This window comes from Centruroides vittatus, unplaced genomic scaffold (genome assembly GCF_030686945.1).
Source record: "Centruroides vittatus isolate TY-2023 unplaced genomic scaffold, ASM3068694v2 contig_1314, whole genome shotgun sequence".
NCBI lineage: Eukaryota > Metazoa > Arthropoda > Arachnida > Scorpiones > Buthidae > Centruroides > Centruroides vittatus.
This window is the reverse complement of record NW_027120837.1, coordinates 16,244-157,989: the sequence shown is the minus strand read 5'-3', so window position 1 is coordinate 157,989 and position 141,746 is coordinate 16,244. Positions and strand designations below refer to the sequence as shown.

The 141,746-nt window shown below is 32.9% G+C and overlaps 4 protein-coding genes across 4 annotated transcripts; 1 reads left to right on the top strand and 3 right to left on the bottom strand.

Annotated features, from left to right (window-relative positions):
- Window positions 1–21,311: 21,311 nt before the first annotated feature.
- Window positions 21,312–111,532, bottom strand: LOC136990449 (uncharacterized). The gene is made up of 7 exons (XM_067288837.1): window positions 111,217–111,532; window positions 110,621–110,625; window positions 110,474–110,542; window positions 110,319–110,408; window positions 21,778–21,846; window positions 21,599–21,688; window positions 21,312–21,458 (listed from the first exon to the last, which is right to left on the bottom strand). The coding sequence occupies exons 1-7, from the start codon at window positions 111,530–111,532 to the stop codon at window positions 21,321–21,323; spliced, it is 777 nt and encodes a 258-aa protein (XP_067144938.1). The 3' UTR covers window positions 21,312–21,320.
- On the bottom strand, window positions 27,417–31,376 carry LOC136990467 (sulfite oxidase-like). Its single transcript, XM_067288854.1, has 8 exons — window positions 31,254–31,376; window positions 30,996–31,171; window positions 29,003–29,256; window positions 28,736–28,914; window positions 28,458–28,647; window positions 28,197–28,394; window positions 27,665–28,132; window positions 27,417–27,580 (listed from the first exon to the last, which is right to left on the bottom strand). Exons 1-8 carry the CDS (start codon window positions 31,313–31,315, stop codon window positions 27,422–27,424), a joined length of 1,686 nt encoding a protein of 561 aa, XP_067144955.1. The 5' UTR covers window positions 31,316–31,376; the 3' UTR covers window positions 27,417–27,421.
- On the bottom strand, window positions 64,351–76,198 carry LOC136990458 (sulfite oxidase-like; the record flags this gene model as incomplete). Its single annotated transcript, XM_067288845.1, has 6 exons — window positions 64,351–64,745; window positions 64,851–65,318; window positions 67,979–68,176; window positions 69,280–69,469; window positions 74,129–74,310; window positions 75,917–76,198. Coding segments are annotated over 6 exons (1,479 nt in total), but the record flags the coding sequence as incomplete, so codon positions are not given.
- A 19,642-nt stretch (window positions 111,533–131,174) lies between the features above and the next one.
- On the top strand, window positions 131,175–132,392 carry LOC136990437 (uncharacterized). Its single transcript, XM_067288826.1, has one exon. It carries the CDS (start codon window positions 131,175–131,177, stop codon window positions 132,390–132,392), a length of 1,218 nt encoding a protein of 405 aa, XP_067144927.1.
- The last annotated feature ends 9,354 nt before the right edge of the window (window positions 132,393–141,746 follow it).

The following is a 141,746-nucleotide window of genomic DNA, read 5'->3' as shown; positions in this document are numbered from 1 at the left end:
AATACTATTAGTATCAATAAAACGTCATCACTTTTTATATATCACAAATTTTAAAAATAAACTTAATAAACTTCTAAGTTTAAACAATTAACTACATCACATTTCATTGCATTAGTAAACTTTTATTTAAAAACTTAGTTTTGTCAATTAAATCATCAAAATAATCAGCCTAAAATAGTTTTTACGAAACATAGTTATTAAATAAATTTTCAGTTCTATTCAGAAAATTATTAATTAAATTTATTTTAAAACAATATAATATTTTGTCTGTAAATAAGATTAAATTGAATTTTAAATAGTTAATTCTGTATGTTTTGTTTCGAAAGAAGAATTAAAAACTTTATTCTTGCTATGGTATGTAAACTAAAGCATATCAAATAATTCCGTACAAAATTTTTTTTTGCACAAAAATATTACAATATTAAACTGAATTATATGTAAACAGTGTCAAATATTCACTATTCTTAGCAGAAAAATATAATATTATTAGTACTGATGTAACGAATAGTATATTCGGCCTCAGCCGAATACCGAATATTCGGCTTGATTAACGCACATATAAAAATTAGCGCGCAAACCTCATTATGCAAGGATCGCGCACCCTGCTCTCTATTGGCCCAATGTCACTACGATTTTTTCTTCCGTAGGTCTAAATTATTTAAATTAATTAATTAAATTATAATTATTAAAGTTAATATGAGATGGAGCCTAACGTCTACCTCTAGTGCCAAATTGGTTTATAATTTATGTAATAGCCGTAAATAGCCCGATATGATTCGGCAGTTGTTGGTATTTAGATGTAAGTTATAACTTATAAGTTATTTTATTTGCAATCGATCTTTTTAACTCTTTAACTAAGCAGTAAAATTTTATTTTTACTACGTATTTGTAGACTGAATAGTACCCTAAGGATATATACTTTAGTGGGGACGTATGGTCTAGTTTTTTTCCAGATGTGGAACAGTTCAAATATATTATTGGGTGGTTTCTATTTGTGAAATTTTGTGATAATTTGTTGCTATTGTTTTTGTCAATATTTTAAAAATTAACATGATTTCAAATGTTATTTTTGCATATAATGAGAAATGCTCATTCTTTGCTTTATATATAAAATAAATTACCGTATTTTACGGACTATAAGACGCACCTGAATTTTGGAGGCAATTTTTCGAAGAAAAAAGTGCGTCTTATAGTCCGTAAAATACGGTATATATTAGTTACTCATCTTCTAGAAATAGATAAATAATTCTTTTATTAAATAAGATAAGTTTCAATAAAACGTTTCGTAAATCATTTTAAAATATCGTAAAAAATATTAAAATATACAAGAATACGAATATAACATAATTAACTAAACAATAACACTAATGCCCGATACATTCTAACCTACACGCCATCAATGCCATAATATATCGGGCTAGATAAAGGCTATAATATTATTTTAATTACGAAATCATTTACTAGAGTTAGACGCTATTTCTTATTAACTTTAATAATTATAATTTAATGTTTAGCATTAATAAAAGTTTCCAAAATGATTCATTTACTGTGTTTTTGTTATTTCTTACTCCTGTTTTTAGGTATTCGGTATTCGGCCGAATAGCGAAAAATAGGCCGAATGCCGGGTAGTAACCGAATATTCGTTACATCACTAAATATTATGCCAGCCACAGCCAACCCCCTCTCTACACTTACTCAGGAAGGGACAAAGAGTAGATTGTAAAAAGGAGTGGACTTTGTAAGAAAAAAAAAGAAACAGAAAACATTACTCTATGTTATAAAGTCAGGAAATAAAACCGATCATTTTAATTCTTTGTATAACGCTTTTATTGAAAATGAAATATTTAAATATTATTCTAAAAAAAAGCTTTACTAAAACTGCAAAACAAATTTTATTTTTGTAAATTTATAATTGAAAAAAATTCAAAATAAGACAATTAATGCAGGGTGTGACTAGCTAACCGTATATTTCTAAATGTTTTACAAAATTTCCAATTTTTATTGCTATTTCTGTCCCCTATATTTTATTAAACGTATATGTAATAAAATCTGTTAATTAATTAGATTAATTTGATTAAAAAAATGCCAAAAAATAATTAAGCGCTAATCGTGCGTCAGTACAAGTAATTACGTAATTACTAGAGTTACGATTACGTAACTTGCAGTAAAAAATAATAATTTCTTTTTTTTCCGCATTATGACAGGCTACACGTATGCCATCTTGTAACGAAATTTTAAAGACCTTCCCAAGTTATTTATATACCTGTTAATACATTTTAGTGTAAATGTTATGTGATTGCATTAAAAAACAATATATATATATATATATATACAGGGTGGGCCAGCGAAAACGAAACGGCAGAGTGTTCGTGTTCGTCCAAGCAAAGCGCTCGGACAGGTCGATTTTACTCTCGAGGGGACATCTTTTGCAATAAAGTTTTTGCGATTCTGAATACAACAGACAACAAAAAATTTTAAAAACTCATTTAATTTGCATTAACTAAACAAACATTTATTTCGAAAAAAAATGTTTGTTTAGTTAATATTCAGAATCGCAAAAACTTTATTGCAAAAGATGTCCCCTCGAGAGTAGAATCGACCTGTCCGAGCGCTTTGCTTGGACGAACACGAACACTCTGCCGTTTCGTTTTCGATGGCCCACCCTGTATATATATTTTTACAGCCTCTCTTTTCATTAAACAAAAAATATGCAATTTATAAAGTTACTATTTATTAAAAAAAATAGAAGAAATGTTACTTCTAATTTGATTCATAAAAATATTAACATTTAGAATTGTATATTTTCACAAATTTTGAATTAAGTAGAATTACTTGAATTTTTAAATTAAATATAAAGTAAAAACGGAATATATTTACATTAATGCCATCTGGAGATCAAACAGAAATTATCTTTTCCATACTCAAATAATATATTTTATATATTATAAAATAAATTTAACTTATTAATATATTACAGAATAATTATTAGAATGTATTTTCTGCAGTTTTTATTCTAATAACTTATTATTACAGGTATACCTCGTCTTACGTCGGTAATTGGTTCCAGGAGAGGCGACGTAAGTCGAATTTACTTGTGTAGTTACGACGTAAGTCGTAACTACACAAGTAAACGCCAATAATGAGCACTTAAAGACCGCTAAATAAGACGACAACACAGAAACACAGATGTTTTCATGTTTCGTTCTCTAAGATTTATGATAATTATATTAACAGTTACTGTAAATATACATATTTTAATATGATTTTATGTGCTTTTAACGCTTTTCTAGTGATATTACGACTTCAATGTTTGTGGCGGACGGATTTAAAGTCGAATAAACTGATTTAAACTTGATTTTTATTTTTCCATATACTTTTTCGACAAACGACGTATAATCGGGAACGACGTAACTCGAGGTATACCTGTATTATTATTTTCATAATAAAATTTCTTTATTCTTTTAATATATTTAAATTTAATTTATCATTAATATCTCAACAATAAATGAATTCATTTAGCGAAATTATAGTTTTAAATAATGAAAAACATTTAATATATTAAATTATTTTGATGTTTTAGATATTACGTCATAGGTAGGTCACAGGAAGTAGAATGGCATCACCAGGCGTTTCTGAGGGCACATGACCTCTCACGTCATCAGTAAAACGCGTGCTTTTGTTTTACAATATTTGTCACTATTATATGTTATAAAGTTATAATATTAATAAAGGTGAACAAAAATGTGAAAAATAACAGAAAGCTGTCAATAACAAACATATAACAGCTGAAATTAGTACAAAAACTAATAAAATAATAAAAAAATCGGTTAATGTGAGCCTAGGTATACAAAATGGCGGCGCTTCCGATTAACCTCGATGACAAGTGTTTTTAGAAAAGAAATGTAGATGGCGCTGACAGTAATGAGTCTTCGTATGCAAATATCCATCAAAAAATTCCGTTCAGGAAACATGAGGAATGATGTGAATTTCGAATTTTGGTTACGATGTAGACGGATTATGTACGTTGTTAATTTTTTAAAAGTGTCTGTGTTTTTTTCAAAATTTGTACAATTTACTCGAAGTCTAAAGTTATCGAGGAGGAAAGTTTGTCAATGGTAATTAACATGATAAACGTGTCATTAATGTGTTTAATGCGTGTTAAATGTCATAAAAGTGTATTAAAGGTGTGTTAACATTGTGTAAGTGAGGTAAAAATTTTGTAAAAGGTTTATATGTAGTTCAAATTTGCGTTTAAAGTGTGTAAATGTGTTAAATGTGTTTAAAAGTGTGCATATGTTTGTGAAACGTGTTTAAAAGTGTGCAAATGTGAGCTAAATGTGTTTAAACGTGGTTTAAATGTGCGTTTATAGTGTGTTTAAAAGTGTGCAAATGTGTGTTAAACGTGTTAAATTTGTCATAACCAAGTATATGTAATAGTGATTTCCGACACGAAAGACAACGTGAACGACACATGGAAGGCTAGGTGGCCATGGATGGCAGGTGCCGACCTCTATGGAGACCAGTGGCGTGCCGTGACATTTGATGATAGGGAAGCTGTGTTTCTGTAAGAAGCCGACTTCCAGGGGCAATCAGTTAATTGCGCGTCAGTAATGGTAGTAGTATAGGTTTGAGTAGCACTGATCACAAAATTAATTTCATTAGACATACTGATCACAAATTTAAATTAATTATTAAATGTTTTTATAAATTTGAGTTAAATTAATTTTATTTTGACAATGATAAAGTTTCTGTATTAATTATTAAATGAATAAAAATTTATTGAGTAAGTTAAAATGATTCAATTTTTGCAGGCTGGTAACTAAATTTCTTTTTAAAATATATCAACTAGATATATACTTACAATTCATCGTGTTGAAACTTCTAATGAAAAATTACTTTTTATTTTTACTTAAATTTAAAAATATCGCGGTTGAGAATATTTGCTATACTAATATTTCAGTAAATTTAAAACATGACAATTTGAAATAATATTTTATTATTAGAAAATAAGTTGCACCGGTAATTTTTAAAATAAAAATTTGTCGAGTAAATTAAAACACAACAATTTGAAATAATGTTATAACAAAAAGACAAAGTTTAATATATTCTTTCTAATTATTAATTTGCAATAATAAATTTTACAATTTGTTCTAATATAAAAAGTAAATTAAAACAGAACAACTTGAAATAATAATATAACAGTAAGGCAAAGTTTAATATATTCTTTCTAATTATTAAATTAATTTGCATTAATAATTTTTACAATTTGTTCTAATACGGAAATAGTTCAATATAATAATTATTTAAATTATATTTCTTACTTATTTATTAAATACCTATACAGTGTATTCATTTTGAAAATAGCTAATTTTTGTTTAAGAATTGTTTGTAAGATAGAATATTGCAAAAAGAACATTTCTTTTTAAAATATTTGTGGTAATAACAATTTTTTAAAATATTATCCAATCTTAGACATCGAAAGAAGTTCGATGTCTAAATAATTGTAGTTGCATTAAGAGAATAAAAATTTCTATCTGCCCATTTTTTGCCAATATTTGAGGATTTAGGTACTCCCAACTTTTCAATGTCGAATGATGGAACTTTTTATGTTATATATTGTTTCGGTTAAGTTTAAAAAATTAAATTTGCCCTCTCTTGTATTATATCGTACTTTTTATATGAATTAAATAAAATTTCATATATCTTACTATGAAAATTCCCAACATCCAAAATTATATTTTTTTGTATAATAAATACAGCTCATGAAATTCACAAAATTAATTTTTCGAGTAAGATTACAAATTATTATTTAATTTAATTAATAAATTTTTATAATTTAAGTACATTTCGAGTAAATCAAGATCACAAATAATTTTTCAGGATATAAATAATTTGTCGGGTAATAGTTTTATTATCAATACTGAAATTAATTTTCTTGATTGATATTTGGTACACAAAATAATATAACATTGAAATTATTTCGAAAAGGTTTTTAGGTTACAGTTTATTTAAGTGTTTCCACTGTTTTCTTCAGTTTATCTAAAGTAAGACATATTTCTGCATGTAAGTGCAGGAATAAATTTTCACGATGGCTGATGATAATTCTCGATTTAGTTTTTGATATTTTGGAACTCGTCAATAAATTGTTGGTCAGGTTTTTGGTAACCAGAAACAAAATTCCAGTTTAAGTAATCTTGTAATTTGCTTAAAGTTGTGGTTTTTAATTTTTGGTGTTTTAAAAACTTCTTTTATATCAAACTTATGTATGAAAAGGATAATATAATTATCTGAAAGAGGTTGGAAATTTATTCCAATCAAATTTTAAGTAAATTAATTTTTCAAGAGAAATCTTGATCACAAAATTAACTTTAGATGTCCATTAAATTAAGATTACAAATAATTTTGTGTTTAATTTTTTTTTCAGGTTATAAATTATTTTCAGTTCAGAAATTTCTCGGGTAAATTACAATTATAAATAATTCTATTCTCAAAAAACTACTCAATCTGTTTTTTTAGTTTTCATATTTAAAAAACTTTTTAATAGTATTTTTCCCAATATTTTTACAATTCATTTCTTCAGTTTTTATATTTAGAAAACTTTTAAATTTAATTTATTTTTTAGTTTTCATGTAAAATTTTGTAACAGTGTAACAGTTAGGCAAAGTTTAATATATTCTTTCTAATTATTAAATTTATTATTATAAAATTAATTTGCATTAATAATTTTTACAATTTGTTCTAATATAAAGGATAAATTAAAACGCGACAACTTAAAATAACATTTAGCAATAAGACAAAGTAAAATACAGAAATAGTTCAATATAATAATTATCTAAATTATATTTCTTGCTTGTTTAATTAAGAATTGTTCGTAAGATAGAATATCGCAAAAAGAACATTTCTTTTAAAAATATTTGTGGTAATAATAATTTTTTTAATATTATCTAATCTTAGACACCCAAGAAGTTCGATGTCTAAATAATTGTAGTTCCACTAAAAAAAATGAAAATTTCTATCTGTCCATTTTTTGAGGATTTAGGTACTCCCAACTTTTCAATGTCAAATGATGGAATTTTTATGTTATATATTGCTTCGGTTAAGTTTAAACAATTAAATTCCATTTGTTCTCCCTTGTAATAAATTATATCGTACTTTTTATATAAATTAAATAAAATTCCATATGACATTCCCAACTTCCAAATTATGTTTTTTATATAATAAGTGCAGTTTGTGCATAAAATTTTCCAAATTTAACAGATTTTTTTTTATCTCGTGACGATAAATTATCAAACGTGATGAATTGATTAGCAGTAGGAAAATTCCCTGTTCCTGAAGGGGAGTACATTTTTACATTAGTAGAATACAATTTATTAATAAATTTAACTGAACAGTGGTTGTAATCAGGGCCGGATTATCGAATAGGCAAAGTAGACAAATGTCTAGGGCCCGTAATTCGGAGAAGCCCAGCTTCTGTTTCAAAACAATTTAAAATTATTTAAGAAATTCGATAGGACAGAAAAGGCTGTATTTTACAATTCCTACCAAGCTTCCGCTCGACTGGCCATTACCAAAAAAAAAAAAAAAAAAATCAACATCCACCCGTGCGTCAGAAGTAATGTGTGCGCCACGAGATCTCTCGCACCATCTAGAAATATTCCTAGGGCCGCCTCTCGTGGTAGTACTGATGTATGGTTATGATTTATTTTCTAAATCTAAACTTATACGTCGCGACATCGCATATTCGATATAGCGTTCGAGTTGCTCGAGTGCGAAGATATTACAATTCAATAGTGTTTTATAAAAGAGTTAAAAAGGGTGACACTACGGTGTGACTTGGGGTGACACCACGATATCCGCACCGGGTGTCAGCCATGCTAGCTACGCTAATGTCACATTATATAAGATTTGTTTAGAAGCAACTTATTTAAATGGGGCCCCAATTTAAATTTTGTCTAGGGCCCGCTAGAGGCTTAATCCGGCGCTGGTTGTAATGGTTGTTTTATAATCAATTACATTTTAGTTTTGCTTTGTTGTATTTAACAATAAGATAAATTACAATTCACTTTTTATATTAAAATAATAGTAATACAACGGTATATATATAATAAGAATTATTTTTCCCAATTTAATTTGATAAAGAAATGTAATGAATTTATTACAAAAATCTATCTACCCAAAATTGTTTGTATGTCTTGCTACAAACCCAATTTGTCTACATAAGGTATTGAATGGAAGATTTTCGTATCGAATCGTGAAAGCTTCGAAGTCAAGGATAACAGTCAATAAGTTGAAATGCTTCAAAATCTATCGGCATGTCATTCTATAATTTTATATAAATAAAAATTAGGATTAATATTATTTTATATTTAATAATAAAATAACGAAAAGATTTCATACATAAACATTTCTTACCGACCGTATAGATTGTTCATTGATGTACCAAATGTTGTCTCATCTTCCTATTTTTGATATTATATCACGATTATATTCAATTATTTCATCCATTTTATCAAATTGTTAATGTTAAATCTATAAAAATATAATTTTTAAAATTATATTGTAATTGAATTGAAATGAAACTTGTTTTTAAAATTTACAAAATTTAATTACTATAATGAAATGAAAGTAAAAGACATATTACAAGAATTTTACTCAAATTGTACAGTAGCAATAATGATAATAATAATATTACAAAATGGTCTTTCTTTAAATCAAATTTATACTGTGTGATCCAACTTATTAAACTTTGAATTACTATACGGTTTATACTAAACCATAATTTCTTTGAAATAATATTTATTTAACTGATAAACTCTAATTAAAGATATTAAATTTATAAAATGAAACTGTGATTATATACATTTTTTTATTATAAACTCATTTCACCTCAATAAAAATTATTACATATCAACGAACTTTAAGAATAAATTTTACAACAATAAGGTGGTTTATTTTAAAAACAACTTATTTAATAAAGCTAACTAAAAACATAATAAAATTGTAACACTATCTGTATTAGTTATATATTATAGTATGTACAATTAGATTAGTTTTGAATATATTTAAAAAATTTATATATAATATGATTACATTTATTTATTTAATATTAACTTATTATCAATAATATTATCATTTTAATTAATTTCTATACATTTAAATTTATATTACTGAGTATTTATTTAAATATAATTAAGAAAGAGTTTAAAGAATATCAAACTCCAAGAAAACAAACCTCTGATTGTTTTTCACATGATAGATATAAACCCTACAAATAATTGCTGAATTCTTATGTCTAACTGTTAACTTTTTAAAAATAATAGATTCGTTATAAAAATGAATTTTGCTGAACTTTTCCCTTCAGTTTATCTAAAACATGACATATTTCTGCAAGTAAGTGAAATAATTAATTTACATAAAGTCGGCAAAAATTTTTCATATTTCAGAAATAAGTTATATAGTACTTTTAAACTCTATCACTTCGCACCTACTTCCTAAAATTTTGTTTCTCATATGATACATATAAACTGTGCAAATAACCAAATCATTTTTATAATGAATCTATCATTTTTTAAATTTTATCAGTTAGACAAAATATATTCTGGTACTATAAAATTCTCTTGTAGTAAGTATTAAAATAATTTATAATAAATATCGTTTTTCTTGTATGACTATATTTAATTGAGATACTTTAATATAAATTAGATTTCAACTCTCAAAAATTCCCAAATGGCCTGCATTAAAATTAATACAGTGTATTATAATATAGTTTTTGATATAGATATTATCTTCGTTTACAATTTACGGTAATAAACGAGGCCAAACCTAGAAATATAGAAAAATCACGAGTTGAAAAAGCATAAGTTTGCCTTAGACCAAAAGTTTGGCTTAGACATTTTTCTAGATAAAAGTAAATCTTTCAAAAATTCACAAGTTTAACATCAGTTTATGAAGGTAGTAGCATTTTAAACTATATTGATGAGTTTATAAAATATGAAACTCAGATGAACCATGTTATTCCACAAACAATTTTTGAAATTTCGCTTTATTAATTTTATCAGCTTCATTCTATAACTATTGTAGTAAAAAACCTGTCAATATTCTTTGAATTTAAGTATAAATAGAGCTGTAATTTTTTGTTACAATCAACAAAACTTTAATGATATATTATTTTAAATTGCTGTTTTAAAAATTATTATTATTATTGAAAATCAGCACAATTAAACTAAACATATTAAACTTTGGTTTAATTAAAATAATTTTATTTTAACAATAAAATTTATGATTAGTATAGCTAAATAAATTTCGGTGTTATATTATTTGAAATTGTCGTGTTTTAATTTACTCTGACATTAGGATAAATTTGATAGCTAAACACAATATATTAAACTTATTGTTAAAATAAAATTTATTATAAACTGTTCAAATGACTTATAATTCCTTCTTTACATCTGTAGATTATTTGCACAGTTTATATGTATCATATGAGAAACAAAATTTTAGGAAGTAGGTGCGAAGTGATAGAGTTTAAAAGTACTATATAACTTATTTCTGAAATATGAAAAATTTTTGCCGACTTTATGTAAATTAATTATTTCACTTACTTGCAGAAATATGTCATGTTTTAGATAAACTGAAGGGAAAAGTTCAGCAAAATTCATTTTTATAACGAATCTATTATTTTTAAAAAGTTAACAGTTAGACATAAGAATTCAGCAATTATTTGTAGGGTTTATATCTATCATGTGAAAAACAATCAGAGGTTTGTTTTCTTGGAGTTTGATATTCTTTAAACTCTTTCTTAATTATATTTAAATAAATACTCAGTAATATAAATTTAAATGTATAGAAATTAATTAAAATGATAATATTATTGATAATAAGTTAATATTAAATAAATAAATGTAATCATATTATATATAAATTTTTTAAATATATTCAAAACTAATCTAATTGTACATACTATAATATATAACTAATACAGATAGTGTTACAATTTTATTATGTTTTTAGTTAGCTTTATTAAATAAGTTGTTTTTAAAATAAACCACCTTATTGTTGTAAAATTTATTCTTAAAGTTCGTTGATATGTAATAATTTTTATTGAGGTGAAATGAGGTTATAATAAAAAAATGTATATAATCACAGTTTCATTTTATAAATTTAATATCTTTAATTAGAGTTTATCAGTTAAATAAATATTATTTCAAAGAAATTATGGTTTAGTATAAACCGTATAGTAATTCAAAGTTTAATAAGTTGGATCACACAGTATAAATTTGATTTAAAGAAAGACCATTTTGTAATATTATTATTATCATTATTGCTACTGTACAATTTGAGTAAAATTCTTGTAATATGTCTTTTACTTTCATTTCATTATAGTAATTAAATTTTGTAAATTTTAAAAACAAGTTTCATTTCAATTCAATTACAATATAATTTTAAAAATTATATTTTTATAGATTTAACATTAACAATTTGATAAAATGGATGAAATAATTGAATATAATCGTGATATAATATCAAAAATAGGAAGATGAGACAACATTTGGTACATCAATGAACAATCTATACGGTCGGTAAGAAATGTTTATGTATGAAATCTTTTCGTTATTTTCTTATTAAATATAAAATAATATTAATCCTAATTTTTATTTATATAAAATTATAGAATGACATGCCGATAGATTTTGAAGCATTTCAACTTATTGACTGTTATCCTTGACTTCGAAGCTTTCACGATTCGATACGAAAATCTTCCATTCAATACCTTATGTAGACAAATTGGGTTTGTAGCAAGACATACAAACAATTTTGGGTAGATAGATTTTTGTAATAAATTCATTACATTTCTTTATCAAATTAAATTGGGAAAAATAATTCTTATTATATATATACCGTTGTATTACTATTATTTTAATATAAAAAGTGAATTGTAATTTATCTTATTGTTAAATACAACAAAGCAAAACTAAAATGTAATTGATTATAAAACAACCATTACAACCAGCGCCGGATTAAGCCTCTAGCGGGCCCTAGACAAAATTTAAATTGGGGCCCCATTTAAATAAGTTGCTTCTAAACAAATCTTATATAATGTGACATTAGCGTAGCTAGCATGGCTGACACCCGGTGCGGATATCGTGGTGTCACCCCAAGTCACACCGTAGTGTCACCCTTTTTAACTCTTTTATAAAACACTATTGAATTGTAATATCTTCGCACTCGAGCAACTCGAACGCTATATCGAATATGCGATGTCGCGACGTATAAGTTTAGATTTAGAAAATAAATCATAACCATACATCAGTACTACCACGAGAGGCGGCCCTAGGAATATTTCTAGATGGTGCGAGAGATCTCGTGGCGCACACATTACTTCTGACGCACGGGTGGATGTTGATTTTTTTTTTTTTTTTTTTGGTAATGGCCAGTCGAGCGGAAGCTTGGTAGGAATTGTAAAATACAGCCTTTTCTGTCCTATCGAATTTCTTAAATAATTTTAAATTGTTTTGAAACAGAAGCTGGGCTTCTCCGAATTACGGGCCCTAGACATTTGTCTACTTTGCCTATTCGATAATCCGGCCCTGATTACAACCACTGTTCAGTTAAATTTATTAATAAATTGTATTCTACTAATGTAAAAATGTACTCCCCTTCAGGAACAGGGAATTTTCCTACTGCTAATCAATTCATCACGTTTGATAATTTATCGTCACGAGATAAAAAAAAATCTGTTAAATTTGGAAAATTTTATGCACAAACTGCACTTATTATATAAAAAACATAATTTGGAAGTTGGGAATGTCATATGGAATTTTATTTAATTTATATAAAAAGTACGATATAATTTATTACAAGGGAGAACAAATGGAATTTAATTGTTTAAACTTAACCGAAGCAATATATAACATAAAAATTCCATCATTTGACATTGAAAAGTTGGGAGTACCTAAATCCTCAAAAAATGGACAGATAGAAATTTTCATTTTTTTTAGTGGAACTACAATTATTTAGACATCGAACTTCTTGGGTGTCTAAGATTAGATAATATTAAAAAAATTATTATTACCACAAATATTTTTAAAAGAAATGTTCTTTTTGCGATATTCTATCTTACGAACAATTCTTAATTAAACAAAAACAGATATGTTCAAAATGAATAGGTATTTAATGGTATTAGTATAGGTATAGGTATTGTATAGGTATTTAATAAATAAGTAAGAAATATAATTTAGATAAATTATTATATTGAACTATTTCTGTATTTTACTTTGTCTTCTTGTTAAAATGTTATTTAAAGTTGTCGTGTTTTAATTTACTCTTTATATTAGAACAAATTGTAAAAATTATTAATGCAAATTAATTTTATAATAATAAATTTAATAATTAGAAAGAATATATTTATTAAACTTTGCTTTACTGATACAAGATGTTTATAAAAACTAAAGAATTGAATTAAAAAGTTTTCTAAATATGTTAAAATAAAATTAATTTAATTCAAATTTGTAATTAGAAAATTAATTTTGTGATCAGTGCTACTCAAACCTATACTACTAATGGTCTAGGGTCCATTCGTACATGGGTGGTGGCTGTAGAGACAAAGACGACAAGTAGCTAACAAAAATCATTTATTTTAACATAAAATAAACATATACTATGTACAAAATAGTTTGCTTTAGGACAATCAGCCGTTCGGACGTCCTGAGCGTCGATGTGGTTCTTCGATGGTCGATCGAAGGTGGCCCCGGGACAGTGGCGTTGACGAGTCTGTAAGGCACGGGGAGACTTCGTCCGTTGGAGTGGGGGGACACGGTCTAAGTCCGAAGTGGCACAGGTTACAGGTTGGCACAATAGACGAAAAATTGTTTTTTTTTTTTTCTTTTGTTTTGCGCGTTGAGAAACGGCGTTTTGCTTATTCGGAACGTTAACCGAGTGCCAGGTGTCCTCGATTATCGGAAATTATATCAATCTCCGTTCTTTCTTTCATCCATTTTGATTGGTCGTTCTTTCTCAATCACGCTTCCTGAGTGGTTAATCCCTGGTTACTAAACGTAACGCGACTCTTACCTGGAGAGTGAGAAAAGTCAAAATCGAAGACGAATTCGATCTTCCACCGATCATAGGACGACTTCCTTCCGCAATTTATGGTTTCTGCCTGGCAGTTTGATATAAACAATGGGTGTCCGACTACAAACGACTTTTACCTATGTTTTTTTAAACTAATAAATTTTTTTTCTAAATTAACCGTATTTTCGTCTTTCGTGACGGGTCAGACCTTTCCGGTACATCACATATCCATAAAAGTTTTAATCAAATACTGGAAATGACAAAAATAAACAATTTATGTATTTTAGAACTAAAATACAAATAATACATACATAATACAAATTGATACGATACAAACAGTGATAGAAAACTTGTTTTTTTAATTTTTTATAAACTAACTGTATTCGGCGATTTTTTCCGCAAAGTCGTTAATTACTTTATCATAAAAGTCGCTGGTCGTCGACCCGGGGGCGTAGCGATCGAAAATGGCGCCTAGGGCACGCATTAAAGTTGCGCCCCTTCGTAAATTATCTTAATATGAAAAACAGATACACTAAATAAAACATTCCGTTTAGTCAACTCCCCTTTTCCCGCCAAAACTCTAATCTTTTATACGGATTGAAGTAAAGTTTGATTAACCAATCAGCGCTACCTAGCTCTGTCATAGGTCTGGCTATGGTCCGATGATCCACGGCCAATCACGATCGTGGATTCAAAACTACTGGCCGTTTTCCAACCGACTTCTGCGGCGTCGACTAATTTGAAATAAAATAAAAAGAAACAAGAAAAGGCGGGAATCGTACTTCCGGACGATTCTATCCCGACACTGACAATTAGATAACAAATCAAGTAGCTTCAATCACGCTCGCTCGCTCGGTAGTATTTAAATCAGAATCACAAATCACATGTAAACAAAATAAACAACTGCGCGAGAAGTGTCGAATTCGAACGACCAAGTGCACCGCCTGGGCGCACCACTCATTCCCTCTCGTTCATTTGCGAAGCGTGCGAGTCGTGGACGAGATTGTTTGATATGAATTGATTCATTTTGATTTTTAAATTTAATAATTGGCGATTTTGTGCGTCCCCTCTTTGAAAGGCGCCCGGGGCACGTGCCCTACTTGCCCCACCCTAGCTACGCCACTGCGTCGACCCCATCGACGTATTTAAAAGCACTTTTTCTATCGAAAGCAACGCTAGCGACGACAATCTTTTCTCCGACCGAGTGTTCCTGGCCAATGTATGAATTCGCTTCGTGGTCAAAACACTGCGCTGAACAGATCCACTGGTAGATGGTACCGTGAAAATTAATGATAATAAATCATATAATTCTTTTAGTACGTCTTTGTTCGGATCGACAATAATTATAATATGTTTTATGTCTAAGAGTTACTTATCAATATAGTCCGGACACGAATATAAATATTGTGATTCGCTACGTAATTTAGATAAATCAAAAAATTTCCCATAAAATTTACTTAACCCTTAGCCTGCCGTTTGCCACGCCCCCTTATTTTGTAAAACGGCCAAGGTTAAAATAGGTGAATCAGGCAATATTATTTTAAAAATTCACTAAAAATTAAATTATTATTTTATTCATATGAAAAAAATCACATATATTTATCAATATAGTTAGTTTTAAATACGACATATTTGTTTGAAAAATTTATAAGAAAAAAAATATATATATATATGATAAATGACATTCAGACTTAAAAATTTGTTACTATTTGTCAAAATTAACATTGCCTGGTTACTTCATTCTTATTGTCACTGAGCCAATATGACGTACAATATTGTTCTGTACGATTTGATATAACATTTATGCATGTATGTTTATTCGTTGTAAAATTATCGCACATTATATCAAACATTTGTTTAAAATCTGAACTTTATTCTGCTTTCAACTAATATAATGAACTAATATACTTTATTCATTTTATATCAAACAAGATTATTTATTTTCGGAATAAACATATAATTACCAGTAGCAATAGATGTAACATTTTCGGATATTTTAGATTTAAATAATAATTAAAAACTAAAAATTAAAAAAATATATAAAATATCAGAACTGAAGGTCATAACTTAAATATTTATGATGCATTAACATATTATAGCTGAATAAATTTATTATAGCATTAATGATCTTATTATTGTAATATTATTGCATAAATATGCTAAAAATAAAATAAAAAATAATCAGAAAATGAAAAATTAAGAAAAAACCATCGATAATTAAAATTTTTTAAGTCGACAAAACACCACCTGGACAAAAATATGTGAAACAGACGATAAACAAGACGATACCGTCAAGTGCTGACATCTGTTGTCGATAAATTTTATAAAAATCGATTTTTATCAGGGTAACGATGAATCGGTACCCTGGCCGTTTTGCGAAACAATTAGGGTAACGATAGATCGGTACCCTGGCCGGGAAAAAGTTAATTTAATGAATTAAAACACGCTTGGAAAAATTGTTAATAATTTTAATACTATAAAAAACATATAAAAGTGATAAAAATTCTAAAGATTTTATGTCTGAAAATCTGTCAATATATTTATTTATTATGAAAATTGTCAATATAAATTATAATTTTCTTTTAATTATACTGTAATTAAATATAATTTTGCAAAAAAGTACATAAAAATAACATTGAATACTCTACTTTTTAAATCTTAAACAATTCACTTAGTCAGATAGCTCCCTACCAGTAACTAAGGGATAGAATCATTGGAAGCGTTACGCGTGTGTACTTTCCACCAGCTAAACCGGCTGAGGTTGGTGCTCTGTAAAGCGCATGCGCCAATGCCCTATGGCTGCTTTACACCATTCAGTTATTCTCGCCTTGAAAGCTGATTCGGAAGCGCTTCCATTCCGCCACTGACATTCGAATATACAATAGCAATGTTATCGTTTTTTTCACATATAGTATAGAATCTTTTAATAAGATACATAATGCAGTTATAATAAAGTAGTAATTTTAATTAATTCAAAGTATTATATATTTAATATATTATTAATTCAAAGTATCATAATTCTAAATTTTCATATTTTAACGTACTTTGAACGTTAAAATATGAAAATTTATATTTTAGAAAATACAAGGGAAGGTCATTGGAAGGTGGATGCGGCGCTTCCACCGCTTCCAATGACGGCACGCCACTGATGGAGACGCTGCCTATCGTAGATGAAAAGTCGAGAGATGTGAATCGTAAGACTGCAGTTCTTAAGAGGAGTAAAATTTATGTACAATACAGGCAAATTTTGTTCGAACCACTGATGTATAGAATCTCGTAATTCACTTCGTCCATGCATCGATTGAATTTATAGGTAGTATGATGACTTTTTTATTTTTCGTTTCTGGTCCAAGAGTAGGAAAAGTAACCAAAAGCAGGGGAAAAAGTAAGTAGCAAATTTACGTTTTAAAAATGTTCTAGTTTTAAAGAAGATTAAATATAGGCGCGTTTATGGTATTGTCGACGGTCGCCATCTTCTTTGCACATTTGCGTGTGCAAACAAGATGGCGACCGGAAGCGCCGTCATTTTGTATATCTAGGCTCACATTAACCAAAAAATCAACAAAAGTGACTTTTATATACTGCTTTTACGTTAAAAAAAAATATATATATATATCATCAGAAATCATGAAAAGTATAATGGACATATGTAATGAACTAAATAAATTTGTAATAACACAAAAATTAGCACAAAAATTAAAGAAAAAGACAGAAAAAGGAACATTTACCTGTAGTCTATAGATGACCTTGAAATGTGTTTATTACAAAATCCAAAATGACAAATTTATTTAATAAAAAAAATCCAAAACAATTTTTTCTATGTAAATTAAACACAGAAGAAAACAATCGTGAAAACTGCGTAAGTCTAAGATGTATAGTTCTCAAGAAATATTTTTTCTAAACCGTTAACTCTAAACTGCAGAAAATTCTGCAGCTTGAGCGTTTCTGGTAGTAAAAAAACTGCAGAAAATTCTGCAGGTCGGGAGCAAGAGGACGTGACACGTGACACGAGGTTTATTTATAGTGGTACGTGATTCCCGGGCTTTATAAAAAGTTTCTGAATAGCTTATTGGATAGACAAACGTAAATTATTTTATTAAAGTTAAAGTTCCCGACAATCGAAGAATTCGAATTAAAAGGTAAATCTATGAAAAGATCACTTCGAGTTACTGCGGTTCGAGTCAACCACGTTCCACTGTACCGTGGTGCCTAATATAACGTACTTAATCCGTTCCAGGTGCACGTCCGTTGAGTGAAACGTCCGTTATACGAAACGCATTTTTCCGTAGAAATACATGTTAAAACATCTAATTCATTCCGCAGCACAAAAAAATGAACATGGGGTGTGTTCTTTTATTCCTCCGCGTTACTCTGCGCGAGCGACATCCGTTTAAAAATTCCTGGGGAACGTGTTCCTAAATTCCGGTGGGAGTGCACGCGGTCGAACGGCAAAACGGCCGCTTGTAGCAGTAGTTTACTGTGGAAAGCAACATTGCGTCCTCCATGGCTCAGATAGTTTCGTTTCCGGGCCCATTATGAGGTTTTATGAATGAGAATTTAAAAATTGTGAAAGCGCGAGTTAGCGCACGCCGTGATGTAAGTGACTTTACGAATTTTTTTTTCGAGGCTATTTTGAATGCTCTTTCAAAAAATAATCCATTTTATGGTTAAATTTTACAATTGAGACCCTTCTTTTGCCTTTTAAAGCTCATATTTTAGAATTATAGATTCCTCCATCACGATACTATCGATAATGCGGGCGCCGCCATCTTTCTTACTTTCACCGTCGTTCCTAAATGCCTACAAACAGCAGCAGACTCCCGTAGTAGCGGAGACGCAGAGCGACCGCTATTAAAGAACGCACTCATGGAGCAGTCACCAATTATGCCGAAAAGTCCGTTGTTCGCAGCGTCCGTTATTCGAGGCGTACGTTATACGAGGCACCACTATATTACTAAACAAATAAATATACGTGACAAAAAATTGAACACAGCATATTATATACAATTTACAAGTAATTTACACTATTTCTACGTAGTACATTTTAATTGTTTTATATTAGCTTGTGGTGAACCGATATAATCGAGTTGAATTACTCTAAACACGAACAATTTTAACGGAACAATAACTGTTTAAAATTGACAGCATCAATAAGTATTTTTTAACATTGTTTTTAATTTTAATTTTTTAATTGCAGATTTCGTTCGCTGTCACTTCGTGCACGAAACGAAGAAAAGCGACACGTCATCACTTTACGCTAAAAAATGTATCTTTCCGCGTTATCTGTTTCCATTGTAGAAGCAGTGTCCTAATAAAAATTCTGACGTCCCTTATTATTATAAAGCTACCGGGGAAAAAAGTGTATGGTTTCGTTGAAATGTTTCCTAATATTACAATGAAACCAAACCGTCGCGCGTGGTCTGTAGTTCTCAAAATGGCCGCCATTTCTGAACCATTTTCGGAACGATAAAAAAGGCGGAGTAAACTTTCAGCCAATCGCAACTACCCTTTCGCACACGACACTTTTTTACGAGCGAAAAGTCTTATAACTCGTTATCTAAGAACTGTCAATTTAATTTCTATGATTTAAAGTTAAATAATTTAATGCCATCTTTCATTAAAAGTTCAACAATCGTTAGCGAAGATTATTGCATTCTGAGAACTATTTCTTGCCAGAGCATGCACGAAGTTATAGCGAAAGGCCAATGAATAGGCTTTCCTGACGTCCTGCTTTCACCGGGACTGACCCGGTTTGATGATGCGGTCTAGCGTTCCGGTCAGTTTGTCATTTTGTCTCGGTTATTTGGTAAATTTTAAAAGTGCCGAATATACAAGAAGTAAAAATAGTGCAGCCTGGAGTAAAATGGCGATTTGGAAACTAAAATACTCCCTCTGTTACACTCACTGTTGCAATCTAAATATTTTGTATCTAGATCTAAGCACTTTTAATGTTGTCTAGATGTTTTTCCCCCAAAATCTGTAGCATGTGGCCTGATGAATTTAGATGTACAGTATTATGTTTTTCATCCAGATATTTTTTTACAAAATTTACAATATCGTGTAGCCTATAAGATCCAGGTATTTTTAGTTCGTCTTTTTAGATATTTTGTTACAGTTAGAGTTGGCAAGACTGAAACATACACTGGCCACGTCATTGTTGCTCAAGTTTTATCTTAGTCGAGTTCAAATTGCTAGTTGACATTTGTGATTATTTTGTACTATACATCAAATTAAATTTCCAAAATGCCAAAAAAAAACCGTGTGTTTACTGATGAATTAAAAAAGGATTATCCGTTTTTGAAAAACGTGTGTAATCGTATTTACAAACTCAACTGTTCCATTCAGAATTTTCAGTAACACATGGTGGGCGTTCCGACATTAAATTAAAAATCACTTGAAATGTGCGAAACACAAGGCACGCAATAGGAACTGCCTCAAATGTATTGTCACATTTTAAAGGTGCCGATTTATTTTTCGTTCTATTGTCTCAAAATTTTCCCGGTTTGAGAAAAAACATTATGGTAAGCCTACCTATGGATAACCTTTAAATTAAATTCAGTATCGAAATTTAATAAGGTTTAAATTTTCATCGTGAAATTCTATCTACATCCCATAAAAGTTTTTCAAAATCTGTGCTATATGTAGGCTAATTATTTACTTCCTTTTATTCACTGTGCTCAGAGTTGGATTTACGCATAAGGTAAAATAAGCTGTAGCATAGAGCCTCGTCCTATTCTTAAAAATCCGTTTGTATATATATATATACAAATATATATATATATATACCAAATAATATTGGGCTATATATATATATATAGCCCAATATTATTTGGTAAAGGAGAAAGGGGGGTCTTGTTGTAGTGTGGGACAAATATCTAAATCCGGCTCTAATAGTGTCCACAATACCTGAATGATGAAAATCAATGAATAACGCTTGCGGGCGGGTTCGCGCTTGACCAACGACTGACCACGCGAGTTTTCTTCACGTGTTTGACAACTAAAGCAGGGCCAATTTCTCATAAAAAGTCCCCCGGAATGACACTCCGTTGACAGATCGCTCTTGTATTGCGTTGACTTTTTCCATCAATCCGAACCTCTCATTCATTAAACGGAACATATTATGTAATTACTTAATTAACGCAAAAATGCAAACGTTTAAACCGATTTAAATTTTTTACAGTAATTAATTAATTAAGCGTTAAATTCAATTAAAATATCTACCATATTCTGTAAATGGTAATTATTGGCGATTATTTTTGCAACAAAGTGGAATTTTGAGATAGATTTAAAATGTGTGCAGCGAAAGAAATACACTTGTTATCTCCACCTTTCAAAATGTCCCGAACTTGCAACAGAATGTTGAAGGCGGAGTAGAGCGAACTGTACACCTATTAACGATAAAAAAGAACAATTAATTTTTTTTCCTATTTTTTGACGTTTTAAAATCTTTACAAATGTAAATGAATCGTTACAGAACTCGAATTTATACTCTACATATGTTTCTTATATTTGATAAACCTCAATATACCTTTACCGGACATCCCTTCGATGCAACGAAGAAACCACCACAACTAAATCCCAGTTCGTTTTCTCGAAACTTTTTCATGAAATCCAACAACTAAGTGAACATAAATTTTAATAATTAAAATAAATACAATTACACAAGTACAGTTTTATTTGTAATTATTGAAAATACAATAAACTCACTTTTATTTTGTCTTCTACCGACAAACGAGCGGAAGCGAAGATCCTTATTTCTTGAAAAGAATCATAAGCCTAAACACATAAAATTTAAAAAATGTTATTGAAAATATAAAATTGATAAATTTCTTATTTTTCCCATTAGAACTTACGAATGCCGAAATACGGGAAACAGCGAAAGAGAACAAGAATTCCAGAAAAACAAAAAAAATGGTCGCTGAGACATAACAATACCCGATAAATTATATCCAGTTCGCCGAAAATAGCATTGTAGATAAAAAGGGCTATGATATAAATTGCTATGCCAAATATAACAAAAAATAGCTCACTCCATTTATTATTCATCTGATTTATAAGATCATAAATCTCTGCATGCTTCCAGATGATTTCGTCCACATCATACTTTGCGCATCTATTCCTGGTTAATCTTAATTGTTTGGCTAACTCTTTGAATCTCTCGAGTATCAAAAGGCCTACTAATAACGCTGCGGGTATCATCCATAAATAAAATGCCATGTTGTAAGTACCAAGTACAGTAAGCGAAAGAGAGCAAAAAAGTGCTCGAAATGAACTCGAAGCCTTTTCTACTACCGGAAAGAAAACAAGCGAGGACATCAAAGTGTTAAAAATGAAAATCTACGAGAAAAGCAAGACCGAAAAATTTTAACAGTACCAATTGATACCGAAACAATTTTTCCTTCTCACCAGCGTAACTCGATATTTTCATGTCAAAGCTTATTTTTTTCTTACCGATATGTATGCAAAGAATGCAACCAATATTAATGGAATAAAACGCCATTTTCAGAAAAGGATGAATTTCTCTACCGTTATATCTTTCAATAGGACTACAGAAAATAACATTCTCTTTAGTTGCAAGATTCTGAAGGACAAATACAATTGTTGCAGTAACCAACACTATCAGAATGCATTTCCTGTAAAATTCTATTATTTTTGATTGCCTGGCGTTCAACTGGCGACAATCGCAGCGTTTGTGAAAAATATTGCCAAAAATTATAGAGATAGAGATTATGGGATAAAGCATGCAGTAAACGCAATTCTCCGCCATATTGCTTCTAACCAGAAGTAATGGAGCTTATTACTCTCTAACAATTCTAAGTTACTACCGTAAGGCCAATTTCTAGTAATAGCATCGATTTTTCCTTCTCATTCTATGTGTATTCGCTTATATCAGAACGCAAATAAGCGAAACAGTTTACTCATCTATGCGATGTGCAGAATTTTATGATCGGAGTGCAATCGATCAATATCAATTCAATTTAAAATGAATATTTCTATTAATATATTTCTGATTATATTTCTGATTATAATAATACCTAAGACGTTATTAGACTTTTTTTTTTAATTATTTCTGCCCTGTGGGTACTAAGAGACACTTTTTTTAGCAAGTCTGTTATGGATTCGGCCACACAATGGGGCCGAATCCATAACGGGCTTGCTGAAAAAAGGCCCGACATATCTGGACACACCACCACCGAAAAATTCCCGGGGATATTTCGACCGTTCGGATTCGATTTCGGATCCCCACAGCGATATGCTGCCATCTCGACCGCTCGGCCATCCGGCTTTCGATGTTATTAAATTAGTTTGAATCGATTGAATCAAGGTAACGCAACACGGACAATCTGCCAAAGAGGAGAGTCTCCCGTGAGGACTTTCTTGGAGAAAACTGGACCATGTGTAAATGTCTAACACGTGAAGAAAACTCGGATAATTCCACGTGGACAGACCTGTCAACCTGCGACCCTTAGCCGGAGTTTTCGCTACTCGTCCACTGGCTAGCCAAATTAAACAGAACCCGTCTTTGAAATGTTAACAGTAAAAAGGATAAAAAGTCTGATTGTATTATTTTATTGGTTTTTATTTATTAAATAATCTCAAACTTTTAATTAATTCTCGGGGTGCCTGGTGGGGTCTGAGAGGCCCTACTCATTTTCAAAAGTTCATAACTATTTTAATATTTGCGTTAGCTACTTAAGGTTATTAGTAGCTTTAGTTCTCTTCATGCGCTTGCGATCCTCACAAAATCTTTAGTTTATCGCGCGATATCCTGCGAACAAGGCGTGTTTGAATAAGTGCCGGGCCTCACAGACCCCACCAGACGCTCCGCGTTGCAAAAGTGTAAGTAATATTTTTTGTGTAAAGTTCGTATTCATTGTGTTTGTTTGGTCTTTAACACGTTCACGTTGTCAGTAGATAAACGTTAAGCAGCTACTGAGCGTCTGTAAAGAATGATCTAGATTTATTTGCATCGAACATGCGAAATTACTTTTTTTTTTTTTTTTGTAACTCTTTCCGCCCTGTGGGCACTAATAGGGCCTTTTATAGCAAGCCCATTATGGGTTCGGCCAGGCCACAATGGGGCGGCCGGGTGGTGAGGGACGGGGACCGACGTATCCGGATGCACCACCCTCCGAAAAATTCCTGGGGATTTTTCGACCCGTCCGGATTCGATCCCGGGTCCCCCAGGGCGCCAGGCTGCGAACTTTGACCGCTCGGCCATCTGGCCGCTATGCGAAATTACTATGGGAAAAATGTCTGAATTCTCGAGTTGAAATTTTAACTGAAGAAGATTAATTTGTATGCCTTAACAGATAGTTATATTATGTGCCATTAAAATGATGCCAAAATACTTAAATTATAATGAAACTAGCAGACCCGGCCACGCGTTGTCGTGGCTTAAAATGTATCTATTATAAATGTATAAAACTTCCCCCGTGGAGGGAATTTTAAAAAATTCCTTCTTAGTGTACATTCTCTTGACAAACCCTATTAAAATGCAATCAAAAACAAAAAAAAAAAAAAAAAAAACACATCTAAAATAGTATAAATAGAAGCCGAGTTCTTCATGGTAAGTCTTATTTATGTCCCACTCCCCGCGGGGGAATATCGAAAAATACCTTTTTAATGTATATTCTGTTAACGTATCCTATTAAAACGCAAAAAACCGCATCTAAAATAGTTTAATAGAAGCAGAGTTTTTCATGGTAAGCCTTAATCCCGTCTATCTCCCCCGGTGGGTGGGGAATTTCGACATGTATATTATGTAAAAACTTGTGTTTATTCAAATACAACGTTGTGTCAAAGTTTCAAAGGAATCGGTAGAAACATAAACATTACATTTCTATTTATATAGATAGATAGAAGATAATCTGCTTTAGTTCATCCTCACAGAAAAGCATAATGCCTCACAGAAAAGCAAACTTAGGTCGTCGGAGTTAGCGCCATCTGTTGGACATAAAAGCCTTAATTCTAGATGTTATCTTTTAATTTATATGAACGTTTAACGGAATAATATATAGCCTATGTCCACCCTGAAGGTCCATTCTAAATATTGGTGAAAGAATTTTTGAAATCGGATGAGTAGTTTCGGAGATTACCTGTTACAACCAAACTAAGTTACCTCTTTATATATTAGTATAGATTACATCATGATTTCTAGAAAAACAAAGTTAATATTTTTGTTACAACAAAAAAAGTTAATGTTTTTTATTACATAGTCGTGTGAATAAACATTTCACGTAAATCAATGATTCTTTTATTTAAATATGTCTCAATAAATCTATTATATATACAGGGTGGGCCAGCGAAAACGAAACGGCAGAGTGTTCGTGTTCGTCCAAGCAAAGCGCTCGGACAGGTCGATTTTACTCTCGAGGGGACATCTTATGCAATAAAGTTTTTGCGAATCTGAATATTAACTAAACAAACATTTTTTTCGAAATAAATGATTTGTTTAGTTAATACAAAATAAATGAGTTTTTTAAAATTTTTTGTTGTCTGTTGTATTCAGAATCGCAAAAACTTTATTGCATAAGATGTCCCCTCGAGAGTAAAATCGACCTGTCCGAGCGCTTTGCTTGGACGAACACGAACACTCTGCCGTTTCGTTTTCGCTGGCCCACCCTGTATATATTAACATAATATTGGAATTATCTTTACAAGCCATACAATGTAGTGTTTTATTTTGGGGTCTCTGAAACTCCACTAGGCGCTCGGCGGAAATTTCTTCACCAGGCACCCCGAAGGTTAAATCGTTTAATAAAATAACATCGATAATCAAAAATATTAATTAATTTTATAATCGAAATGGGCTGATAATAATAATAACGACGATAATAATAATTATTATTAGATACTGAAAGTTGAAATTTGGTACACAGTTAAGGTACGCCATGAGAATGCACACTAAGCAAGATTTATATAAGGTCAGGACACGCGTACTGGAGCCACCATTTTGGGCCTTTTTGAGTCGCGTGTTTAAAACAAACTTGTACGAGTAGTCAGTATTATACGACATTATTTAGACTAATTTATGCAATTTTAGTTTAATTAATGTCGTATAAAACCGACTGCTCGTACAAGTTTGTTTTAAACATGCGACTCTAAAAAGGCCCAAAATGGCGGCTCCAGTACTCGTGTCCTGACCTCCTTATATAGACCTTGACACTAAGAAGGGATTTTTGAAAATTTTCCCCGCGAGGGAGAGGGAGAGGGTTAAGATTACCCTATGAATTCTGCTTTTACTGTAGTGTTTTAGATGCGGTTTTTTCGTTTCTGCGGAAAATCGAACATATTTTTAAACTTTCTAAAAATTCTCTGATTAGTCTCGGAAGAGAGTGAACCTAATTCTTGCACCCGTTGAAAACGGGTAAGATCGGCTATAATCTAATAATTTTGATCTTTGCTATCATTACTTTTGCACGAGCAATGCCTGGCTCATCTGCTAGTATTTACATACAAGAGACTCAAGATGTTTGTCAATAATTATACAAGATCTTATATAACTTTTCAAGGGTATAGAAAATAACACGGTTTATTATTTTATATAATTCTGATGAATTATATAAAGTAATAATCCGATATATTTTATTATCGATATATAAATAGAAATTTTACATACTGCATTTAATAATTTTTTTATTACAAGGTGTTATTTAATGAAACATTTCGAAATGAGTTTTAAAAAATTTAACTTAAAATAATTAAATAAGACAGAAATGTACAAAATTCCATCTTTGCAGACTAAACGTAAATTGCTTATTTTTAACACCAAAATTTATTTATTAAAAAACGTTTATGCCATGATTCGGATCCATCTTTAACTTTTAACTAGCATACCTAGCCACTGTATATACTCGGGGTCGGATTTATCTATGCGGTGCCCCAAGATACTTATAGTTATGGAGGCACCTGTGTGTAGCGACTAACACCCGTGCAATTTCTACTGTAGTCTTCTTTAAATTTAAACGGTATTTATAAATACAACCTGCAGTTTCGTTTAAAACGTTTCCCCCCTTTTGTGCACGTTTCTGGTACGTGCCCCATATGTCCACCCATAAATCAGATACATTAATTGAATATGTAGACTTTATTATTGTATTCGGAAATGCATTTTGGTTTCTAAACTTACTAAAAAAAAGCTTGTAAATCAAAAGACATATAAAATGTTATAAGATAAACTGAAAAGGAAAACTCTTTCAAAAATAACTAATTTTTTAAAATAGTTATTATATTTTATTTTCTTTGAAAATATTTATTAATTTATGAACAAAAAATAAGAATTTTCTTGAATAATTTTGAAATTTTGCTCAACGTCCGAAAGAAATTATTCAATCAGTTTTTAAAAATGTTATTGTAAGGTGACGTTGATTTTATGCCAGGCTGTTCCCAGAAAACCGCGTAGATTCCAGATAGGAGGAAACGTTTCTGGTTGCACGTTATAAGAAGAATCTACCGCTTTGCATATGATTCCTAGACCGCAATTCCTTTGCTTTACCGGAACTTCCACCTAAAATAAACATTTATTTTCAGTAATTGCATTCGTATAAAAGCAAAACATATCATATGATTCTGAAAGATCTATTTCACTTACTTCCCACATTGTCCAGGCCCAGGATCGATGCAGAGGCGTATCTTCCTGCTTCAAATTTGCAGTTTTCCATGTCTTACCCTCGTCTACGGAAACATCTACCCGAATAATCTTCCTTCCACCTCCGCTCCATGCGTAACCTTTTATTTTCAATTTACCGTCGCAGATCTTTACTTTGCTGTTATTCACCGGTTCACAAATGGCGGAAACGACTGGAATTTCCTGAATGGCTACAGATTTACACCAATTTACATTATTCGCATCCACATTCGGGGAGAAACTCTTATAATCATTCTGCTGCCATTCGCTATCGCTTTCTCTGCACGCCATACTTATCTTCCCTAGCCATTTCACACTTCGAGTGCCAACGTAACCCGGCACTACCACTCTTACCGGATAACCGTGGTCCGGAGGAAGAGGGCATCCGTTCATTTCGTAAGCTAGTAAAACATCTCCTTTCGGATCAAGAGCCTATGATAAAATGGGTAAGTTACAAATTTTGGTTTCGTCGAAAGAAATTAAAAACTGTCGATACCTTATGAGCCGGAACGGAAACTGAATAGTGGGTGTTAGTCTTGCAGTCTTTATCTAATCCTTCAAAATGGATATGTTTGATATTTGCATCGTTCAAATCGACTCCCGCACACTTTAACACATCCACCAATTTAGCACCGCCCCAGGTTGCAGTACCTATTGCTCCCGAACACCATTTCAATCCCGAAGTATCTTTTAGCTATTAAATAATTGTTATAATTATTTACACGATTGGCTTTTTGTAGTAAATACAAACACGTACTTTATCTAATTCGGATCTTCTGATGCCAGCCGATTGAATAGTTGCATTCATTGTGTATTTCGGGAACTTGCAAATCAGATCTTTCAGCGAATAACAAGTGGTCTTGCCGTCCATTAATTGAATGGTTAATTTATAATCTCTACCACTTACCTGAGGAACAGGAAAGTGATTGCGGACATAGAAGAGTGCGCTATAGTGAGAGAGAAAACGTTTAATTTCTTCGATATGAATTAAATTTAATATTGCATTAGTGCCACACGAAAGATTTTCTAGCTTACTTTGGCGTGACAAATTTTTCACCCAGCAATTCTAAAGGTGTTTCCGCATTAAACGGTTGACGACAAGCTACTTTCAGGCTAGGATGTCTATCGGGCTCGTTGTCGTACATATCTCTGCTCGGTTTTCTGTCTTCCATACAAAGATTGCCAATGCGGTACTTCTCTAATATCTCCATCATCTGAATTATAGGTAAGAACGAATGGTAAACTTTCCACCAATTTACCTGGCGTACAATTTTTAAAAAATATATATTTTTTTTAATGTACCTCATCGCGTTTGTGGGTGCCATATAATTCCCAAAAAGGCTCTAGCGATCCTCCGGCTGCAAATTTTATTTTATCGTCTGGATGTTGGCTGATGTACTTCGTTATGTCGTACACGCCCGCTCTGTACGTTACCCAAATACACTTATTCAACGTGTCGTGTTCGGCGACTTGTTTTGCAGAATAATTAGGCAAACACGGATGGAGTTCGCCGTATTTTCTACATTCTGCTTCCAGCATAGGCAAAGGATTGACGACTGCCGAATTAAAATTATAAAATAAATAAATGTATACAGTCAAACCTGTTTTTATGCGGTGGATAGGGACCGCATTAAAAAAAACGCATAAAAAAATCGCACGAAACTTCACAAATGGCTGTAAAAAATAGTTTTCGCAACACAATTATAAAAATATTTTTTTATGCGGTCAATAGGGACCGCATAAAAAAAGTCTCACATGGAAAATAACTCTAAACCGTAAGAAATAGAATTTATTGACAACAGATGTGAGCACTTGACTGCATCGTCTGGTCTATCGTCTGTTTTACATATTTTTGTTCAGGTGGTGTATTTTTACTTAAAAAGTAAATTATTTCATTTTTCGCATATTCATGCAATAATATTACTATAATAAGTGCATTTATGCTATAATAAGTTTATTCAGCTATAATAAGTCAACGTGAGACATGACGAATCGCACGAGACTAGTCGCCAACTATACCGCACAAATAAAAAATCGCACAAAAAAAAACCGCACAAATTAAAAATTAGCATTAAAAAATCGCACAAATAAAAATCGCACATAAAAAGAGCGCATAAAAACAGGTTTGACTGTATTTTTAAATTTCCAATTTATACAAAAATCCTGATTAATAAAAAACAGATGCAACAAAGGTCAAAAAAGTCAAAAAGATGTACAGTATATAACAGGATAGATACGTTCCGTGTTATATGAATCCGTGTTGTACGACTCACTTAAATACACGGACAATCACAGCCCGGCACGTGTGCAGTTTAGGGGCTACGGCTGTTTGAAAAGTTTTCTTACATATAATTAATCGATTCTAGACTAATTTGAGTCAACATTTCCAAATCACGTATGATTTTTTTAGAATAATCCATATAAACTATGCTATAAACAAAAAATTGTAGGATTACGTACCGAGTGCGCACCGTTTGACGACGCCATTGCTTAAGCTTGTTTTCGTCGCGGAGCGGCTCGTCGAACGGTAGGCGCGTGTTTCCCGATAAGTTATTTTTCTGCGAAAAATTCGCTGAACTTTGGAAACGTCATTAATATAAATATAATTTTTATGGCCGTTAAATAATAAAAGGTTTTTTAGTAGGTCCGCTGCTCGTTTAAACTCAACGGTTTGTACAATATCCGCTATTGGTCCAGATTTGACGAATCCTGTAGCGACACGAGTCGGCGATGACGGTTTACCGTGTTATACGAGTTTCTTTTTAGCGTGTTATACGAACACGATTGCAATTTTTTCGCCGTGTTATAGGGTGGTCTACTGTACTGTCGAACCGCTACACGACTGAAACATAAACAATGGCCGTTGCTTGCGGGTTGTATGCATCCTTTTCTCTTTTAAAAAAATGACCGCTATTTACAATTCGTCCATTTTTGGCGATTCGACTGTATTTATTTTACAAATCGCATTTTGGTGCGATAACTTTTCATAATGTACATAAACGAAATTTTTCTAGAATGTGTTCGATAAAAATTTTCAAATTCTATTCTTTTCGTAATTAATAAAATTGTCTTAAGCACGTTTTATGCATCTCATATATTTCTAATTTTTAAATAAATTAAGATAAATAATTAATTATATCGTATCAAATAACATTTTAATCTACTCGATTCTGTTCTAAATACCGAAGGATCTATTTTGTTCGAAATTCGATTTTCTATTTTCTTCAAATTTTTTTGACTAATTTCATTTTAAAAGTCTTTTAAAAAATAAAGAAAATTAATTATTTTAACTTACAAAACTCTCTTTTCGACTTATATTTTAAGTAAAGAGCCCCCGATGTCAACCCCAAAATGGCGGAACCAAGCAAAACACTTTTATTCCATCCACTTTTGGAATTTTCCCCGTTACTGAAAGTGGATTTTCTTTCCAGGGCAACACTTCCGATTTTGGGTACGCACTTTTCTGCTTTACTAAACGACAATAAAAAAATATGTATATAATAAATAATATAATAAGATAATAATCGATTAATAATAATAAATTCTATCGTACCTGTAAAGCAGAGAAAAATTTTCTACTTTCGATAAAATACTTTTTCCCAACGAAAGTTTCATTTTTCAACCTTTCCTCCACCAGATTCAGAGCAGAAATGAATTCGATTTTCTATAGATTTTAAATTAGAATTCGATCGTTTTGAAAAAATTCATTCGATAAAGAAAGATTTCTCGTGCGTTTTCAAAATCGAATAAATAAAACTTGAAAATTATTTCGGTTCTGTTCCTTTTCTTCACTCTTATTGCCTGCCAGTGGCCGAGTGTTAAATTAAATCATCGAGGTCGTAGGATCATCACGCCCGACCAACGAACGGCTTGCCACGTGGAAGTTTACCTCATTTTTTCATCTAAATGGGATCTAGTTTCTGCAAATGTCCCTGAGAGGCTATTCCTTTTGGCAGATCATCCACGCATTGAATTGCCGTACCCTATCTTTTCTAATCTTCCCTTCTTTTATAATTTTTTAATGTTTAAAAGAGAAGGTTCATCTTAAAAATTTCTGTGAATGTTGCGGAAAAGTTAATAGCTAAAAGTTAAAATTTTATTACACCCCTATTTAACGCTGTGTAGATTGATATTTAGCAGTTGAAATGCGATCACATTTGACGTGGTGATATTTCGGGACACACGTAAGACTTCCGTGACAAAAATATTTAGTACCAATAACTCGCCACTACGGCACTTCTGGCGCTGCAAGCCTCGTGACTTTCGATCGTGGGGACACTTAGAGTGTGATTTATCGAGAAAACGTCGCAAATTTGTCAGCCTCGAAAGTAGTGTTGCCACCTTTTCAAAATTGCTGACCCGGACGGCAGGTCAGGTTTGTTCGAACAGAAGTCCCTGGCTCACGCGAAATGTTATTTTACCATGCGAAGAATAACATGCACTCTAGAACCAGTTAGAGACTTTTGTAGGAACAAGTTAAATTAAGAAATGAAATAACAGCTTCAAAGAGGTGGCCAGCCGGTTAGCGAGACTCAAACCCACGAATGTTCAGTAGTTTTATCCACTCACCCATTGGTAGGCCGTTTCATAATGGAACGTCGTTCCTTGGATCGGATTTTACGTATAGTGTGGCTCTTACACCGAAACACTGAGAAATCTCAAGAACAAAACCATCACTAAAGGTGTTAGTCCTGGAACACCAGATCCAAGCCGTGGATTATCCTGTATTGTAATTAGCATATCATCACAGATATCAAATTATAATTAGACGAGCAATTATTTATTGTGTCATCGTCACAATGCCGAGCTGCATTTTTATAAAAGAGTTTCTTGTCTCGAAAATAATTGAAACTAATATCTCAAATACTACAGTAGAGATAACAGAGACTTGTCACACTGCTACTGGTAACATTAAAATGACACTTCTATCATCAGAATTCATTTCGGTACACAAGACCCTCATCAACCATTTTTTATCACAAAATCTAGTAACAGATGGCGCCACATACAATTTTAGTTGTTTATTTTGATTAATAATACAAATGTTATTTTTAAAATAAAATTTCATAAAAGCCAGGATAGTTACACAACTCGTTGCTAGATTTTTTAAATAATTTATTGTTATGTATGACAAACCTAAAAGTTCGAAAAACAAAGAAATATTTTTAAACCATTGCAACTTAAATGACTTTATGACTATGACCATACACAAAAATCGACTTTGATGTTATTCAAAATAGAAAAGTGAAATCAATTGCATATACACACATTCACTAATCTTAATTTTATTATTAAATGATGATAATAATTATAAGAAAAAAGTTGTTAAGAAATTGTTAGGAACAGATGCATCGATTATAGGTAAAAATCACATTTATGTAAGTAACGGTGAGTATGTAGCACTCATCTAGTATACTGACTTGTACACATAATGAATACTTTCGTCAACAATCATTATAAATTTTAAAAACTGAGAAATGATCAAAACTTTTGAACTTACAAGAGTACAAAATATTATTCATTTTTGTGGACTGGTGAAAAAAATTGCTGAAATCCGAACGCAATAAAGATGGCCGATGAGAGATTTTGAAAACAAAACGTCTGTTTTGGACGACGAGAAGTATTTTCTCTCTCCGGCATAGAAATACCAGAAAATGAAATCTACTATGTGAGCAATGAGAATTAAACACCTCAAGAAGTGAAGTACAAATTTAAAAAGAAATTTCAAGCAAAAGTCTTGCTGCCATTTCACCAACGGGTGTTTCGAAGCCATCTTTTAAGAAGGGATCCCTTGCAATTGATGCCGACACGTACCAAAACAAATGTCTAAAGAAAATTTTAATCCCTTTTCTTAACATAACGAATTCATCTTATGGCCTGACAAAACTTATGATGGACTTCTTGAAGGCCAAAAACATTCCATTGTATCCAAAAAACTTAATTCTTCAAATCTGCCACATTGCCGGCTAATCGAGGATTTCTTTTGATATTTGGTACAAATAGTATACGAGAAAGATTGTCCAGCAAAAATACCACACAACTGATTTCTTCACTTTCTTTTTTCTAATATTGATGGACTTCATTTTGATTCGGACGCGTGTAGCATCTTGCGTTGCTATACAATACCCTTTATGGGCACGTTACAAAACCAAAACTAACTGCAAACTACATCTTAAATGAAAAGATTTATTGTAGAATCTTTGTAATTAACTGTCATTACCGAGAATATATTTTATTGACGTTACTTTTCAATAACGCACAATTAATGCGCAGTATTCGTTCGCAATAAGCATATTCGAGCGGTCAAGATGGCGGCGTACCGTTCTGGGGGATCCGGGGTCGAATCCGGACAGATCGAAAAAGTCCCGGGAATCTTTCAATTGGTGTCAGGTCCCGTCCCTTGTCACCCTGTCGAAGAAAAAGGTTGAATGGTCGCATTTAGGACGAGTATACTAGAAAACACCAGATTTCACAGGAAACAAAACGAAACTCTAAATTTGTCAGACAAACTAAAAAAACCGACAACAAATTCAATTTTGTTTTCAAATTTAATTTCTTTTTTGATAAAGCATTGGAATTTGACAAATACTTGATGAAACTATAATATATGGAAAACAGGAATTTGATTACGATACAAAAATTTACAACTACAGACAGTCTACAGAGGCCTGAAGACAAGCGATAAGGTTACAGCCTATCACTCTATACAGGACTAAGAATTTTTCGGAAGGTGGTCTGTCCGGATATGTCTGTTCTCGTTCTTCAGCACCGGACTATGGAACCGACCCAACCCAAAATGGGCTTGATAAAGAAAAGCATACACACATTTTCAGTTGAGGAACGAGATTGTTTAACTTTATTCAATTCCCTCGTGAAACTTTCTCCGAAAAAATTTATTCTACCTTTTACGTTTTTCATAGTAATTTTGTCAGAAGTAGCCAATATTTTCGAAGTTTTTCCCATGCTTCCTGTCTTTTATATTTATTACTATAATCTTATGACTTAATATATAAAATTTCTGCGTAGATCTAGAGAGCCTGTTGTAAAATTCTAGGACCGAAAGGAATCGAGACATTTTTCAAATACGACTAAAAATAAAAATGTGCCACCCTACAAGTTTCCGAGACAACTACAACCCAACAAATTTGCTATGCATGCGCTTATTACTCGTTGACATGAAACTTACACCTTCACAAATACACTCTTTTTCATTCTACTCCATGATAAGCAGAATTTAATTAGAGTCGTTGTGCAAGCAAACGCTTGAAGCAGGCGTGAATTTAGGAATGAACGTACTGTAGGGCACATTGCACTGGCGAACTTTGAATGAACACTCAGTCGCGTTGTCAGTGATATTGTAAAATCAGCTTAACTCTGAATTATAATCAGGGACAAATTCTCTGGGCTTGCTTAGCACGCGTCACATGCTTAAGAGAAAGGTTTGACTGTTAATATACTTTTTATATGAGAACAAATATGCCAATAATAATTTATTCTAACGTGTAAACTCTTTTATCATTTGTGTTTGCGCTTACATCGATAGCTAGCCGCTAGCCGTTTTAAGTCATTGCCATGCTTGCTGGAACTCGATCGCTTGCTCGTGTGGAGGTTTGCCACAGCAAACAAGTGCGCCATTCGAAGCATTTAACATGGTCAGATTGTATCGAAAGCTTGCGGTATCCAGTCAGCATACATGTACTGTGTACAGAGGCGGATCTACATAGAGATTAATAGGGCTTAAGCCCGAGCTCCAGTGTCGAGGGCCCAAAAAATTTGAATTATCATAAATTTTTAATACTTTTTCATTATATTTCATGTGTAGATATAATGGCAGTGGCGTGCCGTCATTGGAAGCGATGGAAGCGCCGATTCCACCTTCCAATGACCTTCCCTTGAATTTTATAAAATATAAATTTTCATATTTTAACGTACTTTGAATTAATTAAAATTAATATTTTATTATAACTGCATTATGTATCTTTTACAAATTTCTATACTACATGTGAAAAAAAACGATAAGATTGCTATTGTATATTCGAATAATTCGGTGGCGGAAGGAATGTCGAAACCGGGTCAGTCTCCAATCAGCCAGATTATATAGGCATTAGCACATGCGGTTTACAGTGCACCAACCTCACCCGGTTTAGCTGGTAGAAGCGACACACTCGTAAAGAGTACAGCTTTATATCCCGGAGCAGTTGTGGGCTGTTAGCCACCTGCCTGTCAACTTCCAAGCAGCCAGATTATAGGCATTGGCGCATGCGCTTTACAGAGCACCAACGTCACCCGGTTTAGCTGGTGGATGCTTCACACATAAAGCTTCTAATTTTATATCCCGGACCGGTTGTGGGCTGTTTAGCCGCCTGCCTGCTAGATATTCGGCCGCCCTCGCCCGATTACGTGAATCACGAGTAGACTAGATCAACGGCGGACAACCCCGGCCGCGGGCCAGCTACGGCTCGCAAAAAGTCTCTATCCGGCCCGCGAGATCTTTAATAGATTATTAAATTGGAAAAATAACTAATTAATAGTTATTTTTCCAATTCTTTGTAATTTTCGAAAACGATAAGAGAAATAAATGTAGTATAAACTTTTTATTTATTTATTTCATATTTGCAGACTAAAAAAATTACGAGTCACAAAAAGGCGTCAATTAACTACTACGGCCCGCGGAAAAACGTAAAATTTATTCTGGCCCATGTTATAAAAAAGGTTGCCCACCCTAGACTAGATTTATAACTTAACCCAACCGATAGGAGTTTACTGGCATGTTTTTATGATAGTTCTGTATAGTTGACAGGAGTTTAAAAAAATCCATTAAAATATTTGATATATTTATTCTGCGTTTATTCCGCTCTCCCATCTTATATTACTTACGGATTTCGATGTTAAACCGGTGATATTACGATTTAGTATGTCCCATCTGTAAGGAGATGCAGAAAAAACGTGTACGATTCTAGTACAGTGTTAAAAATTAACTGTTACTTTGGCAGCATCATTTACAACCAAATTTAATGAATGAGACGTACAGTACATACAATGGTACAAAAAAAAGCTCTACAATTTATTTTCCTTAAATTTACGATTTATATATCCGTTGTCATAAAAATTTGTCTTTCCACTGTTTTCCCAAGACTACAGATATTCAGGTACAAAGTAACTGGTTTCGACTTATTTCTACTTAAGAAGTGACTAAATAATTAAGAGATTAGGGAATGGGGACATAAATAAAATCCTGTTGAAAGAGCCAGAATTTTACTTCAACAAAAGCTTAACAGAACCAATCACTCGCTCAGTACAGTGGGAAACTGATTTCCGTGTACACCTGGTATTAAAACGAATTAGTTAGAAAACGAATGACTATTAAGTTTAACATAGTTAGATTTTTACAGCTACGGTGAGAAACGTTTAAAATTTACAACAGCCCTGTGGCGTCCTTTGAGATATACTAGTGATGCGACAAAAGAGGCATTTGACATTGACCGGTATCGGCACCCTCGGGATTTGGCACGCACACACCTACCTGGACCGTCACTAGTTCCATCCATTAGCTACTCGTATCAAGATATTTAAAAAGTAAAGAATATTTTATGTTATTTTTATGTACGTTTCTTTACAAAGCTATATTTTAATTATAATTTTCTTTAAAAGTATATTAATACAATCGAACAATACATTGTACCAGGTATGTATATCCACCGCACATTTTATTTTACCGAGTAAGTTTTTATAATTTATTTTTAATTTTAGCCCTTATATCGTGGCTAGCGATTCGGAATGTAATTGTGATATTAAAAATACATTTAGAGAAGTCTACAGTTTTTACTGGCTTATCGAACAAATGAATACGAATGGACCCTAGACCAGTGATTCTTAACAGGGGGGCTGCGGCCCCTGGGGGTCCATAAGAAGTTTGCCGGGGGCCGCCAAATTATGCAAAATTTCCTTCGGAATATAATAAAAAGAAAATTGATGTATAATCCGAATATCGTATTGAAAAGTGAAATAAGAAAGATAAAGTTTTCCTATTTAGTTTTTATTTATTTATTTTGTATTTCTTCCTACATACAACTTTGTTGGTACAGAAGAAATAAATGTAAATATGCTACTTACACCGCAGTATTTACTTCTTTTATTCCAAAGCAATTTTAAGAAACTATTAATGCTTGGAATTTTAAAAATAATTAGGAAAAATAGTAGGCTTTGAAAATTTAAATATTTTTGCAAAAGATATGCAAAATCCTTACCACAAGTGGGCGTTTTAGTTTTAGTTTAGTTTTAGCATCGACATTGGATCGATTTATCGACATGTTTCTTATTTTATTTTCTGTTAAAAATTAATGAGTTTTCATGTTTAATTGTGAAGTTTGAATGTTATTTAAATAGATAATGAAATAATAAAGTTATGATTTACATTTATTATATAAAAAATAAAGCAATAATAAAAAAATCAATTTATTATAGATAAATTATCAAATTATCAAATATAAATTATTATTAAAAAATGGGGGTCACAAAAAATTATGAAATATTTGGTGGGCCGCGAGTATAAAAAGGTTAAGAACCACTGCCCTAGACCATCACTGACGCGCAATTAACTGATTGCCCCTGGAAGTCGGCTTCTTACAGAAACACAGCTTCCCTGTCATCAAATGTCACGGTACGCACTGTATAATGGGCTTTATAATAGTCCGTACTTTTTTTTATTAACACCAAATAACGTTTCTGCCTATTGTTTAGTGCCAGAGATAGGCCTATTATTCTTATTATAACTTTCAGCACGCCGAAAAATTTTGGTGAGGATTCGCCCCTAATTATAATAATAATAAATTTTATATTTTTGTTGCTTCAAACACAATTGGGGGACCCCACAGTTGAGTGTTACAAATTAAGACACTTGGCGGTTTTTTCAGTCTGAATAAAAGATGAAAAAACCGCCAAGTGTCTTAATTTGTAACACTCAATTGTGCTTGAAGCAACAAAGTACGAAACACGGTTTCAGATTATAAATAAAAAATAAATAAATAAAATTTATTATATTTATTTTGCAAGATATTCAAGTTGGTTCAGCTGTTTACACACTTTAAAGAAGAATTTAAAATAATTTTACAAATTCTTAAATAACTAATACCTGGTGATCCCAAATAATTTAAAATACATCCAAAACTGCGAAATTACTGTTGAGAAAAGGCTCCAGAACTCTACAAGTTAAAAAAAATGCATTGTCATTCTAACAAAATTACGAATAACAACACAAAAGACACCAGTACTCAGCTTAACACCGAACTATTTAAATAGCTTATATAATTACAGTCATTTTATAACAAAACATTAATATTCATATATCTCGAAAAGTTTGACGTAAAGAATATAAAAATTAAACAATCATTCCAACAATTCTCTTGACAGTTATTATAGAAGAAACAATACTTGTGACAACAACGAAGATAATTACAAGAATTGTACAAGTTATACGTTTATCTCTCCTTTAATACATTAATAATCCAGTGTGACTTCTACGATCGTAATTATATTTGATTAAGTAATTAGAATTCTTCACTTAAAGTTCGAATTTTAAATAAAAGATAATTACAGTTTCTTCAGTTCAACGACATCATCTCCCACCTGCCGAACAATAAGCGATTGACGCAGAAGATGCAAGACGAAAAGCAATCCAAAACAACAAGAAGAAAATAAAATGCAGAAGTAGAAAAACAAAATATATAATACGAAAATTGGTAAAGTAAGAGAAATAGCGTTCTATAGACATTGGTATAAAATAGTATGATACAGTAAGTACTGTATAAACATTTGCTAATTAGGATATAAGATAATTCTTATTAGTTTACGATTTATCATTTAGAATTACTTAATTAATACTTAATAATTATTTTGGTTACTCAATACTGTTGTCGCGATTAATATTACAAGTCCGACAGACGTTGGGTTAGATACATGATTCACATCTTAATACACGATTTTAATTATTTAATACTTTCGACTTGTCGTTGCTTTACTTTGTAATAATATTCTTGGGCCCGGGAGTACGCCTTCATTGTAAATATCTGGCCCGGGGACAAGTTTATGACACATTCGTACAGATACATTAATTGGTACATGAAGAGTATTTACATAGCAGTAAAATGTCGCAAAGTTTATGTCCATCCGGATTAGTTTAATAATTGCAATTACCAGATTTCCCTCAAGAGTTTTCACCATATTGATCACGCCATACTCGGCATCAGGTATGTATGTATTTTTTTTTTTTTTTTTTTTTAACTCTTTCCGCCCTGTGGGCACCAAGAGGGCCTCTTTTAGTAGGCCCATTATGGGTTCGGCCAGGCCCACAATGGGGCGACCGGGTGGTGAGGGACGGGGCCCGACATATCCGAACGGACCACCCCCCGAAAAATTCCTGGGGATTATTCGACCCGCTCGGATTCGATCCCGGGTCCCCCAGAGCGGTAGGCTGCCACCTTTACCGCTCGGCCATCCGGCCGTCGGTATGTATGTATTATTTAATGCATCTGTTAGCGCGTATTTCATTAATTGAAGTTTTTATCTTTTTTTTTTTAAATGTATATATTCGTTACAATACTTTCTTACAAACACCCCTCACGATAACATTCAAAATTGAATCATTATCTAATTTGTTCATCGCATTCATTCATTTACATATCACGCGTCACAGCTGTAAACAACCCCGTCACATAACACCAACACAGCTTCCCGAAATCCAACCTTTAGGTCCTCGTCCTGGGAAGTGGAAACGCCACTCGATAATTTTAAATGGCGGTTAAAAAGGGGCTCTGGTATACTAGGTATACTAGTTCGTTCATACAATTATATTTTTATGACAAAGTTTATTGTTAATTTAGTTTATTTCACTTAATCGTCTTCCCACGTCAAGTTTAGACAAAATACTCAACAATCATTTCAGTAGAAAGCGAAATTTGTAAAGCAGAAATCAGGAAACAAGTTTGTAAGAATAGATTTCACTTTAATAGCATGCAGGTTACAGTGGCGTGCCGTCATTGGAAGCGGTGGAAGCGCCGCTTCCCTTGTATTTTCTAAAGTATAAATTTTCATATTTTAACGTAGTTTGAATTAATTAAAATTAATATTTTACTATAATTGCATTATGTATCTTATTATAAATTTCTATACTACATGTGAAATAAACGATAAGATTGTTATTGTATATTCGAATATCAGTGGCGGAATGGAAGCGCTGTATTGTCGAAACCAGGTCAGCTTCCAAGCAGCCAGATTATACTCATTCGCGCATGAGCTTTACAGAGCCCCAACCTCACACGGTCAGTGGCGTAGCGTAGTGGGGGCGATAGGGGCGGCCGCCCCGGGCGGCACTTTTAGGGAGCGGCAAAATTTCACAATAAATAATAATATCTTGTAAAATGCCTAAATAAGGGAGCGGCGAAATTTTCCTCCGCCCCGGGCGGCTGACACCCACGCTACGCCACTGCACACGGTTTAGCTGGTGGAAGCTACACACATATAACGTTTCCAATGGTTCTATCCCGGACCGGTTCTGGGCTGTTAACCGCCCTCAACCGATTATGTAAATCATAAGTACTGTGGGGGAAGTACTCGATCTTGAGAGTATTCCCCGTGCAGGAACAAAACAAAAAGAAATAGAAAAAAATCATACACTCTATGACTCCAATGCAAGGAACTTGAAGGTTTATTTTAGTCCTTCCAATCACTACTCTGTCCTTCCACTATAACAGACACAAAAACAAAGGAAACAACACACAAAAAAACAATCTCGCGACTCTCTCGTCCACACGTCCTCGCTCCCTTTCTTTCTTCCGAAAAAGTCCCTCTTCTTCCCTCGAGCATGCGCGATCCACCTCCTTTCCTCCTTGATCCGGGTTTTTCAGTTGTTATCGAGAATGCGTATCCCTTCTTTACCCTGTAGCCCACCCAAGGAGTTGGTTACGCAATAGAACACGTGATCTTCAGACCACATATCTCTCCTTCTCCCATTGACTTTTACAACAACAAACAGGGAACTTTTACACTATGAGGGCCCATCCCTCCTATACTACTTGAACCACCCAAGGGGCTGGTTACGAGCCGGTTACGCAACAGAACACGTGGTCTTGAGACTACAGTACATTTATAACTTAACCCAACCGATAGGAATTTACTACAGTAGAGAGTCGTTAATCGGAACCCCGGTAATCGGAATCGCCGGTAATCGGAACGATTTTCAGTCGGACTGTGTCGAGCTGAATCGAACGTTTTTGATACTAGATTTACTTCTGAAGTATAATTTTCATGTTTTTATATTCTTCAATATATTTATTTTGTTTGTACAAAATGCAGAAATAATTTTTAACGATACGATAGCCTCGATTATTATTATAAAAATTTTCGTTAGGCTTAAAATCGACGAAAATTCAACACGCAGCGACACGCAACGGAGAAAAATTTGAACATCGGACAGGTTAATATATTTATTCGTACATAATCGGTAATCGGAACAAATTACTAATCTGAACAACCCCAGTCCCCAATTGATTCCGATTTTCGACTCTCTATTGTAGTATGTTTTTATGATAGTTCTATATAGTTTTTTTTTTTTAACTCTTTCCACCCTGTGGGCACTAAGAGGGCCTCTTTTAGAAAGCCCATTATGGGTTCGGCCAGGCCCACAATGGGGCGACCGGGTGGTGAGGGAGTTCTGTATAGTTGACAAAAGTTAAAAAAAATCCGTTAAAATATTTGATATTTTATTCTGCTCTCCCATCTTATATTACTTACGGATTTCAATCTTAAACCAGTGATATTATGATTCCCCTTTTATATACCAGCGATATTACGAGTATGTCCCATCTATAAGAGTATGCAGGAAAAAACGTGTACAAATCTTGTACAATGTTAAAAAATGAAACTGTTACTTTGGCAGCATCATTTACAACCCAATTTAATGAATGAGACGCACAAGGTACAAAAAAGCTCCAGAATTTATTTTCCTTAAATTTACGATTTATGTATCCGTTGTCATAAAAATTTGTCTTTCCACTATTTTCCCACGACTACAAATATTCAGGTACAAAGTAACCGGTTTCGACTTATTTCTACTTAAGAAGTAATTAAATAATTAAGAGATTAGAGAATTTGGGACATAAATAAAACCCTGCCGAAAGAGCCAGAATTTTACTTAAACAAAAGCTTAACCCAACCAATCTCTAGCCGAGTACAGTGGGGACTGATTTCTTCGTAAAATTAGATAATAAAGACAGAAATTCTTCCAGTTCAATGAGAGTGACTCTCAAAGAATATTTTATGTTAATTTTATGTACGTTTCTTTACAAAGCTACATTTAATTATAACTTTCTTTAAAAGTACTGTATATTAATACAACTGAACAATATATTGTACCAGGTATGTATATCCACCGCACTTCACCGAGTAAGTTTTTATTATTTTATTTATAATTTTGGCTCTTATATCGTGACTAGCGATTCGGAATGTAATTGTGATATTAAAAATACATTTAGAGAAGTCTACTTACTGGCTTATCGAACAAACAATACGAATGGAACCAAGAACGGTTACAGACGCGCAATTAACTGATTGCCCCTGGAAGTCGGCTTCTCACAGAAACACAGCTTCCCTGTCATCAAATGTTACGCACGCCACTGGTTCGGACATATCCATAAATATAAGATAATACTGAAGAATCGTTCAATTCAGCTAATTAAAGATGGATCCGAATCATGGCGTAAACGTTTTTTCATAAATAAATTTTTGTGTTAGAAATAAGCAATTTACGTTTAGTCTGCAAAGATTAAATTTTGTACATTTCTGTCTTATTTAATTATTTTAAGTTAAATTTTTTAAAACTCATTTCGAAATGTTTCATTAAATAACACCTTGTAATAAAAAATTATTAAATGCACTATGTAAAATTTCTATTTATATAACGATAATAAAATATATCGGATTATTACTTTATATAATTCATCAGAATTATATAAAGTAATAAACCGTGTTATTTTCTATACCCTTGAAAACTTATATAAGATGTTGTATAATTATTGGCAAACATCTTGAGTTTCTTGTATGTAAATACTAGCAGATGAGCCCGGCAATTGCTCGTGCAAAAGTAATGATAGCAAAAATCAAAATTATTAGATTATAGCCGATCTTACCCGTTTTCAACGGGTGCAAGAATTAGGTTCACTCTCTTCCGAGACTAATCAGAGAATTTTTAGAAAGTTTAAAAATATGTTCGATTTTCCGCAGAAACGAAAAAACCGCATCTAAAACACTACAGTAAAAGCAGAATTCATAGGGTAATCTTAACCCTCTCCCTCTCCCTCGCGGGGAAAATTTTCAAAAATCCCTTCTTAGTGTCAAGGTCTATATAAGGAGGTCAGGACACGAGTACTGGAGCCGCCATTTTGGGCCTTTTAGAGTCGCATGTTTAAAACAAACTTGTACGAGCAATCAGTTTTATACGACATTAATTAAACTATAATTGCATAAATTAGTCTAAATAATGTCGTATAAAACTGACTGCTCGTACAAGTTTGTTTTAAACACGCGACTCAAAAAGGCCCAAAATGGCGGCTCCAGTACGCGTGTCCTGACTCTTATATAAATCTTGCTTAGTGTGCATTCTCATGGCGTACCCTAACTGTGTATCAAATTTCAACTTTCAGCATCTAATAATAATTATTATTATCGTCGTTATTATTATTATCAGCCCATTTCGATTATAAAATTAATTAATATTTTTGATTATCGATGTTATTCTATTAAACGATTTAATTAAAAGTTTGAGATTATTTATTAAATAAAAACCAATAAAATAATAAAATCAGACTTTTTATTCTTTTTACTGTTAATATTTCAAAGACGGGTTCTGTTTAATTTGGCTAGCCAGTGGACGAGTAGAGAAAACTCCGGCTAAGAGTCGCAGGTTGACGGGTCGGTCCACGTGGAATTATCCGAGTTTTCTTCACGTGTTAGACATTTACACATGGTCCAGTTTTCTCCAAGAAAGTCCTCACGGGAAATTCTCCTATTTGGCAGATTGCCCGTGTTGCGTTACCTTGATTCAATACATTCAAACTAATCTAATAACATCGACAGACGGATGGCCGAGCGGTCGAGATGGCAGCATATCGCTCTGGGGGATCCGGGATCGAATCCGAACGGTGGAAATATCCCCGGGAATTTTTCGGAGGTGGTGTGTCCGGATATGTCGGGCCTCTTTTCAGCAAGCCGTTATGGATTCGGCCTCATTGTGTGGCCGAATCCATAATAGACTTGCTAAAAAGAGGTTCTCTTTCTACCCACAGGGCGGAAATAATTAAAAGAAAAAAAAGTCTAATAACATCTTAAGTATTATTAAAAATCAAATCTATATTTTTAATTAAGTAGAAATATAAAAACATTCATTCAAAAAAATAAACTCATTGGAAGTTGAATTGACATTGATCGATCGCTTTTTGATCATAAGATTCTGCACAGCGCATAGATGAGTAAACTATTTCGTTTATTTGCGTTCTGATATAAGCGAATACACGTGGAATGAGAAGAAAAAATCGATGCTATTTCTAGTAAACGGCATTACAGTAGTAATTTAGAATTGTTAGAGGGTAATAAGCTCCATTACTTCTGGTTAGATGCAATATGGCGGAGAATTGCGTTTACTGCATGCTTTATCCCATAATTTCTATGTCTATAGTTTTTGGCGATATTTTTTACAAACGCTGCGATTGTCGGCGGTTGAACGCCAGACAATCAAAGATTATAGAAATCTACAGGAAATATATTCTGATCTTGATGGTTACTGAAACAATTGCATTTCTCTTTCATAATCTTGCAACTAAAGAGAATGTTATTTTCTGTAGTCCTATTGAAAGATATAATGGTAGAGAAATGCATCCTTTTTTGAAAATGGCCTTTTATTTCATTAACATTGGTTCCATTGTTTGCATACATATCGGTAAGAGAAAAATAAGCTTTGACATGAAAATATCGAGTTACGCTGGTGAGAAGGAAAAATTGTTTCGGTATCAATTGGTAATGTTAAGATTTTTCGGTCTTGCTTTTCTCGTAATTTTCATTTTTAACGCTTTGATGTCCTCGTTTGGTTTCTTTCCGGTAGTAGAGAAGGCTTCGACTTCATTTCGAGCACTTTTTTGTTCTCTTTCGTTTACTGTACTTGGTACTTACAAAATGGCATTTTATTGTTGGATGATACCGGCAGCGTTATCAGTAGGCCTTTTGATACTCGAGAGATTCAAAGAGTTAGCCAAACAATTAAAATTAACCAGGAATAGATGCGCAAAGTATGATGTCGACCAAATCATCTCAAAGCATGCAGAGATTTATGATCTAATAAATCAGATGAATAATAAATGGAGTGAGCTATTTTTTGTTATATTTGGCATAGCAATTTATATCATAGCCTTTTTTATCTACAATGCTATTTTCGGCGAACTGGATATAATTATGCGGCTATTGTTATGCCTCGCTACCATTTTTTCTATTTTTCTGGGATTCTTGTTCTCTTTTGCTGTTTCCCGTATTTCAGCATTCGTAAGTTCTGATGGGAAAAATAAGAATTTTTATCGATCTTATATTTTCAATGACATTTTTTTTAATTTATGTGTTTAGGCTTATGATTCTTTTCAAGAAATAAGGATCTTCGCTTCCGCTCGTTTGTCGGTAGAAGACAAAATAAAAGTGAGTTTATTGTATTTTCAATAATTACAAATAAAACTGTACTTGTGTAATTGTATTTATTTTAATTATTAAAATTTATATTCATTTAGTTGTTGGATTTCATGAAAAAGTTTCGAGAAAACGAACTGGGATTTAGTTGTGGAGGTTTTTTCATTGCATCGAAGGGATGTCCGGTAAAGGTATATTGAAGTTTATCAAATATAAGAAACATATGTAGAGTATAAATTCGAGTTCTGTAACGATTAATTTACATTTGTAAAGATTTTAAAACGTCAAAAAATAGGAAAAAAAATTAATTGTTTTTTTTATCGTTAATAGGTGTACAGTTCGCTCTACTCCGCCTTCAACATTCTGTTGCAAGTTCGGGACATTTTGAAAGGTGGAGATAACAAGTGTATTTCTTTCGCTGCACACATTTTAAATCTATCTCAAAATTCCACTTTGTTGCAAAAATAATCGCCAATAATTACCATTTACAGAATATGGTAGATATTTTACTTGAATTTAACGCTTAATTAATTAATTACTGTAAAAAATTTAAATCGGTTTAAACGTTTGCATTTTTGCGTTAATTAAGTAATTACATAATATGTTCCGTTTAATGAATGAGAGGTTCGGATTGATGGAAAAAGTCAACGCAATACAAGAGCGATCTGTCAACGGAGTGTCATTCCGGGGGACTTTCTATGAGAAATTGGCCCTGCTTTTCGCTTGTGCCAACGATAGATCTGACACCTAGCGGTATTAGCGCGAACTACGTAATGGCGGCTGCTATGGGTATAAAGTAGTTTGTTAGAATAGAAAGTGTTCACCCTATCTAATATAGGCCATCGTCAGGTTTAATATTATAAATGTTCCAAAATGGAACGTACCGTTTTCGAATATTTTACATATTTAAAATTCAAAAAATAATTTAACTTTAAAATAAATTGAAAGAAGTGTGTATATTAAATAAATAAATAAACAAATAAAACATAGAAAACAAAGCTAAGTAGAAAGAAATGATTTAAGGGTTTTTAAGTGCCATTTTTTTTTTCTATTATATATTTCCACGCTGTTGGAAGCGCATTAGAGTCCGTAGCATTTAGGCAACGGTTTTTCATTTTACTTTTATAAATTTCCACTTTTTCCATCTCCAACGCAATGGATGGAGAGTGCACCGTTTAAATGACTTCTAGCCTCTCCCCATTTTACAATCGTTCGTTCAGTCTGTGCCATAATTGATAATATTGTGTTGTGTCGTTTATCAACGTTGTATCAAATGCTCTTTTTTTTTATAAAAATCGAGAATGATCTATAAAAGAGCACCTAATATCTGTAGCTTGCTACGGAACGATAAAGACAGCGTAAAAAAGGAAGGTAAAGCTGGGGTATATAAAATTCCATTTGAAAATCAACAGTTAGGAATCGAAAAAGATATGTGGTGTGACTAGAAGAAACCTGGCGGTACGTCTGCGAGAACATACATACAATTTTGACAAAGGACACAACACTATTAGCAATTATGGCACAGACTGAAGGAGCGATTGTAAAATGGGAAGAGGCTAAAGTCATTTAAACGGTGCACTCTCCATCCATTGCGTTGGAGATGGAAAAGGTGGAAATTTATAAAAGTAAAATGAAAAACCGTTGCCTAAATGCTATCGGATTCTAATGCGCTTCCAACAGCGTGGAAATATATAATAGAAAAAAAGAATGGCATTTAAAAACCCTTAAATCATTTCTTTCTACTTAGCTTTGTTTTCTGTATTTTATTTGTCTATTTATTTATTTAATATACACACTTCTTTCAATTTATTTTAAAGTTACATTATTTTTTTGAATTTTAGATATGTAAAATATTCGAAAACGGTACGTTCCATTTTGGAACATTTATAATATTAAACCTGACTATGGTCTATATTAGATAGGGTGAAAACATTTGTATAAAAGAATTTTAAGCTCAGCAAAATTAGCTGTGGTGAAACTAAAGTGAATTGTTTGCTGAGAAAGAGCTGGATAGATGTGAAGTTATCAGTTTTAGTATTTCCTCTTCTTCTGTAAGACATCTTTTTCGATCAGCCACATATTCTAAAATGTCACAAAGTGTAATAATCATCGTGACTTAAACAACTACGAAATCAACTAGGATTAATGTCGGATACAAATGCGAATAAAACGTTTCAACTACAGAGAGAAAAGTTATTAAAAAGACCACACACAACTAACTCTCGTACGTTGTCAAGCACCCTTTGTGGCAGCCATTTTGGTCGACTGATACGCCATCTATATTTACTGGCACAAGCGATTAGTTGTCAAACACGTGAAGGAAACCCGCGTGGTCAGTCGTTGGTCAAGCGCAAACCTGCCCGCAAGCGTTATTCATTAATTTTCATCATTTAGGTATTGAACGGTATGGAACGGTACGTTCCATACCGTTATACGGTAGACACTATTAGTCCCCACACTACAACAAGACCCCTTTTCTCCTTTACCAAAATAATATTGAGCTATATATATATATATATATATATCAATAACACCCATTGTGTAATAAAGTTTGATATATAACAGTCATTCATGCAGAAAAAATCGATTCCTTCATCCATTACAACGTTCAATTCTATTTTACTGATTTAATCCTTAATCAATAATAGATAGTTTTTAATTCATCTGCATTTTTCATTTTGATACAACAGTCCAGGATGTGACATCCAATGTGCACATCAGTCAATCAATGAACGATATACCAGAGGAAAAAATTCCTTAAAGAAATTTTTCAGATTCTTCTTTTGGTATGTATTTTTAACTTTTGTGTATATATCAATGGGTTTGTTTGTTTGTTCGCTGTGTATTCCTAGGCCGTTCGACCACGACACTCGGTAGTTACGTTAACACACTTCTAACTTAGATAACGTACTACATACCATCCTAAAATATTGATTGATCGATTAATTTTTGTCTAAACTCGATCTGAACCCACGACTAGCTACCAGTGTTCGGTGGTTTTATCCACTCGGCCACTGGTGGACTCACTCTAACGAAGAAAGATGAAGATGGTATAAGTCCAAACTAGTAGTGTATTCGAGTAATCACAATTGGGAAGGTGTCGATTGGACCCTCCTCAATCGTGCCAATTCCTTAAAAAGCGAGCATAAAGAAGTTCAAGAAGAAAAGGAAATTTAAAAGTTCTACAAGAAGATATTTTTTATTCAGTCTTGACCTTCGATCAATTTGAATACTTAAATTCCACCTAAATTTATCATTTTCATATGAAGTTAGTTTGATGTATAATATAAATGTAATTAGAATCATTCTCTGTCTGTAAACAACTTTGCAGATTTAAAATTAATAAAGCTTTTGTTTGATTTGGCATCAAATTACTTCAAAAAACAAAAATTGTCTTTTTTTAAATTAAAATTAACAATAAATACGATTAAAATCGGTATATTAGATTTATTTTCTCGAATAATCCGCTCAGTAAAGGTTTTACACCCAGGCAAGAACAGTGACATAACTAATAAGTTACGATTCTAGTCATTTTAATATAGAAAAAGACTTTTACATAAAGGGTCTTATAGCAAACTTGTGCCGAGGGCCTTTTAAGGCACATAATCCACTACTTGCACACGGGCGGCAAAATTGGCGACGACAAACAACGTCGATTGATCGACAGATTCAATCAAAGGAGACGATTGTCGTTAGATCGAATCTGTCGATGATACTTATCGCTGCTTTCATTTTGTCGTTCGTGTGCACGGGACATTAGTGTTTATGTTTTATCGATATTTCTCGAAATTTCAAATAGGATTTCTATAGATTCTTAAGAAATTTAATCTATATATATGTAAAGTGGGTGATCGGTTAACGAACATAATCCGTTCCAAGACTTTGTTCGTTAACCGATTATCGATTTACCATAGGTTTTTATGGGAATTTGATTAATTCGTTCTGGAGACTACAAAAAAATATAAAAATAAATACCTTATTACTACGTTTATTTATATGTAATAATAAAAATACATATATACACTGTCTTGCATTTTTATTAGTCATATTTTTTCCGTTTGTAGGGGTTAAAAAATCTGTCCAATGTCGATTCCTTCTCTCTCTTCAGGATTTTTCGGAAGTAATTAATAGCATTGTCGTCGTAGAGATCTCAAGCCTATTAACTTCAACTTGGTTTGGATGCCATTATAAGACCGTTGTTCTGACATCCTCCCACTTCTTCAAAAGATCTTTAATAGATGTTGGCATTTATCCTTTTTCTTTCTCTTTTTCGGAAGAAAACACTTCTTGTTGAGTTTCTTGGTGTTCTTCTGTCGTCAGATCAGTTTTAGATTCCATATGAGGTCTTCAATGTCGTCTTTATTCATCTCCAATTCCAGATCTCTAGCAGTTGTCACAATTTTATCCATAATTTCGGGGACATCATCTCCCTCTCCCCGAATGCAGGAGGGACACAGCTTTCGCCGAATTCAACTGTCATTGAGTGACTTCTGACCATGCCTTTTGAACGAACCATATAGCTTCAAGAATATCAAATTTTTCTTTACAAAACGTTTTTAATGTCATTGTTGAAAAGAACTGGCATGCTTCGAAACACAGACGAAACAGTGCTCGAATGTACAATTTCTTGAAACCTGCAATAACCTCTTGATCCATTGATTGAATCAACAAAGTGGTATTCGGAGGTAGAAACTGAACTGTCAGCCAGGGAGTCTTCCAGCAAATTATCTTCAAGGTCTTTTGGGTGTCCTGGTGCATTGTCCAATAGCAACAGTGCTTTTAATAGCAATTCATTGGTCTGAAGGTAATCCTTGATGCTTGGAGCACAAACTTCAAACAAGCATTCTTTGAAAAGAGCCTGCATGACCCATCCCTTTTATTCGATCTCCACATCACTGGCAGCTTTTCTTTAATTAATTATGGCATTTTTTTTGAATGCTCTAGGTTCTCAGAGTGAAAGACAAGAAACGGGATATCACTGCTAGCATTAGCTCCCAAGAGTTCATTTCTTCAGTTCTTCAAAAATTTCTCTAGCTTTCTCTTGAATGATAGTTATACTAGTTACATCTTTTTCATTTTCCTTTCTTTTATCCAAATTAAAAGCAATCTCTCCATTTTTTCATGGATGGAACATCTTTGTTTCTCAGGTGTAGTTTTCGTTACTCCTTTAGCTCCTTGAGTCTTCTTGATTATATCTTTCTTAGCTAAGATTGTGCCTACTGTAGACCTGTTCAAGCCATACTGCCTAACAACATCAGACATCTTTTGCCCACTCTCTACTTTGGCTATTATCTCTTGCCTGGTTTCATGGTGAGCAGGGTTCTTGACACTCCACTCCTTTTAGGCTCTACAATATTATCCATTTCTTTTTGAAATAAAAAATTCAGAAAAGCACTCACAAAAATTCAGAAAACAGAAATCAACTAGCTTACGAAAGAATTATGTAAATGTGAGGCCTAGTGTTGTCACCTTTTCAAAATTGCTGACCCGGACGGCAGGTCAGGGACTTGTGTAGGAGCACTTAATTTAAGAAATGAAATAACTTAGCTTTAAAGAGGTGAGAAGCATAAAAAAAAAGTTGACAGGTTGCTACGAAACCCGGACAAAATTAATTGTTAACCTGGACAACGAACTGACTGGAGGCAACACTACTCGAGAGACATCATCATACTGCACGTGAGAATCATCACAGAGGATCAAGCACATTGTTTGTTGCTTTCAGGTTTGACACTTTCAGAATGGGGGATCACATTGTGCAGTATCCCCTGGGTCTCTACATAGCATAAGTGTCTTGTAGAAATAGTTTTTGTTTAGAACGACATCCATTGAAGCTCACCCCCCCTTCCCCAACTTGTCATAACTCCCTTCCGCCATCTATGGATAGCTCCTTTGTAATAAATGTAAAGAAAGCCTTATCAACTTTAAGATTTTGCAGTATCAAAATGCTCCTTCAACGCAATATTTTCTTCTTATAGAAACTATTGATACTCAATACTCATAAGAAAACAAGTTCGCTTTCCATGTATCCAAAAAACAATTTTTAACAATTAAAACAGAGCTTCAGTTTGTAGGTGTTGGCAACAGATAAGTCAAAAACAAACAGTGGTGTCCTTTGGCAGAAGGTTTAAAATTAGTTTCTAAATGTGATTTTTCGAGAGTTTCTGATCAGCAATAGGGGAGATTTTAGTCAAAAGTGAAAATAATGATAATTTGTTTTGACTTGACTATGATATCCTGTCTTTGCTAATCAGAAACTTCACCAGTATAATAAGTCCTATTAATAAACAAGGTCCAAATAGAAAAGGATACAAACCGAAATTTATAACAGTAAGGACAGAGCAACTTTCCATCAAACATGAAAACTACAAGATACCACATAACTATGTACAACCTAGATTGCAATCTGTTGTTTATATCCGGGCATTGCAATTCCACAATTGTATTTATCGAGATGGTGCACACGTTTTTAACTCAGATTTTAGAAAAGTAGCAGTGATTATTTTAACATATTTAATCGATGAGAAAACTTGGAGGAGGACTGTTTTTTCTAAGCCCACGTGTGACTGGATGATGATAGGGCCAGATATGCAAGGGCCAGACATGCAAAGGACAGATCTTCCTTTAAAAAATTTCAGAGGTTACAGATTCGAACACAAGTCAAAATCCACCAGAGTGGTAGGTTTATGCTTTAACTGCCTCTACCACGTGACCATCGAACAAGTGTGTTATAAATATAAGAAATATAAACTTTAACAAATTTAGAGTTAAAAACAAACAAACATGCAAACACTTTTTGGGTAATTACTATCTTTAGATATCTCAATAAGAAGAGTTTTTGAAAAGACACTGGTGTAGATATGGGAGGGCCCACCAGTAGCCAAGTGGTCTTCGTACCCTGAACACTGGGAGTTCGGTCGTGGGTTTGTGCCTCGCTTGGACGGGCTGGCCACATGGAGTTTTCCGGGTTTTCTCCATGTCTGTAATGCCTAAAAAGGGGCCAATATCCCTTAAAAGAACTCCCAGAAGGCATCCTCCCTAGGCAGATCATCCAAGTGTTGCATTGCCATAACTTAAATAAATATTTACACGTCTGTTTTTTCTTCTATTCAGCAATTTGTTTACATTTATATTTTTTCTTGAAATGCTTCTTGTATTTTAAGAAACATTAATCATACTTACTGAATTCGGTTGTATTGTTTTATTAAAAAGTAATTCAGTGAGATGCAGTTTGCTGTTTTTGTGTTTGCTATGGATTAGTAAATAAATTAGTTTAGTTTTAATATAAAATTAATTTTGAAATAATATTTATTCAACAACATATACAATATTTGTACAGTTAACAAAATACAAAATTTTGATAATTTTAACAAATTTGTATACTGAAATTAATGGTTTTGGAAATAAAAACAATAAAAAAAAGTATAAGACATTATAATTCATAATCATCAAAATGCCCAGTCAAGCTATGGCAAAGTTTTATTTTCTTTTATAATTATTTTGCACACTAATTATTAATTTATAACTTGGAAATCATAACATTAATAATCATAAATGTATAATTTCATTGAAATTATGAGAAAAAATACACTTTTAAAAATAATACAGGCAGTCTCTGACTTTCATATATAATGTACTGTACAGTACATAAAGTCAAATAATAGTCGTAAGCCACGAAGACAGTTTCATTCCAAGAGAGTCAAAGAGAATCGTTTTGCCCTGTGGACATTAAGAAATGTTTTTTCCGTACCCATTCTGGATTTGGCCAGACCACAATGGGGCAACTAGGGCCAGACATATCTGGGATGGATGGCCCATGAAATTTTTCAACAGCCGAGATTTGATCCCGGATCCCAGAATGGTGGGCCAATGCCTTAACTGCCATGGCTGTCCAGCCGTCTTTAAAATTTATTATTAATGTAGGAAAGTTTTGGCTTTTACAGTTAATATTTGAAAATATACAAAACATTACTTGAAATGTTTAAACAACAGATTAATTTTGTATTATCTGTTTAATTTTCATAAAAGATTATCAGGAACAGCATTACTAATTTGCAGCCTTCTACTGAAAATTCCAAATGATGCTCCTTACAGTTTATTAATTTATCTATTATTTTTTAAGCAAATAATCTGCAATTTCAAAGCATGTAAAATAACACTATTAATAATTTATAACAACACTTTTATGTAAAAATAAATATAGAAATATATACAACAAACCATTATCAATTAGGGGGTTGGAACCAAGACCATGTTGGCTTCAAGAATAGAGAAATAACAGAATTTCCTGTACCAGGACAGAAAAATTAGTTTACAATCCACAATTAATACATAATCTTATACATACAGTACTGTATAATAAACCAACTGTTTATTTACTATATGGTGCATTACTTATATGCAATGTGGTACATTAATTAGAATACAGTACAGTAAATAGAGGCTTATATACAGTAAAATACAGTACAGTATGTACTTCATTATGTGAATAGCAGAAAGAAAGAAACGATACAATAATTCTTCTCCACAAAGCTGAATTCAGCATTGACAATTAAAAGAGTGATGAACAATTTGTTTTTACTGTATATAAAAATACTACTTCAGATCCAGTGGCATAGCGTAGTGGGGGCGGCAAAATTTCACAATAAATAATAATAATACAAAACACCTGTACAATACACAATAATGATGATTGTTCTTGCCGAAAAGTTCTTTAGAATTACTGTATATTTTAGTCTTTTAAATTGAGATACCTAAATAAGAGGGCGGCAAATTTTCCTCTGCCCCAGGTGGCTGACACCCACGCTACGCCACTGTTCAGATCTTCTCTTTAAAATGTTTATATTTTTATTAACTTTACATTTTTACTTGTTAAAACAATGCTTTATTGCACAAGGTGCCTCAATGCAATGCTTACCTGCTTGTCACCTAGTATTTGGTATACTGAAAATGATTTAAAAAGTAGTAGTATAGTATTATGTACAAAAGAGCAAGTTGTCTAAAAATCAAGGACTGCCTATATATGAAAAACTAAACCTTTGTTCCTAATGTTTGAGTACAAAAATATATTTTATTTGCAACTAGAAAATTGATGATTATTGGCATTCACATCATATCACGATGAAATTTTCTAATAGATAAAAGGCACTTAGCAGTCGATAATCAAAAACAGTGGAAAATATTTTTAAAAATTTGTTGAGTTGACAAACAAACCTCATATTTTTTTCACACGCTTCTAGCCAAATAAATAAAATTATTAACAATTATCATAAAATTAAACATTAGTTAAGCATGTTATTTATACATTGGAAATGGATATGTGAACCGACAGCTTTACATTATTTACATACCAAATATTATTTTTGATTATTCATGAGAGAATTTGTCTATGCATAACGTAAGGGATATTTACATACAGATTATTATTTATAAAAAATAATTGTTATATAATTTGTAAATATTTAAGTAATACAACAATTATTTTACTTGGAGAAATGGCTTGATATAAGATTCAAATTTGTGAAAATAAATTACACAAATCATAGAAAATTTGCATATTTAGTATTTCGTCTGTTTTTGGCACTTTAAAACTTAATTACAATGATTAAAGGATTTCATATTTTTCAGAAATATACAGTAATTCATTTATATGTCTTAAAATTAATCCATAGAGAATTCATTTAGTAAATGACATTTCCGTAATAAATATTTACTTAAATAAACTCTAATGAAAAATATTGAGGCAGTTTAAAGCCAATGTGTAATAGTAATCAAATTCTGCACATGAAATGGTAGGTGAAAAAAATATAAAAAGTTCATTACAGTATTACAGTACAAGGATACATTATTGAAGAACAGTTTGTAGTGATTTATCGCTATTTATATATATTAAATGTGTCGTTGTAAATGATTGTACTCCGTTGTTGCGTATTGGGTTCTACTGTAAAATTATTTTCGCTGACGAGTATCACATCTTGTAAGGTGTCCGTATCGGTCGGTGATTGGTCTGTTATCGTTCACGTGAAGAGTAGCACGTGGTCTGTGTGGCGGGGTGTATAAATGTAAGGGACACCACGTGAGAGTATCTTTTTGCTTGCCTTTGCTGGCACCTGAGGAAGTCTTGTAGTCTCGCTAAGAAAGAATAGGAGGAGGAAAAAAAAGGGGAACCCTCATTCCATGTTCTGGAATGTAGGTAAGGCTTACCGGATTGGATGAAGAAAGGAATCCAACTGCATCCTTACGAGGACAGTATTAAGTGTAATGGTAGTGCTGAATCTGGAACAGTATTAAGGATTATAATCGATGGGCTTGATCATTTCCCCAGTTGACGTTAGATACATGTATAAAAACCAAATTAAGGGATACAACCGGAAGGTTCAACAAGGTCAAGTGAAAACAGGAGTTGTGTACCATGTGGTGAAGTCAGCTATTATCAGCCTTGTAATTGATTGTATTAGTCCTAATTAAGCGTGTTTTGTTTTTTGCATGAATTAATTTTTACGCAGAGGTTGTTGGTAATCCGTGCAGTTTCTTTTTTGTATTGTGTGAAGGGGCGATGGAATATCCCATTGATTGGATAGCGATTGTAATTGAACCTGAGAATATATATATATAAATTTTGTAGAACAGAATTCCGTTACGCCTGAGGAAGAACCCAACGAGGTTCGAAAACGTTTGCGATTTACAGAGAAAGAGAGAAGAAGCACACCGGTCAAAGGCACTACAGTTGTTGATTCTAATTTATTAATTTAGAATATATATTGTTGTTTACCAACCATTATTCCATGTCTTGATTTATTAGTGTACGACCCTTCATCATCTTACCCCACATCAATCTGTGTACTCTGGTAATACCACAGAACTACAAGTTTCATCACAAATCAGAAGGTGGCAATCTCAGTCTGGCAATTAATGCAAACTGATCAATGTCAGAGATGAATTTACAACATACCAATATGCAACATTTGTGGTGAAACTGTTCTTCAAATGATGTATCCTTGTGCCATGATACCATAATGTCACTGGCTTTAAGGTACAATGATTGTTTTAAACAGAGTAATAATTATTTACTGTATATCAAAAATAATGTGTTACAAGGAATGTCCCAAACTAAAGTACCTTACTGCACATAGTCTGGATTTATCACTCAGATTTTTATCTTTTTTGGACCTTAAGAAATATAATAGCAACTACATGGAAAAATAGCTTAGACCAGGGATGGCAAAACTCTGAGCCCACGTGCCATATAGTAAGCATACTTAGCTTTAAAGATGTTTATGCATGCCAAAGTTTTAGACTTTGAATAATGATATTTAAAGAAATTAAATGAATATGCTTTAATTAGAATAAATGTAAAAAACTGATTGAGAAAAGGATGATTGAAAAAGACAGATTATAAACTGAAATTGTACGATTCATTATGTGCCAATAATTTCTTCTTATATGCCACTTTGGGCATGTGTGCAATAGATTCCCACCCCTGGCTTAGATTGTGTACTTTCAAGTGGCTAATTTAATTTTTTAATGTAATTTATTATTAAGTTACTAAAAAAGATTGTTTTTGGGACATACCTTGCATAAAATATACAAGAAATCACAATATTTAAGCTGTATACTTATTAAAATCAAAATAATTCTTTAAAATTACTTTTAAAAATTAATATCAAATAACTAATAGAAGAATGAATGCTATATATGTGCAAAATGATAATTCTAATACAGACAAATAATAAAATGTCCAATAAAAACAATCCTAAATTAAATAAGGCATAAACATTTCCAATTTTCAATGCAAATGAAAAGCTAAATATATTAGAAAAATTACAAACAAATTTTACAATTATAATAATTAAAAAATCTAATATTTTATCTCGATAATTTATACAATATTTTCAAAATTTCAAAAATTTATTTATCAAATTATATATAAATATTATATTACACATTAAACTCTAAGGTAAAGCATTGTAATAGAACCTTACTAATCCAAACTCTGGCAGTCCAAAATTATAATTCATCTGAAAATAAATCTGAATCTAGCCTCCACATGGCTGTTGTGCTCACTTAATGTCACCCAGAACAAGAAATGTATACAAACCCTTAAAATAAATTTAAAATTTGTTATTAAAATAGAAAAATAGGCTATAAGGAACCACCAAAAGTACTTCTTTTGGTGGTAGATTTATTTACTTGATGAATTAAATGCACGCAAGTACGTTTGACATTTCGGAATGTCTCTCCTGCATGTATTTAATTCGAGTAAATAAATTAACACGAAAAGACAGTTCAATTTCTTCCTTACACTATATTTGGCATTATATGTGAATATACAAAGTTTTACAAAACAGGCTAATTTCCTGTTTTGCTTTCTAATATGATTGTACATGTACTCACAAAAATAGAGTGAGAACCTCCAGATACGTAAACTGAGTTTGTCAGTTTTCAAAAACTGACTGATGTCGGTCATGTTGACATAATACAGGCTCGTCTAACTTCACATTAATATAAACATTAAAAAATATATTGAAAAACAAAGAACTATTTAACTATTTAAACAGCTTTGGATTGAAATTAGTTTGAATTAGTAAGATTCTACTGTACAGTCGAGTCTCGTACAATGCGCAAATAAAGCAAGTAACAACCCTCGAATTTTGTCGATCAGAGGTATACGTTTTTTTTTCAACTTATAGGCCAAGGTTTAAATTTTCATAAATCGTGTGATAATGCAGGTTTCAATAATGCAATTTCCTATAATGTGTAGTGAATCCCCTGCTACTCTACTGTACTTCAATTTATAGGTTTAAAAAATAAGCAGAAATTAAATATAAGTTTTATTTAATTTAATGATTTTGCAGTATTTTACATATAATGCATATTCAGTTTATAGAAAAGAAATAGATGTGTTAAATCTTATGATAACAGTTTCATAAATATTTAAACTTTATAAATAAATAAATAACAGGATTTTTATTTTAAGATTTAATTTATTCTACGAAAAAATACTACTGAAAATTTCAAATGCCACCTTTAAGTTCTACAGAGCTTCTGTGTCCTGTAAGGCTCTAATATAAAAACATTAGAGGCAACTGAATATGAAGAAAGGAAGTGAAATGCGCAAAAAACACTTGTTTTTATAATAAACTATATGCTAGAGTAAAGGTTTAAATTTGTTTATTTATTTACTTGATTCCTAAAAAGAAAAGAATAAAATTTGTATTAAATTTTCTTTATATAAACAGATTAAAAAAACAGTAAATAAATTTACATTCAATAGTAGCATTTTAATGATGCTTTAAATACACAACTTTTATATATATTAACAAGATTTAATGTTATAATAAATCTAATTATAATTTCTGTATAAGTCTTTGGAAATAATTTAACAATCTTATTATTTGCCTGTATAAGACAAAAATACTATGGTCAAGTAATAAAATTAACCAACAATGAATTTATTTAAATTCAAATATCATTTATTCAACTAGATATAGTATGGCACAATATATTGACAATAGAATTCAAATTACATAAATAATTCGAAATTAAAGAGTGCTTTTGTAGGAGTAACACAACCTTTAAGAAAGTCTGAAGAAAAATACAGGATGGACGTTAGTAACAGCAGAAAGGATACAATGTTGGACAAGTTAACTTTGAAAAATAGAAGCTTGAATGGAATAAAGACAGATTGTTATTTTTCCATATGGTAAAAAAATGCTATTTGCAACAGAAATTATTTTAAGCTAAGTTAATAGTGAGATTGAGGCCGAAGTTTTAAATGTGAAAACGTGTACGTCGGACGTTCAACGCCGCTTTCCTGTAAGCCTAGAAGTTTCACAATGGTGTTTGGAATGTCGAGCATGATTCCACTGACTTTCCGAACACCATTGTCAAACTTCTAGGATTACAGGAAAGCGGCACCGAACGTCCGACGTACACGTTTTCGCGTTTAAAACTTTGGCCTCAACCTCGCTAATATTGGCATTTGAACTGATACAAAATGCCAGTTCATCTCCTTCTGGTGACTGACATTTTATTACGAGTTGAAAATGTCTCAGCTTTTGCTGAACTTTGGTTTGTTTGACCAATCAACTTTTCACAACTAGTGATTGAAACCTTTTCAACCATCACATTCTAACTGAGTTATGTCACATAATATCAGCAGTTCCCACAGACTGTAAAGAAGGTGGGCACAAGTTATAAAAAAAGGGCATCATATATTATGCAAGAAGCTTCAAACTCTATGATTTAATGTTGGATCAGAACTCTAGCAAGGTGGCATGGTTGTGTTAAGGGATAACTTGGCCTTGAATATAAGGAATGTGGTTTTGGTCAACATATTACAAAGTTACAAGTGATAAGGGACAAATATCATTCCTTAATTTCTTTCATATGTACAATATAGGCTAGAAGTCAGAAATTTTCTGTTGTTTGGGCCCCCTTTGGGATTAGGAAAAGGGAAACCGAGACAAAAAGGGGGTATGTGCTCCAAGATACAGGATCTTGGAGCGCATATCCCCTTTTTGTTCCTATGCAGTATGTTGCAAACATTTTACTTTGGTTAATGTTAGTTTTGTTTGTTCATACAGCAGCGGTTCTTATGATGGTGTGAACCTAGCTTTAATCAAACTATGGAAAGTGTGTTAAAGGCCAACATTGAATTTGTTGTAAACATGGAATTATGTACTTTGAAAAAAATATTCTTCTGAATTTATTTACTATTATATATATATTTAAATCCTTTTAATCCTGTACTTGATCTTTAAATAGAATTTAATCTGACAATGTTTTGCAAAATAAAAGCAAAAGTGCTTATTAATTTTTGGATTATTTATGTAATTTTAATTGTATCATTAATAAAACTATAAATATACAGGGTGTCCACCATGAACCTGACACATTTGTTTCAACTGCCATATTGAAGTGCAAGGCAGTAATCAGATATCGTGCATTCCATTATGTGGAGAAACTGTGGAAGTTGTATGGGCAATTTTGAAAACCCGCCAAAGTGATTGAAGATGGCTTGGCAGTATTCAAATGCAAAATGGCTTCTCAAAAGCTGTGGTGGTATGCTAAATCAAATTCCGTGATTCAAGTGCAATGGAACTTTTGTCGCGTGTTTGGCAAGGAGCCACCCTCGAGGAACACTCAAGTTATGAAAACAACACTTTTTGACGAAGGGATTGTCAAGAAGTGGCCTCCTCGATTGCTGGATATTACACCCTTAGACTTTTTCTTTTGGGGATTTGTCAAGGACAAGGTTTATACCGGTGTCAAAATTTGTGACCTTCAACATCTTCATATGCGCATTCAAGATGCTGTTGCTGCTGTCACGCCCGAGATGCTTAAAAGAACCTGGCAGGAAATGGAGTATAGACTCGATGCTCTATGTGCAACAAAAGGAGCTCATGTAGAGGTTCACTGATTTTTTAATAAAACTTTCAGTTTTTCATCATAAAATGTGCATTACTTTACATCCTTCCCGAGTGGTAATTTTTTACTACAGTTTCAAATGTGTCAGATTCATGCTGTACACCCTGTATATTGTGCTGAATTTTTCTATCGACAACAATGCTTTTTTGTTTATATTTACATATAGTGTCCTTTTATAGAGAGATACTCTATATAATAAACCATTAAACCTAGATATAGTATCCTCCTAAACAGTACTAATGAATATGTAATGTGTACAGACCTTTCCCATATTAAACAGAGCACTCTTCAGTACCTGGAAGTTATTAAATATATACTGTTTCACATATTTCAGTTCAATGCCACAGTTTATTTAGTGTCAATATCAGAAGCGAATGGTGTACTGTACATATATAAAAACATCTCCAAGTGCGATATTCATAATAAAGCTAAACAATTGCTGGATTACATCAGATATAGATCTGGGTAGTGTAACTGGCAACATATCCACACAATAAGTGGCAGGTGTGGATTAGAGTCCCATTACAGATCAATTCTTTTCTTCCAAAATTTTCTAAATTATTGAAGATTAATTTTATTATCAAATTTAACAAGATATGGTATATAATGCCTACCTCTAGTGCCAAATTATTTATTAATAGTAGCGGTAAAGAAGCCCGATTTAATCAGATAATTGTTTGGATTCGTCAGAAACAAATGGTGACACGAAACCAAAGTTGAACTATTTATAACAGGACTGGCCAAACTTTATCATGATATGAGCTGTATATCAGCTATAAGAAATATGCAAGAGTTGCATCTTCTATTGAAATGGTATTTTATATTATATGAAATAATATAATTGTCACTGTTCTATAGTGACCTATAGTGTCCTATAGTATAGTGAAATAATTGTCACTGTTCTATAGTAAATATTACTGTTACTTTACTGGGACTTCAACTGGTTTGCTAAACATTTGACTTTCTAAATGTACTGTACTTTTAGATTTTGGTTGCCTGTTCAATATTAGCTTGCAAGTAATCCTTACAATCTACTGTATATGTATACCACACTAGGTAACAATTAGAAAACTTACAAAAATATTACATACTCTTTGCAAAATATCTCTTTAAAATTTAATATTCTAACAAAAAATATATAAAGATTATATACACTGTAGCATAAAAATTATAAAAGCAAAATTTAATCTATCAAGCTGTTTGTAATTGAATATATAATTATAACTGAACTGCTATATAATAAATTATACAATTTTTAAAGAATTATTTCTACATTTATACATAAAAAAGCTTACAACAGATTAATCACTAATTCCAATTGAATCCATAAGATGATGATTTATCATCCTACACTGGATTCTTTCAATTGTTCTCAATATCTTATTAACTATATTATGACATTATTTTCATTCAATATACTGTAGATAGAATTAAAAACATTTTTTTTTTCAACTTGAGTAAGAAATTAGAAATATCAATGTCTAAATTAATTATCAAAAGCCATCCAAATTGGAACTGAATTTACTGTATATTTCTGTATGACTATATAAAATAGTCATAGAGCAATTATTCTAAATGCATTTATCCTTATATTACAAAGTAGTTAAAATTGAGTAAAATATTAGTTGTTGTCATTGAACATCAGATCAGGAAGAGATTTTTCATAATTTATATTTGTATATCAAATATTTCAGGTTCATTTTTACATAATTCCCTTTTCAATCTCAGTATTTAGCATTAAAGAAAATACTTTTTATACTAAATAATCAGACTGAAGAGTGATTATATAAAAATGACCTTGAAATGTGTATTTCAAATACAAATATAAATTACGAAAATTTCTAATAAAACATATTATAAAGTAATTATAATTAAAAGAACTATATATGGATTTTTCAAAACTAATGTAATTTCAAAAAACTGTATTCTAACAAACTTTAATTTTTATTATTATTTCTATTATGAAATTTTTACATATAGATATGTGCCACCCAATGACAGAGGTTCCATAAGATTGTGAGAGCTAAAAGAAATTGTAACCATCTGTATCTTTTCTATATTTAGATATGTTTAGATACATAGATACTTGTTATGGTACAATGTGTTAAATATAGCCTGTATGAGCAGTAGACTTGCCATATAGGTTCGGCTAAGTACATCTATGATGTTCACTTAAAGATGTTCTTTATTTCTTGAAATGTGTCTGTCATTAAGCAACACATACTTGTATTAATTATACTAGTTTATAAAATATATGAGTAATCTGATATTTATTACTACTACTTTCAACTGAAGAAAGACTTGTTTGAAAATTATATTTTTATTATAAAACCAGAGAATAAATCAGCATGGATTATAATTAATATAAACATCACCCACAATTGCCGTAAATAATCGGGCTATATTTTGGTGCCAAATTTATTTGTAATTCGTAATTATTATTTCTAAAATATAGCCCAATTATTTACAGCAATTGTGCGTGTTTATAATTAATATTTAAAGCTTTAATTAGTATATCTTATTTTCATAATATTTATGTCATCTATTCATATATCCTTTACAATAAGAAATTTATTATTTAAATATAGACATTTTTTTTTGTTTGTTTGAAAATATTAAATGATAAATGCTAATATGTATAAAAATAGAAGTTCATATTATAACAACCAACAATTTTTTCTTTTATATATTGATATTTTTAAACAAATTTATAATACAGTCTATTAATAATAATGCAGAAAAGCTAGTTAAGAGATACATTTACTCTATGCCATGCAGTTCCCATTAAACCTCGAAGATTCCAAATAGACTGGAAAGTCTCGGGTTGTACGTTGTAAGATGAATCAACAGCTTTACAGATAATTTCTATAGAGTCTGTGTTTTCTTCAATTGGTAAATCAATCTATTAATAAATTTATTAAAAATTAATAAAATGTACTTGAATATTAATTAAAAAATATTTAATCTCATTGGATATTAAAAAGCAAGTAATGAAGACAGTACTTACTTCCCATAATGCCCAAGCCCAAGAATAATACAGTGATGAGTTATCATTTGTTAAAGTAGCAACTTGCCATGTTTTTCCTTTATCAATAGAAACATCAACTCGAATTATTTTCCTTCCACCTCCACTGTATGCATAGCCTTTAACTTTCAATACATTGTCATTAATTTCTACTGTGCTGTTATTCAATGGATCACATATTACAGACATCACAGGAGTTTCTTGAACAGCAGGAGCTTGGCTAAAATCAACGTTGTTCCAATCCACACTTGGAGAAAAACTTTTGTAATCATTTTGCTGCCAATGACTTGAACTTTCTTCACTTGACAGTATTATTTTCCCTAACCATTTAACATTGCGTGCACCAACAACACCTGGCACTACTACTCTTAAAGGAAATCCGTGATCAGGAAGTAAAGGCTGTCCGTTCATTTCATATGCTAGCAAAACATCACTTTTTGCATTTAATACCTAAAAGAATTTTTATATGTATTATTAATTCAGACATTTTGAAATATGAATTAAAAATGTTCAATATCAATACTATATCAATGTTAATTTCAGACAAATTATAAATTAATGAAAGAAAAGTTATATTTTCAATAAGAATAAATCTTTTCTTATTGAAAAGATAATTTTCATTTTTTTGTTTTGTTATTGGATTAAAATTCAAAGCTGTAATTGTATAAAAAAATGTGAAAAAACTTTTATATACATATACAAATAAAATATGTTAATATATTGTTTGTATAACATGTTAATATATTTCAATGTAATGAGCTATTATTTATACTTATTGTTTGATAATTTTTGTGAGGCCCACCATTTCCTCAAAATTTTGGTTGTTATTATATACCTGTATATATATATATATATATATTCTTGAATTATTATTATCATCATCATTATAATTTTAATTTTAAGCTAATAATGTATTCACTTTAAATAATAAGTTGGAAATTTTATTGTATTTCAAACTATATATGTATTTCATATCCCTTTGTTTTGTTCTGTCTGGTTGTTCATCAAACAATTGTTAACTATCAGACAAGATGCCCTTTGCACCCAACACCTAATAAATGTGTGAATATGTCACCGAGATTGTTTATGTTATCAAGTAGTGTTGTAAAGGAATTTCACCTATTTTTCCAATTTTAGGGATCTCTTTGTAAATTTTTAGCAAAAATAATTAAAAATAATTAAGAGAAAGAAATTAGAATAAAAAAAAAAATCAATTAATTATTAACAAGTAAAACGGCAAGGCCGTACTTGGGACAAGACTATGTCTTGGAGAGAATCTACTAAACGGGATCATTTTGACGCTCACGGTGGGTCTCATTCTTCAATCATCTTTGGTATCGCTGGTTTTGAGCGCGATCATTCAAACTTCGCCAGCCACAGCCACGACCATGAGGTCTTCCACGATGCATTTTCATTGAAATTAACCTATCGAATGTTGAAATTTCTCTCCATTGCATGACGCCCCAGGTTGAATTTTTGTCAATGAGAAAATTTCCCATTTTAAAAAAAATAATGGTGGCTATTGTATCATTGTATTCAAAATATATATATATTAATAAATGTAAAAAAAAATAATTCTATTTTGGAAGTTAGTTTTAATATAAAATTATAATGACATGCCATCTAGTTTCAAGAAGTTCTGATGATGAAACGAGATATCTCTGGTCAATCAGTCAAGGTTAGCATGTGGCAACCAGAAATATGTGGGGAATGACGTGGGACAGGTAAATGAGTTTTTTTCAAAGATTCGTTTGTCAAAATTTGATTTATCAACATTCGCTTTTCGAACTTCCCAACGCATGTGTTTATCAAAATTCGATTTCACAATATTCGTATTTCCAACTTACCAATGAGCAAAGCATGCACAAATCTCGCACTACTGCCTGTTTGTAGAGAGTGTTGCCATTTTGTATTTTATTGTGTTTTGGTTCTCGGTCCCCTGACTACCTACAAGTCTGGTTTTTTTTTATGCACGTATGATTTGGGCACCAAATACTCTGTGCTAAATTTCAACTCCTGACATGTACTCCTTCATACCTCTAAGCTGATAAGACAACAGCAGGTAGTACGATTTTATAAACAAGACATAGTCTTGTCAATAATCTCACAACATTCAGAGAAAAAGATGAAGGGGATCACCATTGTTTCCTCCTTTTTCAATAGTGTTATGTAACAAATGTTACTTTATCCATTTCACATGGACACATACAATTCATAATAGACAAGAGAGATGGAAGACTAAAGAATAACCAATCATACTTATCTTTCATTACCTCAACTTCCTCTGGAATAAAATCATAATTGGTCAGAAAAAAAAGTAAAAACAAAAGGAAATGACAGAAAAGAAAGAGAAAAAGGGAGGAAGAGAGTGAATACAACATCCAGAAAGTGAATCAATACTGAGAAAAGAGGGCAAACACAACAGTAGAGAGCCACACCAGAGGAGTATGTTAAATCTGGAGGAAATAGAGTCAGAACAGAGAAAAAGAGAGATAAGGAACTGAAAAAAGACAGATCTTTGAAGAGAAGACAATTCTTTTCCTGGTATGATGTGAGTGACAAAGTTTGGATATCCCAGCTAGGTACCCCATTTTACTAATATAGAAATAGGCTAACTTCTGAGGACAGACTTTGTATTTAATATTAATTTAAAACTTAATTCTAGTATTAACTTCAGGTTTTTTTTTTGGTAACAAATTTTCCTTTTTATTCTTAAGTTTTTTTATTTGATTTTGTATTCACTCGCCCAAGAGGCTCATTCCTGGACTTCGGAGTGACTCTTACCTTCGCGCCTTACATATCTGACTTCCCTAGAGACTAAATTAGAGATGTGTCTGATAATAGACATCTGGTGGCAGGATCTTACCTAAAACTCCCAGAACTCAATTTTTGACAACCCTAAGCCCCACATTTTCTGTATTGACTGTAGTATTATAAAAATTACATAAATTATTTTATTCATTTATTTATAGATTAAAGCATTAATATCAATTGTTATTAGGATGTTACATTTTTTATACAAGTTAGAAAATTAAGCTTTTCTTTGTCAATAATTTAAACGATTCGGTCTAACATAAATTTTAAAAAATTATAATGAAAATCAAACTTGCCTTATGGGCAGGTACTGAAACAGCATAATTTACATTTGAAGTATGATCTTTGTCCAATCCTTCAAAATGAACATGTTGGATTTTTTCATCATTGAAATCTACTCCTACATAATTTAACAAGTCCACTAATTTCACACCAGACCAAGTTGCTGTACCAATTGCTCCAGCTTCCCAACTTAACCCTTTCACTTCTTTTACCTAATCAAAAGTATCAATTCATTAATATAACATCAGATAAAGATTGATAACAACTTAATGATTCAATATATTTAAATTTACTTTCAATAAATATACAAATAAAAAGATACAAAACTTAATTCATAATAAAATCATTATGTATATTTGAAAAATAAAAGAATTCTCTTTCTTAATTTTCAAATATACATAATGAATCTACAATATTACAATGAAAAAATAATGCTGGTGTGTTTAATGTGTTTCATTTGGAAATGATATTATAAGAGCAAGGTTGAGGCCGAAGTTTTAAATGTGAAAACATGTATGACGGACGTTTGGCGCCGCTTTCCCGTAAGCCTAGAAGTTTGACAATGGTGTTTGAAAAGTCAGTGGAATCATGCTCGACATTCCAAACGCCATTGTCAAACTTCTAAGCTTACGGGAAAGTGGCACGGAACATCCGACGTACATATTTTCACATTTAAAACTTCAAGCTCGGCCTCGCTAATATTAAAAAGTTTCTCTGTATATATTATTTAATTTTAATATATAATAGACAGATAATATAATAAGAAGCATGCAAACATTTTTTAAAGTCAATTCACACCATGTATTTAAAAATAAATCATTTAGTTTACTGATTTTTAAATTTTCCGTAAATTGCTTATAATACTAATAATAAAAAACATGTGGTTTATTTCTTTTGGTATATTTTAAATATATTACATATATTAATATACATAGTAATACATAAGTAAGTACATATATTAATATTTCTATAATACAAATTATTAGAATACTCATCAAATTAAACTATTTTCCATAATAATCTCTTCAGATTAAAATTCTTGGATGCTCATTAAATGATATTTTTGTATCACTCAGAATTTATAACCTTATTTTGTATATAATATTGATTTAAACTTATTATTGTTAAATGTATCCATACTGAAATTTGTAAGAAATTATTTTTAAGATATTTAGGTGCTATTATTATTATTATTATTATTAGCTAATTAATAATTGATTAGTTAACTTTTAAGTTAAGAGATCAATGTAAATCCTGGGCTTTATTTTTTATAAAATTACCTTATAATAAAAATAAAAAACCTTCGCAAACATACCTTATTGAGTTCTGATCTTCGATTCCCAGCACACTGAATTGTAGCAGTTATGGTATGCTTTGGAAATTTTGATTTCAAATGTTCAATTGTAAAAGTTTTTCTTGTTCCATTTGTTAAATATATTTCTAATCTATAATCATTTAAGTTTACTTGTGGAACAGGCAGATGATTGCGGACATAAAAGAGTGAACTGTAAAATAAAAGCACGTGAAATTCTGAATGAAAATGGAGTTATAAAATATTTTTAAAATTAAAATTCTTTTAACAACAAGAAAATTTATAGTATGTCATTAAATTCCAAAATTAAAAATACTATTCTCTTACATGCATCTCTCTCTTCACACACACACAAAATAAAAAAATAAATAAATATAAATTTAATTAATTTTTTCAGAAAGAACAAAACCAATATTAACTAAATTAACATTACTTTTGCTCATTATTAACTGTCATAAATTGAAAATTGTCAGTTATAATTTGCATTAAAATCTTAAACTGATAAATAATTAATATAGTCTTCAACACAAAGAAATAACTCTATACTGTATAACTATCTAGTAAAGACTATCAAACCACAAATTAAAGAGCCTTATTCTTTTCATTTTAAATATGTTCAAATTTAGTTAATGTAATCATTAAATAACTGTTGTTCCTTATAATTCTCCTGGTAATATAAAGGGCTACCCATAAATTACATCCTCAGTTTTCTTGAAATTTTTACTCCTCCTCTTGTTCCAGCTTGTCCAAGTTTCCATAACCTCCTTCCCTCTTTGGATGTCCAACAAAACTCGATCTCCCTTAAAACTTTTATCACTTTACGAACTATAGATACCATAAGTAGAAACAAAGCACACAAAAAATTTTGAAATAAATATAAATTATATAAAATATAATGAAATAAACAGACATCCACTGAATCTCAAGCCCTCCCTTCCCTCTTGTTTGACTTGTCTTAACCCCCTCTCCCCTTCCAGTGTGGACGTCATTTATGGACGGCCCCTAACTGGCAATGCAAGAGGGAGTTGCAGGTTCGAGTTTCATTCCCAGGCCAATCTTTCCTTCCAGAATACTCTAAATTTAAATTATAAATTAAATTTTTTTAAATTTTCATTAGATGGTAGCCTAACCTCCTCCTATATGCAAATTTCTTTATATCATTGAATTCACCTTGTTATAGCCTGATAAATAATCCAGCAGTTCATTTGGCGTGTTTAAGAGCTAAGTATTTCTCATGTGTAGCAGAACAGTAACAAACACCTAGAATATGAGTTTATCTAAATATATAAAATTACTTGTCCTGACTGACTGATTCATCATCGCCCAGGGCAAACTGCTGAACCTAAAGAGGTAAAATTTGGTACACAGTTAGGGTACGCCATGAGAATGCACACTAAGAAGGGATTTTGCTAAATTCCCTCACTGAGGGAGAAGGAGAGCATTAAGGCTTAACATGAAGAACGGCTTCTACTGTATTATTTTCAATGCAATTTTTTTGTTTTTAACAGTGTTTTAGTAGGGTACACCAAGAGAATGCACACTAAGAAGGGATTTTTCGAAATTTTCCCATGGGGTAATTTCTAAAAATCCCTTCTTAGTGTCCCTTAAATCTCTTTGATTTTTTAACCAAATGTTCAAACCATTTTAAATTCGAATTTGTTATTGCATATTAGTTCGATTATAGAATTATTGTAAATGTTTCAGAAAATTGATCAAATTGAAAACAGTTTGTTTGATTCTCAGTAAATCTCATCATTCTCAGTGGTAGGTGTTATATGACAGTTACTATGGTTGTTGAAATACTGAATATAAATGGTTGCAAGCTGTTGCCCGCACAGCAAAGTTGCGGGTAACAGCTAGCTCTAATATATTGCTGTAGCCAATAATGTACAGTTCTAGTTGCAAGGAAAGATGATAAAATCAACTGAAGAAAATTGAAATCAATTACACCTAGCTTTCTGTAGTGTTGTCTAGCCACTAGACCAACTACTGTATTTTACGGACTATAAGACGCATTTTTTTCTTCGAAAAATTGCCTCCAAAATTCAGGTGCATCTTATAGTTCGTAGCATCTTATATGTATTTTATATGTATTTAAAAAAAAAAAAAAATGCTTAAAAATTAAAGTGCGTCTTATAGTCCGTAAAATACGGTAATATATTATATATCCAAAAATTCTGATTGACTTGTAAAAAAAAATTTTGCATCATATATTTGGTAATTTTGTCATGCATACTTAAAAAAATTGCCCATTGCTGCCTAGGCAAACTATAATGTAATGAATTTTTCAGTTTTAGGAAATGCCGATACAAAACAAACACCTGGAAAATGGTCTCTACATATTCCTGATCTCAAACTTGATTTTTACTGGATTTTTTTTCCTGTGGGTGACTTGAAAGCTTTTTTCTTAACAAAAAATCATATCATTTACCCATTTGAAGGCAAGAAGAATATACAGTAGGCATGTCAGACTGTGATCCCAGACATTTTACACAATTTATGCAATGACTGGATCACCCACCTTGATCTCTGTGGGCCTAGGACAACAGTCACATTGAACATATCATCTAAACAGTGATTTTGCCTGTGGTGTAAGACTTATGAGACACCATGCACATTTTTCAGATAGGCAATGTTTAGTAGTTTCACTCAGTTTGTTGGTATAGTTATAAAAATTAACAATATAATGTATGTTAAATGTACTGTACTATTTAATATGTATTTTGTTTCAATAAAATTTATTTTCTGTATTCAATTTATTAAATATTAGTGTATATTATAAAATTCTATATACACTGCTAGTAGAATATTGTATAACTAGCAGGTAGGCCAGGCGTTGCTCAGGCAAAAGTAACAATTGCGAAGATCATTACGTTATAGTCACAAAATAAAAAGAGTAATTTCATCAAAGAACTAAATATTTCTAAAGAAAGGTCGAATTTAAAAATTAAATGTTCTAATATTGTTCGATTTTCACGACGTGTTCTGATTATATCCTTCGATTTTCATCGAATGTTCTAAATAAGAAAAATCGAGAAAAACCGAACTAATCTGTTTAAATTTGAAAATCGAATGTGTTCTAACATATTACTCTTTTCCTTTTTTTTCAGAGCCCGTAAATCTTGCACATTGCTTTCTCTTGTTCTCCATTGTTACTTAACATTTCCATTGTTACTTAACACTTTGGTACTTAAATTTAGTATCCTGTGTACCAAATTTCAACTTTCAACTTCTAACCATTTTAGTGAAAATTAAGATTATTACGTTAAAGTCAACCTTACCCGTTTTCACAGAATGCAAGAATTGGGACCCCTGTTTTCAGACTAATTAGAGAATTTTTAGATGGGTCTAAAAATATGTTTGATTTTCCGCAAAAACGAAAAAACTGCATCTGCGTCTTGCACGTCACTTAACACTTCCATTGTTGATGGAAGTGTTAAGCCTTAATCCTGTCCCTCTCCCCCGTGGGGAGGAATTTCGAAAAATCCCTTCTTAGTGTGCGTTCTTGTGACATACCCTAACTGTGTACCAAATTTCAACTTTCAACTCCTAACCGTTTGGGCTCTGCGCTGATTATTATTATTATCAACTCATCTCGATTATATATATAGATGCAGCATAAAAATTTGAATTTCAATAGTTTATCTAATTCAAATACTTTTTAATCCAGATTAGTAACAATTTTTGTATTACAAAATGTTAGCAATCCATTAATCCACTGATTTCAACTAAGATGCTGCAACAACACTTAATGTCACAATATAGTGCTGAGCAGTGCCTTAACGTTTTTCACGTGTATTAGTAAAAGTATAAAAAGTGCAATAACTATATTGATAAAAAAGTAAGGATACCATAAGAAAAATTTACCAAATTGGGGTGCCAATTACTATTAGAAAGATTGAAAAACACTGAATTATTCAGTAGAACAACAAATGTAGGAATACAGTAGACCCCCTTATGACACGATAGATATATTCCGTGTTGTATGAGTCACTTAGATTTTACAAATACATGACCTGTTCACAGCCTGGAACTTGTGCAGTTTAGGGGGTACGCTGTTTGAAAGATTTTCTTCCATAAAATTAATCGATTCTCGACTAATTTGACTCGAACATTTCCAAAATACGTATAATTTTTTGGGAATAATCCACATAAACTATGCTATAAACAAAAAAATTGTAGAAATACTTACCGAGTGCACACCGTTCGAAGACGCCATTGCTTAAGCTTGCTTTTGTCGCCGAGCGGCTCGTCGAACGGCGGACGTGTTTCCCGATAAGTTATTCTTTCTGCGAAAAATTTGCTGAACTTTGGAGACATCATTAATAGAAATATAATTTTTATGGCCATCGAATAATAAATATTTTTTAGTACGTCCACTGCTCATTTAAACTCAACGGTTTGTGTAATGTCCGCTATTGGTCCAGATTTGACCAATCCTGTCGAGACGAGTCGGCCATGACAATCTGTCTCATACTTTTACCATGTTAGACGAGCCTCTTTTAGCATGTTATATGAACACAATCGCAATTTTTCGGCCGTGTTATATGAATTCATCTTATATGAACTCATGTTATAGGGGAGGTCTACTGTAGTTTCTAGTTTAAAACAAATTGATGCCATTTCCCAAAAATCCTATTTTGTTTTAATAAACTTTCAATTATAATATATATGACCATTACTTCATGTAAACATATTTTACTTAAGACTTTTATCATATACAGTGTAAATGTAAATTTAATGCAACTGAACTGTTTAGAAATAGAGGAAATTAAGAATTTACATTTTAATTTCTAACATAACTTTTAAAAATTAAAACAAAATGAAAATCTTTAAAAATCAAAATCTATACCTTGGCGTAATGAATTTTTCGGTTAATAATTCCAATGGAGTTTCTGCATTAAATGGCTTATTACTGCAAACTTTTAGGGCAGGATGTCGGGTAGGTTCATTAGCATAAACATCATTGGATAATTCTTTCCTATCTTCTTGAGAAAGGTTGCCAATTCTAAAAGTTTCTAACAATTCTAAAATCTGCAAACAGAAAACAAGATTGGTTAAAATTTAATTTAAGATAAGACTGTTTTAAACATAAAATATCTATAAAAATACACAGCCTAACTATTAAAATGAAAAACATAATTGAGATATTAATTGAGAATTTTATTGAGCTACAATTTGAAAAGATTGTAGACCTATAAATTCCCACTGTCATCTGTTTGTCCATCTTTAGAGAATGGCGTTAGATGAAAGATGAGACCAGATACGGAAACCTTAATGACAAGAGGGCCCCGATTAACTATATGTCAACTTCTGATGAAAACCGGAAGTCATGTTATTTCAATTCAAAAATTCCCCCCCCCCCGAAAGGTGTTAGATAGATGACTGGCATAACTCTATTGTTAAAGGAAAAGTATGATGTACAGGGGCAAGTTACTATTAATTTGAGTTGAAGAGAATATATTTTAAATTAAATAAATTAAAAATATGATTAAACATTGCAGCCTGACATTGTGATGATGTCACAATAAATAATTTCTCGTCGCTCTTAAAACACTTTTGGGATTATACTGGATTTATACTTCGAATGATAATATGCAATTTAACAGAAATATATTAAATTGTAAAAGAAATTTAATTATTAACTTTATGTTATAGCTTGCTGAATTATGGAAAATTTAAAAACGCTCTTATTTTTTTATGAAAGTAAGAAATATGATTTATATTTTTGAAATTTTATGTTAAACTTCCTGGAATGCAACTGTGCAGCAAATAGGAGTTGCAGATTTGAATCACATTCCAAGCAATGTTTTCATCTTCCAGAATAGTCTAAATTAAAGTTCTTTAATTTGGAAGTTTGTGTTTCAGAATGTAATATATGCACTATGTACTGGTTAATTATAAATCTCAATTATACAACCAAAAAGTCCAGTTCGTGAAACACAAAAAAAAAAATGGAGAAAAATGAAAATTTTCAATTGCTTTTTAGCAACTGTATTCAAGTTAAAAAATATATTTGGAAATGGATATCAGACTAGAATAGGCAATAGAATGTCATTATCTAATCTAAACTATATAACAAACAACATATGATTGGCAGTTGATGATCATGTAGTTGTATTGCGATGTAAAAATAATTTATTATGGTGTAAAAAGACATTTATGTAATCCTGAATAATCAAAAAATAAATCTAAACTAAAAGTTAAACTTTTATGCAGATTATACATATTATCATAAACAAAAATTATATCTAATGACTACACTATCAACCTATGCTATATTTGTTCTACTTATCTAAGAAAATTATTTAAAAATATCATTAAGAAATTTTTGACACTTTCTATACTGTGGCACTAAGAGGGCCCTTTTTTTAAAATCAAACCCCATTGTGGGTTCAGCCATGCCCATAATGGTGGAACCAAGTGTTGAGGCCTGACATAACCATGACAGACCACCCCACAAAGGATTGCTGGGGTTTTTTATCCTGACTGGATTCATTCCCGAGTCTCCAGAGTGGTAGGCTGACACCTTAAATGCATGGCCATCACGAAGACTTTGTTATAATTGAAATATTACAAAACAGTATATAAATAAAATCTTGTCTAATCAATAAAACTTAATGTTCATCATTAAAAATACCTCATCTTGTTTATGTACTCCATACAACTCCCAGAATGGTTCTATTGGTCCTCCTGATGCTAACAATATTTTATCACCACCTGGATGCTGATCAACAAATTCTGTAATATCATATACACCTGCTTTGTACGATACCCATATGTTCTTCTCTTTGGTATTGTGTTTGGCAATCTCCTTTGCTGAATATTTTGGAAGATTTGAAATTTCTTCGCCAAAATATTTCTTCTCATCTGGTGAAATCGCTTGCAGTATTTGCACAAAGCCTAAATTTCCAAACAAATTTCATTCTTAAACGTGTGTAAAACAATCCTAAAATAAACTTACTACAATGTATTTATTGAAAAAAAATTATATTTTTATTCACAAATATGACTAGTTTATTTTTACCATATTTTTAAATATATTTAATAATAAGTTTTTCAAATATGTACAGTTGGATACATTCATAACTATAAATCTGGATAAAGCAACAAAACAGTATTATTTATACTTCACTTATCTCAAAAACATTTAGTGATTGTCTTCATTTCATTAACCAATTTTCAGGAATCAGGAAATCAATTAGCAGTTGTTTATATCATTCATTAACATAATTTTTGATCAGAAGAGGTGCAAATAATTTTTTAAAAAAATTTACATCCCTTTCACCCCTCACTCTCTGCTAGTCCCCAGTACCAACCTCTACTGCTTCCTCCATACAATTTTAAAAGTAAACATGTAAAAAAATCACAAAGGAATTGACCATTGGATAAAACAGAAAACAGGCACATTAGACTCAAATACCAGACTATTTGATCAACCATGAGGTAAAGAAAAATAAAATTTAATATTTGTTCTTGTTCTGCCATTTATTTATTTGTCTTTATTGATCATTGTCATACATATTACTGATTTGCATAATATGTTGCTAATGATCTTGGGGCTAATGTGTTTTTTACATAACCTCCCTACCTATACTATGTCTAGACAAGCTATCAGTGATGCAGGTGACCCACACACAGAAATTTCTAATTACATCCCTGATAATCATTTTCATTAACATAACTTTCTTTTCCTTAATTATATTTTTTGTTCAGTGATGGGGTAGAATGCCCTCAAATTATTCCATTATCATCTGCATTCAAACATGAATAATCTGTACAATTTTAATATTGATATACAATGTGGTATTGCTTTTATATTAATTTTAATTATAATACAGATAGAATATAACAGTTACCAGGAAATTATAATAGAGGTATTCCTGTACAACATGATTCTGCTCTTACATGGTTCAAGAATTGGGGATGTCCTACATGCAACACTGTGTTCTTACAACGAGGTTTTGCTCTAACATGATTCAAGAACGTTCCAGGACAAAACATCTTAATTTTTAGATGAAAACCCCATTTGATACTTTTTATTCAAGCAAGCATGCGTGTTGTCTTTTATTTGCCTATAGATTTTAGAATATTGAAATTTTCGTTGTTGTTTTTACCTTCCACCTGGTTTTCTTTAATGAGAACTGATCATGTAGTTTTTCTTCTTACTTGTTCTAGCTTTCCTACAAACCAGGTATCACAGTCATTGGTGATAGGGCTCTAAGTGTACCTGAAAGACTGTTGCTGCTCTTTGTTTTATGTTTAAAAGTTACTACATAAAAAGATTAAATTTTTAAAAGTAGGTAAATGCAAGCAAATGAAAATCAGATTTTATGAAAAAACAGAAAAATCAAAATGATACTTCAGATTAATGTCTACAGGAACACTCAGATGATGACAATATTTTCTATATATTTTTTAAAAAATTAATATTAACACGATATTTTTGACTGTGATTGTTAGTTAATTATTAATTATGTTAATAAACATATTTCTCTTAACTACGAAAAAGAATAGTATACTTTATGTTTTGTAGTAGTTCTTTGTTTTGTGTAGCATAGATTTGCATGACATGGCACTTTTTCAGAACTTAACTACCGTGTTATATGGGGGATAACTGTACTACAAAATAGTAAGCAATTATTATTTTGTTGTAAAAACTTAAAAAATAACTAAAGCAAATAAAAATCAAGTAGGGAAAAAGGAATAAAAATCTTTTTATTAACCACTTTAATTTCTAACATTTTCAGCCATATTTTACCGACCTTCCTTGGGAGAAACTTACAAAATGAAAGACAGTTGTATTCGGGTAGAATGATAACTGCAAGACGAGTAGAGTAGAAATAAATCATTCTACTCTACTCGTCTTGCAGTTATCATTCTACCCGAATACAACTGTCTTTCATTTTGTAAGTTTCTCCCGAGGAAGGTCGGTGAAATATGGCTGAAAACTAGAAATTAAAGTGGTTAGTGCAATTTTTAAAGTTTTTTAAAACTGGAAATTCTGTAATGGTGCAACTGTTTATATAAATCGATTGCTTATTTTCTCATCTCCAATATCATTACTTATTTTCAACACATAAGAGCTAAAATTGTCATAAAAATTGAATATATCTATGCCATTTTATGAAGAATTCCAATTCATACTTTAATCTGTAATTCAAGAATTAAGCTGCAGATAGTAGCAAGTTAAATCCAGATTGAATGCATGGTAAATACCAATTTTAACTGAACTGGAAATTTAAATCTCACTCTAGATTTAACTTGAGGTGATGAATTCATATGTAAGAGTAAGTTAACCTAACCATCTGCAATATGCAAAAACATTAATCTGCATATATCAATCCCATGTAAAACATTACATATACTTTTAGATTTGTAAATAAAAAAATACAGTAAACATATTTTAAACACAATACGGGTAAGTGCCGCTTAACGACGGAGATACGGTCCAAGAAATAAGTCATTAAGTGAACATCATACAGCATATTTAGAAAAACCTATACATTATAGTCCAGTGCTTTTCAATTAATAGTCCAAGAAAAAATTTTACCAGTCCACATAAAAATATTTGATTTTACTAACATTGGTATAGTTAATTACAGATGACATTTGAATAGTAATCTAGAGTAAATGTATGTACTCTGTTACATACAGTAACTCTGGGTAAGCATAATTTATATGCTCCGCAACAAGAAAAAAAGTCAAGAATACCAGTAGTCTACCGCTTGTATAAGCTATACGTAACGCAATGATAAGTATTTATGTATCTAAATACAGAATAAGTACAGATGTCACAAATTTTTTCGGCTTCGTTATAATCTTACGGAATCTCCATCATTAAGCGGTGCACATCCGTGCTAATTACAAGCGTAACGTAAAATAATTCCAATTATTGTGTAGAATGGATTTTATGCATAAAGAATAGTTAAGGTAGATATGTATTATTCCCTTTTATAAGATATTTCTTATTAAATATACAAAATACAGTAAACTGCACTCACCACCACGTTTATACTTCCAGTATAGTATACCAGATGTTAAACTGACTATGACAGTAGTAGTTAGAAGAACGTTACTACTACTTCGTCTATCATTTTGATTACGCCAAGAACAATACGTTTTATCAGGTATCATAAAATTAATCATAGCTCCATGCATCTGTATCCACCTCGAATGATTTCTGCGAAATGGATTAATTATAATATTAAAAATGGCATTAGAAATTGATTAAAATACGTAGGAAAATTGTGTATCGAGATGATAATCGATGGCATGTTTACACAACGCGTTAACAACAACAAAGTAAAGACAAAAGCAAAAATTACCCTCTGAAAAAGTATTCACACTTTCTTGCAAGTGCAGCGTGCTTATAAAGCGTTAACAGCTTCATTTCTGTACGTTCATAACGTAATTAAACACTGAAATAAATATTTCGAAACTTCCCTCACTGCAATCAGCTGTTCACAGACCGAGAAACCGGTAGCGCTGCCGTCCCGTCGTGCTCATCGCCAATGGCCTTGTTTCGTCATCGCTAATCAATTTCAAAATATTACTCGATGTAACGTTCGTGTTGCCAGATTGTAATAAAAATATTTAGAAAATTTTTTTTTCTTTTTAAATAACAGCTTATTTTTTAGAATTATATATTATTACTAGCAGATTGCTCGAGAAAATAAATAAATAACAACAGAAAAGATTAAAGAACTAAAAGTTATTGGCTTTTTTCAGTAACGCATCACACAAGAAGTTGTTGATATTGTTAGATGCACTTCGGGTCTTAACGACCTCTATTCAGTCCTTACACTTTCCAAAGGGGGATAGATCAGGACTACATAATATAGAATAATACATATAATATTTTAACAAATTTTTTTTATAAAATTACTTACATAGTTGATTATTAGTTACAATTGACATCAAAGGGTAATCGACTGAGTAGTTAATTTACCTGGATGGCTGCAGAGTTCTGAACATCTTTAACTACTTTCGGGGAAAAACATTTTAAATTATGTACAGTTAATCAAAACATCCTGCCTCTAAGCTGTCTATATTTGGTCTTGATTTCCATGTTCCATGTTCAATTGATTAATTAACCGATCAAATTAAGAATTTAGGGAGGGAATCCTTTAAAAAGTCAGAAACTCGAGGAGAAAGAATGGTCTCTTCTTAGTTCAGTCTGTTTATCCTCCGCAACCCCGGCGGTGACCGAGGAATCTTTCCAAAAGCCAAATAATATTGTTGGGCAAAATCCTAAGAATTTGATTTATTTCATGCGATGGCCGAAAATGGACGAAAAAGATATTTATTCGAACGAATTTCGTGTGATTTTCGGAGATGGTCGAGCCTCGAGACGTAGAATTTAAAAACATTGTCTTTTACCTCTGCACCGTGGACATTCTGCACCACGTAAATGCAGAAGATAATTTATTTATCAAATTCCGAACACAAGAAAATGATTGAAGCAAAGTTTTAAAAAAGAAAAAAATATATATAAATTAATTTTTTTTAATTCTAATTTTTATGTAATTCGAACATTGCTGACGCGTCTTTTAACGTTTGTTCAAAATACGTCACGCATGACGATTCGCAGTTCGATTGTGTTTCTGGTTGTGGTTAGACGTGTTTTTGTTGCGCTCTTCGATTGCGTTGGTTTTTTTTTTTTTTTTTTTTTTTTTTTTTTTTTGCTGTTTGCGGACTTTTACAGAGAAGATTAAAGATTTTTCAGGTAAGTCTTAGTCCATATTGACCCTAGACGTAGGAATTTATTTAATATTAGATTTAAAAAGGCAGCTGTGGTGAGCATTTTGCTTCTCTCGGAAGAATTTAAGCTTTTGTTTTCATTGGACTAGTTGTAATTTTTTTTTTTTTTTTTTTTTTTTTTTTTTTTTTTTTTTTTTTTACAGAATGAAGAGGTTGGTGCGGTTTTGGAGGCGGTTCCAGCGGAGGCAGCGGGTGAAAAAGACCTTCCCCAAGTGCGCGTGGCATCCTCCCGGAGTCGGGATTATGCGACGCTACACTCTGGGTCCAGTGCACTTGGCCAGGGTCTTCGGGGGTCATCCGGCCACAGACCTTGCTGTGGAGGATGTAGAAAGTGACGGCCCGTCCGAGTTGACATTTTCTCGTTGGTCGCGTTCTGCCTGTTCGTCCGCAAAGGGGACGCCACTGCCTGCCCGAAGTCGGAACGGAGAGGAATCGGAGGAGAGAGCCGCCGAAGTTGAGGGACCGTGGTTTTGTTGCCGCGGACGGCTGCGGTTTCCTTGGCCTAGGTGGTGATCCTCTTCGATTTCCTCTTCTTCACCCGGATGCGACTTTCTTACCGGATTCGACACTTTTCACCCGGACTCGACACCTTTTCCCGGACGTGACTCCTCTTACTCGGTCGTGACCCACGGACTTGTCTCCCGAACGTGACACTCGTACGACGACGACGGATTTGACTCCCGATTGTGACCACCCGGACGTAACCCTTCTACTCACCGGACGTGACATTCGACCGACCTTTCTTCCCAAATAGTTGTTATGAGGATTGAGCTTCTGGTTAGGGAAGGTTAGGTTAGGTTAGGCTAGGCTAGGTCAGGCCTTCGCTCTTCTCATAACTCTGTTCGGGAAGAAAGACTGTCTGATAAAGGTAATAATGTTGACCTTAGATCAGTGTTTCCCAAACTTGTGACATCTGTGTACCCTTTGTATAATTTTTTTAATGCTGAGTACCCCTCGTCAAAAAAATTGCATATACTTTAAATCAAAAACCAAAGATAACGAGGATATTCCATTTCTATATGCTGTTGCAATTGAAAAATCGAAAAAGCCAAAATAGAAGACTATGTGGAGAATATTGTTCCTAGATATAGCGATATGGACTTTATGTCTCATTTTCGTCTTTCTAAAAGCACTGTCAAAGTAAGTCTCCGCTAAGAATTGTTAGTTGTAGTAACTAGCTACAGAAAAATTGGTTTATTCGGCAATTTTAGCTTTTTATTAATACTAAAGCACATAACAAACCTTTCCTGTTAGAAAAATCGCACAAAAGCTAAAAATACACACGCGCACATTGTAACAATTCAATGTGTAGATACTGGAGGTTTTTGTGTGACACTGTTGTCTCGGCCATAGGGTGGAGGAATACACAGAATCACAGCACCCGGCGAAACCGCTAAGAAGTAACGAAGTTTTTTATTATTTTTCTATGTTCGTAAGCGAAAAAAAGTAAACTGCTTGTTGACCAGGAACAGCCGAAGCATGGTGCAGCGTGTACCCCCACTAAACTCTTCCCATACCCCTGGGGGTACGCGTACCACACTTTGGGAAACACTGCCTTAGATAATAAATGAATGAACTTCTCGTTTTCTCACTGTCTTTGTGTTTTGTTGGAACATTTAGGAGGGAGATACTTCTCCCTCCCCAACTTTACCACGAAGAGGACGAAGCGGCCGTTTATCGTACAAGCGAATATTTCCCGAAATATCCGATGGTAAGGACTCTTTCGTTTCATTTTTTAACACATCTTATTCTCGAATCATAATTTACTGTTTTTCTGTTTATAGACATGCCGAAGATGTTTTTCGATCACATACGCGCACACGCGCGCGCGCACGCACGGAAACAACATCACTGTACAAGAAGATATGCACCATTTAACCTTTATTCGGATTCTCGTACTTACGCACTTACACGTCAAGCGCCTCGTTCTGTGTAATTCGACACAATGAAACAACTCGAACACTCGTTTCCCACAAATCCAACCCCTGAGGGAAGTGGAAACGCCAATTTTAAAGATTAAAACGCTTTAAATTGGCGGCCGAAGGGGCTCTGGTAATCACAACTTGCATGGATTAAAAGGAATTTCAGATATTAGCATCAATAATTGTTTTGTGATGAATTTTTCTGTTTAGTGTGGTAAGAAATTATCTGCGCACAAGTCTCGCTCGTATTTCAGTATTGCTAACTCTTACCTAAGTTCATTAAAGATCTCATCGTATATTTCATCACACTTGCTATATGACAGCTGGTGATTTAAAAAGTGATCCGTGTTGAATAGGTTGTGGTGGTCCCCGCATGAGATCGAACCTTAACGTCCGAAAGACTTCTCAGACTTGTTTAAATAAAAAAAAAATCTTGTAAAAATGCTAGAATAATTGGTTTTATGTGATGATAAATGTTTTAAAATTTTGGCAACAATTGTATAAACTATGCGAGAAGTATGTTCTCGTAAATCTTGAGTTTATGGAAAATTTATTTGGCTCCAATTTGAAAAAATTGTAGACCTATAAATTCCCACTGTAGTCACCTATCCGTCCTTCCTTAATCTCTAGAAAGGAGTTAGATGAAAGTCGAGACCAGATATGGAAATAGTAAAGGACCAGATTACCTATAAATGAACTTCCGATTTGTACCGCATGTCACGTTGTTTCAATACAAAACTTTTCCTACGAACGGAGTTAGATGCATAACCGGCAGGACTCTATTGCTAACGAGTAAAGTATGATGTACGGGGGAAAACACATCTATATCATTGTCACAGTAATTTAGTGAACATAAGATATATATTTTTTTATAATTATATCCTTTTTTGTAAGAATTATATTTAGTTAATTAGTTTTTTAACGTTTTCGCCAATAGATGGCGCTACGTGTAACTTAAAAGCGTCGAATGTAAATAAAAATTAATTGATTCATAGAAATTCAATCGATATTTAAGAGTGGAATGTATGTCATGATTTAAGTTAGAGGTATTTGAACGTAACTACGGCGTTTCGTAGCAATTGATCGAACGGCGTAGGAGTGTATAGCGAACAAACAAACAAATATCCTCATTTATATATAGATAAAATCTGTATATTTGTTGTCACTTATGAAGTTGATTTTCTTCAGTACCGCGACAAATACATTAAATATAAAATATTTATGTACGGCAATCTTAAAAATAAATACTTATTTAACCTGAACATGGGCGCCTTCAGAGAGAGAGAGAGAGAAACGAAAAAAATTTTTGTTAATTATTTAATTTTTTGGGTTTTTTTAAATTGTTTTTTCGTTTAACTCAGAGTTGCGGCTGTATCACGTGAATGGAAACTATTACGTTATTTATGTATAGTTCCTGCGAACTATATTCGTTAGCGATAGTAAACAAAGTCTTTATGAATAATGTATTATTTCGATATAAATATATATTAAGAGAAACGATCTCAAAATTTTATTTTGTTACTCTGTTTATTAATATCCTGATAAATAAACTCGAAACATCGATTATTCTTTCAAACGGTTCATTGTATAGATCTACGTTTGATCACTTTATTGTTGTAGACATGCAGTTGGTCAGTTTTTACTTTTATGGCTGTTATATATAACAGAGAGAAAGTATGAAGATCGATCAAAAAATGCTCCCCGAAGATTTTACATTCTTGAATTCGGAGCACCTTGAAACATCCAGAAATGCAAAAAAATTCTGAGGTTTTTCTGTGTGTTAGTATATTTGTATTGGGGACACAACTGTGTTCACCCACTTTGAAGCTTAATAATTCTCTTGTCTTTTGTCGAAAATTTCTGAAATTTTGCAGGAAGGTGAGGTTTGCGTATTAGAGGGATGGACGTATTAAATTTTGGTGATTAAAGGTCGAGGGGATGTGGAGATAGATACGGACGTGTGTGGTATCTCAAGTAGGGTCGGATTTAATGATGATTTTATTCGTTATTAGCATTTATAATCGTTTACAAAACTCATCCCTACTCTGAAAATTAAGCGTTTTGCTTTTTTATAATAATTAATAATGTAAAAAGAGTTTTAAAAATAAAAGATCATAACAGATGGCGCTACACGTAAGCTTAAATGTTTTTGCTTGGAAAGTTACGCAACTCGTTGCTGGATTTTTTTTCTTTTTTTGTATTTGTGATGCTAACATTCATAACGTGATTTGTCAGTTATTAAAAGTTTAGTAATAGACTTCTTTTAAAAGATAATAATAGAATTGTTTAAACCAAATTATCCTTTCAGTGTTTAAAACAAGTTTTTGTCGCTTCCAATTTCTCTATCCTTCTGAAACTCGTGGTTTTTTACTTTCCACGTTAACTTTTCTCCCGCATTAAATGTTCCATCTGTATCTTCTAGTTTGTTCATGCCAAACCGAATGGGTCAAGCCGAAGCTCCGTTAGGATCAGTCCGAGAAATTCAGAATAAGATTGGCTTTTATGAGCTACGAGAAGATCGAAGTGAAAATGTGGGCATAGGATATCGAGTTCGACCGCAATAAACTCACCCGTACCACATCATCAGAGAGACCCTCCAGAATTAAAGAAACTGCTGAAGAAAGACAAGATATGGTCTTTCCGCTGTTTCAAGAAATAAAAAAATCTGGAGATTTCATGAACTAAAAGAATGGATCAACGATGCTGGTAACACCTTCAGACGTTTGAGGAATCGTCTTTCGTTTAAGTACAAACTGTCATAGACTTATGATTGTTTAAATTGAATTTTTGCTTTGCAGAATGTTTAATCTCACATATTGTTTTGCAGCCTTCACCTCACAAAGGTCGAAAGGAAACAACTAGAGAAGTTCAAGAAGCACTTGGAGACATGGGCGTTTAGAATTGTGCCAACACTTAATCAATAATAATTAAGCGTTGGCACAATAGAAGTGACAGAAAGACGATTCTTGAATGAACTTTCAAATAAACGAGGAATTGCTTCCTTCTGAATTTCGTCTATTCATTGTGGTCAGTTGTTTTCTTCACTGTGCTCATGATTTAATCAGTGGACCGAGTTTCGATCTCTTTAGAAAATGGACTGAATCTCAATAGCTGATGTTTCACCTTAATCGTGGATTTTGCATATACGGTTTGTCCCTTGATAGTCCGACGTTTTGTAATCCGATATGCTCAGTAGTCCGACGCACTTCCCGTCAAGGTCACCGTAGTCCCCGTCTTCAAAGTGTGAGCACAGTATGTACATATTTACATATGTACATAATTAATCTACCTACGTTGTAGCATTTAGTTATAATGTTTATAAATTATTGTACGTACTGTATTATTTATGCCTATACATACTGTATTTGTGTACATATATTGGCTTCCATATTTCTTTTAATAAACATGTTTTAGTTAACTGAAATGGGTGTTTCATTTTCATATTCACCTAGGCAGCATTTTACTCATAACATGTAGGAATATTATAAACTACTGCTAGCAAAACAATGCCAAATATGTAATCACTTTCGGTAATCCGGACACTTTTGGTAATCCGACACCCCATTGATCCCATACCTGTCGGATTATCAAGGGACAACTATACAATTTTTAATATTCATATTCAATTATAATGGTATTAATTATTTCCAATTTGTGTTTTAAGTTCAGAATAATTGTGTAATATAATTTTAAAAGAAACAAATAAAATAAATTGTCATAATCAATCGCTTATATGCTACAAAAATAAGAAATATCAAAGTGTAAGCTGAATTTTACAGTTAATTTTATATGGACTTAGCGATTACAATGTCTAAATTTCAAATAAAATATGATGTGTTTAAATTTACAAGAAAGTAATTGTTTTAATCGGGCTAAAAAAAATGTGTAAAAATAATTAATCAGAATTATTTTAGGACGTGAATATCGATATTTAAGTGATTAATTTACTTCTAAGCGTTTCCTTTTTCCTGTATCGTAATGTATTTATTGAACATTTAATGGTTTACATGTTTAGTTTCTGGGTAGAAGACGATCCAGTTTCTGTTCCTCCGACTTCCAACAGAAAGGTTATCTTAACCAGTGATTATTTAACTAATTCCATTCCCAGGCAACCTCACACCTGGTTGTCTCTAATGGAGGTGTAATTAATGCTTAATTATTATGCCTTTGTGTCCTTTTTAACTCTATTTAAAATTTATTTTGTATACTAGTACTTTCTATATATTAACAGGACTTATTATACTGGAAATTATGGATGCAGATATTTAGTCTTACAGATCAAAAATAATGTTCTTTATTTAGTTCACCTGAACACATACACTTTAAACACGTGTTTCGGACTTGTTCGTCCCTCCTCAGCAGGCCTTTAAACGACACTTTCTACAATTAACAATAATTGTAATTAATGCTGTTCGTTTTATTATAACGGATGAACACTGAATTAGTCCACCCATCGGCCAACCCACCTCATACCATCTGGATAATCTATTACGAAAATTTACCAGAGAATTTTCTTAATCGGAATTCTATTATCTGTAATTCCCCTGTACATCTGGCTTTACCTTTTAGTTTTTGTGTATTACTATATTGTTAACTCTCGCAAAAATTTATCATATATGTGCAAGTTACAGTACATTTTATTGTTCAAAGGGTAAATCCACGATAATAAGAACAGAGAAATCTAAATTATTGCGTTGAATAATTAGTAAATACAACAAACGTATGGCATCTGTGATTAATTAATGTTTTAATGTATTAATTGTTTATAAAAAGTCATTGTAGTACTTCTTCTGTAGCCGCATATTTGTATGCAACTGACATATATATTTAGGAAGATTAACTATATCGAATTACTGTATAGTGTATGGCTACTGTAAAATACTACTATTGATTAATGTGAAGATAGTGATCATTGTTGAAAACCCAACAGTACAGTGTAATGCCTATTTACGAGTACTCAATATACGAGAATTCAATACAGCCAGATGCTTTCTTTTATTTCTCTTCCCCACATATCGATAGAACTGGTGCCGATCGATATTTACGAAAACAAAATTGTCTAATCATGAATGCATTAATATAAATGCCATGTCAATGAAATTTACTCATAATCCGAATTAATATTACTTTTCATCTGTAAACAATAACTTATATTAAAGAAGTTAGTAGTAGTAGTAGTTCCTCCAATGCTAAGTAGCATACAGGGCAGCAATTATCTTCCATCGATTTCGATTACAGGCGAGGGCTTCAGCTTCGTCCCATGTCATATTGAGCATCTTTAAATCTTGAAGAAAAGTTACCTACTTGGGTAGTGTTATTTCCCAAAATGGCGACGCAGAAATGGACGTGAAGCGCCGCATAGGAAAAGCGGCGACAGTCTTCTGGCGGATGAACAAAGATCTGATCTTCACCATCCATTTTATTGAGAACCAAATTCCGCCTGTTCGCCTCTACTCGTGATTCCGATAGCTGTTTATGCTAGTGAGTCCTGGAAGACATCGAGAAACATCAATAGAAGGCTCGATGTCTTCCAACAGAGATGCCTGCGAAGTTAAAAATATTTAATTTAATGTATAAAAATACAAACATTAGACATAATACTAATTGTGTTAAATCCACTAGATTAATTATAACTGGTATGAGATGTTCCGAATTAGAACGTGTACCTCTGTAACATTGCAGTTGTATCCACTAGCTCTGTGGAGGTAGCCACTAGATGTGTACATTCAAATCTTCTTTCCTGTAATTACTTGACTTTTTTTATTTATTTACAAAAGTAAGGGTGCCAAAGTATCCTCGAGCTCTTCCTTGGTTACAATACCAGTTATACAGTACCTATCAATAGAACAGAACATTAATTGTATAATAACAATGAAAGTGATCGGGATTCTCACGTTTTAAAAATTTTTTAGACACGAACTAAGTAATATTTTATTAATATTACTTAAAATTCCGATTTTTATCGCATTCAAAACGTTAAACACTGATAAAATCCCTATTTATAGTTTAATCGTTTCTCTAAAACTAAATATTGAAAGAAACATCATGAAATTTTAATAATTGTTCTCTTTACAACACTAAAACATTTTTAATTTATAAATTTGTATAAAGGTGTCAGTAAATATTTAAGCGCATCTACATAATAAGTTATCAAGCGTAGATATTTGTAGCATCTAAAAATATTTATAAATAATTTTATTAATGTCTTGTGGGCTAAAATTTAAATTTAAATAATGAAATCCTTAAACTATATTTAACAGGTAAACAAAAATATTATTTTAAATTTTATAATAATAAAGGCATTTATAGATAATTAAGCATGAAGATATATTAATAAATCGTATATTTTTATAATTTATTACTTTATCTAACATGCTATTTAATCGATAAAATATTTCGTTATAGAATGGATGAATATTTTACTTTTTTTTAATTTTGTTAAATAAAGAATAGACTGTAATACAGAAATATAAATCCAAATAAAGTTCAAAATTAATGTATATACAGTATATTATATCTATGTTATACCTTGTTATAAATTTTTAGACCAAACCTTTTTATATAATTGTGATCTGAAGATAAACAAAATTTTTTCTTGATCAATTACGCAAAAAGGAATATTCGATCAATGAATACAGAAAATATATCATTAAAGGAGGCTTAGTGAAGTAGAAAGCATTTCTAAAAATTTAAGGACGTAATATAAAATTGTAAATGTATTTAAATAAGTTCATATGGAAGAGAACCAACAGGGAGCCAACAGCCAGAGAATCAGTTTAGAGATCCAACAGCCAGAGAATTGGTTTAGAGAGCCAACAGCCAGAGAATCAGTTCAGAGATCCAACAGCCAGAGAATCAGTTTAGAGATCCAACAGCCAGAGAATTGGTTTAGAGAGCCAACAGCCAGAGAATCAGTTTAGAGATCCAACAGCCAGAGAATCGGTTTAGAGAGCCAACAGCCAGAGAATCAGTTCAGAGATCCAACAGCCAGAGAATCAGTTTAGAGAGCCAACAGCCAGAGAATCAGTTTAGAGATCCAACAGCCAGAGAATCAGTTTAGAGAGCCAACAGCCAGAGAATCAGTTTAGAGATCCAACAGCCAGAGAATCAGTTTAGAGAGCCAACAGCCAGAGAATCAGTTTAGAGATCCAACAGCCAGAGAATCAGTTTAGAGAGCCAACAGCCAGAGAATCAGTTTAGAGATCCAACAGCCAGAGAATCAGTTTAGAGAGCCAACAGCCAGAGAATCAGTTTAGAGATCCAACAGCCAGAGAATCAGTTTAGAGAGCCAACAGCCAGAGAATCAGTTTAGAGATCCAACAGCCAGAGAATCAGTTTAGAGAGCCAACAGCCAGAGAATCAGTTTAGAGAGCCAACAGCCAGAGAATCAGTTTAGAGAGCCAACAGCCAGAGAATCAGTTTAGAGATCCAACAGCCAGAGAATCAGTTTAGAGAGCCAACAGCCAGAGAATCAGTTTAGAGAGCCAACAGCCAGAGAATCAGTTTAGAGATCCAACAGCCAGAGAATCAGTTTAGAGAGCCAACAGCCAGAGAATCAGTTCAGAGATCCAACAGCCAGAGAATCAGTTTAGAGAGCCAACAGCCAGAGAATCAGTTTAGAGATCCAACAGCCAGAGAATCAGTTTAGAGAGCCAACAGCCAGAGAATCAGTTTAGAGATCCAACAGCCAGAGAATCAGTTTAGAGAGCCAACAGCCAGAGAATCAGTTTAGAGAGCCAACAGCCAGAGAATCAGTTTAGAGATCCAACAGCCAGAGAATCAGTTTAGAGAGCCAACAGCCAGAGAATCAGTTTAGAGAGCCAACAGCCAGAGAATCAGTTTAGAGATCCAACAGCCAGAGAATCAGTTTAGAGAGCCAACAGCCAGAGAATCAGTTTAGAGAGCCAACAGCCAGAGAATCAGTTTAGAGAGCCAACAGCCAGAGAATTAGTTTAGAGAGCCAACAATCAGAGAATTAGTTTAGAGAGCCAACAGTCTCTTTGGCAATGTCAAAGATACTGTTGGGTATTTGGTAGGATTTTAAAGTTTAGTTTTTATATAAAATAAAATATTACACGAATGTAATCCGAATTAAATTTTCCACTAATAAATGACGGAAAACATGTCTTCACCGTTTTATTGATTTTATTTAATATTTTTATGGTTTTCGAAAGGAGTTGAACTTCACAAATGTGACTAACCAGATTTCAATTGACCTTTATGCATTATGTTCAAACTTCAGAATAAAAAATAAATCTAGAAAACTATTCCAGCATCGTCCATAACTACTTTTTAAAATATAGAAGCCTGTTTACCATAAAAGTCTACCCGAAAGACACCCTCCCACGGCAGTTCAACCAATTTTTTTCATTCAATCTACGAATGCTGTATTTATGAGCCTTTAGAATATTTCGGTTTTGGTCTATTATTATTTATAATACATAAATTTTATTTTTTCTATCTTTTAAAATATGTAAAACAGAAGAAAACATGGCTGACGTGTACTATAATCTTGACATATCGATAATAAGGAACTCGTCCTTCATACGTGATCGATACTTGTTTTCTAAAGAAATTTACATCTGACAATGACGAATCGTAAGTATTAGTTAAATAAAGTAAATATTATACGCAAAAAGATCAATATTCTCTCTTTACGTCATTTATAATGCATTAAAGAAGTTTATTTTGAGTGTTTAATAAACAAGATACAGTCATTTATCAATTTTAAATGAAGAATATTAGCTTATATTTTATTATTTAATGCTTCTTGATCCGTAGAATCGATCAAATCATTTCATTAATTGGCTTACGTATTGAATCTTTCATTGATTAAATTTTACAAAATAAATATTTAATCGAGTTTAATTAAATATATAAATATTGTAAATGGATAATTGGCCTAAGATGCACTTTCACATTTCTAAAAAATATGAGAAAAAAATTAGTTTTTGCAAATATTTTGGGGCCCCATTACTGTAATAACTATTTTCCAAGGACCTGCAAAACCTCTGAATTTCATTGATGGGCAACATAACACATGGACGATCTGTCAAAAGAGGGTGTTTCCGGAGAGGGCTTTCCATAGGAAACGGGCTTCTATCTAGATGTTATACACGCAAAGAAAACTTGGAAACTCCGCGTGGCCAGACCATTATTCATGCTCTAACTGGGCTTAGTGAACAGAGTGGCTCTTCTTACTAGGGCTCCTCCCCGCTCTGCTACTGGTGAGAGAGAGATCCTGGTCTTCCATTTACAAATCAGTAAAATGTTAGTTAAAAACTATTCAAGCTTTCAAAAATGTTAGTTAAAAACTATTGTTCTATTATAGCTGTGTGTATTTTTTTAAAAAAACTTTATTTTTGTGAAAAATGTAAAAAGTTATATGATATTATTTAAATAATAAAATTTAAAATGTAATTTTTAACACTTTTTTTTTTTAATAAACTGAGGCCTCAAAAGACAAATGACTTGGTTTGTATTGACCTCTAAATGGCTTTGATGGCTCGTTTTGCCATCCATGTTAGACTCATGATAAGTTGGACACGCTGCTTTATAATATTATAAAGTTGGGTATGTAAAGGGCACTAACAGGGCTCCTTCCATACCCCTTGCTGATTTAGCCAGGCCCATAAAAATTATCTAATGACCAATAACTTTTACAGTTATCAGCTCCTGTAACGCATCAGCGATGCACTTGTATCTCTAAATAACCAGTAAAACAGTTAATCTATGGTGCAAAATGTAACATAAATCTTACCAGACATACAATATAATTTTATTGTTATATTACTGTAAAAAACCCCTTACTTCTGACTAACCAGGCCCCATTGGATCACACTAAAAACTGGTAATTGGTCGCTGGTTCGCGACTCTCCAACGGGTTGGTAACGTGGAGTTTTTCGGGTTTTCTTCGTGTGTCTAGTTTCCCATAGTCTCCCGGGAACATCTATATAGTTAAATATAACCGTTGATCACAAATATATACAGGTATCCTCGTACAACACGCATTTCTATAACACGGTTTCGCTCTTACACAATTCGAAAATTAGGGAAATTCCCCGTACAACACGGTTCGAAATTTGGGGAAATTTCCCTGTACAAAATTCCACAATTAAGTTTAATCAAAATAAATAGAATTGCGTGTGGCGCCTTCTGTTATAAAAAACTTTTTATATTTTTAATTACTATAAAATGGCAAAAAGCTTAATTTTGCCATTTTATTGATAACGAATAAAATCGTCATAAAATTCTACCTCTCTTAAGATACATGACCCCCTTGAGATATTGTTATGATATATTAATGTACAGAGTAGTTTTAAATAAACAGGTGTTTACAGTTGTATGTGGAAAGAACTAAAACACCAAATGCAACCAAATCTGGTGTACATACTTTCCTGACTATTAGAATTTGCATTTCGCAAATAAAAAGTTTAGTTACAAACTTTACCGACAGGGAAAACTTGGCGCAAATTTCTCTGTAATTTGCATATTAGATAACGTGTCAAAGAAATTTAGAAAATACAAAGAAGTTCAGACGAAACGAGCTGTGATTTTATTGTAATTTAGTGTGACGTTTACAGATTCTGAGTTGTAACTCTCCTGTACGTTTAGTTACTATATGTAACTCTCACAGTTACATATTGTAGTTTTACACATGTAAATTGCAAGTAACCAATAAAACAGACTGATAATTCTACTTTACGTACCCCTCATCTCTCTGTTCTAAAGCATGCATTCGATGAACAACGGAACGTAACAGACTTGGGTGCAGTTGTACCGTACACGGAATAAGATTCTGTCTTTTAACACGAAAATTTCCCTGATAAACAAGGGGTTTTTGTTGATAAACTTGTGTGGTTTATCGAGAAAATGTCACAAATTTATGAACTTCGAAAGACAGTATCGCGAGAAGCATCGGAGGATTAATTATGGACAGTTTACAGTTTATAGTTTGTAGAATAGGGTAATCTTCTGCTGTGAAGACCGTCACCTGCGAATGTAAGGTATAATGGGTGCTTGTGTTCTCATGGGTGTCAAGAAATGCAATCGTAACACGGTTTTTGTGTTTGGAGCCATCAGTTGCGATGATGATCTCTGTCGTGTGTTGTGTTTGCCAAGTGCGAAAGTAAGATTATATGAGAGATTGTTCTATTAGCCAACTTCAATATGAGTGTGTTGATGGCAGAGACGAGGAGCAGCAGGCTTAGTTTTAAGAGCATGAGTGTCTTTACAAAATGTTTGTTTCTTGTAAAGCCAAAAGTGCCACAGGGATGACTTTTGTTTTGCGGAAATGTCTTCCACTTGTCCTGAAATGTCGCCCTACTAGATTTGGTTGTATTTAAACTGTTAAATATTTCACTAAATAATTAAACTCACCAAATATTTCACTATATTTCACAATTAAACTACCCCTATTCAACGCACTAACAGCGTTGAATAGGGTTAGTTTAATTGTGATTACACGGTACACACAAGTTGGGAGATAAATTAAATATTCGAACAAATAATAATATATATAAAGTGTAAAAAAACAAAAGCTGGGGTTTTTGGTATTAGTTTTATGGTATTTCGAAGAATAGAAAATAAATCGAATACGGTATTGTGTAAACACAACATAAGAGTACAAATACAGATACTGTATTAATAGAAAGCCGAGTACAAAAACTGAAAATTGTATTAAGAAAGCTTAAAATTGGCCAGTATAATTCAAAGCATATTCTCAATTCTTTATTATATCTTCCCACTTAATATTTAAGAGGCCATCTTTAAATGTAGTGTACCAAATTTAGTGTAAAGAAACAATAAAAAAACTTAGCAAAACTGTACCAAGTATTGCTAAGATTGTTTTATTGTTTCTGTAATAGAAATATAATGAAATAAAAATAAATATAACTACGTGTCTAACACCAAAATAGGAGCCATTTTTCCATAAAAAGTCCTCCCGGGAAGTTGTGCCCCTGGCAGACGTATTGTGTTGCCAGAGATCCAGGGAACCTTGGGAGAATCCCAGGAATTTTTTTTAAAAGAACTGTTTCAGATACGTCAGGCCCCTTTCTTAACCATTAAATCTTTCTTGTGGGCCTGACCAAACCCACTATTGATCAGAAAAAAAGGGTCCTCGTAGGGTCCACAGAGTGGAGAGTTTTAAAAAGTCTACTTCATGTGTGTTAACATTATTTAGAACATTCGATTTAATTTCTATTTTCTTTTATAAATTTTAAAATATTTAATGAATAAATTAGTTCATATTTGGTTACAAAATTAACCGATAAAAATAATTGAAGATATTACAATATTAATTATATTATTTATTAAGAAATAAATTCAATAATTCTCTATCGTAATCCTAAAAATATCTTAAATATAACTACTTGTAGTTAACAATACATTCGAGTTTATCGACCTATTCTCGTATCTAAATTCGGAAACACGTACTAGATTATCAGAAAAAAGTCGCAGGTAATATAAATGATGAAAAATATTAATCACTCGGATTTAAAATATATAATTTTCATGTTATATTTTATATAAATGGCATCACGGCTGTTGGGGAGGTCCGGGATCGAATCCAGGAGTCGTACGCGCTAGTGATTCCTGGATAATTGCTCGTGCAGATTCGATCCAGGTCTTCCCCCCACACGTGTTCGGAACCTGCAAAGATCCGAATACATTTGGGAGGCCCGGCCGCCTCCATTGTGGGCCTGGTCGAACCCGCGATGGCTGTGGATAAAGGGCCCTCTTAGCGCCTGTAAGACAAAGAAAAAATGCTTATAAATTTTTAAAAATTAAACATTATACATTTATAAAAAGTTAATTACCTTCTTGCAATTTTAAATAATAAGAATTGATATGATGGGGAAAGATTTTCGCCGATAATATATCATTTTAATGATAGATCCGGATGCGAGCTTCGTTTAGAAATTATAATTTCGAAGCAATTTTCGATGTATTATTATAATACAATATATATATAATATATATTATGTAAGTAATTAAAGCTAAAAGGAATTAAAACGAGAACAACGACATTAGAAATTGCATAATAAACGTTACATTAATAAACTCGTAACAAAGAGGGAATGACCTTTGTTTCGGGCATTGACATATTGAACAATTTGTAAATAAGATAATGTGTTTGGGACCCGGGTACAGTTCTGTGACCCTCCAAAGTCGAATCATCGATTTAACATTTCCTAGAATATGTCACATTATGTCAAGGGCGTAAAATCGTAAAACAATCATTATATTTTTATTATTATTCTTTCAGTTTTTTATAAAACTAAATCCTAATAAATTTAACTTATAAGCAAAGATTACGGTACTGTACTTATCACGTGTTTTGCCAGGCCCACAATGGGAAAAACCGGACGGGATTCGAACCCGGATCCACCAGAGTGGTAGGCCAACGTCTTAACTCCATTGTTATACAATATTAATAAAATGATATTAATTAAATGACCTACTTCGTATGTTTAAAAAGACGTTCCTCCGACAAAAATCAATTTCTTTTTTTTGACGATTGATGAAAAATATTCGAAAACGTCCTATTTGTTTGATTAATGTTAGTCATTAATCTAAAAAAATTTTACTCAATTTGCAATGAAGAATATCTAAAGACGATTTTCTTTAGTTTGTTAATTACTAACAAGCCGAGTTGAAAAGATGGACGAAGTTATCAAGAGCCTTTAAATGGCAACGCCCAATGTGATATATGAAAGACGTGGAATATATAAATTTCATAAGCCTCTTCTCCCTTAAATAAAATATGACTGAATGAAATTTCTAAAATAAATGAATTCGATATTCAATTTAAATAAAAAATAAATCTACGGTTTTCCCTCAATGCTCTTCCTTGTTTACCTCGTTTCGTAGCCATTTGCGTGAGTGTTTATTTACTTTTATCGCGTGTTACGTGTATTCTATGTTACAGACAATACGAATTTTTCGAGAAAAGAAGAAAAAGGGCTTTTATTTATTATATAATATCTACCCGAATTGTATAAGGAAATAAATGATAAGACATTAAATAGTAAAATTACATTATTTTGAACGTCTTTTTCTTTTTATAAACCTCCGTTTTTATCTAGTTTTATCCTTTCTTTTAACGTAAATAATTTAAATTTTAATATAATTTTAAGAACTTTATACTTTAGGGCGTTGTTTTCCAATGTTTTGATATCGGTGTACCCTTTTTAAATTTTTGTGAATTGGTCTAATGGATTAAACCATTGCGTACTGCTTGCGGGTTCACCCTCACAAACGAGTTTCTAACACTTATATGGGGGCCACTTTCCCATATTTCTATGGCCTTCTGGAAGGCATTCACTCTTAGTAGTGCCCTACGTATTAAGTCGCCATCTTACATCAAACCAATAGGGTACCGAACACCCTCTTATCAAATGAGGGATCGGTACTCTTTGGCAAACTACTTAATATTTCTTGAAGATATTTCGCACGTACCCCCTCGAGGGTACGTTGAGAAACACTGCTTTACAGTGTTATAAGGTTAAGGAGTTCCTTCTACTAAATTATATATTTTATATTATCAATTTTAATATCCTTGTACGACATAAAATGTAAATTTTACCCAATTTATATATTTTACAAGTTACTATTTAATTAAATGACAGTTATATATACGAAGACATGCAATTTAATATATCGAAAGAATGACATAATGATATTATACATTTTTTTTGTTATGAATTGTTGACAAGAAAATCTCATCGTTCCATCTTCTTTTCACATAAGATAGCTTTCTATCATAGAATAAATTGTGTCCTGAAAATATTCTGACAGGTTGATGAGCATCACGCAACGATCACAAAAAACACACGTTCCTTCGATTGTCCAAACGATCTGTTCATTTTTTTCTTTATATTATTTTATTTTGCAGGTGTTTTTCAAGTGTAACTTTCGTATGACAAATGATGCATTCGGAGACGTGTCCCTCCCACGCATTGATTATCTTCAGTGTCGTTGTCCTTAATATTTTTGACTAAACACATCATTTGTTTATAGAACCTCCAACAACGGACACCTTTACAGATGGATTTAGAAACGTCCTTGAGGGGCCCTTCCTTTTTCGTCAAGGAACAAACGTGTAGCCTAAGCTCGTGAATAAAACGAGGCCCTCTCCTCGTAACACGAGGCCCTAAGCTATAGGTTGTTTAAAATTAATTATACGTGAATTTGATCTTGTAACAGAGGTCATTTCTAAACAGCAAGCGTTTTTTGGGAGTGGGGGATTTTTTTTGTAAGAAACCTCCGAACAATGGCCATTTTTTATGTCTCCGCCAGTGTCCGTCGTTCAGAGGTTTGGCTTTGTAACTAGTATTTATTTCGATTTTTCTTTATAAAAACATAATTTAATTGTTAATAAACGCATCTAAAGTATTAATTGAAGGTGTTTATTTTTGTTTTCTGTATAAATTATGATTATTGCAAAACTGGAGGGCGTTGTCCATTTTTCACACTACCAAATAGGCGCCTCCCTTACTTAATTTTTATATTACTGTTTGAATTGACAAGGTTTCGTTTAGAAATCGTTAAAAATATCAATCGAGACCTTTAACATTTAATTTAATTTATTGAAAATAATTATTAAATAATTTATAAGTATATTTATTAAATATATAACTTAATTTTATAAAAATTTCAAGACTTACGGACGTGGAAATTTATGAATTCCCACTCTCGTCCATCTGTCTGTCCTTCCTTAATCTCAAGAATAGTGTTAAATAGACAAGAATTGAGACCTGAAATAAAAAGATTAAGGACAGGAAGACCCGATTAACTGTACATAAACTTCCGCTTTGGATCGAAAGTCACGTTATTTCAATTGAAAATTTTATTTCCCTGAAAGCAGTTAATACCGGCACGACTCTAAGGTTAAAGGAAAAGTATGATGTACAGGGGCAAGCCACTATAAATTTGAGGTGGAAAGCATATATATTTTAAATTAAATGAATTAAAATTACGATTAAATAATTAACAGCCCGGAATTGTGACGATTTCACAATAAATAATTGCACGTTATTATTATTAAATCGTTAAAGATATTTTAAATAAAAATAATTTCATTTAAGTATAGTAATAATGGAAGTTATACCCGTACAGTAAAATGACCGGTTATAATCGCGTGATATAAATTTTTCTGTGTCGATCCATAATATCACGTTTCGTTCTGCCATATTTAATATAACACGTGTATTTTATATGGTGTATTTTAAACGGGGAAGGGCCCTGGGGCCTCCCTGCTCCCCTTACTTTTGTGAACAAGTAAATAGATAATCGAATAAGTACCGAGAAACGATTTGACCGAGACTGATACACGTGTATAATATTAAACAATGAGTTTACTCTTCATTCACTCTACAGTGGTGCAGGGGTAAATATAGGTTGCAGGTTTCTCCCCTAGTTGCACTCTAATGATTTTATAGTGTTAAATATGGAGTACACTTTAAAAATTCTTATACTACTAATGGGTACAATCACTATATTTTTTATATTCTCTTATTAAATTATAGTATTATTTACTCGCGAAGTATGCCTTTATACGCTTTAAAACAGAGATTATGATTAATTCTGCAGCCCAGAAATTTATAATATAGTCGAATCACATTCTTTAAAGCTTTAACTATATAAAAATACACGGTATCGATTATCCTGTGAGAATATATTAAAAAAACACAATTAAAAATTGATAAAATTAGATTAAGCTTATTTTATTTAAATTATCGTTTAGGATACAATATTCGTTAAGAGATAAACATTATATCAAATATACAATTTTTAGTATAATATATTAAATGAATAGGCCTCATATTTACAGCAATACTGTAAATGAAATTATACGTGGAAGAACTTTAATTATATATATATTTACAACACCAACCAACCACATGTATATTTACAGTAATTATAAAAGGAAATATAAGTATATATGTAGATAAATTAGTTATTCATCCGCCATTGTTTACGAATACAAAAGAATACTTTTAAAGTATTCGTTCCTCGTAATAACAATACAGCAATATATTTCTTTCCATTATTCGTTAATAAATTCTAATTTTTAAACGGTTGATATCTTTATATGAGGGGAAACTTTACAGTTTTCGGCTAATCAGTAGTAGTTACACCCGCGTATAAAGGAGGGGAAAAAAAAAGTATAAAATAGCCAAATTTTAGCTACTATTTTTATATTTATCATAAAAGAATCGAGAGGATGAAATCTGGGGAAGGTGGGGAAGGGCTGGGGAAGCTGGGGAAGCTGGGGAAGCTGGGGTTTTATTATAGTATATACTTTCCGCAGGGTCCTAGAGTGGGTCCTATTGATATTTGGTACAGATCGGAATAAAAGAGATGAGGGGTGAGTGTTGAGGTTTTATGCTAATCTATATATTCCTCAGGGTGCTGGAGAGTATGAAAAATTTGGTACAGATAGGGGAAAGGGTTTACAAGCGTATTAAAAAATAGGCAGGAGGCCAGGCATTTTATTTTATATACATAAATTATAATTTACGCAAAAGTATAGTCTAGAAGCGATTATTAAACTCACTTGGTAATTTTCTTCTAAATTTTTGAATTTCGTACTAAAATTCTCTGTTGAAAATTGTATTTGAAATTTCTAAATATAAAATAAATAGTAATAAAGTATATAAATTATAAGCAATTTGAGTGAGGAGTTTACTTTAAATGATAAAAAAAAAACTGTGTAGTTTCCCCTCGTTTAGATACAGGAAGTTAATTATTAGAAGTTTAACTTCCGTTCGGATAAGAAATTTATTAAAAATTCTTCAACAATAAACAATCGTGTAAAATCTTTTATAGATCCATTATAGAATAAGGATATTTCATTGTTTTTCGTGGTCGAAGGGATGACAATCAACCACATCATAGACGTAATATTTTAATAATCAATGGACGTTTAGAATTGTCATTGATATGTTTAATTTCTTGTATTACAAATTTAAAGTTTTGTTCTTGTTTTCGATCCGGCATAAAATGATAAAAGAGCATCACCATCCCTTTACAACAATCGTTCACGTCTAATTTTACATGTTAGCTATCATTTGTATATATATATATATATATATATATATTATAAAATGTATTTACTTTTTCTTTTTCTAAATACCTATCTATCTTCTTTTTTTTTTTAACCGGGTCAAATTATTACACGATTTCTGTGTTACCATCTCCTCGACTTATTTTAATTCGACTGAAAAAAAGACCAAGATCCGAACAGCACGGTGCCAAACAGGAGTCCAGTAGGGTGCGAACGTACTGACGTACCACGTAACAATTAATTTTAAAATGACGTAATGCGGGACCGGTGCACCAAATGTGTTGAAACGACAGACAAGCGAAACTACAACCCACAATTAAAGCAATCGGAATGGCACAGAGGATGGTCAGGAATTTATAACAACAATTTTTAGTCCCAGTGAACACTCGAAATGCCGTCTTCCATACACAATTGATGGAGTAAGTACCATCCGGTTCGGCTATGACGTCGTCGAACTCCACCTGAAATAAGTGTAAAAGAAACATTCTGTAAAATTAATGTTTAAACTCGTAAACACATTCAAGGTTAAACGTGTTCTCGGTAACTTAGGTGTGTTCGGAAACACGTGATTGCTTTCTATGTTTTTTTTTTTTACATAATTATCGCGTGACGTTTCGTTACAGAATTTATTCTACGCTCTAAATTACAAAAGAATGCAACGTTTTTTTAAAAAAATATATACATTTTAAATTTTATTTAATTTTTTTTAACCCCTTATAAAAATTACACCCTCAACTTAACACGTGAATTAGATTAGTTACAATATCGATTTAATATGACTTTAATTTTAAGCTTTAAAACGATCTCTAGTTATATTCTTGCTTATTAATTTATAAATTTATTGTTAAAATTAATATATAAAAGAATTAAATCGATTGTTGTAACTTTATTATCATAACTTAGCTTCTGTTTTTAGCATAGACATAATTCATTAGCATATTGATTATTTTAACAGTTTTCTGTTGTATCTTGAACGTAATAAATTAGTATTTTAGTGTTTACAATTAACTTATAAATTATTAAATGATTTTAAATCTAAAATAGATTGTATTAAACAAAAATATATGCTAAAATCGTTGCGGTTCGAGGAAATAAGGTGTATTTAGAGATAGAATTAGAGTCTCTGTGCCTCTAATTTGTAAGACATTAAAGGCCCTTATCTGCCATTAAAAGGGGCCTCATTTGGTTAAAAAATTTATTATTAAATACATATTTTTTTAAAGAAATGAGGCATTAAATTGTAGTTTGTTTGCTTCGTGTAATTTTATCTTTAGCTGTTATTTTATTTATGTTTTTTTAAATTATATTTCTGATAAACATAATTAATGTAAAATAAATTACTAAACGTTTAAATATATTACATAATATAATTTACTATATTATTTAGTTATTTATATGGATATTTATAAAATTCTCAAACGAAGTAAACGTCTTTCCATACATACAACCGTGCAGTGCGGTGAAGAATACTTTACAGGCTGCTAAAGTTATATTAGGAGGGAAAGGAAAAACATTATTTAAAGATAAATTACCATAATATTCGAAGGAAAAGCTGTAAATTAGAGAGGGAAATGTATATGAAAATATATATACAATTTACGTTTTGATTATTCGATCAATTCAAATTAAAATATTGCATTTTTTAGGTCAGTTTTGAATTCGCATTATTTAAATTACGTCGGCAAAATATAACCCCTAAATTAATCTTATAACCATTATAAAATGCGCTTTTATAACTTCATATAATAATAGTGCCAATTCAGCAGGGATAGCGTGGTAAAGATCTATAATTTTGATCAAGCTTTAACGCCTATACTCGCTAGGTTATAGTTAACACCATGCAATATCATTAATGGAGAAAATGGAATTAACATGCGATCGTGGTCGTTAGAATGTCTGTCTGTAACTCTCTAGAGGACAACGACAGTAAATGACATAAATTTAATGCCCGAATGGTCATGTTACAAACAAGCTTACCTGCAAGTAATCGTTGAGTGCATTAGGGTCACGGTTTTGAAGATTAGGGGTCCCTGTTGTGTTAGGCATTTTAGAGGCAGGGCCGTTCCCCTCGTTTCCCTCCACAGCAAAGACGGACGCCGTTTTGAATGGAATAATCGCACAACTCGAAACGAAAGATCAGAACATCGCAGCCCTATCTACCTATCCAGGTATGTCACTAGACACGTTACCATAGTAACCTAGTCGATACATATCATTCATTCGTTAGCAAATTCGTAAAAACTACGGTGATTGGTCGAGAAATATATGACGTCGAGATGCTACAGGTGGAAGATTTACCTGAAAAATTGAAAAAAAAAAAGTGCATCAATTAAAATGGTGAAGATATAATTTCTCAATTAAATCTCGTATAAATATATCGAAGATTTAATTTAATTAGAGTCAATTTTAAATTAAAAATTTACTGTCTGTACGTCTATCTATTCTCTGTACACTTCTAAAACCTTTGACCTATCTGCTTCAAAATTTTCAGTTATCTCTAGAACACTACGAAAAATATACGTCACTCCGCTTGATTTCGTATCCTATTAACCCCTAAGTTCTTTGATCGATTAGGACCAGTTTTTTGAGTTAGTCTCGGAAAATATTCACCTGTTAATTCCCTGCTAATCCTCCTGTTAACTTATAAACACGCTGCCTAATCTGCACCAAATCTTTCCTACTCACTCTCTAGGACCCTATGAAAACTGTATCTTAAAATATCGACATCCCATTCTTCCCCTCAATTTAATTCTCAAACTCCTAAACCCTTTAACCGATTTACACCAAAATTTCCATTCTTCCTTTATAGAACCACGCGAAAAATACAAGACATTACCATCCTATAAACTTCTAAGTGGAACGAAGCGAGTTAAATTCAATATTAATAAGTTTTGGTGAGACTTTTTTTTCCAGTTTAAATTACAAAAAGTGTTTAAAATAGAATATTTTAAAGTCTAAAAATTAATTAAAAGAGAATTTAATGGTCCCAAAATGGAACTGTCTTTACGAGAAGACGTACGGAAATTTCCGATATTATATTTTAAAGTATGAAGTATAATATCAGAAATATGTCAGAAATTGATCGATTAGATTAACGTTAAAAGAATTTATCAAAGAATTTAATACTTAACTCATTAATTATTCTAATTGCAATTTAATAATTCACAAATCTACTCAACGAAACTTAAAAGGGGGGAGAGGTAAAGGAAAATTTATACGAAAATGCTTAAAGAAGACGAGGATATTTGATTATAATTATTAAAAATTCATCGACTTAAATTCAAAATAAATTCATTTTTCTATATCTAATTAATTAACTATCTTACTTAGTAAACTTTAAATAATTTATCATTTAAAATATGTCATTAATTTTAATTTTGTTCTTCTCTTTATCATCGTCATCATCGTCATCTTCGTTATAAAAAGACATCAAATTAAAGTTGTTTTTAAAATATTATTTAAATATTAAATAATTAATTTCTAATTTTAAAAACTTATTTTAAATATTCAAATAGTTCAAACCGGCAGTTTATATATAGTTAATCGGGCCTTCTGCCCTTAATCTTTCCATTTCTGGTCTGCGCTTTCGTATATTTAACACCGTTCTCGAGATTAACAGTGTGTACAATTTTTTTAAAATTGCAGCCCAATAAATAACCCGTAAACAACTAAACAATCTCATTTTTAACCTCTTAACAACGGCCACTTCCCTTACAATGACAATTTACCGCGCAAAATTAGTCATTGTCGATAAGACGGTTAGTGTGACTGGCTTACGTGGTCTTAATTAAAAAGTTTCGACGAAAATAATAACTAAGTTTTAAGTGTTTTTAGAGCACTTAAAGAATTTCTTCAAATAATTTAATTACCACCGCCGACAGAGGACATTCTTCATTCTTCAGATATTTTATAAGTCTTAGTCTACAATAAAAGATCGATCTACGTGTGTTTCTGGGAGTTTTGTGCAAATTAGGCAAGGAATTTTACATAAAAAAATTTTTTGCGATCTTCTAAAATGTAGTAAATTAAGTGTTTTACTTAATTTTATACGACACGTGCAATTTCCAGTTCACATCCCAACGAGGGCCACCTTCAAACAACGCCATTTTTCACGTTTCTATCAGTGACCTTCGTTCAGAGGTTTAACTTATTTAAAAAATGTGTGTAGTCTCTACCTGGTCTTCTTCTCGATATTAAGGACAGACAAACGGACGGAAAAAGATAGTAGGAATGTATAGATCTGCAGACCAATGAAAGCACTTATACATTTATAGTCCTACATAGTTTTTTTTTATATTGTCCCCTTAATTTATTAACCTACCCCTCTAATAATTTATATCTGGTTACGAAACTGTAGGCTTCTTTATATTAATTATGTTACCACGTGCGTTTGCCATTGATTGCTGCTTACTTCGCTTATTATAAAACACAACGGTAATTAACAGTAGTCAACAGAAAAACGAACGTGCTTATTAATTATTAAAGAAACTTCTTAAATAAACTTGAACTCTCTAATTAATAAGTAACAAGAGTAACGCTTTCTTTTGTCAATCGGTCACTAATTTAAGTAAAAATTTTTAATGAAATTGAATTAAACTGATGGATCTTTCTATACAACAATGGATACATTTCGTGATTTTTATCCCCTCCGCAGCAAATTATACCCTACTTAATCTACTGTAGACCAACGTGATTGGCCTATACTTCCTATACGTCACGTGTCTTGTTTTATACGTGACCAAAGTACTGTATATTTAGAATATTAAAATTACATTTCCATGACCTTCTCTTGTTATTTTAATTAAAGTACTAATTTGGTTTTTCTTTAGAAACACTTCCAATTAAATCTGCGTAATTATAACTATTTAATTCTAATTATTTTTAATATAAAAATCTTACAACGAGTTGCGTAACTTTCCCAGTAAAAAAAAAACATTTAAAATTGTTGTGGCGCCATCTGTTATGAGATTTTTATATTATTAATTATTATGACAGAGAGGCATTTTATTTAAAAAATTATAAATGATAATAACGAGTAAAATAGTTAATAAATCCGACCCACTCGAGATACGACACGTCTTCCCGTATCTCCCCACCCCGTCGACCTTTAACCATCAAAATTTAATGTCATCAATCCCCTTAATACGCAAACCTCCCTGCAAAATTTCACAAAGTTTCAACAAAACGCCCAGGGGTTATTATGCTTTAAATTTGGTCAACAAACTCGTGCCACCTCTTCTCCTTTACAAAAAATCCATAGATACAGAAAAATTCCCGAATTTTTTTGCATTTCTGGACGTTCTAAGGTGGTCTGAGTCCAAAAGTGCAAAAGTCTTACGGGTCGAAACGTCCCCCTTTTATATATAACAGTTTAGAAAGTAAAAATTGTAATTAGACAAGGTTAAGCAATTACGAACGAAGATCATGAAGATTAATTTTAATGCTTTAAGGTCACGTCTTAATTTCATTTGTAACTTAATTACAATTTCCTTAAAAACTTATTCAATTAAATATAATTACCTAATAACCTTAATTTAATTCGTTATATTTTAATAATAAAATAACTAAATGACTGCGAGATTAAATTATTCGTAATAATTTATTTAGAATGTTTCTAAATGTAATCGCATACTTTTTCATTAATATAATTAGTAAAAATATAGTCTAATATAAAATTTCTTCGTTTCGCGATTGGTTCATTGCATGATCGAATCTTCTGCGATAGTTCGATCGTGGTTATTGTGCGATCGAAACACTCTGCGATCGGTATATTATATGATCGAATCTCTTGCTAGACCATCTTGCAAAATTTAAATACGCGCTCTCATTCCAGGCATATAGAATTCTTAACTTGCACTTAAAACAATGAGACCAATACAAGAGTTTGATAGTCATGTGATTTATTGATAACCCTACCCTTTGCAATGCAAAATCGTACATTTAGTAATTCGCAGATGCTATTAATTCATGGTCCTAGAGGTTCACAGAGATTGAAGCATTTTCTATTTAATACTATGATGTACAGTACTAGGGTTTGCTAACAAGAGAAGTGTAATATACAGGAGCAAGTTACTAATAATTTGAGATGGAGAGAATACATTTTAAATTAGATAAATTAAAAATATGATTAAAAATTGCAGCCTGGCATCGTCATAATGTTACAATGCCAGGTAAATCGTTACTCGTTAATGTATTGTTTTAAATACACACTCGATTTAAGGGACTCTCGGCAATGCGGATATCCTTTTTCCCCAACTAATCCGTAAAATTGAAGATCTATTATACTTATTTCAATTAAGGGGTGTACTATAGATTACTCCCTATGGAATTTTAGGGCTTTAATTATATATTTGAACTCAGGAGACCGAGACGAGTTCAACGGCACCCTATTTTTGGACCGGAGACGAAAAATAAAAAAGTTATCACACTTTTTAAGTTACCATACTTTTTTAAGGCTCTCATGAAGACGGCACTATAGTTGCTAGTACGGCCGTCTTGCAGTAAAGTCTGCAAACCATGACGTCGGACTACGGTCATCTCCAGTAAGGTTAAACACGCGATACGAGAACGGAGAGAGCGACGCGACTTCCGATCATCGCGCGATCGCCATTTCGGTTAATGTTACTTATGGCAGCGAACATGGCGGCCCGACTGACCTCTCGTATGGGCGCCACCACACGCCGCCATGTGCTAAACTAGTGATCGATTCACGGTAGTTTTTGAACAAAGTAAAAAAAGGGGGAAACGTCTACTAAAGGCAATTTTAACGGCAAGCGACGGGACTCCCGATCGCGATAGCGAGGCCGACTTAGCGGAGAGCGACGCGACTCCCTATCATCGCGCGATCGCCGAAAAAAGTATGATAACTTTTTTATTTTTCGTCTCCGGTCCAAAAGTAGAGTATCGTTGAACTCGTCTCGGTCCTTTGAGTTCAGATATATACCCAAACACACGAAATTCCATAGGGAGTAATCTATAGTATACCCCAATTAAGTATTTCAGATAAATGTGATAACCGGATTATAACCAAACTTGATAAATTATGCAAATTCGGAGATAATCCTAACCAATGTAATTCTAAAATTACTCTGAAAATTCCAAGTATTCATAACAAAACATTTACGTAAGTTGAGAAACGAAATGTTTTTTGAATATTGTATTATATTCTGTTGTTTTAAAATAGAATAATTCAATACTATAAAATTACAAAAGGACTTTGCCCATTCGTTTAAAAACAGTATTTTGTCAATTAATTTCAAGTTATTTTTTTAATTATTTAATTATTCATTCTTCAAACTATTTTAAAGGAATGAACCTTTTTAAACTATATTTTCGATAATACTTTTTCTTCTTCTGTGACATTCCCTTTTTCCTACCCAATCAGTTTTAATATAGTCCACTATTAAAATACTCCCCTTAATTTCGAAAATATACGAATTATCGTTTGATATTATACCTATGTTTTTAAGTGGACACGGTGTATTTTACTTTAAACTACTGTAAAAATTAAATGACAAACAAATAGCATTTAATTTTTACACTAGTTTAAAGTATTTGCAAAGTAAGAGATAATAAAAAAGCTTTAATGACTAGATTTTGGTTTCTACCGTATTTACAACGTAAATAGGTCTTGTATTTGGCTAACCTACGGTGGATTTAGTCATATCCCAACGAGAGTCAATAACGTGTAATCTCAAAGTGGCCAACTGAGAGATTACACGTCATTTCTACAGGAGTAGAAAAAGCATATATGAAAAACATTTGCTTGTAGTCAGAAGAGGTCCGTGCGTAGTATTTATTAAAAGAATGAGACTTTAAAAACACATTATTTTTCATAACATGCTTTATTAATTTTTACAATCTAGCCACAGAGTAACATAATACAGTATATTAGAGCCGCCGCGAACTACAGGAAGCGAGGGCTAGCGTACGCTCGGTCGCGCTCCCAAGCCCCGCCTTTTTTCCCATGATGCTATGGGCCATTTTTGCTAGGTAAGCTACTCGGGCACGAAGCAGCCGCAAACTACACAACGTTTGCTCGCGTAACTAGTCCACGTGACGTGAAATCCACAGATGTGGATTGGCTATAGAACAAAGATTTTATTATAACTTATACTTGTCAGTTTTCGTTCCGAACTTTGAAACAGCATGGGAAAAATATGCCTATTAGTTAAGCCTAACTAGGCTTAAGCCTATTTATAAATAACTATTTTAATATACAACGTTTATACCATTTTCTTTTCAATACTGAATGTATTAATCATGTAATTTACGTACATCGATAAAATTCTATTATTTCTTTTTAGACGTGTGGCATGTTTATGTAGTCATCCGTTTTCTGCTGCTCTCTCTTGCTAGCGTAATGCTCTCGTTGTTGAATTCTGTGAACAGCGAGAGTACTCTCGTATCGCTGCTCTAGCAAAGGAAAAACCACGTGAGCAAGAAGAGAGGGGCGGAGCCTTTGACGTCATCGGTTGTGCTAGGGCACGTTTGCTAGCATTTTGCTCTCGCAAAGTGCTAGTTTGCGGCGGCTCTTAAGAACAAACCGAACGAATACAAACAAATATTCTATGTATATAATATACTGTTTAATTTTATTTTTTAACACTTGAAAAATGAAAACATTCAAATTGATTTAATTTTTTTACAATAATTTGCATTGAAATCTTGGTTAGGATAATGCCGGGTGTATAGCTACTAGGCTCTGTTACCCCGTGAAGGTGTAATTGTTAGAAACCGTAACAGGCGCGGGGAAAAACGCCTTTCCGGGAGGACTTTCGTCGGGGAGGTGACCCCCTATTAAGGCGTTACAGACGCGAAGAAAACCCGGAAAAACTCCGCGTGGCCAGCCAGTCCAAGCGCGGCGCGAACCCACGACCAAACTCCCAGTGTTTAGGGTCTGGTCCCAGCTTTGGGAGGAGATGGAAATGGAGTCCAATCGGCCAATGGTGGGCCGCATTATAAGCAAAAAAAATATTTTGCAATATTCTGTAAATGGTAATTAATTGCGATTATTTTTGCAACAAAGTGGAATTTTGAGATAAATTTAAAATGTGTGCAGCGAAAGAAATACACTTGTTATCTCCACCTTTCAAAATGTCCCGAACTTGCAACAGAATGTTGAAGGCGGAGTAGAGCGAACTGTACACCTATTAACGATAAAAAAAACAATTAATTTTCCTTATTTTTTACGTTTTAAAATCGTCATAGCTGTAAGTTAATCGCTACTAAACTCGAATTTATACTCTACATATGTTTCTTATATTTGATATCCTTCAATATACCTTTACCGGACATCCCTTCGATGCAACGAAGAAACCACCACAACTAAATCCCAATTCGTTTTCTCGAAATTTTTTCATGAAATCCATCAACTGAATAAATATAAATACGATTATAAAAGTTTTATTTGTAATTATTGAAAATACAATAAACTTACTTTTATTTTGTCTTCTATCGCCAAACGAGCGGAAGCGAAGATCCTTATTTCTTGAAAAGAATCATAAGCCTAAATACATAAATTAAAAAAAATGTCATTGAAAATATAAGATAGATAAAAATTCTTATTTTTCCCATCAGAACTTACGAATGCTGAAATACGGGAAACAGCAAAAGAGAACAAGAATCCCAGAAAAATAGAAAAAATGGTAGCGAGGCATAACAATAGCCGCATAATTATATCCAGTTCGCCGAAAATAGCATTGTAGATAAAAAAGGCTATGATATAAATTGCTATGCCAAATATAACAAAAAATAGCTCACTCCATTTATTATTCATCTGATTTATTAGATCATAAATCTCTGCATGCTTCCAGATGATTTGGTCCACATCATACTTTGCGCATCTATTCCTGGTTAATTTTAATTGTTTGGCTAACTCTTTGAATCTCTCGAGTATCAAAAGGCCTACTGATAACGCTGCCGGTATCATCCAACAATAAAATGCCATTTTGTAAGTACCAAGTACAGTAAACGAAAGAGAACAAAAAAGTGCTCGAAATGAAGTCGAAGCCTTCTCTACTACCGGAAAGAAACCAAACGAGGACATCAAAGCGTTAAAAATGAAAAGATCGAGAAAAGCAAGACCGAAAAATACTAACATTACCAATTGATACCGAAACAATTTTTCCTTCTCACCAGCGTAACTCGATATTTTCATGTCAAAGCTTATTTTTCTCTTACCGATATGTATGCAAACAATGGAACCAATGTTAATGAAATAAAAGGCCATTTTCAAAAAAGGATGCATTTCTCTACCATTATATCTTTCAATAGGACTACAGAAAATAACATTCTCTTTAGTTGCAAGATTCTGAAGGATAAATACAATTGTTTCAGTAACCAACACTATCAGAATGCATTTCCTGTAAAATTCTATTATTTTTGATTGTCTGGCGTTCAACTGGCGACAATCGCAGCGTTTGTAAGAAATATCGCCAAAAGCTATAGAGATAGAAATTATGGGATAAAGCATGCAGTAAACGCAATTCTCCGCCATATTGCATCTAACCAGAAGTAATGGAGCTTGTTATTCTATAACAATTCTAAATTACTCTAATGCTGTTGTCTAGAAACAGCAACGATTTTTCCTTTTCATTCCACGTGTATTCGCTTATAACGCATAATAACGCAAATAAGCGAAATAGTTTACTCATCTATGCGATGTGCAGAATTTTATGATTGGAATGCAATCGATGAATATCAATTCAATTTAAAATGAGCTTATTTTTGCGAATGAATATTTCTATTAATATATTTCTGATTATAAGTGATAGAATTCGATTCGGTTTTTAATACTAGCTGAGATGTTATTAAATTGGACTGGTTTCAATCGATTGAATCAAGGAAATGCAACACTTGGGCGATCTGCCGAAGAAAAAGAGCATCCCTGGAGGACGTTCTTGGAAAAAACTGGACCCTATTTAGGTGTTTTAATGAAAAAATGGACCCTATGAAGGTGTTAAACACGCGAAGAAAACCCGGATAATTCCACGTGGCCTACCCGTTGGTGAGGAGTGAACCTGCGACTAGTGTCCAAAGTTTTATCTACTCGTCTTCTGCCTAGTCTAATTAAACAAAACCTTTCTTTGTTATATTAACAGTAAAAAGAATAAAGGCCCCGATTTTATTTGTAAAACAATCGGCGATGTTTTAATTTAATCGTTTAATAAAATAACATTGGTAACGAAGAATGTTGATATTTATTTACAAGATACTCAAGGTATTTATTAATATTTACACAAAATCTTATATAATTTTGCAAAAGTGCGTTAAATCACACGGTTTATTACTTTATACGATTGTGATATTCGATATATTTTATTATCTATACTAATATTATAAAGAGGTGTTTCAGTTGTAGCGGGTAATCTCTGAAACTACTCGTTCGATTTCAAACATTCTTTCACCAATATTTAGAATGGACCTTTAGGGTGGACACAGGCTGTATATTATTCTGTTAAACATTCGTATAAATTAAAGAAACATATAATCTAAGATTAAGGCTTTTAAGTCCAACAGATGGCGCTACCTCCGCGAGTACGACGACTTAAGTTTGCTTTTATGTGAGGATGAACTAAAGCAGATCATCTTCTATCAATCTATATAAATAAAAATGTAATGTTGTTTGTTCCTACCGATTCATTTGAAATTTTGACACAAAGTTGCATTCGAATACGCACGTGTTTTTATATAATATACGTGTCGAAATTCCCTTCACTGGGGGAGATGGACAGGATTAAGGCTTTCCGTGAAAAAATCGGCTTTTATTATTTTATTTTAGATGCGTATTTTTTCGTTTTTGATTGCGTTTTAATAGAGTACGTCAAGAGAATGTACACTAAGAAGGGATTTTTTGAAATTCTCCCCCCACGGGGGAAATGTTATACATTTATAATAGTTACATTTTTAGCCACAACAACGCACGGCCGAGTCTGCTAGCCGTTATATAAATAGAAATTTTACACAGTGCATTTAATAATTTCTTTATTCCAAGATCTTATTTAGTGAAACATTTCGAAATGGATTTTAAAAAATTTAACTTAAAATTATTAAATAACACAGAAATGTACAAAATTCCATCTTTGCAGACTAAACGTGGACTGCTTATTTCTAACACCAAAACTTATTTATTAAAAAACGTTTATGCCATGATTTGGATCCATCTTTAATTAGCTGAATTGAACTATTCTTCAGTTTTATCTTATATTTATGGATATCGGATTTTAATCGGAGTTCCGATTTTAAGAAATTTACTTGATTTTAATTGGTTTTCTGTGTATTTTTAAGAAACTCTTTTTAGAAAGAGCAGCTACGTAGCCTACAAGGAAAGGTCTGGTGTCTGATTCTTGGTTCTGGAACACTAAAGGAAAATAAAAATGGTGATCGTCTAATTTTTGGAACGACTGTCTTTTAATTGTTTTAAAAAATATTTCTTTATCGGACGAAAATGAAAACGAATTATGCTTTTGTTATATCCATGATTGGCTGCTATACCTCCCAGATGTTTGAGCTCTTTAGCGGTGTCTTCAAGACAAGCGGGATGTACTAGGATTCCTGAGCAAGAAAATAACAAAAATCGTGTAATTGTCCAATACAATAAAAACCTCATCACATATATAGGAAAATAGCGGAAGAGAAAGGAATCAAATTAACATATACAAGGACTCAGAGAATATATGAGCTGGTAAGAAATGACAAAGACAAGATGAACACCATGAGAGCGCCAGGAGTATACAAAGTACCAATCAAGGATAATAGATTTCACAAGAACCTGGTATATATAGGATCAACAAAAAGGTCGATACAAAAAAGCCTAAAAGAACATAAATACGACATAGACAAAAATAAGAATACAACCGCATTCTCTACATATGCGTCAGACCCAGATATTCACGCTGACCTAACGGCCGCTACCCTTATAAAAATCATTCCAAACCGACCATATAAGGGAATTGGAAAAATTGGAAATATACAAGGCCACCAAAGCAGGAAACTGCATAAATTATAAAGACAGCAACGCCATATCGTATGCATGGCAATATGCATGCCAGGGATAACAACAACAGATGTGACATCTTACTCATTAAATTATGGGCTAGAGTATTAATATGCAATCGGTGAAAGCCTATAATGGGGAGGAGCATAAATAGCCAAATTAATTTACATCAAATAATTCGAACGCTTGTATTGATTGGCAGTTAATTTTTATACTCTGCGCATTCCAATTTTAGAACATTAATGAACCTGAAGCAGTTCTCGATAGAGATACGAAAACGTTTGTTGGAACACGTTAATATTTTTTATGTTTTACTGAAAATAGAAAGGTTTTAAAAAGACATAACTTCCAGTACCTGAGAGTGATAGTTGACAATAAACTACTGTTAGAAACGGCAAATTACCACCGAAAAAAGAAAAAGGAAATTAGTGTACCTCAGCCTCACCCTTAGTGTAGCGAACACATTTTTATATTGCTGATTATTATAAATAGGAAAAAGCCTTACTTTGGATAGGAGCAAGTTTTACAAAAGTATGAATGCTATTAATAATAAAATTTTCATTAATTCTGACCCGCTCTAGATATGGCACCCCTCCCTTTACCTACAGTCTCCAAAATTTAACAGTATCATACCCTACATATAGAAATAATCCTGTCAAGTTTCAAAATACCAGCCAATTTTTCGTAGAAAATCCTCTAGGAAGGATTCAAAACTTCGGTCGGTTCATCACTGAATGGGTAAAACTACCGAATACCAGTTGTTGATCACAGGTTCTTTCCTCGCTAAGCAGTTGACCACTTTCTTCAAATTCTTTCCTCCCTGTGGGCATTAAGAGGGCCTCTTTTAACAAGCCCATTATGGATTCGGCCAAGTCCACAATAAGGATGTGGCCGACTTATCCCGTCGAATAACCCGTCTGAATATGATCTCGGGTTCTCCAGAGCAATATGTTACCACCTTGACCGCTCGGCCATCCGGCCGTCAATTCCGTTATTATTTCGTGGTTTCCAGATAAATTTGAATTAGGGGGCCCTGTGTACAGCGTTGACTTCGGACATTTTTCTTCGTGATAATTTTTGAGGTAAAATATGTTTTTATAAAAGATTGGTTTTCCTTGTTGGTAGGAGCCCCGGGCAATCTGCCCGTAGGTTTGACACCTAAATAGGGGGATCCACTTTACCATAGAATGTCCTCTCGCAAGTATCTCCATGGTAGATCGCCCATGAGTAGGGGAAGGTGGTGCAAGATGGGGCCATGGGGTAAGACAGAGACGTCTGTTTATTCGTGGTTAACGCGCTTTCATCTATCTGTTATTTGGGGAACTAAATGTCAACCTCAAAAGGGATCACGGGACGAGAGAACGTCCGCTCTCTTTGTTTGAAAGTAAGACAATTTTCCATGTTTTCAGCAATACTACATTTAATTTTTCGCCCGCTACAAAGTTTCTACAAAATAAGTATTATTGTTAACTTTTACATTGCCTTTTAGACGGAATATACGAGGGCTATTTTTAAAATAAGGTCTGTTTGTGAATGAAAGTGAGAATAATGCGCAATCACGGCAGTATGCATACGCTTCTGCTCCGAGCAAGCTTGGCGCGCGTTTTGACGCCATTTGCAGCCATATCGTCTGTCTGTATGCCGAGCTGTAGAAGTTTAAAATGTTTAAGAAAATTGAATCTCCCGCCGACTGTGAGATACGATCTGTTATTCGATTCTTGAATGCAAGAAACTTGGCAGCAGCGGAAATTCACCATTAGATTTGTGAAGTTTACGGTGATAATGCTATGAGTGACAGTAGAGTTCGAAAACGGGTAAGAATGTTCAAGGATGAGCGAGTTAATGTGCACGATGAGCCACGCCCTGGCCGACCTTCTCTGATTTCTGAAGATTTGATTCGTGATGTGGATAACAAAATTCGAGAGGACCGACGATTCACGATTTCAACGTTATCAATTGAATTTCCACAGATTTCAAGACTAGTTTTGTATACCATTGTTTCGGAGTAACTGAATTATCGAAAATTGTTTTCTCGGTGCGTTCCAAGACTGATTTCTGACGACCACAAAACAAATATTAAACAGTGCTTTATCATTTTGACTCGATACGATCATCCACACAGTCCAGACCTTGCACCCAGTGATTTTCACTTGTTTCGATACTTAAAAGAGTTCCTTGGTGGTCAACATTTCAACGACGAAGAAGAAGTGAAAACTGCAGTCGTGGATTGGGCTTCTTGACAGGCGGCAGATTTCTTTGAAGTCGGAATTCAAAAAATTGTTGAGCGGTATGACAAATGTTTAAACAAAATAAATATTATGTAGAAAAATAGATAAAAGTATGTAGAATATGGAAAAAAATATACGTGGTACGATCCAAAAGTTCGGAGAATGCAGTAATCTACGACAACAAAAGCATGTATTTGAAGTTACAGCGTATGAAATGGATTCTACCAAACCATTTCTACGTGTTCAGGTCAATTTCACCCATGTCATGTGATTAAACCGCGAGCGCTGCTGTTTTTTTCCGGAGATAATTACCTTTGTCCTGCGACGTAATCAAAGTGGAGTTTCAAGAACAACCTCCAACATTTCGACTTCACCGTGACCTTTCACCGTAGAATCACCGTACACCTTTCTTAGCAATTTTAAAATCTCCGTAGGTGTTTTACCTAAACGCTGACAAAATTCGAAATGTTGGAGGTTGTTCTTGAAACTCCACTTTGATTACGTCGCAGGACAAAGGTAATTATCTCCGGAAAAAAACAGCAGCGCTCGCGGTTTAATCACACGACATGGGTGAAATTGACCTGAACACGTAGAAATGGTTTGGTAGAATCCATTTCATACGCTGTAACTTCAAATACATGCTTTTGTTATCGTAGATTACTGCATTCCCCGAACTTTTGGATCGTACCACGTATATATTTTAATGATATTTACAGTATTTTTCTTCTTATAAAAAATCGGATCTTATTTAAAAAATAGCCTTCGTATTATGGTATTCGAAGTAATCTTTAAGACTGAAATTGTTTACTTTTGAAAGAAAGTTGACCCGTGTTTGCAGACTGTATGAAAAGTGCACGTTGGGAGCAAGATAGAGTATCCCATCTTACCCAAGGTTGGCCATGAATTCTGTTGCTGGCTAGAGGCATTGCAATATAGTGCAGTGAACTAGTTTTAAATTCGTTGTCATTGATAACCCTATATCACCTTTTCGAATATATAAAATAATAATTTTAAAAATGATCTTTTTATAGAAAATGAAATATTCCACTTTTAAATCGTATCTAACTGTAATAAATTTATACAGTATATACTGTATTACTTTATTATTTATGTTTTTACGTTTCATTTTATTTATGAAAACATTTTTTAATTTAAATACTATCTTAACAAGTAATAAACTGTGAGATAACAATCGAAATAAGAATTTTTTTTCCACCGAAGAAAATATCGTCTGCTTACGAAATAGCGAAACTGAGCATGCGCGAAGTGAGAGTATCGTCTGGTAAAGTAAATACGAGTAAGTTCAAACTTTTATATTTATTTATTCAGAAAATAATAATAAATGTAGTCGTTGTGATAAATGGACACAACTGTTCTTGTGCTAATATTGAAGAAAACGACAGTTTAACCATTTTAATTTGTTTTTCTTGTATATAAAAATAATATTCCCATCTTACCCCGTAGGTGAAGCAAGATGGTGCATTTACATATAATTTTAAAATATTAAATTTTCTTGTTTTTAAAAACGTCTTTCAAAAATTAAATTTTGTATTATATATTACCGAATGTTGTAGTTGCTGAGAATTAAAAAAATTATTATTCTCATTAAAGTGGTTGCCATCTTATGACTTTTCAAACCTTAACGTTCTCATCCTGCCCCATCTTCCCCTACTCATGAAAACAATCTTCCAATTTGCCGGCACAATTCACTCTCCGAATGAGGGAGTAGCGACCCCCAAATTGTAGACCTCCCCTGTGGGAACATAAAAGTCAAAGGAACCATACCCCTACGCGCGACCCTTCACGAGATATAGCCCTGTAAAGAATCGCCCACGTCATTTCTGGTGACTTGACACCGTGCCTAAAAAGGGAGCGTACCGTTCAAAAAAACAAAAACGTGCGTCCTTAGCTCTCCTCTTAGCTGTGCCCTCGCAGCCGTCTTCTGTCCATTTTATACGGTCCGTGGGCCACATCACCCGTGTCGCCAACTATTGCCTGTAAACAGTGCCGTCTTTAAGGGAGGGCGTACGGGGCCCGGGTCCAGGGCCCCGAGATCGTAGGGGCTCCTGAATCCGAAAGTAGTAAAGTTACAAAGAAAACAAATAGGTTACTTGAAACGAAGAAACCATTAATAATACTATTGAAATTACTCTTCTAACTCGTAGTATGAAGTGTTGAGTACAGAACGAAAAATCTCACTGGCTAAAAAAAAGGGTCAACAGATTTTCTGGAATATGTTAAAAGGGTGATAGCAGATATCCGTAACCGGTCTCGCTCGTGCTAGCTACACCAGCGACCCCTAGGTTTGTAATCTAGTATTGATTCTGTTTCTTCATGGGGGCCCCCAACATTCTTCAGGCCCAGGGCCCCTTACGTTCTAAAGACAGCACTGCCTGTAAATACAATTATATACAGTCAAACCTGTTTTTATGCGGTGGATAGGAACCGCATAAAAAAGTCTCACGTAGAAAATAACTCGTTTTAAAATCGCAGTCTTAGTTTCTAAGGAAATTATCTTCCTCTTCGCTTTGTTTTTGCCCTTATTCATTTTCAGGGATTATGTCTAAACATAAAATAAAAATCCTAAAATTTTATATCTAAATAGAAAAAATAATACATTACATTTACCTTCAATTTACGCTTTGAAATGAATCTTATCTTAATGGTCCAGGAATGTGAAAGCACTTTGAAGGTTTAATTAACGTAATTAAAACACACGTAGAATTTATTGACAACAGATGTCAGCACTTGACTGCATTGTCTTGTCTATCGTCTGTTTTACATATTTTTGTCCAGGTGGTGTTTTGTTGACTTAAAAAATAAATGATTTCATTTTTCGCATATTCATGCAATAATATTACTATAATAAGTTCATTTATGCTATAATAAGTTTATTTAGCTATAATAAGTCAACGTGAGACATGACAAATCGCACGAGACTAGTCGCCAACTATACCACACAAATAAAAAATCGCATAAAAACAGGTTTGACTGTATTATTAATTATTAATCTTACCTAATCTTACCTGCCGTCATCGTGGACCGCGAGGCCCGGTCCACGATGACGGCAGTCCACCTCTCACTCCACTAGCCCGCCACGTCTTGCTAGACACATTTCGGAAGTCATATTTCAGACAAGAGAGCCCAAGGACGGCACTGCGCATGAAAGCCCAACCACGTAGTCTTCCCTCAGCCAGGGCCGGATTTGGGGCCTGGCCCAGGGCCCCCACAAAACTAAAAAAAAATTATGTTTAAACATAATTTTTTTTCTATTACCGCGACAGCCTAGTGTGACCTAATCATGAGGGCCACAGGTAGAGAAAACCAAACCCGGGAACATCGGAAAATTTCGGGAAAAAATTTCACATAGGTATTTTTCAGTTAAATTAAAATAATTAGTTTTACGCTATAAAATATATGTATGTTTACAATAACCTTATTTTTAAATGAAATTTACAACTTCCTAGTTCAAATCTAATTGAAAGTACAGTATTTTGTGTAAACTTTCTAAATCAGGGCCGGATTATCGAATAGGCAAAGTAGGCAAATGTCTAGGGCCCGTAATTCGGAGGGGCCCGGCTTCAGTAGCCATTACCTAAAGAAAAAAAAAATCAACAGCCATCCGTGCGTCAGAAGTAATCTCCGCCACGAGATCTCTCGCACCATTAGAAATATTCCTGGGTGACACCACGATATCCGCACCGGGTGTCACCCATGCTAGCTACGCTAATGTCACATTATATAAGATTTGTTTAGAAGCAACTTATTTAAATGGGGCCCCAATTTAAATTTTGTCTAGGGCCCGCTAGAGGCTTAATCCGGCGCTGTTCTAAATCATCAAATTTGCCTACTCTTAAAGGGGGGACCCCCAGCGAATTTGTGCCCAGGGCCCCTGGATTGGTAAATCCGGCCCTGCCCTCTGCCATACAAATGCAGCGCGTCCGCAGGCCCAATAGAGTGCCTACTGTGGGCCACGTGCTAGCCTTCATATCCTAGACCCAGTATTTGTTAGTACAAGCGATAGTTATCTCGTACTCTCTCAAACGTTGTGGATCCCGCCGCAATTTTTGAAAATTAGGAATTGTTGAAATAGAGTGGAGACGGATCTTCTTTGGTAATGTATTTAATCCAACCTCGAATGGACTTGCAGCCTTGAAAATCGATTGAGCTGAAATAAAAGCTTTTCTATTAGCCTAGCTAGTGACGGTCATCTCCCGAAGGAATAGGTAAGGTTTTTTGGACAAGCCGTAGTACTAGTCGATCGCGAGCGTGTCGGCGGCTGACGGGCCATAGGCCCCGAAGTCGACGAGCGCGAGGACGTACGAAAAGGACTTAACTCAAACTGCACATGATCAGTGTGCCCGTGGATCAACATCTGCCTCTGTTGAAGGTGAATGTACAATTAGTTTTCTGGCCTTTTACGTGGGCAATTTTTTTTAGTCTTTGCTGATGCGTATTTAGAATATATGGCCGGCTTGCCGGAGTTCCTGTTGAACACGCGATAGGCTTAACGGAGAGAGCGACGCGACTCCCGATCGCAATTGCCGGAAATGACGTAGGCGATTCTTTACAGGGCTATATCTCGTAAAGGGTCGCACGTAGTGATAAAGTGCACTCCAAATTAAAAGACAAAGAGAGCCCTTATTTTACAGTCTGTACATGGTGAAAGAGGGAACAAAATTGAGGAACACGTGACAGAGTTGCGGGTGTGTAAACTACATAACGCACCCTGGTGGTGAAACCTGGCATAATAAAAATTAAATATTTCTCTTTAACATGTAGGGGTATTGTTCCTTTCACCTTTTTGTTTGCATAAGAGTGGTCTACAATTCGGGGGGGTCGCCGACCCCATCGTTTGTACTTTGAATTGTGTCAACGCGGTGGTCACGTGACCCATATGGTAATTTTCGGGAGTCGCTTATATCTCGTGAAGGGTCGCGCACAGGGGTATGGTTCATTAGATCATTTTTTTGTTCCAACAAGTGGGGTCTACACTTTGGGGGGTCGCCACACCCCTCATTCAGAGGGTAAATCTTACCAATTTGCTAACATCTTCCATTTCTGAAATCTAAATTTAGTAACGATTTAATTTTTTGTTTGCTTCTACTTTTGTGCATATATTACCGACAAAACCCAATTTTACGCCAAACTAGTTTGGCGTAAGCGTGTCAGGCCAAACTAGTTTAGAATTATTATTCAAGTATATTAATGGTTAAATATATTAATGATTAAAATAAAATTAAAAGGCAATCAATTAGATGAACAATATTTATTCAAACATAGGCTACGTAATTATAAAAAACCGGGTTAATGTTACCCTAGGTATCGAAAGTGGTAGCTCGTCTCTTTGTCCAGCAATCAGAAGACAGGGAACAGTGGAGACATGCATTCTAACCTAACCTAACCTATTACTATAATTATTAGCAACCAAATTATTAAAATAGGTTTTTTTCTGTAACTTTCCGCCCTTTGGGCACTAAGAGGACCTCTTATAGCAAGCCCATTATGGGTTCGGCCGGGCCCACAATGGGGCAGCTGGGTGGTGAGGGACGGAGACCGACATATCCGGATGTACCATCCCCGAAATATCCCTGGGGATTTTTCGACCCGTCCGGATTCGATCCCGGGTCCCCCAGGGCGGCAGGCTGCTAACCTTGACCGCTCGGCCATTCGGCCGCCTAGTAGAATAGGTTAGGTTAGGTTAGGTTAGAACGTGTGCGTCCCCGGTGCAGATCGTCTCAGATTCCAGAAATCAGGAGACAGGGAATAGCAGGAACGTGCGTTCTAACCTAACCTAATCTATTCTAATAAATAACCATAATTATTAAGTAAACTATGTTTGAATAAATATTCTTCATCTAATTGATTACCTTTTAATTTTATTTTAGCCATTAATATACTTGAATTATAATTTTAAACTAGTTTGGCCTGACACGCTTATGCAAAACTAGTTTGGCCTAGGCCAGGGATGGCGAACCTTTTTGAGTCCGCGTGCCATATTGTAAGCATACTTAGCTTTAAAGATGTTAATGCGTGCCAAAGTCTTAGACTCCTAATAATTATATTTAAAGAAATTAAACGAATACCCTTTAATTCGAATAAATGTCAAAAATCTGATTGAAAAAAGGATGATCGGGTGATAAACAGAAAGGATAATTTAAAAAAAATACAAAAATCATATGATACATTACGTGCCAGATGATTTCTGTTACGTGCCACTTTGGGCACGCCTGCCATGGGTTCGCTACCCCTGGCATAGGCAAAACTAGTTTGGTGTAAAATCAGGTTTTGCCGGTAACATATACAAAGCACGGAACATTCAATAAATTTAATATTTTTTCTTTCTGCGAGATTTTAAAATAGTGATAAAACAGTATTTGACAAAAATTATTTTAAAATACTTCTGAAATTTCTATCGAGTGCACTTAATCTGTGGGAAATCTTAACGGTAAAACTTCGACAAAATCTTTGCATCTTTCACAAAACCACGTCGAGGCGACACCCATTTTGTGGTTAAACCCCTCCTGGGACCTCCAGACTTCACCGAAATTCTTTTCATCAATTTGTTTTAGTAGGTGTCAGGCCGAATATCAGTTCTGTCGGGGTTGTCTTCGTACTAGAAATCTCGGAAAAATTTCTTCTTCGAGGTGTTAGAAAAAATAGCAATTCGAGACAATTGTTAGATAAGTATGAAGTCTCATTGAGTCAAAGTTTGCAAAGAACTATTGTAATTTTGTTGTACTTTTGGATGATACAGGTGGAGAGATAATGGAGATCGTGCCTTTAGTCGAAAATTTCTGAAAATTTTGCAGGAAGACTTTTTAATTTTTTAGGGGATTGATGCTATAAAATTTATTCGAGTAAAATTCGAGGGGTGGGGAGATAACGGGATCGTGTGTATTTCCAGTAGGTTCAGGCTTAATGACGACTTTACTCGTTATTAGCATTTAAAATATTTTACAAAACTCACCACTACCTTAAAAATTAAGTTTTTTTTATTGTCATTTTATAATAGTTAAAAATATAAAAAACTATATTAATAAAAATAATGTAAAAGACAAAAATTACTTCAAGATAACTCTTATCTTAAAAAACCGATGACGTCAGATAAAATCATTCTTTTTGTTATTTGCACTGTATATATCAGTACTAGGGATTGCAATTGCTGGATCCCTCATCCAGCAATCCAGCTGGATCCAGCGCATTCTTCGGCTTGCTGGATCCAGCACCAAGTGCTGGATCCAGCAAGCCGAAGAATGCGTTGGGTCCAGCAAGCCGAAGAATGCGTTGGATCCAGCAAGCCGAAGAGCACTTGGTGCGGATCCGCAGCGCTGGATCCAGCACTTGGTGCTGGATCCAGCGCTGCGGATCCGCAAATACTCAATTAACTTTCTAATTAATTGCGCAAAAGTCTACGTCGTCGCGTTGCCGCTTTGCTAACTACTAGACTGCTACTAATTACTTACTCACTACTTTACTAACACTAATAATTAAATTACTTATAAATAAACTATACCTTAATCAATCCAACAAAATTTATTATAATAATAACGTATTCAATCGCTTTTAACGATTTTCCTCAGTTACAAAAAATACAACATTAACTATAGAACATAAAATGTGTTTGGAATAAATGTAAAAAAAATAGTGCTTAATTACATTCCATTTTTAAACAAGATACATAGATGTACTGCCAGGTCTAATAATTTTCGTATTGTATACCGACGTAATCCCACTGTTTTCAAATTTTAAGAAACGATAAAAAGAAAGAGGATCGGAATTCAACAACGGGTATATATTCGGTGCCTTTACGCAACCAACGTTTCAATTCCAAGCTTGTTTATGTGGGTGCAACGATGCGCAGTTTAAAACAAAGGCTCAAGAGCACAGATATACAATCAGTAAGAACCTTAACAACACTGCGCTGCCATCATACGCAAGAGAGAAGGATGTTAACGTCCAATGGCATCGAGCGGCAATTATAAAAACGACGACGAATAGGCAAACGGTCAAACATCTTGAGAGATTGGAAATCTGCAAGGCGCACATGACAACTGGTTGTATAAATCATAGAGATGCGGACTTATTGTCTACCATGTGGAGATCCTTTTACATTAATTAATGTTATTAACGGACAATGCTGGTTTCATTGGATCTTATATACAGGGTGTTTTTTTTTTAAACTGACGGTACTCAGAGACATCTGTAGAGCAATCTAACAGCCGGACTGTCGCCAAATTTGGAAGAGTGACTAAGGACGACATGGGAAAAAGATTCCACGAAGAAAATAGTAGAACCGAAATTTTCCGGTAGGGTGGATTTGGCGCTGTTGTGGCAAAACAGCTAAGAATCTGCATAAAATCCAGCTGCAATTAACAAACACACGAATGAATAATCAGATAGAGGTTTCAGTGTAATAACTAAAGTTTAATTAATCAGCAAATAACCTTCTCCCTTCTTCAATGTGATCACCGTCCTGCTGGACAACTCATTGCATGCTGAACAGCGTGTTCTCTATGGCCGAAAGTAACATGTCCGCAGGAATGTTCATCACAGTTCGAGAAATGTTGTCCTTCAAAGTCATCAAGTTTGGGACACTACCAAGATAAACCTTGGACTTTATGTAACCCCACAGAAAAAAGTAACATGGGGTTAGATCCGGGAAGCGAGGCGGCCCATGCAAGTGGAAAAAAGCGACTGATGACCCTGTCTTCAGTGAAGTGCTCGTAGCTTTTTAGCTACAACAGCGCCAAATCCTCCTCTACCGGCGAATTTAGGTACTACTTTTTTTCTTCGCGGAATCTCTTTTCCATGTCATCCTTAGTCACTCTCCCAAATTTGGCGACAGTCCAGCTGCTAGATTGCTCTACAGATGTGTCTGATTACTGTCAGTTTAAAGAAAACACCCTGTATATATTTTTGCCGCTATTTATTTTGTTTATTTATCTATATTTTGTCCGTTTGGGCGTTTTCCGTTAATTTTCATATTTATTCCGAACACATTTTATGTTCTGTATTTAATGTTCTGTTTTTTTTGTAACCGAGGAAGATCGTTAAAAACGATTGAAAACGTTATTATTTTATTAAATTTTGCTGGATTGATAAAGGTGTAGTTTATTTAAGTTATTCTACTTCCAGTACATAGTTTTATATACCTATAAATAACTACAGACTAATATGAAAAGCCTATATATAAAAACTGGTAAGACTGATAGCCACTTAGCCACTGATTATCCGTCCTTACATTATTATAATATATTAATATAAATTAATCAGTAGAATTATCTTTGCTATTATTTAACTTAGATTATAATTATAATTAAATGTTTAGTTAAAGATTACAAGTTAATTATCTCTATCTCAAATGTTAAACCGAACCAAAGTTAAGTTTACTACCTAAATGTGTAAGAAGTTTTACTGATTTTTAGTGACCAGTCTAAATAATAAAAGATTTTTAAGTATTTTAAAAAATGTTTTATTTCATTAAAAAAACATAAATTGCAGGATAGATAGATAGACAGAAAACACTTTATTGCACCAAAAATACATCCACGCTGGATCCGCGCTGGATCCAGCTGGAATGATTTCAATCCAGCAAAAATCCAGCTGGATTCAAAACACTGCTGGATTGCAATCCCTAATCAGTACACGGAAAGTTTATCTCCATTCTTTTCTGACGTTCGGAGGCTAGAAATTCTACAGTACTCTAATCTGCTTTTTTTAAAATAACAAATCCGAATAAAATTAGAAGATAAAAAAGATTGTAATACAAACAGGTAATCTATGAGAGAGAAAAAAATTTTATTTATTTATTATTATTATTCATATTACCCCAAATGCATTTCGCCTTCAACGGCCTCTTCAGTAGGGTTTTTTTCCTTTACAAAGGAACTTAGATGCAAGTTATCCAACACCAGAGACATCATCCATACAGTGACTATTTCGCGTACAATTTTTATATCCAATTAAGCTATCCCAGCATTCCGCTACAATCACGCCATCATTCAAATTCATTGTGCTGGTTTGCATAATGATTGCGTAATGTTCTTTGAATTTACGTTTAGTTACATTTTTTTCCCGATGTAATATCCCGAAGCTAGCAGAAATAGTCATGATTAACATAAATAAAATTCTGTCAACAATTAATGGAATAGTGTTCCTTGCACGGTACGTAGATGATATACTCCTGTTAAGGTTAATCATATTAGTCATTGTAAACCGCGCCTTAGTTAGGCGCTATCCGCTCATTTTGTGTGTCCGACCGTCAAATTATGAAACTTAACCTTGTCAGTTACGTATATACAAGCTAAGTCTTTGTCTATTGTCTGGTCAATGTACACTTCCGTTTTGTCAATTGTTCACGATAGGAGGCGTTTTTTGTGTGTAAGATCCAAGTCGGATGTATGTGAGTTAATAAATGTTCTTGTTGCCTTTGTCTCGCCCTTTTTTGATTCGTTCACGGTTATAAGAAATCACCACAACTCCTTATATATAATAGTAAAGTAACGTTTCCAGAAAAAATAGTAGAAGAAGCTAATAAGATTAACAAATGCATTAGGTTTACCCATGAAATTGAAAAGTTTAACAGACTTAACTACTTAGACCTAACAATTATTAGGTTCAACGATCATTTAGAGTATTGCAAATATGAAAAACCTTGTAGTGCAAGGAAAGTAATAAATTTTAAATCTTATTGCCCAATTAACCAAAAGAAAAACATATACTTAATGGAAATACGTAAGATCTTTTCTAGAACGACCAGAGCCAGCATAAGAGAAGACGAAATTAAAGAAATAAATAAGAAATATCTACTGAACGGCTATCCAAAAAGACTCCTTAAGAAGTGGTATAATGCATATTTAGAAAACAGATTTCAAGTAAAAGAAGAAAAACAGCCAATTGATAAGTATGTCTCTTTCCCATACGTTAAAGGTATCTTTGAAAAATATCAAAAAATTTTATGTAATAATCTAATTAAGTTGGCTCCGATCCAAAAAAATAGGTTATTTGGACTTGTGACAAGACCTAATGTGAAAAAGGAATTATTGGAGGAAGATGGTGTGGTTTATAGACTTCCGTTTTCCTGTGAAACTCCTGATTTTTACGTGGGAGAAACGAAAAGGAAACTGCAAGTAAGGTTGTCGGAACACCTGGCCTCGATACGCCTTAAAATTAATACTTCTCCAATATTTTTACATTGCCGGGCTAATAATTGTTAAAATATTACATCGGGAAAAAAATGTAACAAAACGTAAATTCAAATAACATTACGCAATCATTATGCAAACCAGCACAATGAATTTGAATGATGGCGTGATTGTAGCGGAATGCTGGGATAGCTTAATCTATATATATAAAAACGAGTGTGTGTGTTTGTGTGTGTGTGTTTGTTGGTTTGTTTGTGTTTGTTGGTTTGTTTTTGTTTGTTTGTTTGTGTTTGTTTTTGTTTGTTTGTTTGTGTTTGTTTGTGTTTGTTTGTTATGTTTGTTTGTTTTTGTTTGTTTGTTTGTTTTTGTTTGTTTGTTTGTTTTTGTTTGTTTGTTTGTTTGTTTGTTTGTTTGTTTTTGTTTGTTTGTTTTGTTTGTTTGTTTGTTTGTTTGTTTTTGTTTGTTTGTTTGTTTTTGTTTGTTTGTTTGTTTTTGTTTGTTTGTTTGTTTGTTTGTTTGTTTGTTTTTGTTTGTTTGTTTGTTTTTGTTTGTTTGTTTGTTTTTGTTTGTTTGTTTTTGTTTGTTTGTTTGTTTGTTTTTGTTTGTTTGTTTGTTTGTTTGTTTGTTTGTTTGTTTTTGTTTGTTTGTTTGTTTGTTTTTGTTTGTTTGTTTGTTTGTTTGTTTTTGTTTGTTTGTTTGTTTGTTTGTTTTTGTTTGTTTGTTTGTTTGTTTTTGTTTGTTTGTTTGTTTGTTTGTTTGTTTGTTTTTGTCCTTCATGCATTATCACACCATTTATTCGATTGCCATGAAACTTTGGGAAGTTGTTTAATACATTCTCGCGAAGGTTTGTGGCATATGTGAAGATCACCATTTCCCCCCTTTCAAAAATATATTTATATATGGATTAAGGCTTTTATGTCCAACAGATGGCGCTAACTTCAGACGACCTAAGTTTGCTTTTCTGTGAGGCATTATGCTTTTCTGTGAGAATGGACCTAAGCAGATCATTTTCTACCTATCTATATAAATAAAATACAACGTTTGTTTGTTCCTACCGATTCCTTTGAAATTTTGACACAACGTTGCATTCGAATATGCACGTGTTTTTATATAATACTAGCTGACCCGGCCACGCGTTGTTGTGGCTCAAAATGTATCTATTATAAATGTGTAACACTTCCCCCATGGGGGGAATTTCAAAAAATCCCTTTTTAGTGTATATTCTGTTGACGTCACCTATTATAACGCAATTAAAAACGCAAAAAACCGCATGTAAAATAGTATAAATAGAAGCCGAGTTCTTCACGGTAAGCCTTAATTCTGTCCCTTTCCCCGCTGGCGAATATCGAAAAATCCCTTTTTAGTGTATATTCTCTTGACGTACTCTATTAAAACGCAATCAAACACGCATCTAAAATAGTATAATAAAAGTCGAGTTCTTCACAGTAAGCCTTAATCCTGTCCCTCTCCCCCGCAGGAAAATATCGAAAAATCCATTTTTAGTGTATATTCTGTTGACGTAACCTATTAAAACGCAATTAAAAACGCAAAAAATCCGCATGCAAATTAGTATAAATAGAAGCCGAGTTCTTCACAGTAAGCCTTAATTTTGTCCCTTTCCCCGCTGAGGAATATCGAAAAATCCCTTTTTAGTGTATATTCTGTTGACGTCACCTATTAAAACGCAATTAAAAACGCAAAAAACCGCATGTAAAATAGTATAAATAGAAGCCGAGTTCTTCACGGTAAGCCTTAATCCTGTCCCTTTCCCCGCTGGGGAATATCGAAAAATCCCTTTTTAGTGTATATTCTGTTGACGTCACCTATTAAAACGCAATTAAAAACGCAAAAAACCGCATGTAAAATAGTATAAATAGAAGCGGAGTTCTTCGCGGTAAGCTTTAATCCCGTCCATCTCCCCCCGTAGGGGAATTTCGACATGTATATTATATAAAAACACGTGCATATTCGAATGCAACGTTGTGTCAAAATTTCAAAGGAATCGGTAGGAACAAACAAACGTTGTATTTTATTTATATAGATAGGTAGAAAATGATCTGCTTAGGTCCATTCTCACTGAAAAGCATAATGCCTTACAGAAAAGCAGACTTAGGTCGTCGGAAGTTAGCGCCATCTGTTGGACATAAAAGCCTTAATCCATATATAAATATATTTTTGAAAGGGGGGAAATGGTGATCTTCACATATGCCACAAACCTTCGCGGGAATGTATTAAACAACTTCCCAAAGTTTCATGGCAATCGGATAAATGGTGTGGTAATGCATGAAGGACAAACACACACACACACACACACACACACAGACATACATTCGTTTTTATATATATAGATACATGTCGAAATTCTCTCTACGGGGGGAGATGGACGGGATTAAGGCTTACCGTGAAGAACTCGGCTTCTATTTATACTATTTTACATGCGGTTTTTTGCGTTTTTAATTGCGTTTTCATAGGTGACGTCAACAGAATATACACTAAAAAGGGATTTTTCGATATTCCTCCCACGAGGGAAGTATTACACATTTATAATAGATACATTTTGAGCCACAACAACGCGTGGCCGGGTCAGCTAGTTGGATATAAAAATTGTACGCGAAATAGTCACTGTATGGATGATGTCTCTGGTGTTGGATAACTTGCATCTAAGTTCCTTTGTAAAGGAAAAAAACCCTACTGAAGAGGCCATTGAAGGCGAAATGCATTTGGGGTAATATGAATAATAATAATTAAAAAAAAATTTTTTTTTCTCTCTCATAGATTACCTGTTTGTATTACAACCTTTTTTATCTTCTAATTTTATTCGGATTTGTTTTTTTAAAAAGAGCAGATTAAAGTACTGTAGAATTTCTAGCCTCCGAACGTCAGAAAAGAATGGAGATAAACTTTTTGTGTACTGATATATACAGTGCAAATAACAAAAAGAATATTAAAAACTGTTTAAAATAAAATATGATAACAGATGGCGCTACCAAACTTTTGAAAAAAGCGACTTGTTGCATGTTTATTAAATTCTTTTTCTTAATCTTTCTTAATAATTATATAAACATTTCCCTAACGTATGATATACCTTATGCAGTTACGTAGAATTGTATTTATTTACAGTAAAATGTAAAAACTAAAATAACCGCATTCCGGAAAATATAATCCTTATTATTTATATTTTATTAAAATAATTATTTAACATTACTGAGTTGTACTTACTGTAACATTCGATATTCATTCTGAATATTTAGTTCAATAATATGTTCAACAATGAGTGAGAAAAAAAGCCGATGACAACAACGAATATAATAGTAACAATGCCCCACATGTAGAAATAATCCTGTCAAGTTTCAAAATACCAGCTAATTTCCCGTAGAAAATGCTATAGGAAGGATTCAAAACTTCGGTTGGTTCGTCACTAAAGGGGTGAAACTACTGAATACCGGTTGTTGATCACAGGTTCGATCTTCGCTAAGTAGTTGACCACTTTTTTCAAATTCTTTGCTCCATGTGGGCATTAAAAGGGCCTCTTTTAGCAAGGCCATTATGGGTTCGGCCAGGACTACATTAGGGATGTTGCCGAAAGTACTTTATGAAACCGAAAGTTTATCTTTTTATAATTTTTAATAACCATAAAACAATAAATTTATCGTGGCACATTATCTGTCGGAGCACATTGAGAATAACCAATATGTCACAAAGAACCCGTTGAACGTCATTAACGAGCTCCAAAACATATCTTTAATAGAAGAAGAAATTGCTTCAGTTATGGATTTCGAAAATCTATATCCATCAATTAAACTGGATGCATGTTTTCAAGCTTTGATGGGCACCCTCAGCACGTTAGACCCAAGGATAACAGCCTATCCTGAAGACATGAAACTACTGGCTGACCTAATATGTTACCATTCAGTTTTCGTTTTTGATGGCAAGATTTATACGCAAAGGAAAGGTGTGCCCATGGGCAGCCCAATGTCTGGGCTACTTTGTGAATTGGTGATACGTAAGTTGGAGCAAACTACTATTAGAGCATTTAAGGATGATATCGTTTTATACAAACGATACGTGGACGACATACTAATTGTATGGAAGAAAGACGAAAACATACATTTTTTGAATGCGATGAATTCGAATAACCATGGCCTAATACTAAAACTGGAACAGCTCAGCACAACGGAGGTACATTTTTTAGATATCACACTTACATTTAAAGAAGGTTCCGTATCTACGAAAGTATATATCAAACCCACGCATGACCCACTATACATTCCCTCCACATCAAACGATCCGCCCACTTACAAGCTATCGGCATTTAGGGCCATTATTAGAAGAGCATTTGCCTATTGCTCCAACGTTTATGACAGAATACTAGAGTTGAATAGAATCAGAACCGTTGCGGCAACTCTAGGATTTAAAAAGTCAATAGTCGAAAACCTAATAAAATCTTACGTAACACCTAATAAAAAGAAACCGAAAGGGAATTCAAACGGAGAAATAACTAAATTCACGTACAGAGAAGGATTGTCCACCATAATGAAGGAAATAGCCAAGTGTAAGAATGCAAAGCTGGTTTATAAGCTGGCACCCACCATCTACAGTGCCCTCAGGAACGATAAAGATAGCACAAAAGCGGATGAATGCTCTGGGGTCTATAAAATACCATACGAAAATAATCAACTGGGCCTGAATAAAGAATACATAGGAGTCACTAACAGAGCCTTAAACAAAAGACTAAAAGAACACATGTATGACATTAGTAAAGGACATTGCACTACCACCTTATCAAGAATGGCACAAGCGGAGGGATCACTAATTAATTGGAATGAAGCCAAAGTTATCAAACAAGTACGCTCACCATCGTTAGCATTAACCATGGAAAAATTTGAAATATACAGATCAGGGACAACAGGTAGATGTTTGAATTATAAAGACGCAACGAATTTGCCAACTGCGTGGAAATACATGATTGACAAACACCCCATTTAATCGAGCTTACAACGTATCCTCATCCCGTATAGAATATAGATATATATTATGTCAACATACATCCCAGATCAATACGTTTATTTAATTAATTTTTTTAATGTTTTTATTATTGTTTATATTTTATATTTTACATGGAATGTTCCAACGGTTTTTTAAAATTTTGAAATATCGTGCGCATATACATTCGATCCTGCACGAGATAACATTCCATAAGTAAAAATTGCTTGAAGATGACCTGTGGAACAGGTGGAAAACGTTCGCATTATTAAATTAATAATTTCTCAGAAGTATAAGGTGTCTGAGTAGTAAAATAAATTTATCGCTATTTAATTTTTTTGTATTGTGAATCTTAGACATGTTTACAGTACTAAATAAAATGTGACAAATATAAAAATATTAAATTTATTAAATAGTGCCTTGTCAAAGTTTGACACCTTATTAAGTATTGGAAAGTATTGTGCCTCGGGTAACTTCATTCATTCGAAATTTTAATAAATTTGGGAGTGTAGTTAGGATAGTTGCGTGCCGTGACATTTGATGATAAGAAACCTGTTTTTAAAAAATTTTAAACATACTGAAAATGACAAAATATTTTTTAATTATTAAATTATAAAACAATGCACTTAGTCAAATAGCTCCCTGCGAGTAGCTAAGGGATATAATCATTGAAAGCGTTATACGGTGTTTTTGTATGTAGCACCTACTAAGGTGCTAGATAATTATATATTTAATGACACAGTACGGTTATTTTATGCTGCGGAACGAATTAGATGTTTTAACATTTCTATGGGAAAATGCGTTTCGTATAACGGACGTTTCACTTAACGGACGTGCACCTGGAATGAATTAAGTACGTTATATGAGGCACCACTGTACTGTGTTGATATTTTCGAAATAATAAAATATTTAAATTACTTAAACTTCGAATTGGCTCCGTAATTATGATAATTGTTTTTTATCGTTATTTTTCAAGAATTTACTCAAATTTTTTATTAAAAATGTAATATATTTACGATTTTCCGAATAACGTTTAAATAATTCAAATTATTTGCGATAAATGGCGGGTCACTCTTACTTAAATGATTTTTCAAACAATAGATGACGCTGCAGATGTTTATCTTAAAAACATAATTACAGTATATAAGATTATTCTATTTGTGGAACACAGTTTTAAGTAAAATATTTAATGTTCTATTACTTGAAATACTCTTTTAATGTTTATTATTTATTTTTTAATATACATATATATATATAATTGTTTAAATGTAAAAATATATCTATTCTGCAAAAAAAAAAAAAAAAAAAAATATATTTATTCTGCAGAAAATCCTGCAAAGAAGTGTATATCAGAGCTGACATGTTCTGTTCTGTAATAATAATGTCATCAGATTTTTCTATTATACCTTCAAATGCTTCTTCAACATCAGAATCAAATTTGCACTATTATCACTAGATTGAATAAATGCTGTAAGTTAAAAACTTGCAATTTTGGATGACTTCATATTTAGTAAATTATCGACGGTAATGTTAAATTAAATAATACATCATATTTTACTGTAATTGTATATATATTTTTCAATTTAATAATTTAACATTTTATCAATCATAATTATTTAAATAAGTGTTATAAAAAATTATGAATTTGTGCTTATAATTTTTGAATGTTAAGTTTTATTTAAAAATTTAAACTAGTTAAGTAACGCTGCATCAGCGTGTAGTCGGAACGAAGCTGCTCGCATCTTTATTTTCTAGATTATGAGGGAAAAAAGAAACGCAGAATCATTTGTTCTCAACATTATATTTGATTTCTATTGGATCATTTAAAGGTACAAATATAATGTCAGAATAAGCCATTAATTAACTGCTATGCCAACGTTTCATGAAATTTTGTCTATCACTACGAACCTTGGACTTACAGATTGACTCGTAGCAATTTTTATTGTCACACTTTAAAAATGCTGAGTCAGTTATTTTTTTCACTCGACTCAATGTAACATAGGTAAGACCGATAGCTGTCTCTTTTTTCCCTATATCTATTTTGATTTTTGGAAGAGTTAATCCCTGTGATTTATGTATAGTCATCGAGTATGTTAAGGTAAGGGGAAACTGTCTACGAGATCGCAATATACAGCCATCGTTCAAAGAGCGTGCTATGAGGATTATTAGAAACAGATTACCATAGATGAAAGGTCTTTGATAGCTATCAAATTCCACTAAAATAAAGGAAGAGCTGGAGGGCGAGCATTAGGAACATATATAATGTAGCGTATTGTTCCTAGTAAACCATTGACGAGACCTCCTTGCACCCATAAGTTGACTCTCAGCATGATTCTGGCATTAACTGAGAGATTCAAATACTTGGAGAGACCGAGAGCTGAGTCATCTTTGGATGAAGGCGGGGCAATATCTGGAGTGTTTTCAGATGCTATATATGTATATAAGCAAGAGGGCATCCAGTTGACTGCAAGTAGTCTTCGTTGCTTTGTTTAACTTGCTCGTTTGTTGGATATAGCTCTACTCCCGTTTGGAACTGATCAAATTCATCTCTGGATAAATAGGCTCGATTTCTTGTCGTCAGAATGTTCATATCTGTATCAGAGAAATCACCCGAAGCTAGATGTTGTAAGACATCTGTGAAGGAACTATCTGCGCTATTTTGTCTATGAGAATTACTAAGTTCAATGAAGTTCTCAAAAGAATCAAATGCGAATGTAATGTAATGTCCCAACAAGGCCCTACCTTGTTGGGACATTACATTGTAATAAACACTCGAGGAGAGAGGAGTATCTTTAACAGGAGGAAGCTGACGAAAATTACCAAACAAATAGACAAAGAATCCACCAAACGGCTCATCTTTCTCGGGATTTATCTCCCTCAATCTTCTCTCGATCATGTAAAGCATTTTTGCACCAATCATTGACATTTCTTGATGATGATGAATTTGAGCGACTTCATCTCAATCTGCAATCTCTGTGCAGCTTCTTCATTTAGAGATCGAAATTTCGTACTAACGATAGGAAGACGAAGGAGAGAATGGATCGTAAAGCCATCAATATTGATCACTGCTGCTCCATGTTATAGAATAATAAGTTAAAAAAAGAAAACTTTTTTAAACTTATTATTCTATAAAGATTCTTTATATTTGTTGTGTATCTAGTTAGTGATAACATTTATTTTTCAAAATTACTGTTTTAATGCTTGTCATATTTTCCGATTACTAGATGACGCTTCTACACGTGCGTGCAGGAAGTGACTAACACTTGACTTCATGCATTCCTTGTCAACATTATAACTCTAGAATGAGTTGTCCGATCTTGATGAAATTTTCTACGACGACTCACCATCACTCAAGGACGAACTGGTTAAAATTTCAATTCTCAAAAATGATCCATACTGAAGAAAAACCCCTATCTCTAGTTCTACAAAAACGGATCATTTTTGAAAGTTGAAATTTTAATCAGTTCATCCTTGAGTGATGATGAGTCGTCGTAGAAAATTTCATCAAGATCGGACAACTCATTTCAGAGTTATTTTGTTGACAAGGAATGCACGAAGTCAAATATTAGTCGTCACTACGTTCCGACAATTAAAATTTTAAACAAACAAAATACATATAATAATTCTTTATTAATAAAAGATGTTAAGAAAAATCGAAATTTCCGTTCGCCATTGGACACTAACGTCCACTTCTTGGAATTTTGAACCCGCAGACCCTTCAAGTTTGAGTTTGAATGTCAATTAACTGGAAATGTCAGAAAAATTCTTAAGGCTTTTCGTGTTTATTTTACAGAGATAATGAATGAAAGAAGTAGGATAAAACCAGAAAAATTACATACTCAATTTTTTTTTAAAATAAAAACTTGTGATAAAGATTTATAATCATTTTCATATTTACAATCTGTAAAATAATATTTAAAATCATGTTAATATGTTCTGTTTATTATTTTAATAAATAATAAAATTAAAACAGTAGTTTCTCGATCAATTATTACGTTGCCAGTTTCATTATTTAATAAAGATTTTTTTTTTAAATTGCGATATTTCGCGCCTAGAATCGATCCTTTCTTATTATTTATCGTAAATGTACCACTCTTTAAGACTGTTGTATGTTTAAAATTTTTACCTAGAATCGTACTATAATTGTTTTATTAAATTAATTTATCAAAAATCCATTTATTTATTACGAGAAATCCATTGGCAATCAAATAAAACAAAAAATTTCTAGGCTTTTAAGCCGGTTCGAATACAGTAGTACAGGTATCCTCACTTTACGACCTATCTGATTAACGACCACTCGCACTTACGACCAATCGAGTTTCGACTTGCAATTCGGAGAATCTCCTTTCTCACCTTGAGTGTCGATCAATGGCGTATGGTGACATGCGCACTAAGCGTACTATAATTGTCTTATCTATATATATAATCGAGACGAGTTGATGATGATGATGATAATAATAATAATAATAATAATAATAATAATAATAATAATAACTCTCCCGTGGTCACCACCTGGTCGTGGTGGGAGAGCCCAGTAATTTTACTGATCCATAGGGCAATGCAGGCTGGAGCATAAGCTCCTGGTAGGGACACCCATGCCAGTAAGGTCTATGGGGAGAAATGAAGCTAAGAGTGACCACGCCCACATTCTGTGGAGATATTCATCATGGTAATAACTAGATCAAAGTGTGATACCGGCTCGGACGTCGCCCGGGTTAACAAGGTCCGCGTTCGTGGGTTAGGCAGAGGCTCACGTTCGAAAAATAGGCCACAGTCTCCCTTGGTTACCGGTGGCGAAAGCAGCACCGGCCCAAGCATGGCTACTGCAATGCCCTCAACAGATGTGAGGAACCTACCCAGCCTTGGTGTTTCTGTGGCAATGCATCCACAGACCACAAAGGCTGGAAAACCACGCCAACGGATGAAATGGACAGTAGAAATGAACGAGTTTATCATCCGTACTTACTACACCATCACAAAACTCGAAACAAACATGACAGCATACAGACAACAACTACACCATAGATTCACACAACAGTATCCTTACCTCACTGTCACCGAACAAAGGGTTGTTGATCAAAAAAGAACAATTATACACAACAACCTTATTCCACAAACAACACTTGAACTTATCAAACAACAGGTTGCTGATCAAATACATCAACAGACAGAAACATCTAACATTAATGAAGATCATGTAACCTGTCAGGATAATCCAGCAACAAGCATTGATAATAACACACATACAACAATTACCACTAATGATACTACAGACACTTCCTCATCCATCACTGATAACATAGACATGGATTTAGTTAATACACTCTCACATATATTTCAGGAAACACTCACTAAATATACAGGCACAGATCCCACACAACGACCACGAATACCAAAAACTCAACACGTCAAAGGAAGTAGGAAAAACACTAAATTATGTAAACACTCACTTACTACCACACTACATTCATTCAATTTCTACACTCGCAGACATTCATACATTAGTTTATGCTGGGGCAGTCACAGTAGTGACACACCATGGACTGAAAGTACAATCACAGACAAATACACAGAAAACACAATTCTATCACAAGCCTGCCTGGCAGAGAAGAATAGAAACACAAATAAATGACATTAGACAGCAATTAGGCAGGCTAACACAATACACTAAAAACAACATAACACCCAAATTAAGGAAACAGCTCAAAAACATTTTCAAGAAAATAAAAACACACACAAAACATGAACATCACAACACACGCATTACAGAATACATTGATACACTAAAACAAAAACTTGCTGCCAAAGCACGTAGACTCAAACGATACAAAACATGTACACTACGAAAACAACAAAATAAATTATTTACAATCAATGAAAAACTCTTTTACAGACAAATCAATAACAAAGCAAACACTGATACACAGCACAGTGGCACACCAACAGAAGAAGAACTTACAACATATTGGTCTTCTCTTTGGTCCAGTGCTGTCACGCACAATGCTGATGCAGGCTGGATCGAGGAGGAGAACAGAAACTTGCACAACATACCAACTATGCCCTGTGTTGAAATAAACATACATGATTTCCAATACACTGTTAACAGAACACACAACTGGAAGACACCTGGTGTAGACAACATTCACAATTTCTGGTACAAAAAGTTTACATCACTGCACCAGGAACTAGCTAAACATCTAACACACATCATCATCAATCCACAAGACATGCCAAATTTTCTTACTCAGGGCATCACCTACATGAAACCTAAAAACAACAATACCACAGACCCCACACAATACAGACCAATTACATGTCTTCCAACACTCTACAAATTATTGACATCCTGTATTGCAAACAAAATATACAAACATGTTGAAGAACACGACATTCTAACAGAACAACAAAAAGGTTGTCGTAGAAACCACAGGGGATGCAAAGAACAGTTACTCATAGATTCAGTCATTCTATGGCAAGCACACAGACAACACAGAAACATACACATGGCATATATAGACTACAGAAAAGCATTCGACAGTGTTCCACACAGTTGGCTGCTACATATCCTACACATGTACAAAATACATCCATCACTCATTGCATTCTTTCAAAACACTATGCAGCACTGGAGAACAACACTACATCTCAGGGCCCATAACACTTCCATACAAACAAACCAAATTTTTATTAGGCGAGGAATTTTTCAAGGAGATTCCTTGAGTCCTCTCTAGTTCTGCTTAGCCCTGAACCCATTATCCAACATGTTAAACAACACGCAATATGGTTACAATATCAGACACAAAAAAACAACACAGTTTACACTGTCACATCTCATGTACATGGATGACATAAAACTTTATGCATCCACACAAGAAACAACTTCATCAACTCCTACAAATCACACATTCATACACCAAGGACATACAAATGGAATTTGGCCTAGATAAATGCAAAACAGTTCACATAGAAAAAGGAATCCTGAAGAAAGAAGATTTTGCACTTGGAAATGGAGACATTATTGAATCCATGGAAGAGGGCGAGTTCTACAAGTATTTAGGATTCCAACAGGCCAAACTAACAGAACATACACAAATAAAGCAAAGATTAATTAAAGAATACCAAAGTAGGTTAAATGCTATTCACAGAACACAATTAAATGCAAAACACACAGTTAAAGCAATAAACACATATGTCATCCCAGTACTCACATATTCTTTTGGAGTTATACATTGGACTCACACTGATCTTGAGCAACTCCAAAGGAAAATAAGAACAACACTTACTAAGCATAAACAACATCATCCTAAATCCGCCACAGAAAGATTAACCCTTCCACGTAAAGATGGCGGACGTGGCCTGATTGACATAGTTAACCTTCACTACAAACAAATACAGTCACTGCGAGAGTTTTTCTACAAAAAACAAGAAACATCACAATTACATAAAGCAGTAACTCTAGCAGACTCAAATAACACACCATTAAACTTACACTCACATCATATGGACACAACACAACATATAAAAAGCATAGACACCATTAAGCAATCGTGGGCTCGAAAGGCACTCCACGGCAGGCATCCTTACGATCTGGCCCAGGATTTTGTTGACAAAACTGCGTCAAACAGCTGGTTAGCTCAGGGATGCCTCTTTGGGGAGACGGAAGGATTCATGATTGCCATACAGGATCAGGTCATAAATACTAAAAACTACAGAAAACACATACTCAAAGATGCAACACTCACAAATGACACATGCAGAAAATGTCACATCATGCCAGAAACTATACAACACATCACCTCTGGTTGCAAGCTCTTGGCACAGACAGATTATTTACACAGACATAACCAAGTAGCAAATATAATACACCAAGAGCTTGCAAAGAAACACAAATTAGTAGACATCCACGTACCATACTACAAACACATTCCACAGACAGTATTGGAAAACAACACGCACAAAATGTACTACGACAGAGCCATAATCACAGATAAAACAATTTACCACAACAGACCAGACATCACACTCATTGACAAACACAATAAAATCACATACATTATAGACATATCCATTCCAAACACTCACAATATACAAAACGCATGCACTGAAAAAATTAGCAAGTACACAGAACTCGCCCAGTAAATAAGGCATCTGTGGAGGATGGATAGGGTGCTTATTGTACCTGTTGTTCTCTCCTCTACAGGTGTCATACCACACACACTACACAAAAGCCTGGGCACATTACAATTGAATAGAAACACATACATCACACTACAGAAGGCCACTATATTGAATACATGTCATATTGTGAGAAAATTCCTGAATACAGACACACACACTGATACACTTCTTTAATTTCTGTTTTAGTTACTATGCCTTGACTTTGGTCCGGCATAGTACACAGCCACCGGTGTTAACCGAGTATATCTCACTTAACCGAACATAATAATAATAATAATAATGAGCGCAGAGCCCAAACGGTTAGGAGTTGACAGTTGAAATTTGGTACACAGTTAGTGTACGTCGCGAAAATGCACACTAAGAAGGGATTTTTCGAAATTCCTTTCCACGGGGGGAGGACAGGATTAAAGCTTGTATATAAATTATTGAGACGTGTCCTAACAGTTAGGAGTTGAAAGATGAAATTTGGTGTACAGTCTACGAAATTTAAGCAATTGTGTTACACCAAAGTGTTAAGTAACAATGGAAAACAAGAGAAAGCGACGTGCAAGATTTACGGGCGCTGGAAAAAAAAGAAAAAAGAAAAAGAGTAATATATTAGAACATATTCGATTTTCAAATTTAAACAGATTAGTTCGGATTTTCTCGACCCTTCTTCTTTAAAACATTCGATGAAAATCGAACGATATAATCCGAATACGTCGTGAAAATCGAACAATATTAGAACATTCGATTGTCAAATTCGACCTTTCTTTAGAAATACTCAGTTTGTTGATTAAATTATTTTTTTCTTTTGTGACTATAATGTAATAATCTTAATCTTCGCTATCGTTATCTTTGCCCGAGCAACGCCGGGCCTACCTGCTAGTAATAATAATAAATTATCTATCAATATGTAAAAATTTTCCACGAGACATGAAAAGCATTGGTCAAGCATCTCAATAGGGATCAGTTTCCCACAGAAAGTTCTCCCGGCAGGTATATTCTTTGGCTGATTGCCAACATGTTGCGTCGCGGTATCCAATCAAATTAAACTTATTGTCAAGAAAGTTTCTTGTATACATTCAAATTAAATACATTTGTATACAATTATTTATAAAATAAATTTTGAATTTAATACAATCGCATGTTTACAGTATTCCATTTAAAAATTATTTAATAAATACTTAGTGTTTCTAA

Bases quoted from the DNA above. Each gene is read 5' to 3' on its own strand.
- LOC136990467 (XM_067288854.1), bottom strand. From the start codon at position 31,315: ATGAAACTTTCGTTGGGAAAAAGTATTTTATCGAAAGTAGAAAATTTT. The intron at 28,648-28,735 runs GTAAGCTAGAAA...CTCTCACTATAG, and splicing joins GAAAAATTTGTCACGCCAAA to CGCACTCTTCTATGTCCGCA. The intron at 28,133-28,196 runs GTATCGACAGTT...ATTTTATCATAG, and splicing joins TTTCCGTTCCGGCTCATAAG to GCTCTTGATCCGAAAGGAGA.
- LOC136990449 (XM_067288837.1), bottom strand. From the start codon at position 111,532: ATGGCGGAGAATTGCGTTTACTGCATGCTTTATCCCATAATTTCTATC. The intron at 110,409-110,473 runs GTAAGTTTATTG...ATATTTATTCAG, and splicing joins CGATAGAAGACAAAATAAAA to TTGATGGATTTCATGAAAAA. The intron at 21,459-21,598 runs GTATATTGAGGT...TATCGTTAATAG, and splicing joins CGAAGGGATGTCCGGTAAAG to GTGTACAGTTCGCTCTACTC.
- LOC136990437 (XM_067288826.1), top strand. From the start codon at position 131,175: ATGGATTTCGAAAATCTATATCCATCAATTAAACTGGATGCATGTTTT.